Consider the following 144,179-nt stretch of genomic DNA (forward strand, 5'->3'; position numbering starts at 1 on the left):
TTTTTTATTAAATACTGGTTAAAACATTCTTACAAATAACCAGGACAGGCAAAATAGCAACAAGCAAAAACCCTGGGGTAGGGAAAACACATGCAACATGCTGATATAGAAGGTATTATATTATGACTGATAGGACAGATTGTATACAAGTCAAGATTCCACCTATGTCACACATGTGTAAATGAAAGTATGTTAGAAAAAACACTATCGAATAATTCAATAAAAAGAAACCTTACCCATGTGGCAAGTGAAGCCCCCCCCCCCCCCAGGGAATGCAGAAGCAGAAAGTGCTCTCAAAGATAAACTGTAAAAAACACTAAGTGAACATGAGGACGCCATCACAGCGATTAAAAAACAGAAATTTACCAGAGACCTCACAGACTATAAGAATAACCTACAAAAAAACACAAAATTTGAGCTTGGTTTAAAATGGTACACATGCAGCACATAAGTACATGTTTCACAATGGCCATGAATCAGAAAAAAACTACAAGAAGCAAAATGAAAATAAACCCTGCTGTAAATAAATAAAAAACAAAAATGCATTTAAATAAAATAGGGTTCTTAGTAACACTGTTTTTGATCAAAAATAGTATGAAAGCAATCCCACCAACGACAAGGTGAACCCGTTCGGGATAGAAGTTCTTCCTAACCCATGGCATCAGTCCCCTCTTCTTTAGCCTATCCTACTAATTCCAGCTTTACTTTATTGTTTTATGACACAATCCTATAGGGAAATCATTAATTCACCACAAAATATTACACCAAGGTATAACATTTTGTTTATAATATGCTTTGTCTAATACTCTATAATCATTTGAATTGCCTTGGTCCATACTGAATTGCCACTTGGTCAGAAAGGTTATACAACCCCTGGCAAAAATTATGGAATCGCCGGGCTCGGTGGATGTTTATTCAGTTGTTTAATGTTGTTGAAAAAAGCAGATCACAGACATGGCACAAAACTAAAGTCATTTCAAATGGCAACTTTAGGGCTTTAAGAAACACTAAAAGAAATCAAGATTAAAAATGTGGTACTCAGTAAGAGTCATTTTTTTCAGACCAAGCAGAGGGAAAAAATTATGGAATCACTCAATTCTGAGGAAAAAATTATGGAATCATGAAAAACAAACAGACAAAAGAACACTCCAATACATCACTAGTATTCAAATCTGTGAAAATTAGCTATTTGCCCATTTTGATGCCCATTCTGATGCCCAGAACCCATTTGGGCCAGGATAGAGGGACATGACTTTGATGCGGGGCCATCACTATGTATGTTATGGTGGCATGAGATCAGTGGCCTAACGTCATTTATTTAACCCGTGAAAAACACCAGTTACTTATTTAAATCTGTGAAAATAGCTATTTGCTCACTTTGATGCCCAGAACTCCTTTGGGCCAGGATAGAGGGACATGACTTTGATGCGGGCCATCACTATGTATATCATGGTGGCATGAGATCAGTGGCCCAACGTCATTTATTTAACCCGTGAAAAACACGTTACTTATTTAAATCTGTGCAAATTAGCGATTTGCCCTCTTTGATGCCCGTTCTGATGCCCAGAATGCCTTTGGGCCAGGATGAAGTGACCTGAATTTGATGCGGGCCATCACTATGTATGTAATGGTGGTGTGAGATCAGTGGCTCAACGTCATTTAACCCATGAAAAACACCAGTTACTTATCCAAATCTATGAAAATTTGCTATTTGCCCACTTTGATGCCCGTTCTGATGCCCAGAACTTCTTTGGGCCAGGACAAAGTGACCTGAATTTGATGCAGGCCATCACTATGTATGTAATGGTGGCGTGAGATTAGTGGCCCAATGTCATTTAACTCCTGAAAAACACCAGTTACTTATTCACATCTGTGAAAATTTGCTGTTTGCCCACTTTAATGCCTGTTCTGATACCCAGAACCCATTTGGGCCATGAGATCAGTGACCAACATCATTTAACCTGTGAAAAACACCAGTTACTTAATTATTATCTGTGAAAATTGGCTATTTGCCCACTTTGATGCCCGTTCTGATGCCCAGAACACATTTGGGCCAGGATAGAGTGACCTGAATTTGATGCGGGCCATCACTATGTATGTAATGGTGGCATGAGATCAGCAGCCCAATGTCATTTAACCCCTGAAAAACACGAGTTACTTATTCAAAACATCAAAATTGACTGTCTGCCCGTTCTGATGCCCATAATCCATTTGGGCCAGGATCGAGTGACCTGAATTTGATGTGGGGCACCCTGATCTATGTGTCTGCAGTGTGAGATCAGTGGCTCAAAGTCATTTAACCCTTTCAATAATGTCCTTCAGGGCCCACTTTGATGCTCATTTTTGCACCAGTTTTATAAATTTTGTAGCTGTTTTTAAACATATTCACATCAGGACACCTCCCTGCATTGTATTTTATTATTGCAATTTTTTATTTTTAGTGTTAAACCTGTAAAAAACAGAAAAAAAAAGAAATTGCTGAATAAGAAACCAACTTCAATATCGTATTCAATAGCCTGTTAGCACATGCAGATCGCTCCAAGGCCAAGGCCCTACTATCAGTATTTGGTCAGTATTTTTTCTCAGGAGTGGGAGCCAAAACCAGGAGTGGGTGATAAAAGCAGAATTGTTGACTTGTTTCTATTATATATTTTCTCTGATTGTTCCTCACCTGGTTTTGGCTCCCACTCCTGAGAAAAAATACTGACCGAATACTGACCAAATACTGATAGTGGGATGTGTTTAAAGGGCATGTGTGCACAACGTAGGTTTCAGATACAGTACAGACCAAAAGTTTGGACACACCTTCTCATTTAAAGATTTTTCTGTATTTTCATGACTATGAAAAATTGTACATTCACACTGAAGGCATCAAAACTATGAATTAACACCTGTGGAATTATATATTTAACAAAAAAGTGTGAAACAACTGAAAATATGTCTTATATTCTAGGTTCTTCAAAGTAGCCACCTTTTCCTTTGATGACTGCTTTGCACACTCTTGGCATTCTCTTGATGAGCTTCAAGAGGTAGTCACCGGAAATGGTCTTCCAACAATCTTGAAGGAGTTCCCAGAGATGCTTAGCACTTGTTGGACCTTTTGCCTTCACTCTGCGGTCCAGCTCACCCCAAACCATCTCGATTGGGTTCAGGTCTGGTGACTGTGGAGGCCAGGTCATCTGGCATAGCACCCCATCACTCTCCTTCTTGGTCAAATAGCCCTTTACACAGCCTGGAGGTGTGTTTGGGGTCATTGTCCTGTTGAAAAATAAATGATGGTCCAACTAAATGCAAACCGGATGGAATAGCATGCCGCTGCAAGATGCTGGGGTAGCCATGCTGGTTCAGTATGCCTTCAATTTTGAATAAATCCCCAACAGTGTCACCAGCAAAGCACCCCCACACCATCACACCTCCTCCTCCATGCTTCACGGTGGGAACCTGGCATGTAGAGTCCATCCATTCACCTTTTCTGCGTCGCACAAAGACACAGTGGTTGGAACCAAAGATCTCAAATTTGGACTCATCAGACCAAAGCACAGATTTCCATTGGTCTATTGTCCATTCCTTGTGTTCATTAGCCCAAACAAGTCTCTTCTGCTTGTTGCCTGTCCTTAGCAGTGGTTTCCTAGCAGCTATTTTACCATGAAGGCCTGCTGCACAAAGTCTCCTCTTAACAGTTGTTGTAGAGATGTGTCTGCTGCTAGAACTCTGTGTGGCATTGACCTGGTCTCTGATCTGAGCTGCTGTTAACCTGCGATTTCTGAGGCTGGTGACGCAGATAAACTTATCCTCAGAAGTAGAGGTGACTCTTGGTCTTCCTTTCCTGGGGCAGTCCTCATGTGAGTCAGTTTCTTTGTAGCGCTTGATGGTTTTTGCAACTGCACTTGGGGACACTTTCAAAGTTTGCCCAATTTTTCGCACGGATGGACCTTCATTTCTTAAAGTAATGATGGCCACTCGTTTTTCTTTACTTAGCTGTTTTTTTCTTGCCATATTACAAATTCTAACAGTCTATTCAGTAGGACTATCAGGTGTGTATCGACCTGACTTCTGCACAACACAACTGATGGTCCCAACCCCATTTATAAGGCAAGAAATCCCACTTATTAAACCTGACAGGGCACACCTGTGAAGTGAAAACCATTTCCGGTGACTACCTCTTGAAGCTCATCAAGAGAATGCCAAGAGTGTGCAAAGCAGTCATCAAAGCAAAAGGTGGCTACTTTGAAGAACCTAGAATATAAGATATATTTTAGTTGTTTCACACTTTTTTGTTAAGTATATAATTCCACATGTGTTAATTCATAGTTTTGATGCCTTCAGTGTGAATGTACAATTTTCATAGTCATGAAAATACAGAAAAATCTTTAAATGAGAAGGTGTGTCCAAACTTTTGGTCTGTACTGTAGGTAATTCTGTAACCACCTGAAAAAGTGTGGCGGCCCTGAGGGTTCGACCGCCACAGGGATGCTGCACTTCTTTAATGGACTGTAGTGTTCCTCCTCTGAGGTAAGAACAGTGTGATGGTCAGGACCCTACCTCCACAACCAACACATTTCTCCACCAGAGGGGGCTAGTATGCACTATGTGCCGCCCTCCTGGTTACAGGGAGACACTGGGGAACCATTTAGTGGGCGATGGTGGAGGACTCACATTCTAATGACACTTAATAATTCATATTTAATAAAGAACCGTCTTGGTGATTGGTCTTGGGCAGTCAGTCTGTCTTTGGGCTGTTAACTACTGTGATCTCCCACCCTGAACGTGGATCCTGTGTGGACCTGCAGCGGATGGAGACACAGCCCTCGTACCTTGGGTCGAGGGGGGCAGGTTGTAAACAAGGAATGTCTCAACCCGGTCTGGGACCACGACCAAGAAGGCCCGGAGCTTAAGAGTGTAGCTCCACAGCAAATGGATCCCAGGGAGGATGCAGACGGAGCGGTATACGCCACCTGTCCTCACCAACTGATATACTCAGAGGGAGTCCGGCTGCAAGAGGGGTACCGGCCCGCGACCTTGCTACTCCATGTCCTGGTCGGGGAAGCCCGGTAGGCCCTGAGGATCCCACCAGGTGTAAGAAAGAGCAGAGCTGCCACCCGTGCCTTGTTTCTGAAAGAGGAGTTCAGAGAGGGAGAACCGGCCTATCTACACACACTGTAGTTCAGGAACACTCTGGTGCGGGGACCTGATTGAACGCTGGACTTACTCGGAGGTTGTCGGACCCCCGTCCCTGGTGGCCGCAGAGCTCCGCTGGGAGTCGCCTTCCTTTTGCCATCTCAAACGTGAGTAAAGCCTTGGAAGTTCACCCCTATGGCCTCCGGACTCTTTATTCTGCGCTACACCGCACGACGCAACACCCAGACTTTCTGGACTACTACCCCTGTCCCTCTGCCCTGAGGCCTTGCTCCGCCTGTGGGGAGTAGTAATAACGACAGCAACGATAACACCATGCCTCAGCGGATTGCAGCAGCGCTGGTGACCTTCACCAGGTACCACAGGTGGCGTAGTCGTAATCAGCCACTCAACCCGGATAAGCCCGTACCATCTTTTTTACTGTGACGGCCCTGAGCACGGGTCGGGTCTGGGCCACGGCTGCATCCCATCTCTCTATCTTAGGACCCGACTCCGAGTCCCCCATCTCCCAGGGTAAACAGGGGCTTCCGAGAAGAGGCGTCACACACGCCATTCACATGTTCAGGATTTTAAGCCTTCTCTTTTAACTGTTTCAGGGTTTCAAAGACACAAGGCAATGAAAAGAAGTGACCTGACCATTCTTCATAGAAGTTAAAAAGGAAAAAAAAGCAGATGGGTAGCGAGGTCGCAAAAAGCGCTCAGATAATGACCAAAAATGTGAAGAATCTTCCCCGAGAGACTTGGCGGGTTCTCACGTTACAGAAGTCATGTCCACACACTGTAACGATGCACACACAATGCGCTGTTACAGCCCTCAGTGTGAACAGGCTGCCATTGTTCTAGGCAGCACGGTTCGCTGACAGGATAATGTGCTGCCGAGGACGATGATCTTTTCCTTCTTAGCTCGGCACCTGTTTCCACCCTAGGGGATTCCTATGTATCACGTCTCCTCCCCAGGGGACCTGCGGTTTTTAGTCTTCTGAACATGTACATAGCTGTGCGTTAGTAAGGCCATTAGCACAGACATTGCAGTGCAATGACGCCATCCTGCATGCACTGACAATGAGAAACACTTGAGGGCAAGCTGTCCTCCGCCTCAGCCATTACTCCTGACTACACCGTGAGTCACAGCCGCCATGCAGGCCTCGGAGGAGGAGTGAGGCCGCACACGGCGACATTATACCCCACTGCCGTCACGGCTGCTCTGTGTGGAATGTAATGCGCCGTATCAAGCGATTTAGTAGCGACGTCGCCTACATGGAGCCGCTCCAACTCTGCCCTCCTTCATTTGCAAACCAATGGATGCCCCACAGCCTGCCCCAGAGCCTCCCCTCTGCAGCTGCCTAATAGTGAGCCAGAGCTGCAGACCCGGGAAGGCGCCTGCGCGGGAGGATCCGGCTCCCTTCCTGGCAAATAGTGAGCCGCTCGGTACTTGTCGCTTGCATCCTGCAACTAAGAGGGGGCGAGAGGAAAAGAAGCCGGGCGCAGCTGGCAGCTTAGTGTGCAGCAGGGCACTCTGGGCACCATGCATGTGGCGCCACTCTCTGTGGACTCTGCTGGGATGCTTTAACTAGAGGGACGTTGGCCGTGACTTCTGCTCCTATGAGGTAGGTGCCCTCCATTGGTCTGTACAGTGGCATTAGTGAGGCCGTGCAGTTTGCCTGGCAGTGCAGGGGTTGGCATCACTGGCGGGCGCTATCATGGGCAGCGGCTGTGCTGTGTGCCCCTCGCCAGCAGTGGTCCGTGGGCACAGGGCAACTTCTCTGCAAGTTCACTGCTACTTGGTGAAGAGAGGGGGCGCCTTGCTGTGTTTCATGTTGGGGGGATTCACAGATGTGAGGCCTGTGCAGAGAATGCAGAGTATCTTCTATAGTGTGCCCCTGCCACAGCGAGGACAAGTGGGCATAGCTCTCCTGGCACGGGCTGTGATTGATCTCCGGGCTCTGCCATTGTTCATTGGGGGCACAGGGGGTTACCACATCTGTCCCATTGTCTTCCCTGCTACTGATTACACAAAGCGTAGTCCAGATGTTCATCTTGTCTGTCCGCTGCTGTGCCAGCTGTGTGTAGGGTTATAGTCGCTCTGGTCAGTAATCATGGAGGGGTCGGAGCTGACCCTTGTATCCCAGCAGTAGCACAGCACTCCCATTCTTACTATAGGGAAGCGGTGCTGTGCCAGCTGCAGGGTCGGTATAAAATGGACCGACTCCTAAAATATATATAATAAACTGGGTACAGTAGTTCAATGCAGTTTCTGGGGAATATTTTTACATAAGAATTTGGGAAAGTTATGAAATGTCCTATAAATGTCTGTCCTATTCCTGATCTAAGGGTCTGGACTTTTAGCTGAGATGAATCTGTGCTACAGTAAATTTATCACTTAAACATGAGCCATGTATGAGGGAGTCGGAGTCATGGAAATGTCTGAGTCGGAGGTTTGGCTTACCAACTCCACAGCCTTGGCCTGCTGTGTGTAGGGTTATAGTCGCTCTGGTCAGTTATCGTGGAGGGGTCGGAGCTGACCCTTGTATCCCAGCACTCCCATTGTTACTATAGGGAAGCGGTGCTGTGCCAGCTGTGTGTAGGGTAATAGCTGTCGGAGTCGGAGGTTTGGCTTACCGACTCCACAGCCTTGGCCTGCTGTGTGTAGGGTTATAGTCTCTCTGGTCAGTTATCATGGAGGGGTTGGAGCTGACCCTTGTATCCCAGCAGTAGCACAGCACTCCTATTGTTACTATAGGGAAGCGGTGCTGTTGCCCATAGCTACTGCTCCATTTACAGCTCTAATCTCCATTATGCCTGGGTCAGGTTCTCATTGTTGCTGCCTTTTTTTCTTGCATACTATAAGGCAGATTTGATGCTCAGCTGGCTGGTTTTCTGGTTGCCATGGCTTAAACGCTACTAACCACTTGTTTGTTTTTTTTCTATCTTATAATAATCTGCTGATACAGCTCCCAAACGGCAATTTTGCTTTGAAGTGTACAATTCAGAAGAGGTTTAAGAGAAACTATTGCTAGAAATGAGTAGAGACATCTGTTTACGTAGTGACATAAGCTTTTGGTGAGTTTTCATTGCTGCAGAATTTCTGCGCCTATTATTTAATTAGGCTACTTGCAGTTTTTCATTGCATTTTTTTTAATATGCGTTTTTGAGGCTGCAGTTTTTGTCTGTTTAGTGTGTCATGTTTTAAATAAAGCTACTTTATTTTTGGCACTTCCTGGTTTTTGGCTTTGACCAAACATTATAGATATGCTTAGGTGTGTATTATGTGCGTTTTGTATGCGTTTCCGCTGCAGAAATGCACGTGTTTTTTTTTTAAATGCGTGTCTATGGGGAACAAATCTGAAAAAGGAGAAATTGACATGCTGCAGATTACCCTGAGTAAAATGAAAACACATTGGGCATGATATTTCTATAAATCCCACCCACTTTGCTGGAACTGTAAGACGCTGCGTTTTTGATGCACCAAAAATTTGCAGCGTCAAAAAGTCATCGTGGGAACATAGCCTAACTTTCCAATATACTTTTTAAAATGTGGAGAACAAACTGGATCCCATATTCTAGATGTAGCCTTACCAGTGATTTATAGAGTGGTAATAATACATAGGGATCAGGGGATTTTCTCTTTATACGCACTAAAATCTTGTTTTCTTGTATTGCTGCTCAGCTTATTTGTAACTTCAATACACAAGTCCTTCTCCTGATCTGTAATCCCGAGTATTATTTATTATGCTTCTTTATATAGCATCATATTCCACTGCACTTTACAGACATCATCACCACTGTCCCCTTTGTCATCATCACCCTTAAAGAGTTTTACCCTGGTACTTTTTCGCTGCCCCTATACTCTAGCCTCTACGGGTCTCTGTTGACATGAGTGTAGAGGTGATCTCATGACTACAGCTTGTAACTGCTGCAGCCAATCACTGGGCACAGCAGTGATGCAAATATAGATGGAACAAGACAAGTGATTGGCTGCATCAGTCTCAGAAAGTGTACTTGTGATGCCACCACTGCAGCCATATGAACAAAGACTGGGGGCAGTGGTGAATCACTGAGGGGGTTGGGGAGTAGGTCTGATATTGCTACTTTTACACAGAGCAAACCTGACTATTAAATAGTCGGAAAATACTTTTATTTGACAGGCATACATGTCAAAAACGACATGCGATTCCATTTTGAGGCCTTACACACAGTAGCAGTTGCTGAATGAGGCGGGTACAGCAGCATTGGTAGTCCCTACATTTCCATACTGCGGAGCTGTAACTACCACAAGTACCTCCTAATGGCACCATATTCCTGAGTCACTCCTGGCTATAAACATTGGGGGACTATTTCTAAGGCCAGCATTTTCTATGCTAGTCTTCTTTCTGAGCACTTGTTTTGTCAGTACATGTGGATCCACCGCATGTAATGACATTACAATCGGTCAAAATCTTCAGCGGAGACTTGCGTCTCCGATACACAAATTGCCATGCTGTAGGTGAGTTTGTGTATGTGCCCACGATCAGGAACCGCTACGGGTTTGAAGCTGCGTGTTTATACAGCGTCAAACCTGCAGCGGCCAGATGTTACAGTATAGTGGATGGGATTTCCAGAAATCCCATGTCCACTATGCATACATCTGAGGCTGCGGATCACTCGCGGACACTGACATGCAGTGCGTCTTTCAAGACCGCAGCATGTCAAATCCACTTGTGGAGTCGCTAGTCTCCGTAACAGAAATTTGACCTTGAGTGTATTGAATGCTGTAAATCCGCATGGTTCAGTGAACACATGCAAATTTACCTGCGACCAATAGAACTCTGCTACGTCCGGATCGTGGGCGCATAGCCTAAAATTAAAAAAAATGGCGTGGGCTCCCGCATCATTTTCATAACCAGCGGAGGGAAAGCCAACCACTGGGGGCTGATATTACAAGCCGGGGAAGGGGCCACTAGCCAAAAAATGTTCTCTGGTTATTAATAACAGCCCACAGCTGTTTGCTTAGCCTTTACTTTCTAGATTACTGGGGGACCACAGAAGAAAATTGACCTAGGGTCCCCTTATAAAATGTAACCAGCAAAGGCTAGGCAGACAGGTGTGGGCTGATATTAATAGCCAGAGAAGGGGCCATGGATCCTGGCGGCCCCCTCCGAGGCTAATATCAGCGGCCCCAGAAATGGCGCATCCTTAAGATTCACCAAATCTGGCGCTTAGCCTCTGCTCTTTCCACTTGCCCTGGTGCGGTGGCAAGTGGGGTAATAGGGTTGAGGTTCATGTCAGCCTTGTTTTGGCAGCTGACATGAAGCCCAGGTTAGTAATGGAGAGCATCTTATAGAAGCCCCCATTTATAACTCCATAGTAAAGTTTTAGAAATGAAGACACGGCCAGAATAAAGTCTTTTATTTTAAATAAAACTCCACACTGTTTTAATCATTTATTTAAAGATAAAAGAACACCCTATACTCGCCTAACGCCTAATCCCCGAAGCTACTGTCTTCTGTTCGAAACCACTGTGTGCACATAGCCTTACAGAACCAGCAAAAGCTATGAGATTTCAGAAATCTATTGCACACTTTTTTTTTTCCTAACTAAATTTGAGCACTGCAGTATTTTATAATTGCAGCATTTCAATTCTTTCAGGGTTTTTTCTTTCTTAGAAAGCAATGAGAATGCAAAAAACACTGGAATCCCCCCCCCCCCTCCACCCATACACACACAGCAAAAAAAACAGGTTTTGCTGCGTTTTTGGTGCATAAAATTAATGTTGTTAGACATGTACTGAAGAGAAATTACAAATGTACATGAAGCAAAAATGCAGTGAAACCTGCTTTTGGAATGTGGTTTTTTTATTGCCAAGAGAGCAGCTTCTGGCTGCAGAAAAAAATGCTACAAAAATGTTGCATTTGACCAAAGCCTAAGGCTATGTTCACATGTCACATAAATACGCTATATAATCCGCTCCTAAACGCCATTACCAGTTTTGCGTCCACAGATGCAGTGAAGTTGGGCTAATGCGGCCTGACTTCATCCGCACATTGCACCTGCCCAGCGAGGCAGGAAGGTGAGTTAATGTGCGAGATGGCAGTCACCTGACCCATGCTGTGGGAGGGTGGAATATGTCGTTCACGCCCATGAAGCGGTGATCAGACTGCAAATTCGGACTGTTGTATGAAAGCAAAGGCCCTTTAGATTTGTCACAATTTGCATATGTGACTGACGGCCATAAAAGTTATGAGTAAGTGCATGCTTTTATTGCTGGATTATGGCTCTAAATCATTTGAGGGCAGTGTCAGATTTACTTCAAGGTGTAAAATCTGTTAACTGACCAGCTCACTGCATTATGAGACAGGCCAGCTTTATCTAATGGAGCAGATTATTTTCCTGGCTGCTCAGTCTGCAGTTGCGCTCCTTGGCTGCTCAGTCTGCAGTTGCGCTCTTTCCATCCTGTTGTATTCATTCATGTTAAAGTCTCCAAACCACAAACTGTTTATTTTGCACATGCTATTGCTGTTACATATAGATGCATGCAAGCTAGTGATTTTTATACCCATTATTTTCAAACAAAGCTATTTGTTGATGTCGGGGCGATTCATCATTTTGAATATTTTTGAAGGCACTTTTCTGTTTTGTCTTGTTGTATTTGTTGTGGCTTTTTTTGCACCAAATTCTTCAAACTGGTGCACACGGTTCATGAATTTTGCAAAGTCAAAATTGGTAATTGTTTTTGACTTTTTTAACTTTCAATATTTTTAGTGCAAAAAGTTTCATGAAATGTTGCAAAAAAATGAGGTCTACATAAAATCATTTCTGGGAAAATTGGAATGCATCTGTGCAAAAATGTCTATTATTTTTAAAAAAAAGTCACAAATGAGAAATTGGGCAAAAACATCTCTAAACCTCAAACCTTGCTCACAATTATGACTCTAAAAATCAAACAGGCAAATGCATAACAGGCTTTAAAAACAACGATAAAGACCAAAAATTAGACAATGAAAGGCACAAATGCAATGATGAATTGGTCCTCTGTTGGTCAGTCTGGAGGTGCGGTACAAACGTGGAAGTTGTTCTTCCTTGGCTTTCTGGGTCCTTTGAGCAAATTATCACATTGTAGTCATTTTGTCAGGTGCTCTGTGATAGAAAAACAAGGGATTGTTCTGGAATCTGACAGCCTGCTGAGGGAGAAGTGGTGCTGTATCGCAAGTATCTCTTTGCCTGCCAGTTGGAAAGAATGTTTCTTGCATATTATGTGAAAAGTGTCTGAACATGCTAATTCGCTCAGACATACCATCTGGTTAGAGCAACAAATATGTTATTGTGGTACGGAGCCATTTAATTAGTATTTTAGATAGTTTGTCAGGACATAATATTTTATGCCTCAAGTTTAAAAAAAAAAAAAAAAAAAAAAAAAGCAAATCTGTCAGCAGGTTTTTGCTACGCTACTTGAGAGCAGCATAATGTAGGGGCAGAGACCCTGATTCCAAGAATGTATCACATACTTTACTGGGTGGGTGCTGCAATTTTGAATAAAAAAAACCCCAAACAGATTTATGTCAGTCTAGCAGTGCTCCAATGTTGAGCTCTTATAACCCTGCCCACACCACTGATTGTCAGCTTTCTGTCTGTTATCAGAGTACCCAGAAAGCTGACAATCAGTAGTGGGGCTGTGGTTGGACTACCTGGCAGCAGGTTTACTAGTCCACTAGTGATAAAATCAGTTTTATCAGCAGAAGTTTTTTTTTTTTTTTAATCAAAACTACGGTAAGCAGCCCAGTAAGTGACACAACTCTGAAATCAGGGTGTCTGCCCCTACATCATGCTGCTCTCAGATTAGGTGGCAAAAACCTAGTGGGAACTCTTAAAATGAATCTATCAATACCTAGGTTAGAGAATGAGAATTGACTACAATCGCTCTTGGTGGTTTTCATTTAGTCTTTCCTTTTGCATTCACATGAATGGGTCTGAGTTGCAGTACTGGCACTTGTGGTGATAGTGTGTAGGCTAAAAGCTCCTCTAGGTGCTCTAGTACCGTTGTGTGTGAGGACCTTGGAGGTCACACAGCAATAGCACGTTGATGGTCTAGTCAACAGCTCTGTGCAGTTAATAGCGCTATATAAGTGAGTAAATAAACAGACACACAGGGAAATATCTATCCTTGTAAAACTTATAATACTTAAAGGGGTTGTACAATCTAGAATGAGAAGTCTGCAGTCACCCAGTGTGCCTGCAGACTTGTGACCCCTGTGCAGGGAAAGGCGGTTGAGTATGTGATATGCATACTCCCAGGCTGAACCCGTGTAGTGAGCTTGGCCTTACTTCGTACACTTGTACTTTAGTGGCGTAATTTAAAGGGAATCTGTCACCCCCCTGGGAGATATCTGACCTCTACTATGTCCATACAGGGTATAGAAAACTAAATCTATATATACACCTGTATGGCCCATAGTAGAGGTCTGATTGCAGAGAAATCTGTTCTCCAGAGGCTTGACGTCCGAGGGACCCCAAGCAAACCCCTCCTATCTGCTTACTATTCCCCTAAATTGCCACCTCTGTGCTAAATTACCATATTCCCCCCTCCCCTGCACGTCACAGGACCCTGTGATAGACCCTGCTCTGCCGCCCCTCCCGCGCATGCGCAAAGCACCGCTACCATGGAGCACGCTTTATTTCCCTCCGGTGTACTGCGCCGCAGCCTTGTATTGCGCAAGCGACGGTGAGTCACTGATACTTCCGCTCGATGGCAGTACGCATCCAAATGGGGCCGGAGGGAAACAAAGCGCACTCCATGTGAGCGGCGCTTTGCGTGGGAGGTGCAGGTGGGGGGAATATGGTAATTTAGCACAGAGGTGGCGCTTTAGAGGAATAGTAAGCAGATAGGAGGGGTTTGCTTGACGCCAAGCCTCTGGGAAAACAGACTTTATAAAACCAGAATTCTCTGCAATAAGACCTCTGCTATGGGCCATACAGGTAAGTATAGATTTACTTTTCTATACCCTGTATGCCCATAGTAGAGGTCGGATGTCGCCCAGGGGGTGACCCATTCCCTTTAATGCCAGAAACGTACTCTAGTTCCTGACTGGAGTAACACTTTTGGTTGAGTGAACTAAGAGCATCTTATTCTAGGGTCCCTTCATTAAAGGGAATCTGTCAACAGGTTTTTGCTACTTTATCAGAGAGCAGTCTGATGTAATCAGAGACCCTTAATCCAACGATAGAACACTTACTTTACTGGGTGCATCGGTTCTGACACAATCAGAGCTTTTAAATTTAGCCATGCAGCAGAGCTGAGAAAGCTAACCCCGCTAGAGGTTAAACGAAGTGACAAAAGTCAAAAACAAAAGTCCGAACATGTGCACAGCAATGTCGCTTTGACATTGCTGTGCGCTATGTTCGTTTTATGGGGTGGTTTTTAATGGCAGATTCTGATGGAATCAGCCTGAAAAAAAGATGCTTGTGTTGATACCCAGACTGTGGCAAAATCCACTGCAGAAAAATATGCAACGTGTTTGTTTTCCCTGGAGGCTTATAGATGCCCCATACTATCACAGATAGCCAACTGTTGCCAGTCCGCTCCCCTCCCCCCATAGACATCATGCCTTTCCCTTAGGCTCCATTCAGACGTTTATATTACAAGTATGTGTTCTATCCCTTATTTTCATGGATACAACATGTGCCCATTATAGTCTTTTGGGCTGTTCACATGTCCTTATTTTTTACGGACCATGTGTTATATCTATGACACCAGCATCACGGGTAAAAACTACCAATACAAGCCTATGATTCCATTAAAATTGTCATCGGTGTACATCATTGTAGTATATATGAGAAACTGTCAATCAATTATTTACTTATCCATGTGTGAAGATCACTGATGACACACTGATGATACTGGTACCATTTTTTTTCTTATGTGAAAAATACTGATGTCTGAATGAGGCCTTAATGTTAATTGTTCCTGCAAACAGGTGAAACTCACATCGGCTATATACAATAAGACATTGTAACTGTCTTGCAATAATAATATAATAGACAAGACCCAGAAAATGATGGGCAGGTTGTCCTATGTCTATGGTATGTTACGTTCTATAGCTCTGTGGTTCTGGGCTGGCGGAGCAAATGCAGCGAGCACTTGTGCCTGCCAGACATAGCAATCATATAGTCACACGAACTGCATAAAAAATGGAAACTAAAGTAGTTTTGTGCCTGTGCTCGTACAGTAGAGGACTGGTGCACAGGGTCATGTCTGTGCTGTCCTAGGTAGGTTACAGGACACTGCTGGCTGTCACCTAGATGGAATGTCCTGGCACTGCTGCTGCAGCCTCTCCATTACATACAGCTAATGCAGTTCCTGTTTGATTCAGCTTTGACCTTTGGATGCAGACTGGATACAGGTTGGCTTTTCGCAGCAGCTGACGGCAGCCATTGGTGGCTGTGACTTCATTACTGTGGAAAATTGTTCCCAGCAACTGGAAGTGCAGATCCCTGGGTGTTTCTCCAAACATTCAGCCCACTGTTAAGTGACCTTTATGGTATAGTGAACATGTTTCTGTTGCCAAGCTTTTCTTGTTACATGGTGGTGTGCAGTTTTTATGACATGCAGTGGCTTTTTAGCGTGGGCTACCTTTTAGGTTATGTTCGCACACAGCATTTTTTCTGCAGAATCTGTGTTTTTACAATACCAGCAAAAACTGAGATTTCAGAAAGCTCATGCACATGTTTTTTTTTCCTGACTGAATTTGAGCATTGCATCTCTTTTTAAATTTGTAGCACATCAGTTTTTTCAGTGGTTTTGCAGCATTTTTTTCTGCAGAATCTGTGTTTTTACAGTACCAGCAAAAACTGAGATTTCAGAAAGCAATGCTCAAATTCAGTCAGGAAAAAAGAACATGTGCATGAGCATCTCTTTTTAAATTTGTAGCACATCAGTTTTTTCAGTGGTTTTGCAGCATTTTTTCACCCACGGAAGGCAAAAAACACAACAGAACTGCATTTTGAATATAGCTTTTTACCGTCAAGAGAGCAGGTTTAGGCTGCAAAAATGCTGTATGTGAACATAGCCTTATTGTCCTGTTTGTGGTTTGTTTTTACAAAGTAAAATATATATATATATAATTTTTTTTTTTTTTTTGTAAATTGTCATTTAAAAAAAAAATAAAAAAATGTTTTCCGTTAGCCATATTTGCTGTTGCAACCTGCAAAAGTCTGTATTATGAACACCTTCTTTGTTCTAGGCCTCGAGGCATGTAAAGTGTATGTGGTCGAGTGTTTCCCGCTTCAAACTTTTTTTTTTTTTTTTTAATTTATTTAAATTGTGTGCTTAGAATGTGCCCTGAAAATGGCATGGAAAAGCACAAGTGGTTCTACCGCTGCAACTTTAATCAATGAGGAAATCTGCTATGAACAGCATTTCTTTAGTCTTGGTTAAAATAAAGTGCAACCGAGTTATTGAGATACATAAGCCTCTTAATAAATTTGTTGCATTGTTTGCCTGTCAATGAGTGAGAAAATCAGTCAGGAGCTACCATGGAGCTGAGCTACAATTTGTGCTATTATAGGCACAAATACAGTTTACGGAAATTTTTAAAAAGATGCACAAGGGGGGGAAAAAAAGCCTACAGGGAACTATACATTTTTCAAAATGTTTCCCCAGTAAAAACCACGCAGGCAAAATTTACTAGGCAAAATTGCTGCAGTTTGCAGTAAAGTTATGTGCAATATTCAATGTAGTTTACACCACTTAGTCCCTTTCATGATTACTGAACACCATAGCTTGGCATCCGTCTTCACTTTTACTACTTATATTTCTTTTTTTCCTATGAACCTGCTATGTTGACATTCTCATGGGATATAGGCCACAACTTATCACAGAGGCAGACAGAGTGCCCGCTTGCTCTTCAGTTAGCTGCATAGGGAAGCGCAATAAATGGCACTTTTCTACAGAAGGCAACTGCAAAAAAAATATTTAATATTCCTCAAGACTGGTACTTGTACGCCAGTCTGTATCTTGGTGTAAGAAGCGCCAAATTAAGATGCTGCCTATGATGAGTCACGCCTCTTCTGATAAGCTCCACCCACTTGTCACAATTCTGGAAGAGCTTGAATAAAAACAGAAAACGTTGGAAAATGTTTGCGCAACTGCACCTTGTGCAAAAATGTAAGGCTTGACTGCTGTGTGTGTGTCGCCTCATTCTCGAAAGAGCCCTTTTAATTTTTGAGTTTACCCTGGGTGTTGGGGGACTCTGTCGGGTCCTGTGATGAAGAGATGGGATGTAGCCGTGCCCCGGACCCGACCCGTGCTCAGGGCCGTCACATGTAAAGGATGATGTTGTGGGCTCGTCCGGGTTGAGTGGCTTATTTTAACGACTACGCCACCTGTGGTGTCTGGTGAAGGGCCACCAGCGCCACTACAGTCCGCTGAGGCATGGTGTTACCGCAGCCAAAGTTCTTACTACTCCCCACAGGCGGAGCAAGGCCTCAGGGCAGAGGGACAGGATGGAGGGGGTAGTAGTAGAGGAGAAGGGATCCCGCATCCCGCTGTGCGGTGCAGAAATAACAGTCCGGAGGCCATAGGGTGAACTTCCAAGGCTTTACTCACTCAGATGGCAAAGGAAGGCGACTCCCTGCTCCCCGCGGAGTCCTGTGTTCACCAGATGCGGGGGTCCGACAACCTCCGAGTAAGTCCAGCATTCAGTCGCGACCTTACAGCAGAGTGTTCCTGAACTACAGACCGAATCCTTTCCTGTCCGTGTGCGTACAAATAGGCCTGGTCTCCCTCTGAGCTCCTCTCAGAACAAGGGTACTGGTGGCAATTCCTCTCCATCCGATACCCGGTGGGATCCTCTGGGCCTAACCGGACTTTCCCGTCGAGGACGTAAAGTAGCAGTGTCGGGGGCTGGTACCCCTCTTGCAGCCGGAATCCCTCTGAATATATCAGGTAGGCGAGGACAGGTGGCGTATACCGCTCCGTCTGCATCCTGCCTGGGATCCATTTGCTGTGGAGCCACACTCCTAGGCTCCGGGCCTTCTCAATCCTGGTCCTCGGCCGGGTTGAGACATTCCCCGTCTGCAACCTTCCTCTCCTCCCAAGACCAGGGTACGAGTGCTGTGTCCCTTACCGGTGCAGGCCCACACAGGATCTGCGCTCCCGGAGGGAAGTCACATTAACACACAGTATATGACAGCACACAGCAACAAAGGCCGACTAGCCAGGTTGTGCCAAAATGCACTAAACTGACTAACTGAATCAATCAATCCTCCTCTAATGAATGATCTGACTCTTCTCCTCCATGATCAAAGATGGCTTTGTATTAAATATGAAATCTCAAGTGTAACTAACTAGTAAGTCCTCCACCCTCACCCACTAACTGGTTCCTACCACTTTGTGTTCCCCAGTCTCCCTGTAACCAGTGGAGCAGCACCTAGTGCATACTAGCTCCCTCTGGTGGAGAAGTGTGGTGTTGGATGCAAAAGGTTTAGGTCACGACTATCACACTGGCCTTACCTCAGAGGAGGAACACTACACTCCATTAGAGAAGTGCAGCATTCCTGTGGCGGTCGAACCCTCAGGGACGCCACATGTGCATGTAGCATTACTACGTACATTGCACAAACATTAAGACTGTGTGCCCACTATGCGTTTAAGCGTTTCCGCAGCCGCAATTTTGCTGCAGAAACTCTTAAAAAACGCATGGTAGAAGGCCTGCCATGTTCCCCAATGATAATCCGCATGTGCTGTGCACATGCTGCGGAAATTTCCGCTGCGGATTATCATTGCGGAAAAAAACCCAGCACTACCAATTATTTTGCGGAAGCTCGCCGTTATCGCCGCCATTGACTTTCATTGGACCGCATGGAATTCGCATCCCTGTATCTGTACATGCGGAATCCATGCGTTTTAATGTGCGATTGGTACCTGGGTTTGGAGAAGAGGAGACTCTCCTCCGGACCCGGGTACCATAGAACCTGTAAAAAAAAAAAAAAAAAAAAAAAGAATAAAATGAATATTATACTTACCTTCTGATGGCCCCTGGTGTCCTTTTCTCAGCTTGCCGGCAGTTCGCGATAGACCAAAGGACCTGCGGTGACGTCATTTAGTCATATGACTGGTCACGCGACCGCTGACGTCGGCAGGTCCTTTAGTCTACGGCAAGCTGAGACGCATCGGATAAAGACACCGGGGGCCATCAGAAGGTAAGTATAATATTTATTTTTTACCATTCTTTCGGTCACACTATATAAATCCATCCCGTTTGCATGGATTTATATAGTGTGACCAAGTTGACAAGCACTTTCCAAGTGATGCTAAAATCGCTTGGGAAGCGCTTGTCAATTCGCATGCGGAAATGCAAGTCAAGAACGCTTCACATCCGCATGTCCCTGGCAGGAAAAACGCATGTACAATCCGCATTTGTTTTTTCTGCCAGGGGAGATGCAGAAACGCTCAGGAAAAATCCGGAGCATTTCTGCATCGTGGGCATATAGCCTAAGACTTTGCCGTCACTTTAGTTATAGTGATTTCTAGCAAGTGGCAGTTTGAAATGTCCTAGATGGCACGCTGAACACCACTCTTCTTCATAATGTACTTGTGTGTGCTCGTCTTGTGCTAGCCATATACACTGCTCAAAAAAATAAAGGGAACACTCAAATAACACATCCTAGATCTGAATGAATGAACTATTCTCATTGAATACTTTGTTCTGTACAAAGTTGAATGTGCTGACAACAAAATCACACAAAAATCATCAATGGAAATCAAATTTATTAACCAATGGAGGCCTGGATTTGGAGTCACCCCCAAAATTAAAGTGGAAAAACACACTACAGGCTGATCCAACTTTGATGTAACGTCCTTAAAACAAGTCAAAATGAGGCTCAGTATTGTGTGTGGCCTCCACGTGTCTGTATGACCTCCCTACAACGGCTGGGCATGCTCCTGATGAGGTTGCGGATGGTCTCCTGTGGGATCTCCTCCCAGACATGGACTAAAGCATCCGCCAACTCCGGGACAGTCTGTGGTGCAACATGACGTTGGTGGTTGGAGCCAGACATGATGTCCCAGGTGTGCTCAATCGGATTCAGGTCTGGGGAATGGGCGGGCGAGTCAATGCCTTCATCTTGCAGGAAATGCTGACACACTCCAGCCACATGAGGTCTGGCATTGCCCTGCATTAGGAGGAACCCAGGGCCAACCGCACCAGCATATGGTCTCACAAGGGGTCTGAGGATCTCATCTCGGTACCTAATGGCAGTCAGGCTACATCTGGCAAGCACATGGAGGGCTGTGCGGCCCTCCAAAGAAATGCCACCCCACACCATTACTGACCCACTGCCAAATTGATCATGCTGAAGGATGTTGCAGGCAGCAGATCGCTCTCCATGGCGTCTCCAGACTCTGTCACATGTGCTCAGTGTGAACCTGCTATCATCTGTGAAGCACAGGGCGCTAGTGGCAACTTTGCCAATCCTGGTGTTCTGTCACAAATGCCACGCATCCTGCACGGTGTTGGGCTGTGAGCACAACCCCCATTTGTGGACATCGGGCCCTCATACCACCCTCATGGAGTCGGTTTCTAACCGTTTGTGCAGACACATGCACATTTGTGGCCTGCTGGAGGTCATTTTGCTGGGCTCTGGCAGTGCTCCTCTTGTTCCTCCTTGCACAAAGGTGGAGGTAGCGGTCCTGCTGCTGGGTTGTTGCCTTCCTACGGCCCCCTCCACGTCTCCTGGTGTACTGGCCTGTCTGCTGGTAGCGCCTCTAGACACTACGCTGACAGACACAGCAAACCTTGTTGCCACAGTTCGCATTGATGTGCCATCCTGGGTGAGCTGCACTACCCGAGCTACTTCTGTGGGTTGTAGAGTTCGTCTCATGCTACCACGAGTGTGAAAGCACAACCAACATTCAAAAGTGACCAAAACATCAGTCAGAAAGCATTGGTACTGAGATGTGGTCTGTGGTCCCCACCTGCAGAACCACTCCTTTATTGAGGGTGTCTTGATAATTGCCAATAATTTCCATCTATTGTCTATTCCATTTGCACAACAGCATGTGAAATTGATTGTCAATCAGAGTTGCTTCCTAAGTGGACAGTTTGATTTCACAGAAGTTTGATTTACTTGGAGTTATATTCTGTTGTTTAAGTGTTCCCTTTATTTTTTTGAGCAGTGTACATACCATAGTTTACGGTTTAGCGTTCATTAGCCTTCAGGTATCTTTCCTGACTTGTCCCTGCATACAGAGGAACGTTCAGTTCTACTGAACATTCATATATTCTCAAAGGGGAGGGTGGAGAAAGCCGCTGACAAAGCTTTACTTCTGAAGAACAAAAGGATTGGTCAATAAAGGGGTTGTCCGGTCCAAACCCATAAGACCGCAGTCAGTCTGTGTGACTGCAGACTTATGAGTCCCCGCAGTGCAGGCACTATGCGCTGCAGGGATTCGCCGGTTTCAGACACGGGAACAGAGGGTATGTATGTATGGCCCCACTCTTAATAATAATAATAATAATCTTTTTATTTATATAGTGCTAACATATTGCGCAGCGCTTTACAATTCTGACAGTTTACAGACATTATTGGCACTGTCCCCATTGGGGCTCACAATCTAGATTCCCTATCAGTATGTCTTTAGAGTGCGGGGGGAAACCGATGCAAACATGGGGAGAACATACAAACTCCTTGCAGATGTTGTCCTTGGTGGGATTTGAACCCAGGACCCCAGCGCTGCAAAGGAACACTGCTAACTACTGCACCACCGTGCTGCCCTGTATACACTTGTATAGAGCTGAGGCCATACCCCATCTTTCAGATTTTCAAATATCTTTTGATATCGAATATCCTTTGACTAAGGGAAGTGATTTGTTCGGAACGTCCATCGATTAGAAACTCTTTATAGCCGATTTCAAGTCTGTCTCTTGTATTATATAGAAACATTTTGCAAGAAATAGCAATAGAGTATGTGTCTGGTGAATAATACTTGTGGAGAAGGAGGTGTGTTTCCGTTTGCTGTTCGGTTCCTGGGATGGCCTCCTGCTGGGGCCACATTCAGTACACGCAGAGCTGCTTTTCTCGGTCACAAGCTGTATAAGTGTTCCTGGAAATGCCTCAAGAACAGCGTGCTCAGTAAGTGAACTCATGAACCATTCTTGGTGTGGGCAGGCCTTGCAGCCCCACGTGCAAACTGCTCCTTTATCGTCTTACACTGGCTAAGCTACATGTGTATACTGGATTACATATAGTCTGTAAAGTTTCCTCATTGTTGGACCTGAGGTCAGTGACTATTTACAGTCTGTAAATGGGGCAGAGCGTGTTCGTAGGTGTGTTCAGATGTTGAGGTGCAGGTCAAAACCGCATCTGAAAGAAGCTTGTGATGTTGCAATGCTTTAATAACCGTGGTATTTACGGGAGAAACACATTTATTTTACACTTTACCGCCAACTACCGCTTCACAAAACTGCTGTAAAACATGAAGGCTTTTTAAGATTCTCATGATAAATTGATAAGCTGCAGATCTCAATTGATTTTACCCTGTAGATATATTTTGCAGTGTGTGCATGAATTTCTAAACTCCTTCACAAAGGCCCCCATATACGTTAGGGTAGGTTCACACGATCAACGTCTCCACATCTGAGAAAAATGGACTGATAATTCTGATGTGGAGAGAACATTTATTTTCTTTTTCACACCTTCTTTTAAGTCAGTCCATGAAAAATGGTCCGCACGCAGATGTTATGCCATTGCGGTCTGTTTTTTTTTCACGGACCCACAGGCTTGCTTTGCAGATTTTAATCCGACATTTGGATCAAAATTAGACATGTGTCCTTTTCTTTTTCGCTGAGCACTCGATCTGATTTTTTTTTTCCTTGGACCATGTTCACAGTCCCATAGAATATCATATGTACAATTGAAATCCGTGAAAGCCATGGATAGCACTCATTCAAGAAAATCAGTTGTGTTCACGACCTTAGACTAACGTCGGCTGAACCTGACCAATAATCTAATGTGTATGGGGTCCTCCAGACTCTCAGATTTTATTGGGAAAGATAAGCATCTCTCATGTTCATCCTTTAGTTCTCAGTGAGATAAACCCCTGCCAAAGAAGTCTGTCAGCGGCTCTCTTGTAAAGAACACCGGAGCAAGCAAGAGCTCCTCCTGTATATGGAGGAGTCAGGAGAGATGGCTTCCAGCCAAACGATCTTCTAAATCATTGTCTTAGCAGATAGCATAAGATAATTATATCTGGTGACATACATTAAGGAGAATTAAAGGAAACGTGCCCTCAGGATTTTATATGGCATGTATGTAAAGGTGCTTTAATGCTTAGTAAATCCATCCTTTTCTTGTAGAAATCCATTTTGCTGTTTTTAGAAAAATCTATAGTTGAAATTGCTTGCTAATGAGTTGTATGGGCAGTGGTGTGGGCTGTGCACTTACAGCTCTCCTGCCTCCCTCCCTATTCCCTTCCTGATGCCTGTCAAGGAAATCATGAGTAACCTGTTCAATGCTAGCGTCGATCATGGGCGTTTAACACCTCTGAGACTGCTGTCAATAGTGACGGCGACATCAATCGGCATAGCAGAGGGAGGAAGCGCCCTGTCTGCTCATATTGACAAAACCGTTGTGCTGATGGTGTCAATGGTGACCACGGGCCGAAAGATGGCCGCAGTGTCATCCAAGTACTGTGGCCTGTAAGTTCCTGCTCAGAGTGAATAGAAAGTGATCAAAAAATGTTATGTGGCCGAAAATGATACTAATAAAAAAAAAACAAAAAACGGCAACTCGTCCCACAAAAACAAGACCTCACGTGACTGTCGGCAGAAATATAGAAAAATTATAGCTCTTGAAATATGGTGATGCAGAAAAAAAATGCTTGTTTTGGTGTGTGACATGCGCCAAACATAAAACATTTTTTAAAAATCTGTTATCTCTACACTTTGGTCTCTGTCCCGCCTATAATCCACCGTTGGCCATCTTTGAAAGCGTGGGCAGTCAGTTTTGTAAACCGCTGAACATAGACCAGGCGGAGTACAGATTAACTTTGCTGCCTCATTATAGTGAATGGATCCCTCCAGAGGTTTCATCTGAATCACGTTACGAGATTTACGGTAGATGGAAACCCCGATGTAAGTTCTCAGGCTAGAGCGCAGGAAAAATGTGACCCAAAATGTTATGTAAAATGTTCCCAATAAAAGCTTCAACTCAATTCAAAAATAGCAAATCCCTCAGGTCCATCATCTGTCAATGGAAATATAGGTAGCTTCAACGTTACTGATAGCACAAATGCTCTGGAAAAGCGCTATGTCTCCTTGTCCCCACAAAGGAAATCCAGCAAATTCGTCAATCCCTAATCAATATGCCCCCCTACCTTCTGAGCCCCAGTGTGCCTAAAGCACATTTAGCGTTCACATGTTTGGCATCTCTATAGCATAGAGAGCCAGCTTAATTTACGCGGTCCATGTCTCCAGAAGCACGAGCTGGGCACTACAATGGCAGATTCGCAATTTTCACTAAGTAACATTCACGGCAGCTTGTTTCTGGCAAACACCTACGGAGTCAAAATCGTCATTGCTGCTGTAGATAATTTTTCCCGGAGGGGTGTAATTTCCAAGATGGGGGGATTCTACTCTTCTGGCACTTGGGGGGCTTTGTATATGGAGTCTACAAACTATTCTACAATAATTTGTTCTCCAAGTGTCAAATAGCGCTCATTCTGTTTTGAGTCTCGCCGTGTGGCTAAGCAGTACTGTACCGACACATATGGGGAATTGCCACGTTCAGCAGAAATGTGTGAAACATTTTGGTGCCATTTTTACCCACTTTCCCGTGGGAAAATGTAAAATCTGGGTCTAAAACAAAATTTTTTTGGTAAAAATGTAATTATTTTTTCTTCACTGCCCAATGGTATAAAATTCGGTGACACCTGTGGTGTCAATATGATCACTGCACCCCTAGATTCATTCATTGAGAGGTCTAGTTTGTAAAATGGGATCACTTATGGGGGGTTTAGCTGTTCTGGCACTTCAGGGGCTGTGCTAATGTGACATTGCACCCGCAAACCATTCAAGCAAAATGTGCACTACAATATGGCGCTCCTTTCCTTCTGCACTGTGCCTCCAAAAGTAGTTTTCAACTGTGTATAGGGTATTGGCATACCCAGGAGACATTGTGTAACAAATTGTATGGTCCATTTTCTCCTATCCCTTTTGAAAATTGAAAATATGGGGCCAAAGCATCATTTTTGTGGGAAAATGGTAATTTTCCATTGACTCATCACAATTCTGTGACTCGTCAGCGGGATAAAAAAAAGCTCTCTACACTTCTAGGTGAATTCTTTGAGAGGTGTAGTTTCCAAAATAGGGTCACTAGTGGGAGTTTTCCACTGTTTAGGCACATCGGGGGCTCTTCAAATGTCACATGGCATTTGCAATCTATTCCAGCCAAAGTTGCGCTCCAGAATTCAATTCCCTTCTGAGCCCTGCCATGCTCCCAAACAGTAGTTTTCCACCACATATATGATGTAGCGGCGAACTCAGGAGAAATTGCACAGCAAATTGTATGGTTCAATTTCTCCTGTTGCCCTTGTAAAAATGTAAAATGTGGGGCTAAATTAACACTTTTATGGGAAAAATTAAAATGTTGTTTTTTTTTTTTTCTTTCCACATATTTGAATTAATTCCTGTGAAGCACCTAAAGATTTAATAAACTTATTGAAAGAGTAAGCTGTCCTGTAATAGTAGCAATTCATTTCCAAGTTCTATCTTGGATACACAGTATACGTATGTGATTTTCAAGCGTTTCTTCCAGTTGCTGGCTACCTCATTTTACTGCACGATGTCTTGTCGGAGCGTGTTTGCACTGTGGTATTCCTTTAACACCCCGGAGTTTTGCTGTCAGTGCAAGTTCTTGTGTGGGGTAGATCATTTGACCTTAATTTGGTCTGAAGGAAATTACCTTTACAACTGTCAGTAACTCCATGTGTTAAACCTGTTGGGACAGAGTCTTTGGCTAGTGATGAACATGCATTTTTCTTCACTGACACCGAATCCTAATTATGTACTATTAACATGTCACTTGCTGGCCAATAGGATATGGAATTGCTTCGAGAGCCACAGGGAATATGTAACATGGGTATGAAAATTCAGTTGTCAGGCTGACACAAAACACAAGATTCTGCACTCATTTTCAGGGTTTATGCAATGTCCATCAGTTTATTACTTTATGGGGCGAAAGGAATTTGGCTGTATTAAAGTAATATTGTCAGATTCATTTAGTAATTGTGACTTTTCTTCGGCCGTGTTCACATGTAGTGTAAATTCTGAGTTTTTTTTTATTTTTGCAGCTTTTTAATCTGCATGTTTTTGCAGGTGTCCGTACAACAAAAGCAGTAAGTCTATTTTTTTTATGCTACATTTTTCTATTTTTGTTGCATTTTGGTGCTGACTTGAAGTAGCATTTGCATTTTTTTTTTTTTTTTTTTTGATTTTGCAACTGTGTTTTTAAAATGTGTTATTTCAGCCTCCCCATAGAAGCCTATAGCGAAAAAAAAACTCCCTAAAGATCACTTTTTAGACACCCAGTGGGCAGGAGTTAGATTTTACATTTTGTTGCTCTTCCAATCCCAAACTGATTCAGACGGCCGTTTTTTGTTTATTTTTTCTACGGATATTAAAAAAAAATGGAACAATTTTAAGGAGTATTTTCATCATAGTTTGGTCCGTGTGTCCGTTTCTACCATCAAAGTTTCATCAGTGCGTTTCTCCTTGTATGCAAAAAAAATACAAATTCCGTAGCAGAAAATTAACTTTGGGGTCTGGCCCTCAGTGATCAATAAGTTATTCTCTATCCTAAGGATAGGGGGTCACTTTTCACTTCTTGGAATATCTGTTGCTTTCTACGTGGATTTGCTCTTGGATTTCACCAACGGCTTTACTTTGTAAAACATCTCTTCATTTGCCTTGTACTGTCGTTTCTTGCAAAATTCAACAAAAATGTTTTGATATCTGAGTGCAGCCAAAAATAAGTAGTTATGTAGCAGCTGTATAAAATACACATCAGTTGTCCCATAATTCATGAACCGGTCTAATGTAGTGGAGTACAGGTTGAATACCGAGATTAGGATTAGGTGCCCGTGTTGTTGGGCCTGTCGGCTGTATGGACGATGACCCATAAGTGCATTAGAGCAGAATTATGAGCTATTTTTATTTGTTTCTTTTCAAACCTAGTAACATTTGAACACGGCATTTGTATTTTCTACCACTCGCCAAATAATTCAGCCTTGGTAAATGTTGTATTTATTGAGATGTAATATGTGCTAATAAGAAAGCATGGCCCCAGACTAGATCACTTGTAATGTACTGTTCATCAGTTTAGTAATGACTTCCTTCTTCCAAAGTGCAGTCAGCCATGTGAAAGTGAGGGCGTATTAACAAATAAGAAATGGTTGTGAGACATTCTGATTTCTAATCTCATCCCATGAGTCATCTGTTTTTACTTCTAAGGCCACGGCCCCACTATCAGTATTTGGTCAGTATTTTTTCTCAGGAGTGGGAGCCAAAACCAGGTGAGGAACCATCTGAGAAAAGAGAGAGAAAATCCTCCAGCGGTAGCCAAGAATAAAAAGATCAAAATGTATTAGTCACATTAAAAGACTATAGTAGCAAGTCACCAAATGGGGTCCAAGAGAAAAAAATACATGACAGACCAACGCGTTTCAGCTTATAGCCTTAATCATGAAAAGGTATAATAGAAATAAGTGCACCAATTCTGCATTTATCACCCACTCCTGAGAAAAAATACTGACCGAATACTGATAGTGGGGCTGTGGCCTTACAATAAAAACCAAGCAATTTAAAGAGGACTTTTAAGAGATTTTTAAAAATTTTCATAGTACCTTTTTAATTGGAAACCCAATGTAAGTGTTCAGCGTACAGCACAGGATAAATGTGAATAGAGCCTTAAAAGCAATACAAAACATGCACTCCAAAAATGCCATCAATACTAACTGCAAAAACCAGCCCCCAGTTAGGTCCGTCATGTGTCAACAGATTCGATTTGCACATCACAACAACATGGCTCCACCGTAAAACAAAAATCTACTGAAATTTGCACTCCCAAATCCAAATGGCCCTTTCCCTGTGGTGCTTAAACCACAGTTAGCTTTCACGTATAGCATTGCTGTAGCTGGAAGTACCCACTTAACAATTTACTGGGTGCGTGTCTTCAGAAGCACAAGCTGGGCACAATGTATTAGGCACTAAATTGGCATATTTGAAATTGCCACTTTGCAATATCGACACAATGTTTTATTTTTTTACACTGAAGCTGTAGATGAATATTATTAAGTGGTATAGTTACCAAAATGGGGTTACTTTTAGGATTATTATGCTGTTTTCACACATTAGGGGCTTTACAAATGGTGCCCGCAACATATTACAGTAAAATCTGTGGTCCAAATTTCAAATGGCGCTCCATCCCTTTCAAACCCTGCTTTGTGCTCAAACAGTAGAGTACAACCACATATGGGTAGCCCATTTTTCGCCTGTTACCTCTTGTTGGAATGAAAAATTTCAGGGCAAGGTAACTATTTAGCCGAAGAAACTTAGGCCTTGATTCAATAAGACTAGCGTTGTGTAATCAGTGGTGTTGGTGTTTTCTTGAAGAAAATAGACAAAATCCTAAAAAGAAAATGACATTGGAAAAATACTGACATAAGGTACACATGTGGGAAATATTTATTAGCTTTTGTGGTCTGACAATCTGGTTTAATGGTATGGATTCAAAGTTCAGAAATTTGCTAGTTTTTCAAAACTTTCTTCAAATTTCTGATCTTTTAGTTCAAAAAATATTTGCCCCGATTCATAAAAATGTTTCTGCCATAAAACACCTTCAAGTGTAGTAAGATTTTTGCCCAACTCGGAAGTTGCTCAAAAGTTAGCCTGCCCGCCTAATTCACGAAACATTATGCCACTATAGTAACGAAACTTACGACAGAAATATGCAATTAGCTTCTTAAGAGAAGTAACTCTAGCGCCACCTATTAGGGGTAGCAATCCTCAAAGTCCATAGCAAAACTTTTAACAAGTCGTGCCACATGACTTGGGATAAAAAGCAAAACCAAACTCTCCATTTGGCAGGGCTTTGGAGTCGGTAAGCCAAACCTCCGACTCCTCAGTTTCCCTGACTCTCCAACTCCACAGCACGGCCTCACTACTGAGCATGTACATAAAGTGCAGCACAGATTCATCTCAACTAAAAGCTGAGATCCTTAGATCAGGAATAGAACAGACATGTATAGGACATTTTATAACTTTCCCAAATTCTTATGAAAACATTTACAGCCAGGGCTGTGGAGTCTGAGTCGAAGCCCATTTTGGTGGAGTCGGTATAAAATGGACCGACTCCGACTCCTAAAATTGGGTACAGTAATTCAATTAAATTTGTGGGGAATACTTTTTCATAAGAATTTGGGAAAGTTTGGAATGTCCTATTCCTGATCTAGACTTTTAGCTGAGATGAATCTGTGCTACAGTAAATTTATCACTTATACATGAGCCATGTATGAGGGAGTCGGAGTCGTGGAGTCGGTGTCATGGAAATTAAGGAGTCGGAGGCTTGGCTTACCGACTCCACAGCCCTGTTTATAGCACATCCTGCATTGTACTACTGTACCAATTTATTATATATTTTAGGAGTTGGTTCAATTTATACCAACTCCACCAAAATTGACACCAATTTCACAGCACTGATTTGTAGACACATGTTTCGGGTTGTTTGTTCCTCATGAGTGGACCAGTCCTGAATTTTAAAAAGATTGCAACAGTAAAAGCAAAGTTCAGTTTGTGTCCTGTGTTTTGTAATTTGCTATTTATTTCCACTCAGTCTAGCTGTGTTTTTCATATACACTGTGTGCAGAATTATTAGGCAAATGCGTATTTTGATCACATGATACTTTTTATACATGTTGTCCTACTCCAAGCTGCATAGGCTTGAGAGCCAACTACCAATTAAGTAAATCTGGTCATGTGCATCTCTGTAATGAGGAGGGGTGTTGTCTAATGCAGGGTTCCCCAACTCCAGTCCTCAAGGCCCACCAACAGGTCATGTTTTCAGGATTTCCTTAGTATTGCACAGGTGATGGAATTATTGCCTGTGCAGGTGATGCAATTATCACCTGTGTAATACTAAGGAAATCCTGAAAACATGACCTGTTGGTGGGCCTTGAGGACTGGAGTTGGGGAACCCTGGTCTAATGACATCAACACCATATATAAGGTGTGCATAATTATTTGGCAACTTCCTTTCCTTTGGCAAAATGGGTCAGAAGAGAGATTTGACGGGCTCTGAAAAGTCCAAAATTGTGAGATGTCTTGCAGAGGGATGCAGCAGTCTTGAAGTTTCCAAACTTCTGAAGCGTGATCACCGAACAATCAAGCGTTTCATGACAAATAGCCAACAGGGTCGCAAGAAGCGTGTTGGCCAAAAAAGGCGCAAAATAACTGCCCATGAATTAAGGAAAATCAAGCGTGAAGCTGCCAAGATGCCATTCGCCACCAGTTTTGCCATATTTCAGAGCTGCAACATTACTGGAGTATCAAAAAGCACAAGGTGTGCGATACTCAGGGACATGGCCAAGGTAAGGAAGGCTGAAAAACGACCACCTTTCAACAAGAAATATAAGATAAAACGCCAAGAATGGGCCAAGAAATATCTTAAGACTGATTTTTCAAAGGTTTTATGGACTGATGAAATGAGAGTGACTCTGGATGGGCCAGAGGCTGTATCTGTAAAGGGCAGAGAGCTCCACTTTGACTCAGACGCCAGCAAGGTGGAGGTGGGGTACTGTTTTGGGCTGGTATCATCAAAGATGAACTTGTGGGACCTTTTCGGGTTGAGGATGGAGTGAAGCTCAACTCCCAGACCTACTGCCAGTTTCTGGAAGACAACTTCTTCAAGCAGTGGTACAGGAAGAAGTCGGTATCGTTCAAGAAAAACATGATTTTCATGCAGGACAATGCTCCATCACATGCATCCAACTACTCCACAGCGTGGCTGGCCAGTAAAGGTCTAAAAGAAGAAAAATTAATGACATGGCCCCCTTGTTCACCTTATCTGAACCCCATAGAGAACCTGTGGGCCATCATAAAATGTGAGATCTACAGGGAGGGAAAACAGTACACCTCTCGGAACAGTGTCTGGGAGGCTGTGGTGGCTGCTGCACGCAATGTTGATCGAAAACAGATCAAGCAACTGACAGAATCTATGGATGGAAGGCTGTTGAGTGTCATCATAAAGAAAGGTGGCTATATTGATCACTCATTTTTTGGGGTTTTTGTTTTTGCATGTCAGAAACGTTTTTCTAAATTTTGTGCACAGATATTGGTTTACCTGGTGAAAATAAACAAGTGAGATGGGATTATATTTGGTTTTTATTAAGTTGCCTAATAATTCTGCACAGTAATAGTTACCTGCACAAACAGATATCCTCCTAAGATAGCCAAATCTAAAAAAAAAAAACACTCCAACTTCCAAAAATATTAAGCTTGGATATTTGAGTCTTTTGATTGAGAACATAGTTGTTGATCAATAATAAAAATAATCCTCTAAAATACAACTTGCCTAATCTGCACACAGTGTATATCGTACCATACGTACACATACATACAACGTTAATCTTATAGCCAGACTTGCACTTTTTCTTAGTTTTGCTTAAAAACAAATCTGTGCACTTTGAAGAATCCATTTTCTTAGTAAATTCAGTCCACATAGATTTCCTCAATATTGGATGCAACCTTTTTGTGTGCTTGTGTGTTTTCTGTGAATTTTACATCAATTTTGCAGCATCGTGTTTATATAGTTGTATGTTTGGGGAGAATCTAGGGTTGTATGTTACTAACAAAGTGCTTTTCTAGAGTGGTGTCATCTCTCAATTATTTGTCTTCTCCTGTCATTGGATCATTACTTCTGTGGTGACTGCTGGGCGTGCTTGTAATGCTTTATGGGGAAGAAAAAGCCTTTCTTAGGGTGGAGACTTGGGTGATTCATTGTAAGAAGTTTCCTACGAGATTAGTGGCCGTACAGAAGGCAGTACTGGAGCATTTATTACTTTGCACATCAGATGGAATGGGCTGACATCTCAGCCAAGAATTTGGAACGTCTGAAACAGTTTTTCCGACCAAAAGATTTATTGTGATTGTTAACAATGGAGCGTGCTGATCATAGAAGTTGTCTTGTCAAACAGGAGTATGGTGAGTGTTTCTGTTTAGGAGATGGACACTGTATGCTGTATGGATTTCTGTAGTTGCTTGGTAGATCTGCAGGGATGTTCTACCCTTGGTATGCTTGAAGTACTTGTGTAGTGAGTGACCATGAAGAGACAAACAGGAAATAAACTTGTAATTACAGAATTATAATATTGTAATTCTCAACCCTTTGTATGGTAAGACTGGAGTCGCACATACTGCGGCTGAGCACTTGCGAATGACCTCTGCTAATGCTGCTTTCATTGTTTGTCAATGGTTGCACAGCTCTGCAGCAAAGAGCTGAATTCATCCAATGGCCATTCCAGTGATGGTGCTTTCAGCTGCAGACCACACCGTTCTGCATGTCCGTACAGTTCTCAGTTGCATCATTGGTGCAGTCTGCCCACAACAAGTAATTCTGGTCTATTAATGTCTCACTAGATGGCAATTATTTTTTAACAGAGGTAACTCGATATTTTACTGCAGCAGTTGTGTGGTTATTTCTTCAATAAATAAATTGCAATCAAGAATTTACTTTCTTCCTTGCTCTCTCTCATCATCCCATAGCCGTCGCAGTTTGGCCGACATGAATACCAGTCAGTCATCTGTTATATAACCTCTACCACACTTCCCATCCGTCTGTTGACCGTTCATTTAAGGTGCAAATGTCAGTGTCACAACTTGTCATAATGTCAATATATGTAAACTGTTTTGCCATCACTGGGATGTACTACTACTACCTGTTCTTATGTTTGAAACAGAGTAAAAAAATAACACGTTAAATTACCAGTAGGTTCATTTACCATACCAGAGTCATTAATGGGGTTGTCTAATACAGAATTTTTTTTTTTTTTTAAGGCATGGACGCTCTTTAAATAAAAAAAAAGCTGAGGCAGCTATAAACAGCCCGGACAACCCAGCTCCAGATGTTCTGGAAGTGTACTGTGTTCAAAAGTCACTGAACCGCATTGTAGAAGCCCGTGATTGGCTTCAGCAGTCATGTGACTGGTTGCAGTTTCTCTGATAAGAACATCCAATTACAGGACTTAGCAGTCCTGTAAGTCCCAGAGCTGCTGCAGGGATCCGAGGTGGCCTGTGTTGGATCAGTGAGGCTGCTGGTTGGTGGGTATACCTCTAGGTTTTATATTAAGAGCATTCACGCCTTGTTTTTTTATTTTTTGTTACCCAAAACCTTTTTAATCCCTGTTGTTGGTATAGCACAGATTTGACATTATTGGCCTGTCTCAATCTTGGTGTTCCTGACAACTGTTTAGGGGCTGTGGTGCTTGTGCAAATGTTTCTTCAGTTTTTACATCAGCCTATATACCTGCATGTGATTTGATCAGTAGTGGAGGTGCAGGGTATTGTAGCATTTCCCATTCGTCTTAGAGGGAACCTGTCACCAGGTTTTCCCCATATAAACTAAAGCACGCCCTTTAAAGAAGTTGTCCATTACTTTGGTGGTCTATCCTTAGGGATAGGTCATCAATGTCTCATCGGCTGCGACCTCTGGCCGGAAGTACGTACTTGCTGAGCTTGACCGTCTAATTGTACTGGCTGTCATGGGGTACTTCACTTCCGCCTCCTATTCAAATCAATAGGAGGCTGATGTGCAGTACCCTGCGGTAGCCACTACAAATAGACGGCCAAACTCGGCAAGCAAGTACTTCCAGACACTGACAACAGCTAATTGCCGGGGGTGCCACGTGTCGGACACCGGACGATCAGACATTGATGTTCTATCCTAATGATAGGACATCTATGTAAAAGTAGTGGACAACCTCTGTAAGCCCTCTTGCACAGAAGTCCAGCAGCATGTGTATAAGCTTTCAGCTCCCCTGCAAATCAAAAAAAACTGCAGACCGCATACATGGCAGGCCAGCACCTGACGAGGTAGAGCTGAATAAGTGAGACCGGAGTAAAGAAATAAACTGTCCTTTACTGAATGAACTGGTAAAACATATGTACATCTGTCTGGTAGCGGGAATGATACACAAGCAATATGTCTTCTACAGAATTCAGAGGCATGAAGTTGACGATTAAATGTAACGACACATATCTAATGATATTTGTTGTCCTAATTGTTGTGATGACCTGCATCTTCCCTTGTTAGAGCCACATGGGTCGAGGTGGTGGCGCCTCACAACTACTCTTAACCTCCAATTAGTTTGGGCCACAGAACTCCAGGTGTGCCACTACAACTCCTTAGGAGAAATCGTGTCCCAGCCTGGATCAACCCAGTCGTCCTTCACTCAAGCTTCCGCATCTGGCTGACACTTGACCGCCTTATCTAATATACATAACTTTTTCTATAAGCACCCTACTTGTCTGCTATAAAGGAATACTTCTGCCACTTGGTACTTGGCTAATTCAGAACTTGCTACCTGAGTATAGTCTTCTCTCTTCTTCACACACATTACCCTTAAGCAATTCTGGTCTGCCAACATACAGTCCTGCTCATCGTTTTTGGCGCCCATGAAGTTTATGTACATAATGTGGAATATCTTTTGAAAAAAATTAATCAAGTAAAACTTTTTTTTCTTTTTTTTAATAGAGCACTCTTGTTAAATACAAAAGAGCAAATGATAAACAATTTAAAACCAAAAACAATGGGAGGGAAAAATAGAAAAACCTAAAGCTTGCTGTGTCACTGGTATTGGCACCCTTTGCATTAATTTAGTATGGAAACGCATTTTGACTCGCCTGTGGTAAATCACAAAAGAGATTCACCTGTGATTGTCTGTGCCCATGTGACATGAATTGGCCAATGAATGATGACTTCAGTGTTTCAAAAAGCCACATGGTAGGCCATGTTCCTTTGTCACAATGGTGAAGACAAAGGAGCTATCTGAGGATATCAGAACTGCTATTATTAGCAAACACAAGACTTCCAAATGGTGTGAAACCATCTCCAAAGACCTTGGTATCCCATTTTCAACAGTGTGCAATGTTATTAAGACGTTTGCCAAGCATGGAACCATCAAGAACCTCACTGGATGTAGGGGAAAGAGGAAAATTGACAAGAGAGCTCTTTGAAGGTTTGTGTGAATGGTGGAAAAAACACCACGCCAAACATCCAAAGATCTGAAGGCCTACCTGGAACAGCCTGGGGTCATGGTTTCAACAAGTTCCATATGCTGCACATTAAACCAAGCAGAGCTTTATGGGCGAAAGCCAAGGAAGAAACCATTGCTGAAGAAAAAACATAAGTCGAAAAACGACTGATCTTTGCCGAAGAGCACCTTGACAAACCACACTCCTTCTGGGAAAATGTTCTGTGGACAGATGAAACAAAAATAGAGCTTTTTTTGGCAATATAAATCAACAGTTTCTTCATAGGATGGGGCAATTAAGCTTATAAGGAAAAGAACACCTTACCACCAGTTAAGCCTGGTGGAGGATCCATGATGCTTTGGGGTTGCTTTGCTTTGTCTAGTACTGGAGGCCTTGACCGTATCACAGAAATCGGAGAATTATCAAGAGATTTTAGAGCGAAATGTCCTACCCAGATCATGGGTCCTCAAGCTAGACAATGACCCAAAGCACACATCCAAAAGTACACAGGAATGGTTGAAAAAGAAAAAATGGATGTTTTAAAATGACCAGCAATGAGTCCTGACCTCAATCCCATTGAAAATCTTTGGGGTGAGCTGAAATCTGCCACTGGGAAAAAGAACCCTGCAAACATTTAAGAGCTTGAACAAACTGCAAAGGAAGAGTGGGAGAAAATTCCAGCTGAGAAGTGCAAGAAGCTTATAGGTGCAAGACCTGTCAGTAATGTCAATGGGTGTGTAGCCAAGTATTAATTAGGGGTGCCTTTACTGCTGCACATGCTATTTATTCTGTTTTTTCTTTGTTTTTCAACTTCCAAGTTGCAATTTCAATGTTTTATTGTTGCATTACTTTGGACCACTAATTAAATCCTGAGGATATAACTTTGGTACTTTTCCATTTATTTTTGAAGAAATTTTACAGTCTATGAAAAAAAATGGAGTGCCAATAATGGTGAGCGGCACTGTATGTTCCTTCCTTCAGTACTTTCGAAAAACTGACTGACAAACAGGAGCTAAGTTCCTATGCCCACTTAACCCCTCCCATCATGGGCTGGCCCTATAATTAACCTTGTCCGCCGGCTAACTAACCATTGCGACTATACAATAGATAAAACAACATATAAAACAGGATAGTGCATTATTTAAATGCAAAGGTCTTCAGAAGGAGTGCCAGCCAGCTTCTCCACTCTTTTTTACAAAAGAACAGATTTGCACAGTGACCCAGAAATAAAGATGTTGCATACACATTACACATTGACTTCAGCAGGAAACAGTGAAGCATGCCTGCACAGGTCTGTGCTTAAACAGCACAGGTTTGAGATATGCAACGCTGTGGGGATGACGTGATTCACGTCCATCAAAAGACGAAGGCCGGCTATTGCTGTGAGAGAGGAGGTGGCAAACACAAACCAGCCCCACCCATCAGACCGGACTAGGACAGTAAGCATACAGCACTAGAGAATGGTATAAGATATTTTCTATGGTCTTCATAAAGACCCTGCCAATCTGATATTAATGATCTACTCAAAAGGGTAAGAACATTCGCCCAGTGTAAACAAGTTGCCAAACACCCAAGGAGTGAGCAAAGTGCTTGTTCATCAGATGACATTATTTTTAAAAGTGCATGTCGAAAGGTCCAAAGTGATCAGTCTTGCTCTTGTTTTATTTACTGCTGCTATGCAGTTCCAGAGATATGGGTCTGCTAATTTCATGATCTTTACAAGGGGGCATTACAGACTTTTCCTGGGGCATGTTTTTAGGCTTGCCTGTACTATGAGCAAAATACCCCTTTTTTATAAAGACCAAAAGAATTCGCAATAAATAAGGCCCATAAGTACAGTTTAAGTCCCTCCACCCATCAGGATATTTTTTTCTTTTAGGACATCAATTTCAGAGTGTAGGGATTCCTGAAGTCCCACTCCAACTAGTCAGCTGATTGCAGGGGCCACTGTGGTCAAGCGCCACATTTCCTTCTTAGTTTACCAGACAATGCTCCATATGTTTTCTAGTGGCTGAATTGGTCTTGTATTGAAGTTCAGTCCTATTCATTTCAATGGGACTGGGATGCAGAGAGCTACGGTTCCATGCACAGAGCTGTCTGGCTATTCTGACCTGCTTGTTGCTTCTCCGGGGGCCTATCTATAGTTGGCTCCCGTCGTAGTACGTTTATGTGGAACAGGAGGTCAGTGAAGAAAACTATGGATTAGGAAAACACTCTAATATTTTCTGCTGCTGTTTTCCAAGAAAATAATTGAAATGGTTGGTACATTTTATTGCATTTCCATGTACTGTCAAGCAAAATAGCTACACTTTTAGACAAGATGTGTAGTTCAGAGTGACACATCAGTCTATGCACCGGCTGTATGGATGATGGTCTGCTGACAGGTATGTGTTGTTTGCCTGTTTGCACCATTGCTGTGGAGCTGCTAACAGTAAACGGCTCGATTCCTGCTTTGCCTTTAAACAGTTTCATACGGTTGATTAATTATGACCTAATGTCTGTTACCTGCACTTACGTCCGAGGTCGGCTGTGTTCACATCTGCACTAGGATTTCTGTTTTCCTATTTCATTAGAGGAGCAGATAAACAAAATTCATCCTTCCAGTAAAAATAATGGGATCTGTGACAGGTACATTTTTAATGTAAGTTTTTTTTTGGGGGAAAAATTAAGTCCTATAGCACAATGTTTACACAAAGCTATAATCTATTGAGCAATGTAGATGTTTTGCATCAGTGTCCACCATGATCTTATAAAAAATGTATAGTCTTTTTATTTATTTTTTTTTTTTTGTCTCCCTTGGTATGATCAGTCATTTTATCAAAGCTGTCCTCTACATTTCAGGCACATGCGCAAAACAGAAAATGCTGCGGGAGACGATCTGGATTGTGAGGCTGATGAGTTTTCAGATGAAGCAAATGCCGAAACCTTCTATGGCACCTCTCCTCCCAGCACTCCCCGACAGATGAAGCGTATGTCAACTAAACATCAGCGGAACTGCACGGGGAGGCCAGTGAATCGGACTTTATGTAAAGGTCAGTTATTGACTAACCTTGGCTTGTCCTCTCATTCCTTGAATGGTATTACATTATCCTACTTTTGATAAAGCAAATTATAAATCTGGCCCTAGTAATAATCGGGCATAAATTTATGCCAAAAGTTGCACCATTTTCAGGCTTTCATCTTCATAAACTTGACAAAAATAATAATTCTCCTTGGAGGACATGCTCACTTGTCTGTCTGTATTGTACAGATTTTCTCATAAGTCACCAAAACTGAAAATTAGATTGTTGCATGTTCTGTGGGTGAAGGGCAGTATGGCAGCACGTTGTCTCATTACAAACACTTCTGTGGCTGCACTTGTCCTCTTACAGTGCTGTCAGCGCTACCGCAGAGCTATGCCTGATGGTAACTAAGACAGTGCAGCAGAGTTGGACTTTGTCTCATTACAGACACATCTACAGCTCTTTTTTCAGTTGCTGTCAGCTTTGCTGTATTGCTCTTCCTCCTACACTGACTGATTTGAGATGGAAGCTTAAGCACTATGAGATGACAACTGTAGGCGCAGATGTGTTTGTATGGAGAAAAAGCTCAGCTCTGCTGCACTGCTAGTTTTAATCACACACAGCTCTGCCGCAAGATCAGAAAACGACAATCACTCATTACATGTCTCACACTGGTAACACCCTCTTTGATTTAAATATAAGATTTGAAGGCATGTTCTCCAGGACATCGGTGTCCAGCACATAGATCTGAAAGCACAACTCCAGTGTTTTTTATTTTATTCCCGCACTGGAGTGGCGCCACTAATCTAAGTTTCGTGACCTTAGTATTGTATTCAGCAGCTGCTGTCTACAGCTATTCCTGATGCCATCCCAGTCCCTCACCGCCATATTGTGACCACAACTTCTGACTGATCGTAAGTCAGAGGTAACAGACACTGTCTCCGAATGTAAGTCTATCAGAGCCTCGTTCTGATTCTGATAAACTTGCTTTGTGTAGTGACTTCCAGATCGCCCAGTAAACACTGGTTCGATCCGGCAGGTCACAACCTCCAGAATACCGACCGGAGCGGCGCCGATAAAGGATGAAGCTGGTGACTATGATACTAGAGGCCGGAAACTTAGATTAGTGACTAGTGTTGAGCGATACCTTCCGATATCAGGAAATATCGTATCGGATTGGATCGGGCCGATACCCAAAAAGTATCGGATATCGCCGATTCCGATACCGGAAACCAATGCAAGTCAATGGGACACAAATATCGGAATGAAAATAAACCCTTTCTTTCCTTGTAGGTTAATTCTACATGAAGGAAAACAAGTAAGAATAATGTAGAATGACATGAAAAGCCGGCAATTCATCAGCGGCATACACCGGTACCCGACAATTTACAACAGAAAGAATAGAGCTTCACACATAGATTAGATAGATAGAAACATGTCAGTCACATATATATGAAGTACAGTGACAGTGTTGCTTACTGTACTTGTCATTTAGTGTAAAGGATTTATTTAAAAAAATAATAGTGTTTTCATGCACCGTCTCTTTAAGAAAGCCGGCCGGCAATTCAGCATCTGTACCCGACAATTTAGAATAGAAAGAATAGAGAATCACACATAGATTAGATAGATAGAAACATGTCAGTCACATATATATGAAGTACAGTGACAGTGTTGATTACTGTACTTGTCATTTAGTGTTAAAATAAAGGATTTATTTAAAAAAAAATTGGCGTGGGGTTCCCCTTAATTTTAGGCTCTAGCGGAGGTTAAGCAGACAGCTGGGGCAAATGTTTGAAGCCTGGGAAGGGGGTAATACCCACGGAGCTTCCCAGGCTACTAATATCAGCCCCCAGCTGAATACCTAGCCTTTACTAGCTATTAAAATGGGGGAACCCCCCCAAAAAAAATAACGTGGGGTCCCCCCTAATTTAATAGCTAGCACAGGCTAGGCAGACAGCTGGGGGCTGATATTAATAGCCCAGGAAGGGTGCCATGAATATTGGCCCCCTCCCAGGCTAGAAACACCAGCCGTCAGCCGCCCCAGAAATGGCGCATCCATAGGATGCGCCAATTCTGGCACTTACCCTCGCTCTTCCACGCTGCCCTGGTGCGGTGGCAGGGGGTAATAGGGTTGGGGTTGATGTCAGCTTATAATGCCAGCTGACATCAAGCCCAGGTTAGTAATGGAGAGGCGTCTATAAGACACCCCCATTACTAACCCCATAGTCAAAGTTAAAAAAAACACAAACACCCAGAATAAAGTCCTTTAATTGAAATAAAGACACAATTCTTTATTGTTCTAAATTAAACCATACTTACCATCACGCCCATTCCAGCTGAAGCCAACGATCTCCTGCAATAAAAGTAAAATAATAAAGCAACCTCATCCTTACCTTTCCATGGTTCCCACGACAGCTTCAGCTCTGCTACATCGAGATGACAGGCTGGACCGCAGCAGAACGCTGCCATCCAGCCTGTCATCCCGCAGACACTGAGAAGCGCAGGCATGCTTGCGCTCCTCAGTGTCTCTCTGTGACGTCATCCTGATGAGCCTAGTTCATGTCCAATGAACTCAGCTCACCTCATGCACGTCACTGACAGCGTGGGAAAATTCTCCTGCACTCAGCGCTTCAGCGTGAGAATTCTCCCACGCTGTCAGTGACATACATGAGGTGAGGTCATGTCCAATGAACTCAGCTCACCTCATGCACGTCACTGACAGCGTGGGAAAATTCTCACGCTGAAGTGCTGAGTGCAGGAGAATTTTCCCACGCTGTCAGTGACGTACATGAGGTGAGCTGAGTTCATTGGACATGACCTCGGCTCATCTGGATGCCGTCACAGCCAGACACTGAGGAGTGGAAGTATGCCTGCGCTTCTCAGTGTCTGCGGGATGACAGGATGGATGGCAGCGTTCTGTTGCGGTCCAGCCTGTCATCTCGATGTAGCAGAGCTGAAGCTGTCGTGGGAGCCATGGAAAGGTAAGGATGATGTTGCTTTATTATTTTACTTTTATTGCAGGAGATCGTTGGCTTCAGCTGGAATGGGCGTGATGGTAAGTATGGTTTAATTTAGAACAATAAAGAATTGTGTGTTTATTTCAATTAAAGGACTTTTTTCTGGGTGTTGTGTTTTTTTAAATACTTTACTAGAAATTCATGGTAGTCATGTCTAATATTGGCGTGACCCCATGAATTTCGGGCTTAGGGCCAGCTGATAATGCCAAGCTGGCCTTAACCCCTTTATTACCCAGTGAGCCACCGCACCAGGGCCCTGGATGAGTTGGGTACAGCGCCAGAAGATGGCGCTTCTATGAACGCGCCATTTTCTGGGGCGGCTGCAGACTGCAATTTGCAGCGGGGGTGGCCCAGAAAGCTTGGGTCTCCCTGCGCTGCGGATTCCAGCCCCCAGCTGCCTAGTTGTATCTGGCTGGACACAAATATAGGGCGAAGCCCCACGTCAATTTTTTTTAAAATAAATCCTTTATTTTAACACTAAATGACATTTGAGGAGTTAATAAAGATGCAGTCCCTAAATTATTATTTATTTTTTAATTAATTTTTCCCAAAACTTTTGACGTGGGCTTCGCCATATTTTTGTATGCCAGCCAGGTACAGCATCCAGCTTCTATGAACGCGCCATTTTCCGGGGTGGCTGCGGACTGCAATTTTCAGCGGGGGGGGGGGGGGGGGCAGAAAGCTTGGGCCTCCCTGCGCTGCAGATTCCATCCCCCAGCTGCCTAGTTGTACCTGGCTGGACACAAAAATAGGGAGAAGCTTCACGTATTTTTTTTTTTTAATTATTTCATGAAATTCATGAAATAATTAAGAAAAAAAGGGCTTCCCTATATTGTTGTGTCCAACCAGGTACAAATAGGCAGCTGGTGGTTGGGGGCAGCCCGTTCCTGCCTGCTGTACCTGGCTGGACACAAATATAGTGCGAAGCCCCACGTCAATTTTTTTTAAATCATTTCAGGAAATTCAGGAAATAATTAAAAAAAATTGATGTGGGGCTTCGCCCTATATTTGTGTCCAGTCAGGTACAGCGGGCAGGAACGGGCTGCCCCCAACCACCAGCTGCCTATTTGTACCTAGCCGGACACAACAATATAGGGAAGCCCTTTTTTTCTTAATTATTCCATGAATTTCATGAATTTAAAAAAAAAAAACGTGGAGCTTCGCCCTATTTTTGTGTCCAGCCAGGTACAACTAGGCAGCTGGGGGCTGGAATCTGCAGCGCAGGGAGGCCCAAGCTTTCTGGGCCCCACCCGCTGCAAATTGCAGTCCGCAGCCGCCCCGGAAAATGGCGCGTTCATAGAAGCGCCATCTTCTGGCGCTGTACCCAACTCATCCAGGGCCCTGGTGCGGTGGCTCACTGGGTAATAAAGGGGTTAAGGCCAGCTTGGCATTATCAGCTGGCCCTAAGCCCGAAATTCATGGGGTCACGCCAATATTAGACATGACCACCATGAATTTCTAGTAAAGTATTTAAAAAAAACACAAACGCCCAGAAAAAAGTCCTTTAATTGAAATAAACACACAATTCTTTATTGTTCTAAATTAAACCATACTTACCATCACGCCCATTCCAGCTGAAGCCAACGATCTCCTGCAATAAAAGAAAAATAATAAAGCAACCTCATCCTTACCTTTCCATGGCTCCCACGACGGCTCCAGCTCTGCTACATCGAGATGACAGGCTGGACCGCAGCAGAACGCTGCCATCCAGCCTGTCATCCCGCAGACACTGAGAAGCGCAGGCATACTTCCACTCCTCAGTGTCTGGCTGTGACGGCATCCAGATGAGCCGACAATGAACTCGGCTCACCTCATATACGTCACTGACAGCGTGGGAGAATTCTCCTGCACTCAGCGCTTCAGCGTGAGAATTTTCCCACGCTGTCAGTGACGTGCATGAGGTGAGGTCATGTCCAATGAACTCGGCGCACCTCATGCACGTCACTGACAGCGTGGGAAAATTCTCACGCTGAAGCGCTGAGTGCAGGAGAATTTTCCCACGCTGTCAGTGACGTGCATGAGGTGAGCTGAGTTCATTGGACATGACCTCGGCTCATCTGGATGCCGTCACAGCGAGACACTGAGGAGCGCAAGCATGCCTGCGCTTCTCAGTGTCTGCGGGATGACAGGCTGGATGGCAGCGTTCTGCTGCGGTCCAGCCTGTCATCTCGATGTAGCAGAGCTGAAGCTGTCCTGGGAACCATGGAAAGGTAAGGATGAGGTTGCTTTATTATTTTACTTTTATTGCAGGAGATCGTTGGCTTCAGCTGGAATGGGCGTGACTGTAAGTATGGTTTAATTTAGAACAATAAAGAATTGTGTCTTTATTTCAATTAAAGGACTTTTTTCTGGGTGTTTGTGTTTTTTTTAAATACTTTACTAGAAATTCATGGTGGTCATGTCTAATATTGGCGTGACCCCATGAATTTCGGGCTTAGGGCCAGCTGATAATGCCAAGCTGGCCTTAACCCCTTTATTACCCAGTGAGCCACCGCACCAGGGCCCTGGATGAGTTGGGTACAGCGCCAGAAGATGGCGCTTCTATGAACGCGCCATTTTCCGGGGCGGCTGCGGACTGCAATTTGCAGCGGGTGGGGCCCAGAAAGCTTGGGCCTCCCTGCGCTGCGGATTCCAGCCCCCAGCTGCCTTGTTGTACCTGGCTGGACACAAAAATAGGGCGAAGCCCCACGTATTTTTTTTTTTAATTATTTCATGAAATTCATGGAATAATTAAGAAAAAAAGGGCTTCCCTATATTGTTGTGTCCAACCAGGTACAAATAGGCAGCTGGTGGTTGGGGGCAGCCCTTTCCTGCCTGCTGTACCTGACTGGACACAAATATAGGGCGAAGCCCCACATAATTTTTTTTTTAATTATTTCATGAATTTCCTGAAATAATTTAAAAAAAAATTGACGTGGGGCTTTGCACTATATTTGGGTCCAGCCAGGTACAGCAGGCAGGAAAGGGCTGCCCCCAACCACCAGCTGCCTATTTGTACCTGGTTGGACACAACAATATAGGGAAGCCCTTTTTTTCTTAATTATTCCATGAATTTCATGAAATAATTAAAAAAAAAAAAAACGTGGAGCTTCTCCCTATTTTTGTGTCCAGCCAGGTACAACTAGGCAGCTGGGGGATGGAATCTGCAGCGCAGGGAGGCCCAAGCTTTCTGCCCCCCGCTGAAAATTGCAGTCCGCAGCCGCCCCGGAAAATGGCGCGTTCATAGAAGCTGGATGCTGTACCTGGCTGGCATACAAAAATATGGCGAAGCCCACGTCAAAAGTTTTGGGAAAAATTAATTAAAAAATAAATAATAATTTAGGGACTGCATCTTTATTAACTCCTCAAATGTCATTTAGTGTTAAAATAATGGATTTATTTTAAAAAAAAATGGCGTGGGATCCCCCATAATTTTAGTCTCTAGCGGAGGTTAAGCAGACGGCTGGGGCAGATGTTTGAAGCCTGGGAAGGGGGTAAAACCCACGGAGCTTCCCAGGCTACTAATATCAGCCCCCAGCTGAATACCTAGCCTTTACTAGCTATTAAAATGGGGGACCCCCCCCAAAAAAAATGACGTGGGGTCCCCCCTATTTTAATAGCTAGCAAAGGCTAGGCAGACAGCTGGGGGCTGATATTAATAGCCCAGGAAGGGTGCCATGAATATTGGCCCCCTCCCAGGCTAGAAACACCAGTCGTCAGCCGCCCCAGAAATGGCGCATCCATAGGATGCGCCAACTCTGGCACTTAGCCTCGCTCTTCCACGCTGCCCTGGTGCGGTGGCAGGGGGTAATAGTGGTGGTGTTCATGTCAGCGCCAGCTGCCATGAAGCCCAGGTTAGTAATGATGGGCGTCTATAAGACACCCCCATTACTAACCTACAAAGTGTTAAAAAGAAAAAACACACTACACCCAGAAAAAAATAATTTATTTGAAATAAAACACACAATTTTATTTAATTCTTAGTTTACTAAAAATAATAGTTACCTGTCCACGTTCCTGCGCTGATCTCCCATGCACAGCTGTCACATCTGGAGATGGTGACAGCTGTCATGGCTGCTGTAAGCTCACGCTGCCGGGAACACGTCCGCTCCTGGCAGCGGGAGCCACTGACTGAGGTCACCGGAGTGCATTCAGGCAGCGCAGCTCCGGAGACCTCCTTTATGGCACTGCTGTACCGTGGGAATTTCTCACGATACAGCAGGGCCGTAAAGGAGCTAACCGGAGCAGCGCTGCCTGAACTCCAGTGAACCCTTACGGCCCTGTCATTCTAGCGGCGGCAGCGGTTCAGAGCGGTCACATTCTATGTGGCTGCTCTGAACTGGAGATCTTCGTGGGACACTCGTGGACTGCTACGGAGGGGTAAGGATAAGGTTGTGGTTTATTATTTTATATTTTATTACAGGAGATCGATGGCTTCGGGGAATTAGGTGTCTAGGTGAGTATAGGTGTCGTTTTTTATTTTTTACTTTATTTTAGGTGGCGATCGGCGGGGACAGGTAATGTATGAACTAATTTCTTTTAGGTAACCACTGGCCACCAATGACATGTATTTAACATTTATTGGGGACACAGTAGGGCAATTTAAATAGCAGGATCAGTCTGATGGGAACTACTGCTCCCATCGAGCTGATCCTGCTGGCAGGAGTGGACGGGGGACAGACATAGGCCGATGGGAGTAGTAGTGTCACATCGGCCTATGTCTGCCTGCACGCACACACCCGCACACATCGCACAGACACCGCGCACACCCGCACAAACATCGCGCACACACCCCGCACACACACTAATCATGACGGTCTGATCGTCTGGGAGGTGAGGCTGACCTGTGCGGCCGTGGGAAAGTTCATGTGAGTTCATGCAGTCAAGCATGAACTCACATGAACCCTCTGAGGGCACCTCGGCTAATTCAAATGAACAGCTGATCGGCATCAGCTGATACCTCAGCTGTTCATTTGAAATAACCGGCGGGAAAGCGCAGCACAGAACGGGAAAGCCGGCGGTGAAGTCTTTTCACTGCCGGCTTCCCCGCCCGGGTCCTTCACTCCCCGCTCCTTGGAGCTGCGCTCCCCGCCCGGTCCTAACTTACGATCGGGATGGGAGGTGGCGAGGGGAGCGGAGGATCGGGGTGGGAGGCTGCGGGGAAGCAGTATGGGGCTGTGTGATTGTTTAAAAGCCGGCGGCTTTATACCGCCCGCCGGCTTTTAAACAATCAGGAGAATTCTCCCCCGCTGGGATGGCATTCTGATGACAGGCTGGATCGCGCTGCCATCCAACTTGTCATCCTTCACAGACACTGCAGAGCGCAGGCATTATGGGAACTTCCGATTCCGGTATCCGATATTGTAAAAGTATCGGAATTAAGTATCGGAATTCCGATACCGCGAATATCGGCCGATACCCGATATTACAGTATCGGAATGCTCAACACTATTAGTGACATTACTACAGCGGTAAAATTAAAAATGCTGGAGTGGTGCTTTTAACAACTCTTTTACATATTAAGAAAATCATTGATCTCTATGGAATAAGACATCGTATTCTTTAATTCAACTTTCTATGTTCCGCCTGGCCATATAGACTGTTTAGGATGGATGACACTACTGAAAGATTTTCTTTTAAGCGTTGCTTTTTTCCACCGAATTATTGTGCGGATGTCTGCACTTAAATATGCAATACCAATCTGCTCTATTTATTACGTCTGTTTTTTTCCCTTTCTTTTTTGTGAGGTTTTGACCCAGATTTGACTCTTCATATTTATTTATAGAGCAGAAGCGCATCAAATCTGAACCTAAAAATGCAATTGCAATTTTATTTGCATGCCATCTACATTGGCATGACTGCGATTGGTGTCTGTATTCAAGCTAACTCCAGGCCACTGTAACAGATCTTCTTACTTGCTGTGTTCACAGGCACCTGCCCCGTTAACCTTCTACGACAGGTTTTAGGCTCTGTGCACACGATCCGGCGCTGCTGCGGGTTTGACGCTTCGTGTTATGCAGAGTCAAACCTGCAGTGGCCAGATGTTACAGCATAGTGGATGGAATTTCTAGACATCCCATGCCCACTATGTGTGTCTGGGCACCTGCGGATCACTCGCGGAAACTGACATGTGGCGCTTCTTTCCAGACCGCAGCATGTCAATTTCTCTTGCATGTCCGCATGCAGACTTTCACCATAAACCTAACCTTTATTGAGGAAAGTCTGCATGTGAAAAAAAATAAAATAAATGGCGCCACTCATATGCTTAATGAGCGGAAGCCGCCGCAGCTATTCCGGAGCATCGGGGCCGCAGGCTGGTACGCATCGTGAGCACATAGACTTAGTCAGTGTAACAAGACGGAGGCAATGTTATTGTTCTATAGTGACTTCCTCCCTAGGCAAATTTATTATACTTGGTATTCAGGAATTTATTCCTAATTACATTTTATAGGTTTCTTTTTTTTTCCCTATTCTTGGAAAAGCTCTTTACCAGTTTAACAGCAGGCCATTTTCCCTTGTTCTTGACCATTTTCTGATTTTTTTTTTTTTTTCGTACATGTGATTTAAAGAGCTGCGAAAAATGTTTTTCTCGTTGGGACATTCAATTCAATTTTGCTTCCTATTTGCGGGACCTAATGCATTTTATTTTCATACCTTTTTTTTTTTCTTTCCTTTTTGGTATCTGAGTGGGTGGGAGAAAAATAAAAGAAATACATTTCATGCATTTTAAATGTGGTCCCCTTTAACGTAATTTTTTTTTTTTTTTTTATATCTGACACATGGGGATTTTTTGACAGGGGCAGGACTAATGACTGGCATTGTTTTCTTTATTTTTTTTCCCCTGTTTTTTTTAATTTATTTATATATTCATTCCGGTATTTCACACACTGCCTCCCATAAGGTAATAAAAGACTATTGTGGGGGGCATTTCAATGTTTTCAATTGTATTTTATTTTTTTCTTAAATCTGATTTCCCCTGTTACTGGGGCTGATGTATTAGCCCCAGTTATAGGAGAAATTCAGCCTTCTTGCACCCTGTGTTCACTTGATAGCTGGGTCCGGAGGAGGAAGCACTTTCAGTGCTGTGTGTGTAGTGATAGAGAAGGCAGGGATGGTAAAGATATACTTTATTTTATGTACGCTGGAAAGCAAGATAACGTCTTAAAGATAGCTGTTCCTGTCCCTGCAAAGATTTGAATTTCTTCTACCAGTACTAACAATGACAAACTATGAAGGGGGGCACCCTTTGACAAGTGGAATGGTAACAACCAGTTGTCAATTTATTAATAGATTTCCAGGAGGTATAACAGAGGAGCAGCACAACACAGATTTATGTGAAAAATTTCTCCAGAATTATCATTTCAAGGGTAGCAAGTATTTATTGACACAAGTGGCAGATTTTAATGCTACTGTAATGAAACAGACATGTTGCAGATACCTCACCACTAATTGTAAAACCCCTTCCCATATACACACACTGGTCCATATAACTTGTGCTTCTAGAGCCCTGTCTGCAACTCTTGCAATGATCTATCAAATTTTTTTTTTAAGGACAGGGGAATAAAGTGCCTTATTTGTACAGACTGTCCAGGAATTTTCTGGACAGTTGACCACCCTGCCTGTGACGCATTATTTAGACTAGCACAACAAATGTAATTATCCTCATATGTATGTTAGTAATAATTTGGGGGGAATGAATTTCCACTTTAACAGAAAGTCAAATTGTTGCAGGTATATTGACAACGTCCCAATATATGATTTTCCCAGATCCACTTTTTTCATTCTATTGTAGAGGATCAGTCATCTCCTCTGACTCTGCTGGAATAAACTAGTCATGAAATAACAATGCTCAGGCACCTCTGCATTGTGCCATCATCTGTTATTCTGTCTGTAAATATGAGTAAATCGACAACATAGTATTACGATTTCTTTTGTTAATGGGTTTGTTGCTAGACAGTCTAACACTGTCAGCAATGATTGCAGTGTTAGTGTTCAGGGACAAACAACGTAGACATGGAGGGGGGAAGGAAGTAATGCCAAAGTTTCAGTTGACCTTTTTAAATTTTGGAATAAATTGTCAGTTGAATCATGCTGTCCAAACCAAGGGCAGCATAGATCAGAGACTGGCTGCACAATTGCAGCCAGTGATGTCTATCTTTGGAATGCTCCAGCGTTTCAGAAAACCTAGTTTGACAGTCCGGCCTGGGAGCGAGAGACTGGATTAGTCTGGCATGGTCCCTGGTTGGCTTCTCCCCACCCCACTGAAGAAGAATGACAGGTCTCTCTAAAATGCAAGAGTGATTCAGAGAAAAACATATCTGGCTGCAATAGCACAGTCTCTGGGGCAGTGTAAATCTCATGACCGTTCTCATTAAGGAGGAATAACAGTTTTCATATTGTTTTTTTTATGGGGCATTCAAATAATATACTAAAGTAAACCTATCAGGAGAGCTGAGGGGCGATGAGATACTGATATTTATGCAGGATTCATCAGGCCTCCATTTGAAAGCATGAGCATGCAGAGTGAAAATATTGCCATAGATGTTTTGGGCTTAAACATCCAGAGTTTCTTCCAGTCCTCATCTTTTCTAGATAAAGATGTTCTACAATCCTTTGCAAGTGACATTTTTAAAGGGATTTTCCCACAAACGAAAGTTGATTTTAATCAATAGATTTTGGAATAATAATAAGTTCCACAATTGGATGTGTTTAAATAAAATGTTCCTGTGCTGAGATAATCTTATAAATGGGCCCCTGTCTATCTCAGCACAGGAACATTTTATTTAAATACATTCAATTGTGGAACTTATTATCATTCCAAGATCTATTGATTAAAATTAACTTCTGTTCGTGGGAAAATCCCTTTAAGAAAATGCAGTGTAAGACGGGTACATTTAATGGTGGAAAAATAGACTTGCACTGGGCCTCATTCACAAGATCGGGTAATTAGTATAGTTTGTGGTATCTTGGGTGAAATATAGAACCTGCATAAAGTGTTTAATGAATTTTTATGTACTTATTAAAGTCAGTGTTCTTCTTTTTTTTTTTTTTAAACTTTTTCAGAAAAGATGAGCACACCAAATCAGACTCCTCAGAAAGAAGTAAGTAAAAATACTGATAATGTAGAGGATCACAGCTATCGTCAGGAAAAGAAGAACAGAGCAACTCTCAGGACAACAGAAAGAGATCGCAAGAAAAATGTGCAATGTTCTTTTATGCTGGATCCAGGCTGTGGATCCTTGCCAAAAAAATCCATACCAGATGTTGACCTTAATAAGCCTTACCTCAGCCTTGGCTGCAGCAATGCAAAGCTACCAGTGTCTGTGCCTGTTCCTCTTGCCAGGACCACACGACAGACCTCAAGAACAGACTGCCCGGCTGACCGCTTGAAGTTTTTTGAGACCCTCCGGCTTCTGCTTAAGCTTACTTCAGTCTCTAAAAAAAAAGAAAGGGAACAAAGGGGTCAGGAAACCTCTTCTACGTGGTTTAACAGATCGAATGAACTCTTTTGGCTGGAGCTACAAGCCTGGCATGCCGGCCGCAGTATTAATGACCAAGACTTGTATCTCTATACAGCTCGACAGGCCATACCAGAAATCGTCAATGAAATACTAACTTTTAAAGTGAACTATGGCAGACTGTCTTCTGTCAGCAATGGGGGGGATCTCAATGGGACTTTCTCTGAGGGGACATGTACCAGCCCTCGTGAAGCTTTTGCAGATGGTCACCCAAGCTATCATGACCACATCCAGAAACAAAGGATTTCTTTTGAGCAAGTAAAACAGATAATGGAACTCCTGGAGTATATTGAGGCACTTTACCCATCTTTACAAGCTCTCCAGAGAGACTATGAAAAATATGCTGCAAAAGACTTTCAAGCACGAGTGCAGGCACTCTGTTTATGGCTTAATATAACAAAGGACCTGAATCACAAGCTCAGGATTATGGGAACTGTTCTGGGTATCAAAAACCTTTCTGACATTGGCTGGCCAGTGTTTGAAATATCTTCACCGCGCCCATCAAATGGCCCAGAAGAGGAGGGCACTGACCTACAACAGGAAGGGATTATGAGCACCGAAAGCTCAGGAACTTGTACAGAAGAAAGCGAAGATGAAAAAGAGGAGATGGATAATATGTTGAATGCCAGTGCTGATTTTGAGAACAATTTAAACAGCAAAGTAAAGGTTAATTTTAATAAAGAGGACAACAACCTTTTGAAATTGGACAGATTTGTGTCAGAGGATGACTCGTGCTGGGCAACGTCCGATTGCAGCCATGACAGTGGCTGTAGTAGGGATTGTTTGACTTCGATATACAGACCATTTGTAGACAAGGCATTAAAGCAAATGGGACTGCGAAAGTTAATTTTAAGGCTCCATAAATTAATGGATGGCTCACTCCAGAGGGCACGCACAGCTTTGATAAAGACTGATCATAAACTAGAGGTTAGTGTTCATGGGCTTCACATATATACATGTGTTTATAATATATGTAATATTTATCTAGTTACCTGTCCGATTTATTTTTTTTACCTAAACAATGAGATTTTACTCTGAAGACCTGTGACATTTCAGAGAATGCATTGTTTTTTAAACAATCAGACTGAGATGGAGAAGTCTGGGCAAAGAGGTAAGAGGTGAAGAGTTCCCTAGAGCTAGTGCCAGAAAATCAATTTTATGTAAGCAATGGGCCGATGTGGATTTGCACCTTCCAATGTAAATTTGTCAGGCCTTGTGTGACCCCCGGACACTTCTCCTGAGCTGCAACCGTGTTTTTTTTTTTTTTTGAGAAGTATCATGAGCTGCAGAAAGAGCAAAAAAGTCACAAATTATGGCGTAAATACGTTGTGTGTCTTTTCATGTCGCCAGACATACTTGCTTGTAATGACTGATGTCTACATGTGGCTCAGGCAGTTTATATCTCCCTACAGATTTCATTGATGAGGTCAGTTATCTAGATAGTTAAGGTAGAGACATTAGTGATTGCTTGTTAAAAGGTTATTTGTTTCTAAAGATGAGACTGAGTAAGAATTGAGTACTGTATAAGTGAAAATTGCCTAATACATAGCAACTATATGGGGTCTTAATAGGAATTTCTACATGTAAAAATCGGTAATGATTCCATATAAAGTATGCTATTATCTGATCTGCGTATACATTTTCCTGATTGTACGGCCAGATTCACTTTGTGTCCTTGTAAGAAAACTCCGAAGCACAATTTTTAAGGGGGGGGGGGGGGGGTTGAGGTGAACTTTTTTCTGTTGCATTTTTATAAAATTATCACTACATGCAAATCCAGACAACAGACTGACATCTGATATTTCAAGTTACTGGAACGGGTGCATGAGATTTAAAAGAAAAAAAGAATAAGGTCTGATCCTTTTCTTCCAGAAATGCCATCCTAGTTAGTGACCTGGTATTACAGCTCCTCACCTTAAATTGAATGGTGCAGAACTTCTGTGGCAGATAGTATTGTGGCTTTATGCCCAATACCAAACATACAGCTTGACTTCGTAAAGATTGGAGAAATCTTACCGGCATCTAAATGCTAAAAGTAGGGGTGGGCAATTAATTTTCCCAACGGGCCACGTGGGAGACCATGATGATTGTGGTGTTCGGCCCTTGTAGTTTGATCAACAGCTACCAACATAATATAATGTCCTACAATCCCCCACAGAGTTTGATGTCCCCTCACAGCACCTCACTCTGTATGATGTTAACCCAGTTTCCCACAAGAAGTGATCATGTAAAAAAACAATACTGTTCACCTGACCCTGCCCCCACGGCTCCTGTGGTCTGTTCAGCATACTGAGGCGCAGCTAGTGCGGTTTACTGTCCGTCATCATCCTGTTACTCTCTCAGATGCACCAGCTCAGTGGTGAGAGAGCGGACTGCTCCGTGTTCCACCATTATATTTACCCGTGTCTGCGTCCCGAGGATGCAGATACCAGGGCAGTTGTGACACCAGATGGACGGCAGCTGTGTGGTTCGGTAAGCCGCTGTTTCCAGCATTGTGGCTCTCCCGGTCCGCAGGAACAGCTAAAGGGCCACCTGTTGCCCACTGCTTGCACTTTGCCCATATCTGTGCTAAAGGATACAAATCAGTAGTTTTTAGTTTTCTGGTTTTCCTTGTTGTGTAACTTCAGACACTTATTTCACAGAACTATTTTCAGAAATAAAGTATGGGTAATAGGAGGGATATTTTGTACCATTAGGAAGTCACAGTGTGTTCTTTTTATAGCAGATAAACATTGCGGTAAAGTTAAAGCTTTTAGGTTTTACTGAATTAAAAGGAATATTTGCCTTTAGTACAATTTATGCCCGTTTAGCCCAAGTATATCTTACAGCTCATAATCTGGGTATTGAATAATATGAGTGAATGCCAGGACTTGATGTAGACTTTCTGCGCTAACTAGAGATACAAATTCCAGTGTTTTAATATTGACATTGTGTTCTGTGTTTTGATGAATGCAGTCTTCAGGATTCCCGGACCTCATGTTATGTTCAGATTATTTACCGGACCTGTTGAAGCAATCTTCTAGTTCAACGCAAAACTTGGACCTGTCATGTGACCCTATCTCTTTAGAAGAGCTGAATTCCATGGACTTGCCATCTTTTGAGCCAGCCTTCCTAGTCCTTTGCCGTGTTCTTCTAAATGTAATTCATGAATGTCTCAAATTGAGATTGGAGCAGAGACCAGCTGGGGAGCCATCTCTTCTCAGCATTAAACAGGTATCTATAGAATGCTTCCTTCCTTTATGCACCTGGGGATCTCTGGACGTCATTAGTGCTTAGGTCTTGATGCATACAAAAATCAAGCAAAGACCACATTGAGTCTTCTCCTTTTGCCAGAGAGTTGAATATAAAGTACATTCTTGCTTTTTAATGTGCAAACTGTCAGTTTACTGTACCATGGGAAATAGGAGTTGGTCCTATGGTTTTAGCAAATAAAGTTAGTTATGCTATAGTTATAGAGCACCTGCCACCAGATCAAAAGTGGCCAGTTTTTGCTCTTATTTTATTTCTGCAGCTTGTCAAATTTTTTTTTTTGTGCTAATTTTATGCTCTTTCCAAGGAGGCGTGGCTATACAGGGTAATAATGTAGAGCAGCATTAAGACGCAGAATCATGTGAGCCACACCCCCTTGGAAAACCTTATAAAATAGTGCTAAATAAAAAGGCCCATATCTCTGAAACTGTATGGCAGAGTAATCAGGGGAGCAGTGGGAATAAAGTAAGGGCAAAACTGACCACTTTTGACCTGGTTGACAGATCTTCTTTAATCCTATTTACTTATTTCCGATTGCATAAGAATCTCTCCTGTGATATCCACACAGGCGCAGGACTGGTTACAGTACAGTACCTGCATCACAGCTGTGCCTGATAAACACCTCTGGGTCTATCACTTGATCAGGACTGATTTTTATCAATGGGAGAGGAGTCAAGGGGATACTCAATAAAGACAATGACTGCAGACAGATATTTTGACAGCTGTAAGTAAGTGATGTACAAAGTAAGTTGGAAATTGTGTTATGACCAAAGGATACCATTTATTTGCTGAAGCTGTAAACTTGTGGAAGTACAGTTCTAAAAGCCCCCATACACATTAAAGAGGTTGTCCACTACTATAGAGAATGCCCCCAATTTATTTAAATGGTGTAAATAAGTTGTTTTGTAAATACTTTGTGTTGTGCTTCTTGCCTGTGAGCTGCGCCATTGCTGACCGCTCACATGCATCACGTGACGCCAGGCTGCAGTGATATGCTCCCTCCGATTGATGGGCTGTGGGCGGGGGTTCCCGGAGCCTCACAGCCCAGCACCCACCGCGCCCCACTCCCAATGAATGCAGGAGAGGGAAAGCGCCCGGTGGATGCTGGGCTGTGACGTACGGTGAAGCCCCGCCTATAGCCCTTCAATCAGCGGGCAGCGCGTCACTGAGTCACGACCGTCTGCAGCTGGAACTTGACGTGACATCATCGGATGCCAGAGTCGGCTGCAGTCGGGGGTCACGTGACACCTGTGAGCGGTCAGCAATAGCGCCGCTCACAGGCAAGAAGCACAGCACAAGATATTTACAAAACAACTTTATTTACACCATTTAAACACATTGGGGCATTATCTATAGTAGTGGACAACCTCTTTAAACTAAAGTTGGCTGAAAATGCATATGCAAATAATAAGAAGGGTACAACGTGTTCCATGGTCCATTCTATCTTCAGAGTAAAAGCGCTTCAGTGGCTGCAAAAATTTCCCTTTCTTTTGCCAATGTTTTTGTATCCTGGTGGGAAGAAAATTACCGTATATTCCGGCGTATAAGACGACCTGGTGTATAAGACGACCCCCCTACTTTCCTGTTAAAATATAGAGTTTAGGATATATTCACCGTATAAGAATACCCCTTTTCCAACGCATACCAAACACCGGTAAAAATTTTAAAAAAACAGATTTGAATTTAACATGGTCCTTTTTTAATTTAAATTCTTATGACATGCAGGTATATAGCAGGAAAACTGTCACTCATAAACATATTAAAATAGGGGGGACCCCACGTCATTTTTTGGGGGGGTCCCCCATTCTAATAGCTAGTAAAGGCTAGGTATTCAGCTGGGGGCTGATATTAGTAGCCTGGGAAGCTCCGTGGGTATTACCCTCTTCCCAGACTTCAAACATCTGCCCCAGCCGTCTGCTTAACCTCCGCTAGAGACTATAATGATGGTGGATCCCACGCCAATTTTCTTTTTAAAAAATCCTTTATTTTAACACTAAATGACAATTGAGGGGTTAATAAAGATGCAGTCCCTAAATTATTAATTTTGTAATTAATTTTTCCCAAAAATGTTGACGTGGGGCTTCGCCATATTTTTGTGTCCAGCCAGGTACAGCAGGCAGGAACGGGCTGCCCCCAACCACCAGCTGCCTATTTGTACCTGGCCGGACACAACAATATAGGGAAGCCCTTTTTTTTTTAATTATTTCATGAAATAATTAAAAAAAAAAATACGTGGGGCTTCGCCCTATTTTTGTGTCCAGCCAGGTACAACTAGGCAGCTGGGGACTGTAATCTGCAGCGCAGGGAGGCCCAAGCTTTCTGGGCCCCACCCGCTGCAAATTGCAGTCCGCAGCCACCCCGGAAAATGGCGCGCTCATAGAAGCGCCATCTTCTGGCGCTGTACCCAACTCATCCAGGGCCCTGGTGCGGTGGCTCACTGGGTAATAAAGGGGTTAAGGCCAGCTTGGCATTATCAGCTGGCCCTAAGCCCGAAATTCATGGGGTCACGCCAATATTAGACATGAACACCATGAATTTCTAGTAAAGTAATTAAAAAAAACACAACACCCAGAATAAAGTCCTTTAATTGAAATAAAGACACAATTTTTTAATGTTCTAAATTAAACCATACTTACCATCACGCCCATTCCAGCTGAAGCCAACGATCTCCTGCAATAAAAGTAAAATAATAAAGCAACCTCATCCTTACCTCTCCATGGTTCCCAGGACCGGTCCAGCTCTGCTACATTCACATGACAGGCTGCACCGCAGCAGAACGCTGCCGTTCAGCTTGCCATGCGGCAGACACTGAGAAGCGCAGGCATGCTTGTGCTCCTCAGTGTCTGACTGTGACGGCATCCAGATGAGCCGAGATCATGTCCAATGAACTCGGCTCACCTCATGCACGTCACTGACAGCGTGGGAAAATTCTCCTGCTCCCCGCATGCGCAGTAGAAGTTTCCCACGCTGTCAGTGACGGACGTCCAGGAGGTGAGCTGAGTTCATTGTCGGCTCATCTGGATGCCGTCACAGCCAGACACTGAGGAGCGCAAGCATGCCTGCGCTTCTCAGTGTCTGCGGGATGACAGGCTGGATGGCAGCGTTCTGCTGCGGTCCAGCCTGTCATCTCGATGTAGCAGAGCTGAAGCTGTCCTGGGAACCATGGAAAGGTAAGGATGAGGTTGCTTTATTATTTTTCTTTTATTGCAGGAGATCGTTGGCTTCAGCTGGAATGGGCGTGATGGTAAGTATGGTTTAATTTAGAACAATAAAGGATTGTGTCTTTATTTCAATTAAAGGACTTTATTCTGGGTGTTTGTGTTTTTTTTAACTTTGACTATGGGGTTAGTAATGGGGGTGTCTTATAGACGCCTCTCCATTACTAACCTGGGCTTGATGTCATCTGGCATTATAAGCTGACATCAACCCCAGCCCTATTACCCCACTGCCACCGCTACAGGGCAGTGGGAAGAGCGAGGCTAAGTGCCAGAATTGGCACATCCTATGGATGCGCCATTTCTGGGGCGGCTGACGGCTGGTGTTTCTAGCCTGGGAGGGGGCCAATATTCATGGCTCCCTTCCTGGGCTATTAATATCAGCCCCCAGCTGTCTGCCTAGCCTTTGCTAGCTATTAAAATAGGGGGGACCCCACGTCATTTTTTTGGGATCCCCCATTTTAATAGCTAGTAAAGGCTAGGTATTCAGCTGGGGGCTGATATTAGTAGCCTGGGAAGCTCTGTGGGTATTACCCCCTTCCCAGGCTTCAAACATTTGCCCCAGCTGTCTGCTTAACCTCCGCTAGAGACTAAAATTAAGGGGAACCCCACGCCAATTTTTTTTTTAATAAATCCGTTATTTTAACACTAGATGACAAGTACAGTAACCAGCACTGTCACTGTACTTCATATATATGTGACTGACATGTTTCTATTTATCTAATCTATGTGTGAAGCTCTATTCTTTCTATTCTAAATTGTCGGGTGCCGGCTTATGCCGCTGCTGAATTGCCGGCTTTTCATATATTGTCACAGAAGCGATGCGAACTTCCCAGCTCCGGACACAGCGCAGCGCTTCTGTGACAAGTGAAAGCTGTCGGCACAGAAGCCCTGCGCTGTGTCCGGAGCTGGGAATACGCAGCGATGTGTCCGTTTCAGCACAGAAGCGCTGACCGTCTGGACCTACCGCCACCGTATTTTAACTCCCTCCACCTTATATTAACTCCGACATGGCAGGGATACGGCCACGGCAGCTTATTAACACCCCCAGAGTATCCCCGCATGTCAATTTCTGAAAGTTCAAAAGCATTACCGGCGTATAAGACGACCCCAGACTAGACAGAAGATTTTTCAGTCTTCAAAAGTCGTCTTATACGCCGGAATATACGGTATATATGGATGACATCTTTATCATCTGGTCGTCCGATGTGTCTGCCATATCACACCTTATGGATTACTTCAATCTGAATCCCTGTAATTTTGTTTACTTTTTTTGTAAAAAGGAGGAAGTTTCTTTTTCGGGACTTAGTGTTGTGAGCTGAAAATCCCAATGGTTAAAACGTATACCTACTGTAAAAAATTATCTGGCACTAGTTTTTTGAGGGCGGACTCATGCCATCTAAGACATAGTAAAGTCTGAATTCCCGTGGGGAAAAGGAATTGCTCAGAAGATGGAATTGGCTCACACCAATGGGTTTTCATAATTGCGGTAATGATAAATGCACACCGGGCAGATATGCCAAAAAAAAGATTTATTTATAAGTACATTATTTAAAAAACATCAAATCAATCAATCAATCTATTAATTGTAACAGTAAATTTGTATTGTATCCAGTGCATGGCGTGCAATATCAAATATATAGGCTGTACCATTCTTAAACTTAAGACAGCGAATTAATGAACACATCAGGGATTCTGGTAATTTGGACCAATGTCTCTAAACATTTGGTTAACGAGCATAAGGTTAATTTAAAGAACTTTGAGTTATTTGGTGTGGAACGGGTCAAATGCTCTCTGAGGGGAGGAGATCCCAGACTAGCTGTCCTGAATTGGAAGGCTTATTGGATCCTCATAATTAATAAATCATATCCACAGGGATTAAATAAAAGAACGGACTTAATAGCTTTTCAAAATTAATAAAGTAAAAATGTCTGGGGATCTCATTTTACCTTAGGTTATGAGTAAGAAGTATCACTTCAAAATGCGTCAATCATAATCGCATTATCTTTGGGATGTTTTCTTCTGTGTTTGATCATGCAATTTTCGACATATGGTTGTAGTGGATTCAACTTCACAAGGTCTTTTGCTTTTGTCCTTGGCTTGATATGCAAATGTCGGACCAAAGCACATTCATCTCTGGGACACAGAACCAGTCTCCTTCCTGAGCGGTATGATGGCTGGACATTCCCATCTTCTTTGTACATGCGTGTAATTGTTTGTACAGATGAACAAGGCACCTTCAGGTATCTTGAAATTGTACCCAAGGGTGAGCCAGATTTGTGCAAGTCCACAATTCTCTTCCTGATATCTTGGCTGATTTCTTTAGACTTTCCCATGATGCTACACACAGAAGCAGTGTTTCAGGTGTGCATGAAAATACATCCACAGATGTGTCTCTAGTTAACTCAGATGTTGCCAAAAAAAACTTATCAGAAGCTTCCAAACACTTGACATCCTCATATGGGCAGTCCAGAATTGTTTAAAGGCATAGTAATCTTAATGTATGTAAACATTTGACTTTGCAGTAAGTAATAAAAATGCCTTAAAACATTCTCTCTCTCTCATTATTCTGGCATTTGGCAAATATTAAAAATTCTGGTAATCCTAATTGACCTAAAACGGGGAAGGTTTATTCTAATTTCATGTCAGATATTGAGAAAAACATGCATATGTGTCTTTTTATATAGTGCATGTAAACTTTTGGTTTCATCTGTAAATAGTTTAGGGAGTGAAATCCCACTGACATTACTTTTAGTGATCTCGTCATATACTTAGTGCCAAGAAACCTTTTTTAAAGCAGTTTGAATACAGCAGAGCTAGTGATGGTAGTGGTTACACCAGCATTATGCATTTTCTCTATTCACCATCAGAAAATTATGCAGTAATGTATTTCCCTTACAGTTAGTACGAGAGTGCAAAGAAGTGCTGAAAGGCGGGCTGCTGATGAAGCAATACTATCAGTTCATGCTACGAGAAGTATTAGATGATTTTCACAAGCCTGACTGTAATATTGATGCTTTTGAGGAAGACCTGCATAAAATGTTAATGGTAAGCTTTTATTTTCCCTTTATAAATTGATCAAATCCTTAGGCCATGTTTTCACATAGGGCTTTTTTATTTATAAAATGTCATATATTTGGGCCCTCTTAAGAAGAATGTATAACGTGTCTGTGGAAATTTGTGCCAATCCAGTCAAAAGCTATTCTAATTGGTGCCAAAGATATTCGATGGGGTTGAGCTCTGTGTGGGCCATAGGGCCCCTCCAGTTCACTCCACATCAAACCATGTCATTGTGGACTTATTCTTTTAAACACAGGAGAACCCGTCATGCTAAAAAAGTTTCCCTAACATAAACCACAAGGTTGGAATAATCCGATAGACTAAAATGCCTTTGGTTGCGGAAGCATTATTACCACCTTTCAGTATGCAAGTCCAGAACAACTGGAAGTGGATAGGATCAGGACTTTCAAGGTCACTATTTTATATCAGTATTTGCAAGCCAAAACCAGGAATGGGAGTCTTGCACGTGTTACTACTATACTTTTCCTGTAATTGCTACACTCCTGGTTTTGGCTTAAAAATACTAATGTAAGATACTGACCAAATACTGAACGTGTGAACGTGGCCTAATACTGAGGTAATCAAGCTTTGCACGGTGCCCATGCAAATAGAGCTGCTTTGTAAGCACTAGTCACTGTGGGCAAGACATAAGGATCTTGAAAAGTGGACCCTCTGTATTAACTCAAAATTCTCTAGTAGGGTGTTAGAAAAATAGGTTTTCTAGTTACGACAACCATTTTAATCTGTCTCTTTCACATGATTGTTACATGAAATTCATGACTTATCAAAATTTTGTCCATGTAGACATTTACCATCTTTTTATTCCATCTCGCATACAGTGGCTTGCGAAAGTATTCACCGCCATTAGCTTTTTACCTATTTTGTTGCATTACAACCTGTAATTATGAACAACTAACCAAACGACATCATGAAGGCCAAGCAGATCTCCAAACAAGTAAGGAACAAAGTTGTTGAGAAGTAAGTCAGGGTTGGGTTAATATCCCAATCTCTGATGATCCCCCCAGAGCACCATCAAATCCATTCTCATCAAATGCAAAGAACATGGTACCACAACAAACCTGCCAAGAGAGGGCCGCCCACCAAGACTCTCAGCCCGGGCAAGGAGGGCATTAATCAGAGAGTCATTACAGAGCCCAAAGGTAATTATGAAGGCGCTGTAGAGTTCCCAAGCAGAGATTGGAGTATCTGTCCATATGACCATAATAAGCAGTACACTCCATAGAGGTTTCCGTTATGGAAGAGTGGTTGGAAAAAAGCCTTTACTTTTACACAAATATTGTAAGGCTTTTTTTGAGTTTGCCAAAAGTCATGTGGGTAACTCCCCAAATGTATGGAGGAAGGTGCTGTGGTCAGATCAGACCAAAATTGGTTCGAGTCGAGGGGAAGATGGATGGTGCGTAATACAGGAATATTCTTAAGCAAAACCTGTTTGTCAGTCATTTGAGATTGGGATGGAGGTTCACCTTCCAACAAGACAATGACCCAAAGCATACTGCTAAAGAAACACTCGAGTGGTTTAAGGGGAAATGCGTAAATGTTTTTGGAGTGGCCTAGTCGAAGCCCAGACCTTAATCCAATTGAGAATCGGTGGTCTGACTTGAAGATTGCTGTTCACCAGAGGAAACCATCTAACGTGAAGGAGCTGGAGCAATTTTGACTTGAGGAATGGACAACAATACCAGTGGCAAGATATACAACCCCTGGCAAAAATTATGGAATCACCGGGCTCAGAGGATGTTCATTCAGTTTAATGTTGTTGGGAAAAAAGCAGATCACAGACATGGCACAAAACTAAAGTAATTTCAAATGGCAACTTTAGGGCTTTAAGAAACACTAAAAGAAATCAAGATAAAAAATGTGGTACTCAGTAAGGGTAATTTTTTTCAGACCAAGCAGAGGGAAAAAATGATGGAATCACTCAATTCTGAGGAAAAAAATATGGAATCATGAAAAACAAACACACAAAAGAACACTCCAATACATCACTAGTATTTTGTTGCACCATCTCTGGCTTTAATAACAGCTTGTAGTCTCTGAGGCATGGACTTAATGAGTGGCAAACAGTACTCTTCATCAATCTGGCTCCAACTTTCTCTGATTGCTCAGATCAGCTTTGCAGGTTGGAGCCTTGTCATGGACAATTTTCTTCAACTTCCACCAAAGATTTTCAATTGGATTGAGATCTGGACTATTTGCAGGCCATGACATTGACCTTATGCGTCTTCTTTCAAGGAATGTTTTCACAGTTTTTGCTCTATGGCAGGATGCATTATCATCTTGAAAAATGATGTCATCATCCCCAAACATCCTTTCAATTGATGAGATAAGAAAACTGTCCAAAATATCAATGTAAACTTGGGCATTTATTGAAGATGTAATGACAGCCATCTCCCCAGTGCCTTTACCTGACATGCAGCCCCATATCATCAATGACTGTGGAAATTTGCATGTTCTCTTCATGCAGTCATCTTTATAAATTTCATTGGAATGGCACCAACCGAAAGTTCCAGCATCATCACCTTGCCCAATGCAGATTCGCGATTCATCACTGAATATGACTTTCATCCAGTCATCCACAGTCCACGATTGCTTTTCCTTAGCCCATTGTAACCTTGTTTTTTTTCTGTTTAGGTGTTAATGATGACTTTTGTTTAGCTTTTCTGTATGTAAATCCCATTTCCTTTAGGCAGTTTCTTACAGTTCGGTCACAGACATTGACTCCAGTTTCTTCCCATTCGTTCCTCATTTGTTTTGCTGTGCATTTCCTGTTTTGGAGACACATTGCTTTAAGTTTCCTGTCTTGATGCTTTGATGTCTTCCTTGGTCTACCAGTATGTTTGCCTTAACAACCTTCCCATGTTGTTTGTATTTGGTCAAGATTTTAGACACAGCTGACTGTGAACAGCCAGCATCTTTTGCAACATTGCGTGATGATTTACCTTCTTTTAAGAGTTTGATAATCCTCTCCTTTGTTTCAATTGACATCTCTCATGTTGGAGCCATGATTCATGTCAGTCCACTTGGTGCAACAGCTCTCCAAGGTGTGATCACTCCTTTTTAGATGCAGACTAACGAGCAGATCTATTTGATGCAGGTGTTAGTTTTGGAAATGAAAATTTACCGTTTGATTCCATAATTTTTTTCCTCAGAATTGTGTGATGCCATAATTTTTCCCTCTGCTTGGTCTGAAAAAAAATTACCCTTACTGAGTACCACATTTTTTATCTTGATTTCTTTTAGTGTTTCTTAAAGCCCTAAAGTTGCCATTTGAAATGACTTTAGTTTTGTGCCATGTCTGTGATCTGCTTTTTTTTCAACAACATTTAAAACAACTGAATGAACATCCTCCGAGCCCTGTGATTCCATAATTTTTGCCAGGAGTTGTAGAACGCTCATAGAGACTTATCCAAAGCAACTTGCAGCTGTAATTGCCGCAAAAGGAGGCTCTACAAAGTACTGACTTTAGGGGGATGAATAGTCATGCACACTGAAGTTTTCAGTTATTTTGTCCTATTTGTTGTTTGCTTCACATTGAAAACAAAACCAAATGTTCACAGTTGTAGGCAAGTTCTGTAGATGTTCTGATGCAAATCCTCAAATAAACCAGTGAAATTCCAGGTTATGAGGTAGCAACCCCCCCCCCTAAAAATAAAAAATTAAAAAATGGCAAGAGGGTGAATACTTCCGCAAGCCACTACTATATATAACTGTGTTTATGCAAAACTAGAAAAGTCTTCTACCAACATGTTTGATGGGTAATGTCCTTAAATAACCTGAATTTTGTTCTAAATTGCAATTTATATGGAAGACCCTTTGTGACCTCGGGCTACGAACGTGTAATACTCTGCAGCTGAGATTTGGCCCCATGTTGTGGGAAGTAAAGCTATTACTTCTCCTTTTTTATTTCAAAACTTCCATTTATGTGGTTTCAAATATGTTTACTTGTACCAAACAAGCTAAATGACTCAGTGAAGTATGCATTGGATGATGGTCCAAAAGAAAATGAGTGTTTACCTTAATTAGTGCTGGTTCCTGTTTGTGAAGGGATTTGCATATTTGTCATGATTTCTGTCATAATGACCCATTACAGGAGAATATAAACTGCGACTTGCCTCTCAAATACAGAGGAAAATAAATTTTTAGCATATTATGAATGCAGAAACACAATTCAAATTCTTTTTTTTTTGTCTTGGAGCTGATGTCTTAAAGCTGTAAGCCATACATGTATTACTCAGCATAAGCAAATAGATGACTTCATTATTTTAAAGCCGACCCTGGAAAATGAGATTTGTAATGTGAATGGTTACTGTAAGGCTACTACGACAGGTTTTGTTATCTATGGCTGTCTTTGTAATCAAGAATATGGGTCCTGTTAGTATCACATTCTGGAGGTGTCAATACATTTTGTGAAACCTCTGATTGAAATATTAATTTTTCTATAATAATTTAGACATGAGGGCTCACTGACCTGACCACTACTTTACTTCATAATGGTACGACCAAGATTAAGGCAATGTGCATGTCAATGGGGTTTTCACCACCCCCTTCATATACATTGGAAAAATTCTACCGTTCAGGTGTGCAACAGAGCAAAATATCATGCATGTTCCTTATTTTGATTGAAAATGCTAGGGATCAGCCCTTCCAAATACCAATCCTCATGCAAAATCTACTGTGGAACTACTGCAAACTCACTGCAAATCTGCCACAATTTTTTAAATTTCTTGCAATGTCACAGTATTGCGGTATATATTGTAAGCGATTGGTCCCCCATAAAGACTAACAAACTAAAAGATAAAGAAAAATATTTAAAAATACAAAAATATAACTTCAAATCACCCTCCTTTTCCCCCATTTGAGAATAAAGAAATTAAAAAAGAAATACATTTTTATTATCTCCACAATCATAAATGTTCAGTCGATGAAAATATCAAATTAGATTGGTAAATGCTGTAATTAGAAAAAAGATCAAAATGCCAGGAAGGTTTTTTGGTCACTACTCCTCCCTAAAAATGAAATAAATACAGATGAAAATGTCGCATATAGACAAAAATTGTATTGATAAAGTTGTTAACTCGTGGCTTTTTACCGCATATAACTAATGAACCTTGCATATGTCCTTATTTAAAGTGATTAATAAAACAGACAAATCACGCTTAGTGGAAAAAGATCTTGGCCACGGCCATTATTAAATATATAACTAACAAAAACCATGCTGATAATCAACTACTTATTAACCAAACCGCAGCTTAGCCAGAGCTCAAGCCCACTTACCTTTTTACAATACCTGATGTCCATTCAGTTCCCTGAACGACTGACCCAATAGGCCATGACAAAATATAATGAAATAGGGGAGGGTGGGGCAGCGCTTCTGGTATGGCAGCGCTTCTGGTATGGCAGCGATTGGACTGACCAAGCCCTTCCACGCCACCATACTTTATTACCTCTCCAGCCCCATATTTACTAATAACCCATCTGATTAGCGGGGAGAAAACACAATCTTCCCCTGCGACATGCCGCTGACTGGTTACAGGCTACAGCTAATCTGGGTTTTCCTATCCCACTGCACAATAGTGGGAAAAACTGGGCGGGAAACTTTTTTTTCCCCTGCCATTTAACCCTTTAGGAGAGGAATACAAATGCCTGGTAATGCCATGTTCCCCTCCTAATGGTCCGGGTCTTCTTACAAAAAACAAACCCTCAGCATCTCCATGCTAAAACAAAACTGTTACAGTTTATCTTACTGACCTGGAGAATCATGGTTCACAGTCACTTGTCCCGCCAAAAAAACAATCATACAACTATGTGGGTGGAAAAATAAGTTATATTTCTTGGAAGAAGGAGAGGAAAAAAAACATAAAAATGAAAATTTGTTGCGGAGGGAATGGATTAAACGGTAAATCGGGAGATTATTGGAGAATCTCCGGAATAAAATATTCAAATATAAGAGCGTACGCAAACAGACCTGGGAAATATGTATTTTTATGCAGCATATGTTCAATTTATTCTCTTAATAAAGGACCTGTGCACAGTGTGATTCCACGGCCTAGCTTCAATAAAATGGCGAATGAGGCGGCGCATGCCCAACCTGAGATTTCGGTTCGATGACAACACAATTGAGCCAAAATATCGATCTGCACGTGATCTGCCCCCGGCATCATTTTATTGAAGACCAGTCGTAGAATCACACTGTGCACGCGGTGCCCACCCCAATGATGACGGCAGCACGGAATTTCAAAAACTAAGCAGGTCACTGAATAATCCATGATCTGTGAAAGAAACACAGGAGGCAGGTGGTGGGGCAGAGGAGCACAAGGAGACCCTACCCCTTAGGCCCACTCTTATGCATAGATGTATCATTAGAAAAAAACTTTCAAGGTTGATTAAACAACAACTACTGATTGGATTTCTTCACCACAGGTATCAGTTTAATCAACATTATGGCCATACTTGATACTGCTAAATGCTGCTGACAGGTTCTCTTTAAAGAAGTAACAACAGACTGAACATGTGTACAGCAATGTCGTATTTACATTGCTGTGCATTACTGTAGATACTTGAGTATAAGCTGACCCGAATATAAGCCGAGGCATCTAATTTTACCACAAGAAACTGCAAAAACTTATTTACGCAAGTATAAGCCTAGGGTGGGAAATGCAGCAGCTACTGGTAAATTTCCCCATCCTGGTAAGTATTGCCCACTCATCCCCAATCCTGGTATGCATTGGCACCCCTCATCCCCAATCCTGGTATGCATTGGCACCCCTCATCCCCAATCCTGGTATGCATTGGCACCCCTCATCCCCCAATCCTGGTATGCATTGGCACCCCTCATCCCCCAATCCTGGTATGCATTGGCACCCCTCATCCCCCAATCCTGGTATGCATTGGCACCCCTCATCCCCCCAATCCTGGTATGCATTGGCACCCCTCATCCCCAATCTTGGTATGTATGCCCCCCCCATCACTGCACACATTCGAAAAAATAAACACTCATACTCACCTTCCTCTCCTCTGCTTCTGCGCTGCTCCTGTTCTGCCAGCAGCAGCTCGCCTCCGCATCTGAGCAGCGCATGACGTCCCTGCCATGCGCACTCAGACGCCGAGGTGAGCTGCGAGGATATCAACTCCTCTCCACGCTGGGACTATGTGAGTGGAGAAGAGTGAATATCCCTGTTCTTTAATGGCATGCGCACAGTGTTAGCAGCTGCCTTGTGTGCCCGCTACTAAAGAGAATGCATATTCACCCTTCTCCACGCCCATAGGCGTGGAGAAGGATGAATATGCATTTTCTGTAGTAGCGGCCACAGAGGAGTGCTGAGCCGCAGCGGTAGCTGTGGCGCTGCTGACACTGTGCGCAAGCTATTAAAGAAATGAATATTCACCCCTCTCCACCCCCATAGGCGTGGAAAAGGCTGAATATTCATTTTCCTTTAGCAGCGGGCACATGTAGTAGCTGCAGCAGCGGCTACTGCTTGTGCCCCGCTGCGCTACCGCCTCTACCCTCTCACCCACTATCCACCACCGGGCTATGTATACAGTTATATGAAAAAGTTTGGGCACCCCTATTAATCTTAAGCGTATTGTTTTATAAAAATTGGTGTTTTTGCAACAGCTATTTCAGTTTGATATATGTAATAACTGTTGGACACAGTAATGTTTCTGCCTTGAAATGAGGTTTATTGTACTAACAGAAAATGTGCAATCTGCATTCAAACAAAATTTGACAGGTGCATAAGTATGGGCACCTCACCAGAAAAGTGACATTAATATTTAGTAGATCCTCCTTTTGCAAAAATAACAGCCTCTAGTCGCTTCCTGAAGCTTTTAATGAGTTCCTGGATCCTGGATGAAGGTATTTTTGACTATTCCTACAAAACAATTCCAGTTCAGTTAAGTTTGATGGTCGCCGAGCATGTACAGCCCTCTTCAAATGATCCCACAGATGTTCAATAATATTCAGGTCTGGGGACTGGGATGGCCATTCCAGAACATTGTAATTGTTCCTCTGCATGAATGCCTGAGTAGATTTGGAGCGGTGTTTTGGATCATTGTCTTGCTGAAAGATCCATCCCCAGTGTATCTTCAACTTTATCACTGATTCTTGAACATTATTGTCAAAAATCTGCTGATACTGAGTGGAATCCATGCGTCCCTCAACTTTAACAAGATTCCCGGTGCCGGCATTGGCCACACAGCCCCAAAGCATGATGGAACCTCCACCAAATTTTACTGTGGGTAGCAAGTGTTTTTCTTGGAATGCTGTGTTTTTTTGCCGCCATGCATAACGCCTTTTTGTATGACCAAACAACTCAATCTTGGTTTCATCAGTCCACAGGACCTTCTTCCAAAAAGAAATTGGCTTCTCCAAATGTGCTTTTGCATACCTCAGCTGACTCTGTTTGTGGCGTGCTTGCAGAAACGGCTTCTTTCGCATCACTCTCCCATACAGCTTCTTCTTGTGCAAAGTGCGTTGTATAGTTGACCGATGCACAGTGACACCATCTGCAGCAAGTTGATGCTGCAGCTCTCTGGGGGTGGTCTGAGGATTGTCCTTGACTGATCTCACCATTCTTCTTCTCTGCCTTTCTGATGTTTTTCATGGCCTGCCACTTCTGGCCTTAACAAGAACTGTCCCTGTGTTCTTCCATTTCCTTACTATGTTCCTCACAGTGGAAACTGACAGGTTAAATCTCTGAGACAGCTTTTTGTATCCTTCCCCTGAACAACTATGTTGAATAATCTTTGTTTTCAGATCATTTGACAGTTGTTTTGAGGAGCCCATGATGCCACTCTTCAGAGGAGATTCAAACAGGAGAACAACTTGCAAGTGGCCACTTTAAGTAGCTTTTCTCATGATTGCATACACCTGGCTATGAAGTTCGAAGCTCAATGAGGTTACAAAACCAAAAAAGGTGCTTTAGTAAGTCAGTAAAAAGTAGGTAGGAGTATTTAAAACAAGAAAATGATAAGGGTGCCCATACTTATGCACCTGTCAAAGTTTGTTTGAATGCAGATTGCACATTTTCTGTTAGTACAATAAACCTCATTTCAAGGCAGAAACATTACGGTGTCCAACAGTTATTACATATATCAAACTGAAATAGCTGTTGCAAAAACACCAATTTTTCATAAAACATTAAGCTTAAGATTAATAGGGGTGCCCAAACTTTTTCATATAACTGTATACTCGAGTATAAGCCGAGGAAGGCTTTTTCAGCCTGAAAAATGGGCTGAAAAAGTCTGCTTATACTCGAGCATATACGGTGTATTCCTTTTTTTGCTGCACTTTTTCAGGTGGATGCTAGGTGGAATCTGCCTGAAAAAGACGACGTGCGCACACCATAAAATGGGACTGGTCTATTATTTTGTGGTTTAATGTCACAATAGCTGCATAATCCTCATATTAATCTATTAAACGCCATAACTTTTTTTTAGGCTGAGGTGGTGTTTTTGAGTGTCACCGTTCATTTTCCCATACATTGTACTGAAAATTGGGGGAGGAATCCAAGCACCGTGAAATGACTTAAAAAAAATAAAAATAAATTAAAGTATGGTAAAAATGATTTGCCATCATGCTTCTGATTATGGGGATACTAAACAAAGTGTTTTTTTGTTTTAATAATTTGGTGGTTAAAGGGAATGTGTCACCCCGTGGGCGATATCAGACCTCTACTATGGGGCATACAGAGTATAGAAATGTAAATCTATACATACCGGTATGGCCCATAGTAGAGGTCTGATTGCAGAGAAATGTAGCTTTATAAAATCGGTTTTCTTCTGCTTGGCGCCTGGGGGACACCAAGAAATCCCCGCCAATCTGTTTAGGAAGTCCGGAAATCTCCGCCTATCAGCCTATTTTGCATTTTCCTCCCCCTCCCCTGCACATCGCAGAGCCCTGTGACGTGCACTCTTCTCATTAACATTCCGCGCATGCGTAAAGTGCCGCTAACATCAGCAGCGCTTTTGTCCTCCCGTCCCCATTTTTACCTGTAGTGCGCAGGTGCCGGGGAGTCTGTTTTATTTTTCTGTTGATGGATTTGTGTGAGCACTTGTTTTTGTTTTTTATTGCGCACCGAGCTGACCTATTCATTGACTCCTTTTGACAATATCAAATATGCACATTTTTATTATATTTTACATTTTGCTATTTAGGTTTGATGAAAATGGGAGTGATTTTAAGCTATATATATATATATATATATATATATATATATATATATATATATATATATATATATATATATATATATATATATATATATATATATATATATACAGTACAGACCAAAAGTTTGGACACACCTTCTCATTTAACGATTTTTCCGTATTTTCATGACTATGAAAATTGTACATTCACATTGAAGGCATCAAAACTATGAATTAACACATGTGGAATTATATACTTAACAAAAAGTGTGAAACAACTGAAAATATGTCTTATATTCTAGGTTCTTCAAAGTAGCCACCTTTTGCTTTGATGACAGCTTTGCACACTCTTGGCATTCTCTTGATGAGCTTCAAGAGGTAGTCACCGGAAATGGTCTTCCAACAATCTTGAAGGAGTTCCCAGAGATGCTTAGCACTTGCAGGCCCTTTTGCCTTCACTCTGCAGTCCAGCTCACCCCAAACCATCTTGATTATGTTCAGGTCTGGTGACTGTGGAGGCCAGGTCATCTGGCGTAGCACCCCATCACTCTCCCTCTTGGTCAAATAGCCCTTACACAGCCTGGAGGTGTGTTTGGGGTCATTGTCCTGTTGAAAAATAAATGATGGTCCAACTAAACGCAATCCGGATGTTATAGCATGCCACTGCAAGATGCTGTGGTAGCCATGCTGGTTCAGTATGCCTTCAATTTTGAATAAATCCCCAACAGTGTCACCAGCAAAGCACCCCCACACCATCACACCTCCTCCTCCATGCTTCACGGTGGGAACCAGGCATGTAGAGTCCATCCGTTCACCTTTTCTGAGTCGCACAAAGACACGGTGGTTGGAACCAAAGATCTCAAATTTGGACTCATCAGACCAAAGCACAGATTTCCACTGGTCTAATGTCCATTCCTTGTGTTCTTTAGCCCAAACAAGTCTCTTCTGCTTGTTGCCTGTCCTTAGCAGTGGTTTCCTAGCAACTATTTTACCATGAAGGCCTGCTGCACAAAGTCTCCTCTTAACAGTTGTTGAAGAGATGTGTCTGCTGCTAGAACTCTGTGTGGCATTGACCTGGTCTCTAATCTGAGCTGCTGTTAACCTGCGATTTCTGAGGCTAGTGACTCGGATAAACTTATCCTCAGAAGCAGAGGTGACTCTTGGTCTTCCTTTCCTGGGGCGGTCCTCATGTGAGCCAGTGTCTTTGTAGCGCTTGATGGTTTTTGCAACTGCACTTGGGGACACTTTCAAAGTTTTCCCAATTTTTCACACTGACTGACCTTCATTCCTTAAAGTAATGATGGCCACTCGTTTTTCTTTACTTAGCTGCTTTTTTCTTGCCATAATACAAATTCTAACAGTCTATTCAGTAGGACTATCAGCTGTGTATCCACCTGACTTCTGCACAACACAACTGATGGTCCCAACCCCATTTATAAGGCAAGAAATCCCACTTATTAAACCTGACAGGGCACACCTGTGAAGTGAAAACCATTTCCGGTGACTACCTCTTGAAGCTCATCAAGAGAATGCCAAGAGTGTGCAAAGCAGTCATCAAAGCAAAAGGTGGCTACTTTGAAGAACCTAGAATATAAGACATATTTTCAGTTGTTTCACACTTTTTTGTTAAGTATATAATTCCACATGTGTTAATTCATAGTTTTGATGCCTTCAGTGTGAATGTACAATTTTCATAGTCATGAAAATACAGAAAAATCTTTAAATGAGAAGGTGTGTCCAAACTTTTGGTCTGTACTGTATATATATATATATATATATATATATATATATATATATATATATATATATATATATATATATATATATATATGTGTGTATATATATATATATATATGTGTATATATATATATATATATATATGTGTATATATATATATGTATATATATATAATATGTATGTATATGTTACATATGTACTGCAATACTGTAAAATTACTAGTCTCCCATGAACAGGAATCGTATATCTTGCCAGCCAGGCACAGAGGCCTTTGGAAAGACCCCCCCAAACAACTATGGCTACCCATTGGCACCTGCAATCGTATAGCAGGGGCTTCTTAATATCAGTTAGTTTCTTGCCAGTGGCATTTAAGAGGTTAAACTGATGGTTGGGAGCTTGCTGTTCCTTTTGTGTGCTGTCAGGTGCTTAATCTACTCCATATAGTGATAGCACACAGGCACCATACATGTATGGCAGCAATAGGTAAGGGGTGGAAATGAGCATTTTACAAGTCCAGTTAAAAGGAGAGCGAGGTCAAGAATCCCAGCGTATTCAGTCTTTGTCCTGCTGCAGCTTGCACTGAGCAGTTTGAGATCTCAGTAGGGATTGTGCAGCTGTGGAAAGGTGATAACTTCTTGTAACCAGAATACCCTTTTAAACTGTGTTATACATAGGATGTGAAGTCAGCACCAAGATTTAATCACAGTATGATGACTATACACCCCTGATGTTATCAATGTTAAAAGACAAGAATATGATGTTTTAGCTTTACACTAAACAGACTGATACAATGACGTCCTTATCACTGCTAGGTGTACTTTGACTACATGCGGAGCTGGATCCAAATGTTGCAGCAGTTACCTCAGGCATCGCACAGCTTGAAGAACCTTCTAGAAGAAGAGTGGAATTTCACCAAAGAAATTACTCCTTACATCCGGGGAGGAGAAGCACAGGCTGGGAAGCTCTTCTGGTAGGAAAGACATTGTGATTGATTTATGTCTCTAAAGTTTTGGGGCTAGGCTTGAAAGTTATTCCCCATCAATAGGAAATATGATGGGTGATAACCTATTAGCCAAGCGTCTGGCCTCTAAGACCCCTAACTATTTTTGCATCTCTACTCCGTTCATGCTCTATAGGACTAATAAAAATAGCCAGCTGTCAATCCCCTGGCGAACGGTAAGTTATCCCCTCTTCGAGCCCCTAATTTAGTGTCACCTCAGTACCCCACAGATAAATCATGAGTATTTCCATCAACTAGTCTTATTAAATGTTATAATATCACCTAGTAATATTGTAAAGGAATATGAGCCAGAGAGAAATGTTCCCTGATAAATATACAGCACAGAAATAGTTAGGTGAAGCTCCAACTTTTAAAAAAATATCTATACCTTGACCAGTGTATTGGACCAGAACACCAATAATTAGGAGAACAAAGCTAGGAAAGAATTATTTGCCTGTATATTTTTTAGTTGATCTTGTACAGGCACTGTGGTAGCCAAGAAAATGTGAATATACAGTGGATTATGATGATGATGATGACAGATGTCCAGGAAGAGAATGATGGAGCAGTTGGATTTCAAGCATTCCTGTATTCTCTGGAGCTGCCGCCAGTCTCCTCTGGCTGCGGATAATCTTAAGTAGAGCAAAAGGATCAGTAGTGGGAATTCAAGTGGTCGGATCCTTCTTTTCCCCGACATCATGTTTCACGGAAGAGTTGGGAGACTCCAATACACATTAGTTTGCCAGCCAAAATTGTCAGTGAGATATGCCGACGTTAGTCTGTGTTTGGGGGTCTTTATTCCCTTTCCCTATTCAAAACATAAGGATGCAACTTTTTTATATCTATGGCCTTAAGGCCCCCATGCACATTAGATGGCTGTCTCTCCTGGCTCCTCCATACACAGAAACGCTAGGTTTGGTCTAGTGTTCCTAGGTTCTTTATGAGGGTGCTGCTGCCAAACTACTCTGACAACAGTTTATTTCCACGCAGAACAAAAGGACCAACTGTTGAAATTTACCAGGCCCGATTCTTCTCTCCCCAGTGTCATCTGTTAGTGACAGTCGGAGCCCCCCCATACACCTTATGTAAAGCGGGCCTTTAGGCAATAGCGCCTGTCATCTGTAATGAATCTGTTAATTGGGTCAAATTGGTGTTAACCAGGTGAGAGGAGCCAGACTTGATGGGGAATAGTCACATAGGTCTATGAGGAAAGGAGTGCAAATGAAAACACAAGTGGCATTCCTTAGAGAAGGATGAGGGGAGATAATTGAAAGAGGGCTTCTGAGATGGACAAAGGAGGCAACTGGTGGTCCTACTCCCATATGAAGGACTTACATAAGCTGAGGCCTGCCTGAAAAAGTATCCTAGACCTTGTACAATGACAGGCGTTCCTTGACTTCAGTAAAATCCAGCCTTATTATTTTCGATACATATTCAATAGCCTATTAGCCTACAATAAAAACGTGTTTTTGCAGTTGTTTCAGTAAAAATGTTGTACTGTTTGGCTCTACAACCCATATACATAACTGCAGAATGCATTAACAGCGACTGTGTCAGTGAGCTCGTCTAATGTCGGGGCCTGTAACCCTTACCTTGTGCTTTTAGTGATATAGCAGGAATGCTGCTGAAGTCTACAGGGAAGTTTCTGGACACTGGTTTACAGGAGAGCTGTGATGAGTTTTGGGCCAGTACGGACGACAGCAGCGTCTCTGATGAAATAAGGTAAGGGTGGCATAGTGGAGGGCTTTCTATTATTCTTCGTAAAGGCTGCTCTGTTATTCAGAATGGTGCACATTTGGCTTGAGTAGCAGGAGTCAACACTAGGTAACACATTTTTATTTTTTTAATTCTACGCATTTCAGAATTACAAAATGCTGCCATTATTTCACGCGATCCCTGCAGCCAATCACCGGCTGCTTCACTCTCCCCGACTTCAGACTAATCGCATACATCCAGGGGAATTGAGAGCTGCAGCTTTCTGCTCCTCCGGATGTGCGGGATTCGTCTGAGGCTGAGAGAGTGAAGCGGCCGCTGGAATTGCATGACGTAACATTGTGACACGCTGAGAGCCAGTGCTGGCACCAGAGGTAAGTAGAAGTGTAATTATTTTACTGATGGACAGCCCCTTTAAGAAGGCTGTTCAGAGAGGCAAGCTAGGAGCATATGGTTGACAATAATAATGTGGTGTATACACAGCGACTGTAGCGTTCTATTCGATTATAGAGACAACCTATACCAACTCGGCTCCTCTAAATATAGTTTGTCTATAATTCCAGTTTTGGGTTGAAAGTCCTGGGTTCATTAATGAAAAAATGTATCTTTAGGTGATTTATGTATCCTTAAAGGGACGCTGTCAGCACAGGATGACTGTTCAAATTAAGTACCACCGCTCGGTGCTTCACAATGGGACCAATCATTTAAATACACCTTTCCACCTTCTTGTATTCCCTCAATTGCCACCCTCCCTTCCTTGATTTACAGCTAGGGCCAGAGAAGGTTGGAGATGGGTGGAAGCCAAGCAGGTATGAAGGTGTATTTAAATGATTGGCCCCACCGTGAAGTATCGAACGCCTATAAGAACAGTCATTCTTTGCCGACAGTCTGTTTTAAAGGGGTATTCCCATTTCTAAGATCCGATCCCAATATATAGTAGGTGTACTAATAATATTAGCAAATGCCTCCAATTAGAAATGTAGTATAGTTCTTCTGATAAGCTATGTCGCTTATCCCATGTGCAGGGCATTGCCGTAGCTTAGATATCCATGGTTATGACCACTAACAACTAAACGAACTGTCAATATATGATTGGTCATAACCATGGATACCAAAGCTACTGCCATGCCCTGCATATGAGGTAAGTGACACAGCTTATCAGAAGAACTATACTACATTTTTAATTGGAGCTATATTTCACCTACTACATATTGGGATAGGCGCTTGAAGATGGGACTTCCCCATGAATGATTTAATCCTGGCTGCATTCTGCTACCACTAGGGGCAGATAAATGCAGTTAGTACTCAACTCAATGGGAGCTGAGGAAATATGCTGTGTTGTCCAACTAGTGGTAGCGGAAGGTAGTTTCACAACAAGCAGTCACGTGCCCTGTGCATACATCACAGTTACTGTTCTCTCTTCTGATAAAGACCATTATACTGACTTATGGTGGGGCAAAATAGTGACACATGTAGTCAAGTACTTTATTAACTATTGCGCCTCTGCAGGTGTTATGACATTGGAGGGGGTGACAGAGCTGAAGTCTGAGATCGGAGGTATATATCCGACTACTGTGGATTGAGCTTCAATAGAACTTATGTGGATCTAATTTTTAGACCAAAATTAGACATGAGGACTTTACAGTGATCATTCAAGATTTCTAATGTACCTTACTAGAGTTTTTGAAGCTCATTTTATTAATTAGATCAGCAGAATCCGACTAGGAATATCTCACTACCGTGTGTTTTCACGCTTTAAAAAGTAAAGCCCTAGTATACACCTCAGATAGCTTTATAACAGACAGTGGTTCAGATGGTAGCCATCTTGCCCGACTGTCCCATGCAAGAGCGCTTGCTCTGCTCTACTCTTTGAGAGAGCCGCTGCTTTACTTTCCTGAAAGCAGCTCCTCAGCCGCAGCCCTGACTTCCTCTTCATGTCCGATTTGTCCGAAGGCGGTGACGATGACGCCAGTGCTGATTGGTTGCAGGGCTCATGTGTCACAACAACTGCACGAACGCTGCCGGAGCAGGAGGTGAGTATAAGGTTATGTGCTCGCGTTGCGGAAATGAAGCAGAAAATTTCTGCTTCATTTCTGCATGTCCTCTCCTGGATAAACTCAAGCGGAATTCCGCACGCGTTTATCGCGCGTTTTCGACATGCGGAATTGCCTTGCGTTTTTTATTGCATTGCAAAGGCAATTCCGCCTGCGGAAACACAAAATTAATGGACATGCTGCGGATTTTTGCGCGCATCAAAAACGCTGCGGAAAAATCCACAGCATGTGCATAGAACTTGCGGATTCCCCTTGGGGACCATGGGCGGATTACCAAGCGTTTCACAAGCGTTTACGCTGCGGAAATTCCGCATCATATACGCTGGTAAAACGCTACGTGGGCACATACCCAAAGTGTTTTTATTTTTATCAGGGCCAAACATGGGGAGTGAGAAGGGGTTGTCCTAGTAGTAGACAGCCCCTTTAAAGAACAAAAGGATCGATAATCGGACTTTCCAGATTCTTATATTCCCCGACGTTCATCTATCCATGTACCCCTCACCCATAATATGTATAGGGTCCTTGAGGACATAATTTACTGTGTTCTTATAGTGAATATGTAACCACCTAATCTGAAAACAGCTGTTCTAGTTAAAGAATCCCTGACTCCAGCAATGTGTCACTTACTGGGCTGCTTGCTGTAGTTCCAATAGAATCACAGTTGTATCAAGATATTATTAGTAGAGGACTAGTAAACCTGCTGCCAGGTAGTCCTCCATATATCCATGAGTTCTGTATAATTCTGCCTCCACCACTGATTGGCAGCTTTCTGCCTATGCACAGTATACACAGATAGCTGTCAATCAGTGCTGTGGGTGGGGTTATACAGAGCCCAGCATTTAGAGAACTGGTAGATCTGCAGCAGAGAAAACAGTGATTTTATAAAAACTGCAGCAAGCAGTCCAATAAGTAATACATCTCTGGAATCTGAGTATCTGCTCCTACATAATTCTGCTCTTAGGTGGGATAGTAAAATCCTGGTAACCTTTTAATAATAATTATTAAATTATTATGAATTTATTTTCTTCAGCAAAAATATTTCCTTTTTATGCAAGTGAGAGATTTAATGCTTATGCTAAGCGATGCACCTTCTGATTCCTTCTTGAAAATTCTTATAACTGTCTTTGTGCCGTCCACAGGAGATCAGTTATTGAAACCAGCCGTGCCCTTAAAGAACTCTTTCATGAAGCCAGAGAGAGAGCATCCAAAGCTCTTGGTTTTGCTAAAATGTTAAGAAAGGTACTGTACCCCTGTCTGCTTGTTAAGCTTATTCCTCTTTTTTGTATTTTGATGGTTACTGACTCCAGTTATGTCGATGATTGAAGTTGTACTTCTAACATGAGCTTTGGGATATTGCAGCTAGATGCCATCCCTTAATAATTGGCGGCGCTCCAACCTCTGGGAGCCAGAACGATCCTGAGAACGTGCGGGCGCCACTGTACAGGGAGAACTGTAATGGGGGTGCCGCGCTAAACTATTGTAATGTAATTAATGTCGAAAATGGTGATGCCTGTTTTTTTTCATTAAGTCAGAGATTAGTATGATTATATATTCTTTTCAAGACTGCTAGTACATAAACATTTCTAGTTCTGCAATTGGGTATCCTATGTGTATACTGCTTTCTAGAGTTGAGATTTGTTAGTTTGTGATTTAAAAAAAAAAATGTCAGCATGTAAAGAAGCCTTAAGCATGAACTAATAATAAAGAAAGGAAGCAAAATTCTTTACAGCGATGGCTGCTCCGGTCGCTTTCAAGTTCAGGCCAAAGTTTGCATGGAGCAGTTCTAAAGGAAAGGACAAAATAAAAAAATGAGGGAATTTCTGTTCAGGGTGTTTGAATAACGTATTAGTATTGTTTTGCAAGAAGTAGCTGATGCATTACTACGTTAATTCGAAGTCTAATAAGCCTGACTTGGCAGAAGTCCGTGCATTTAGATTAAAGGGGTGTTCTCGAGTATAAACTTTATCCCCTATCCACGTGATGGGTAATAACCTACAATTCTCTGGGGGTCCGACCACCATTGCCTACATACTGATCCTGGGAATCGGGGCTCTGGCTAAATGGGAGTGGAGGTAGTTCATGTGCGCTGCCTTTCCATTGATTCTTAATGGGAGTGTTGGAGATTGCGAGCGCGCAGCACCCAGCTGATTTTAGGTGCTCCTATTAGAATTCATTAGAGAGTCGGTGTGCATGATCGACCTCTGCTCCATTCAGCTAGAGCTTTTCAGGGCTCCGGTTCTCTGGATCGTTGGGGGGCCACGGCTGTCGGACCCCCCAGTGATTGGAAAATTATCCTCTTTCATTTACCGTATATTCCGGCGTATAAGACGACCTGGTGTATAAGACGACCCCCCTACTTTCCTGTTAAAATATAGAGTTTAGGATATATTCACCGTATAAGACTACCCCTTTTCCAACGCATACCAAACACCGGTAAAAATAAAAAAAAAACAGATTTGAATTTAACATGGTCCTTTTTTAATTTAAATTCTTATGACATGCAGGTATATAGCAGGAAAACTGTCACTCATAAACATATTAAAATAGGGGGGACCCCACGTCATTTTTTGGGGGGGTCCCCCATTCTAATAGCTAGTAAAGGCTAGGTATTCAGCTGGGGGCTGATATTAGTAGCCTGGGAAGCTCCGTGGGTATTACCCTCTTCCCAGACTTCAAACATCTGCCCCAGCCGTCTGCTTAACCTCCGCTAGAGACTATAATGATGGTGGATCCCACGCCAATTTTCTTTTTAAAAAATCCTTTATTTTAACACTAAATGACAATTGAGGGGTTAATAAAGATGCAGTCCCTAAATTATTAATTTTGTAATTAATTTTTCCCAAAAATGTTGACGTGGGGCTTCGCCATATTTTTGTGTCCAGCCAGGTACAGCAGGCAGGAACGGGCTGCACCCAACCACCAGCTGCCTATTTGTACCTGGCCGGACACAACAATATAGGGAAGCCCTTTTTTTTTAAATTATTTCATGAAATAATTAAAAAAAAAAATACGTGGGGCTTCGCCCTATTTTTGTGTCCAGCCAGGTACAACTAGACAGCTGGGGGCTGGAATCTGCAGCGCAGGGAGACCCAAGCTTTCTGGGCCCCCCCCCGCTGCAAATTGCAGTCCGCAGCCACCCCGGAAAATGGCGCGTTCATAGAAGCGCCATCTTCTGGCGCTGTACCCAACTCATCCAGGGCCCTGGTGCGGTGGCTCACTGGGTAATAAAGGGGTTAGGGCCAGCTTGGCATTATCAGCTGGCCCTAAGCCCGAAATTCATGGGGTCACGCCAATATTAGACATGACCACCATGAATTTCTAGTAAAGTAATTAAAAAAAACACAAACACCCAGAATAAAGTCCTTTAATTGAAATAAAGACACAATTTTTTAATGTTCTAAATTAAACCATACTTACAGTCACGCCCATTCCAGCTGAAGCGAACGATCTCCTGTAATAAAAGTAAAATAATAAAGCAACCTCATCCTTACCTCTCCATGGTTCCCAGGACCGGTCCAGCTCTGCTACATTCACATGACAGGCTGCACCGCAGCAGAACGTTGCCGTTCAGCTTGCCATGCGGCAGACACTGAGAAGAGCAGGCATGCTTGTGCTCCTCAGTGTCTGACTGTGACGGCATCCAGATGAGCCGAGATCATGTCCAATGAACTCGGCTCACCTCATGCACGTCACTGACAGCGTGGGAAAATTCTCCTGCTCCCCGCATGCGCAGTAGAAGTTTCCCACGCTGTCAGTGACGGACGTCCAGGAGGTGAGCTGAGTTCATTGTCGGCTCATCTGGATGCCGTCACAGCCAGACACTGAGGAGCGCAAGCATGCCTGCGCTTCTCAGTGTCTGCGGGATGACAGGCTGGATGGCAGCGTTCTGCTGCGGTCCAGCCTGTCATCTCGATGTAGCAGAGCTGGACCCGTCCTGGGAACCATGGAGAGGTAAGGATGAGGTTGCTTTATTATTTTACTTTTATTGCAGGAGATCGTTGGCTTCAGCTGGAATGGGCGTGATGGTAAGTATGGTTTAATTTAGAACAATAAAGATTTGTGTCTTTATTTCAATTAAAGGACTTTATTCTGGGTGTTTGTGTTTTTTTTAACTTTGACTTTGGGGTTAGTAATGGGGGTGTCTTATAGACGCCTCTCCATTACTAACCTGGGCTTGATGTCAGCTGGCATTATAAGCTGACATCAACCCCACCACTATTACCCCCTGCCACCGCTACAGGGCAGCGTGGAAGAGCGAGGCTAAGTGCCAGAGTTGGCGCATCCTATGGATGCGCCATTTCTGGGGCGGCTGACGGCTGGTGTTTCTAGCCTGGGAGGGGGCCAATATTCATGGCTCCCTTCCTGGGCTATTAATATCAGCCTCCAGCTGTCTGCCTAGCCTTTGCTAGCTATTAAAATAGGGGGGACCCCACGTCATTTTTTTGGGATCCCCCATTTTAATAGCTAGTAAAGGCTATGTATTCAGCTGGGGGCTGATATTAGTAGCCTGGGAAGCTCCGTGGGTATTACCCCCTTCCCAGGCTTCAAACATCTGCCCCAGCTGTCTGCTGTACCACAAAGCTATAGTGTAAAGGATGTGTGAAACCCAGTCTTGTTGTCATCCCATTTAAATGTAATGATTAATTTGTTTTGATCATTTTCATTGCATTTTTAAGCTATTTTTATGTAAACCTCCGCTAGAGACTAAAATTATGGGGAACCCCACGCCAATTTTTTTTTTAATAAATCCGTTATTTTAACACTAGATGACAAGTACAGTAATCAACACTGTCACTGTACTTCATATATATGTGACTGACATGTTTCTATCTATCTAATCTATGTGTGATTCTCTATTCTGTCTGTTATAAATTGTCGGGTACAGATGCTGAATTGCCGGCCGGCTTTTTTAAAGAGACGGTGCACGAAAACACTATTATTTGTTTTAATAAATCCTTTACACTAAATGACAAGTACAGTAAGCAACACTGTCACTGTACTTCATATATATGTGACTGACATGTTTCTATCTATCTAATCTATGTGTGAAGCTCTATTCTTTCTATTCTAAATTGTCGGGTGCCGGCTTATGCCGCTGCTGAATTGCCGGCTTTTCATATATTGTCACAGAAGCGATGCGAACTTCCCTGCTCCGGACACAGCGCAGCGCTTCTGTGACAAGTGAAAGCTGTCGGCACAGAAGCCCTGCGCTGTGTCCGGAGCTGGGAATACGCAGCGATGTGTCAGTTTCAGCACAGAAGCGCTGACTGTCTGGACCTACCGCCGCCGTATTTTAACTCCCTCCACCTTATATTAACTCCGACATGGCAGGGATACGGCCACGGCAGCTTATTAACACCCCCAGAGTATCCCCGCATGTCAATTTCTGAAAGTTCAAAAGCATTACCGGCGTATAAGACGACCCCAGACTAGACAGAAGATTTTTCAGTCTTCAAAAGTCGTCTTATACGCCGGAATATACGGTATATAGGAGATGACTTTCAAACTTGAACACTTCTTTTAAGTTTACATGTTGCAAATTTAGACACTATATTCTTTCGTGCCACAAAGCTATAGTGTAAAGGATGTGTGAAACCCAGTCTTGTTGTCATCCCATTTAAATGTAATGATTAATTTGTTTTGATCATTTTCATTGCATTTTTAAGCTATTTTTATGTAAATTAATTTAATTTTTCTTTTTCCAGGATTTGGAGATTGCGGCAGAGTTTACTTTTTCCACATCTGTGCAAGACTTGTTAACTTACCTAAAATGCAAGAATTATTCAAAGGTAAATCAAAACTCCAAAAGTAATAATTTTCTGTCGCTTGCACCCCTCTCACAAACATGCAATAAAATAGCCGTAGCAAACAAATGTACCTCGAAATTGATGACATTAAAAAACTACAGCTCGCCATGCAAACAACAATCCTTCATACACACAGAATAATAAAAAGTATCGGTCTCAGAAAATGGTGATGCAAATGGAGATTTGTTTTCAGATTTTTTTGAAACCACTACAACATAAAAAAACAAAAGCTAAGTTTGGCAACGGCGTACTCGAACTGACCTGAAAAGTCATGTTATCAGGTCATTTTTACTGCACACTGAACCCCATAAAACAAAACCCAGTGTCAGAAATTTTATATTTTTTCACCATTTCTCCCTAAGATTTCAGCACATTATATGGTGAAATTAACTGTCACTGAAAACTACTGCTCATTCCACATAAAAAAAAACCATCATATGGCCATGACGATGGAAAAAAATAAAAAAAAAGTTATGGCTCTATGAAGAAATGGAGCAGAAGGTGAAAGTGCAAAAATGAAGATTAGGGTTTATGGTAACCAATAATCTACTCTATATTCTAAATCGGGAAGGGGGATATCACTAGACTTTGGCTCCTAATGTTTGTTGATTAACATTGCAAAAAAGCTTTTACACCAAAATGAAAATCTTACAACCAAGTAACCAATATCTATAATGAATCCTTTTTGTTTCAGATTGTCACTAAGGCAGCATAGTGTGTTTTTTTTAAGACAAATACCCGGCTTGTGGAGATCTACGCTACCCCAGCAAGTGACGTCATTTGCAGAGACACCCAGATTGCAGAGACAAGTGCTATTACACCACAAACTAACAGTGCACTCTGGTACTGGCTCAATGCTATTGATCTGAGCCAGCAAGAGAGTGCACTGTCATTGTGCATATCACGCAGGGACTTTGTTTTAGGGAGAGGGCCTTAGCAGTGACCGCAGCCTCTGCTCCTTGATGACGCTTCATTTGATGTATGCACTGGGATTCTCAAACAAAGTCTTGTTAAAAAAAACAAAAACAAAACAGTTGTGTAGTTAGGGAAGGATAGGGAGGAATTTTTTATTAAATTATATTAGTAAAGCAGATTATGGCATTAAATAGATAGGAATTTAGGCTGAAAATTTAATTGGATTTCCGAACACCCTTTTAATATATTTAGGGTAAATGGTTCACTAAGAATGGATTGAGACTAATTAGGTAATTTATTGTTTTAGTGGTAATCTGAAATAAAAAATTACACCAAAATGTGGACTTAGTGTCTAATGTTTAGACTAAATGGACCAAAACATTTTCACTATACTGTGGAGTGGAGTGGGCTAACTGCCAGCAGCGCCAGACTGATGGACGGGATCATGCTTGATGGAAAAAAACATGTATGAGACTGACAATGTTTTCTTACTTTCTTATTGCTCTCATCTTCTTTTAGGTCTTGGTTCCTACCCTTGAAAACCTGCATGCGTTCGTGCCAGATAATCTTTCTATAGGAAGATCGGTAATTTTGCAGTTACTGAATGCTGCAGCTGGTGTAGACTGTTCTACAGACTGTGAAGATGTGGCGTATGAGGCCTTCTTGTTGATGACCAAGCACTTTGAGGTGGATCAGCAAGGGGCGGATATTTGGGGTACCTGGGAAGGACAAACTGTGAAAATTGTGCCTCCTGTGGAAACTGTGGACACTCTGAGAAGTATGCAGGTAATGGTCTATAACTTCTACAAGTACTCAATCCAAATTATTCAGAATGTTGTGGCACTGTCATTTACTACAGACATAAAGCACAGACCAATTGCCTTTTTTGATTTTTTTTTTTTTTTACTTTTTCCAATTTTGACAGCATTGCCCAATAAACCTTTCATTCTAATTTTATACCCAAAAGGTGGACAATCTACTGCTTGTAGTAATGCAGTCAGCCCATTTGCTTCGCAACAGAAAAGTGTTTCAGCACTCTGTCGAGGGAATCCTTTCTCTAGAGCTTGAACAGACATCCAGTCATCCGGTGATTGCATTAGCTTTGCATCAACTCAAGGTAAGAGATTTTAAGGGGTCGTCCACTTCTCGGACAACCCATTCTCAATTGCTATTTTCCCCTTTATGAAATAACAGCATCTTATACTCCCCTCCAGTGCAGTTCTAGTGATGTCGGCACTTGCTCTTCCTGTGGCCAATCAGTAGCCGCTTCCCTCTCACTTTCTTTGGATTTTTACTGACGTTCGGAGGAAGTCCAGAGAGCAGCTGTCACTTCTTCCGGTATCCGTTTCAATCAAAGAAAGCGAGCAGGAAGTGGCCGTTGATTGGCTGCAGGGCTGGTGTGACATAACGGCTCAAGCGAACCCTGGCAGAGCTGGCGCCTACATCGCTGAAACGAGAAGTGGTTGTCCGAATAGTGGACAACTCCTTTTAAAGTGAATCTGTCAGCATCTTTATTTTGTCTAACAAGAGTAAGCATCACATAGTGCTCCAAAAAAAGTGTTTATCATTATACTCACCCTCCTCTTAGCCTGCTGCGATCCATGTAAAGCTGAAGCCCTACGTAGCCCACTCAGTGTTATACACGTTCCGCCTAGTCCTCCACATGCAAAATCACTGCTCTGATTTCACCCAGCCTCCTTCCATCTAACACTTCCAGCCATGAACCTCATCATCCTGCCTGAGAGAGAGCAGCAGAAATATGAATATTAGGCGAGGCGGATGATTGACATGTGCTGTTTTATATTATTTACTGGCAAATTTGTGGGGCATGCAGGTGACTATACTAATAAGTGCTGACAGATTCCCTTTAAACTGTATCATCATTGTAAAAATGCACATTTTCATACATATAAAATATGACATGCTTCAATTCTTAAGGGGGTACACTTACAGGTTCATGGAATCATTTCAGAGGTCTCCGAGCTGATGAATAGCTTGCACTTTTATTCTAAAACTTTTATAAGGGAATCTGCACATTTTAGCTATTTGCTGCAGATATCGGAAAAGTGCTGCAAAAAAAAAAGTGCGATTATATGAGGTTTTTTATGTATTTTTTTTCCCCAGTCGTTAAAAATGGGGGAAAAATGCTGCAAAGACAGTCAAAGAATTTACATGCTACAAATTAGAAACTACTTCATATCTGCCAGGAACAAATAACGTGTGCATGAGATTTCAGAAATCTCATTCACTTTGCTGGAACTGGAAAATGCTGCGTTTTTTTATGGGGTAAACATTTCAAAAACACGACATGTGCACATACCCTAGCACAACCTTTTAGTATTGATATTGGGAGCTGCAAGGGAATGTTTTATTTGCCTACTTTTTTCAGTATGTCACATGTCAATAAACACTTGCCATGGTTCCCAAATTCAACTCTAAAAGTATACAGACCATGCATTCACATACAAAACCATTTTTTGAGTGCGGCTTTCAATCAAACATGTATGGGAGCCGCCAGACTGTCCCTTGACATTTGCTGACATAGATTGGATATGTTGGATTTCAGCATGCCTGAGAGGTGGCAGATCTCTATCTTGTTAAGCCATATTTTATTTGGGGCTATTCAAGTTCCAGAGTATGTTGTATTTGTCAATTTTTCAAAACCTTCACCATAGTGTGCATGTTGAGTGCGGAAATATCGTAACTGTTCATACCTGGTGAACGCCTGCTATATTACACAGCCAGCATCTGCCTGTAACGGCAGCAATCGGAGCTGCTTTCAATAACTGCTGTTAACCCCTTTAATCTTGTCAATTTCTATGCACCCATCAACCTTTCCCACTAAAATGCAGGGTGTCGATGGGTTGCCATGGCATGGTAGCCATAGGTTGCCTGCTGAAGGCCCCTGTGCCTGCCATGTCTATACTCCTGTGAAGTACCGGGGGCCTCCATAGGGAACTGTCGTTTCCTCTAAATACTACAATATTGCTGTCAATCAGTCGACTTCAAGTTGAAATCCTGTTATGGGAATTAAAAATAAATATAAGTTTAAAGTAGGTTTATCAAATAAGTTAACCTACATGGTAAATGCCATAATACACACAAAAATCTAATTTCTAAAGTTTCCGTTTTTCGATCACCGTACGGCCACAAAAAACGCAATAAAAACTGATCAAAGCGTTGTATGTACTGCAAAATAGTATCAATAAAAGCATCAACGTGCCCTACAAAAAATAAGCCCTCACGCTGCTTAACTTACAAAAAAAAATGAGTTATGGGTTTCAAAAAATGGTGACATAAACCAAGTGTTTTTTTTGTTGTTTTTTTTTTTTTTTAAATCTGAATTTTTTTTTTTCACCACTGAAATGGAAGAAAAAGAAACTACTCAATTTGGTATCACTGTAATCCGAAAATTTATTCCAGCTTCTTAGATTGCAAAAAAATACATTATTGGATAAAAAGGATTTTCATGGGGATAGGGGGCATAGCTACGCTTTTCAAACGCAGTCCTGCTTTCTTTATCAAAACTTCGTTTAAAACGCGTAGCTATTCCCCCTATCCCCATGGAAATCTTTTTTATCTAATAAAGTATTTTTTTGCAATCTAAGAAGCTGGAACAAATTTTTGGTTTTTCCATGGCTGCAAGTGGTCCGCTGTGTTCAGTGCTTCAGGACTCCAAGGAGTGTGGGTGAGCTGTTTTTTTTTTTCTAATCACTGTAATCCTACTGACCAGGAGAATCTTGTTGCTCGGTCATTTTTACCACACAAAGCCATAAAGCTAAAATATATTCTGGCAGAATTGCCCTTTTTTCACTATTTCATCGAACTTGGAATTTTTTTCTATTTTCCAGTACATTATATAATAAATACCATAGACCTGGCAGATATGGATGTATTGAGTGCCGTGAGATTAAAGGGCTTATCCGGTCATATATTGGTGACATATCCGGTCATGTATTGTCTAGTCACTTGACATCAATGATCTATGAAGCTTAGAATTTGTCTTTTTTTTTTGTTTTGAATAGAGTGATGCCTTAGACCTCTGCAATAAGATCAACAATGCCATAGACCGGGTGGATCAATTGTACACCTCTGAATTTGAAGCTGAGGTGGATGAATCCGAAACTTCCACTTTGCAGCAATATTATCGAGAAGCCATGATTCAAGGTTACAATTTTGGTTTTGAGGTATGTCCTGCAAATTAACTAAAATAATTTGAAGTGATTTTCAAGGATAGCTGGGTATGAGAAAATGAATCTCTGAACTAAATATATGCAAATGACAGACATTAGCAAAAATCAGATTCATAGGGTTTTTGTTCATGTATTATGATGATCACAGTCGACCTCTATTATCTTTTGCTACCACGACAATTTTCACACATAACCTGGGCTATAAAATTGAAAAAATCATGCTCTGTGCTCAAGCACATTTTTAAAGTTGCCACCCATCACTTTGCAATTTTTCCAAAATGTAAATAAATTCATATGTAAAGTATAAAATATGCCGAGTACACATACCATATATCATTATGCTGATTTCCACAATCACATACGTTTGCAAATATTTCTAGAACTGAATTCACTAAAATTAGTAAGAGGGGTGGTAGCATGAATAGTTCCTCTGTCCAGCTCTGAGGTTAGGTAGGTCTAACAGCCATTCAGTTATAACTTAAAGGACCAATCAAAAGTTTGCACTCACCTGTTCATGTAATGGTTTCCCTTATTAGAATATGCACAATATACATTCAGACTGACCAGAACAAAACCACAAAAGACATTGATACCAAGGAGTAAAGAAACGTAGATGAAACAAACCAGAATGTGTAAAATCTTTGACTCCTCAAAGGTACCCTCACACTGATGACAGCTGACCTTGGCATTCTCTCAAGTAGCATCATCAGGTAGTCACCTGGTAGTTCATTTGTGGAATCAACGGCCCTCTAAAAATGTTTGTGCCAATCAGGTGTGTTTTGCAAAGGCCGTGTTTGTACACAGTTCCATACAGGACCGAGCTCTATTCCACAATTATTCTAAACTAGAATATGGCAAGAACCACTCAAGTAAAGAGAAATGAAAGTCCATCCTTACTTTGACTGAATCTTGAAGATATTCTCAAGTGCAGTCATGAAAACCATCAATCACTATGATGAAACTGATGAACAGAGGTAATGTTTTTTTTTATGGTCCTCATGAGACCCAGTTACCATCTTCAGAAAAAAACAAATTGACAGCACCTCAAATAACAGACAGTAGCAGACACATCTCAACATCAACTGTTCAGTGAAGACTGCAGAAGCAGACCTTTATGGTCAAATTGCTGCAAAGAAAGTCGCTACTAAGAACAGAAAACAAGCAGAGACTTGTTGGTATCGAGCAACACAAAGCCTGGACGTAACATAGTTAAATAAAGACCTAGGTCCATCAAGTTTAACCTTCCTACCCCAATTGTACTCCCTACGCTAACAATACACTAACTTACTAACTGGTGAGGCCTAGTCCCAGTTAATGTATTATTACCATTTTTATAATTGCTTCACTTCTACAATTAAAAATGAACCAGTTTAGAATTTTTTAATTAGTTTTATCTTTTGTATCACTCTTTTGATTCCAATAAAGGTATTACTTAAATCCTCATGCCTAAATCTGTTGATCCAGGACACCTTCAGCCAATTTGCGTCACAGGGAAAAATTCCTTCTTGACCCTGAGAAAAGGCGATCAGTCCTAGAACCCTGGATCAAACCTAATTGTGTTACTAGTTATGTAATTACTATTACCATACTCAACGTACTTTAGATCAGTGGAAATTTGTACAGTCGTACCAAAACGTCTCAAATTTTGAGATCAACATCCATTTCTTTGTGAGACGTAGGAAAGGTGAGCAGATGATTTCTACATGTCTGTTGCCCACTGGCACAGAATAGAGGGGGAGGTGTGATGGTTTTGGGTGTGCTTTGCCGGTGACTGTTGATTTATTTGAAATTAAAGGTGCATTTACTCAGCATGGCTACAATAGCATTCTTCATCGACCTACCATCCCATCTGGTGTGCAATTAGTGGGACCATCATTTTTGTTGCAACAGGACAATGACCCGAAATACACCTCCAGGCTATGTGACCATAGAGGAAAGGGATGGAGTGCTGCATCAGATGACATGGCTTCCACAATCACCCGATTTCGTTGTGGATGAATTGAAACACAAAGTGGAGACAAAGCAGCTAACAAGTTCTCCGCGCCACTGGGAACTCCTTCAAGACTGTAAGAAACCATTCCAGGAGACTTCTGGTGAAGCTGATTGAGAGAATGCCAATTGGATAGCAGCTAGCATGCACCCACTAGCTCAGAGGCTATTGAAAATTAGAGACAGAACATGCATAAGGGAAAAAAGATGTGTAATACAAATCATAATTTCCAGAAACCGTGTTGTTTTTTCTTTTACACAAACGTTTGCTGCACTTTCAGTACAATGACTGGGCATCAGAAAGCGATTAACCCTATATCTGTAGGTTAATAGCAATATTGACCTGACAGGTTCCCTTTTCAGCTAGTAGTGCTCTCTAGACTCCATGCACATAAATGTTTGGCTCGGCTGAGCTTTCATGTGTTTTCCATGAGCAGAGAAAGCTACTTCTAGACGCTTGTAGTGTATCTTTCCCATGAAACGAAAGGATAGGGCGTTTGATTTAAAAATGCATCACTCTCTCAAGAGTTGGAGGCACCCATACACATCACATGGGCGATCGGTTACATCAAAATATGAAGATTGAAATGACTTCTGAATGTTCTTAGGGGATTGTGCAATCAACCATGATGACCCGCTATGTGAAAGATGCCTACAGGTGACTTTCATTCTTCTGTGTATAGCTAAATTTGTTTGTTTTTACACTGCTTTAGAACAAAGAAAACAACAATTATTTGTTTTATTTTTTCTTTGCAAAAGTAATTTTAGATGTGTACCACATATACTTTTATGTTGGGCAGAAAGAGCAGTTGTAGTGATTTTCCAACCTGGAAAGATTGTGCAGTTTAGGAACTAATATTTTTTTACATTATTATATGCGCAGTATGGTAATTTTAGAAGCCAGCATTTTTCCATTGGGGTAGTATGACTTGTATCTTCAGTCATTTTCAACAAGCAAGAATTGCTGACATAAAGATTTTTGCCTTTAAGTATCACAAAGAAGTTGTTCGTCTGATGTCTGGGAAATTCAGGCAGGACATTGGTGACAAATACATCAGTTTTGCCAGAAAGTGGATGAACTATGTGCTGACAAAATGTGAGAGTGGTCGAGGCACCAGACCAAGGTAATATATTTATACGTTTTGTTCCAAAATTGTGAGTAAGCTTAGAGAGTAAGATGTGGGCACTGGGCATACACTTTTAGCACTCATGACGATCTGCACTTTTTGTAGGTGGGCAACACAAGGATTTGACTATCTTCAAGCCATTGAGCCAGCATTTATTTCAGGCCTTCTGGAGGATGACTTTCTGGTATGTTTTGGGATTTGTTATATGTAGTATTCTGGAACAATTACATGGTCTAAGATCTTTTTCTTTCAATTCTCTTACCTAGCACACCATCGTTAACTTAATTGGTTGTAGTGCTTGGCCTTTTCTGTTGCTGTCTTATGCTCAACCTTTTGGAAGCATATTATGTATTGGAAAAGAGTCACTGCTTTATTTTCCATCAGTGAAGAGCAGAATTCCCTTCAGTTATTGGAAACTATTTTACATTTTTGAAGGGTCAGATTCAAATGCAAAGCATGGAGAATGAAAATAAGATATTGATTGGTTAAAGAAGCTCTCCCATAACCTTTTTTCCCTACACCTGTGTATGTTGGCATGTAATGTAGTGTCAATGTTTTAATACACTCGCCTATCACCATCTTTTCTGGTACCCAGCACCGTTCCCGTCCTTTTGTGAATGTCTTCTCTTCAGATTCTCCAGGTCACACTACGCTCTGTTACAATGTCAGCCTATGGTGTATCAAAACAAGGATACACAGACTTACATTGTAAAAGAGACTTCTGCCCCACACACTGAGTACAGAGTGATCCCGATAGTTTGAATTGCCGTCACGAGACTCAGAAGAGAAACGGAGCTGGATACTGGAGAAGAGTGCATTAGGTGAGCGTATTAACACACTGACAATACACTTAGCGCACATTCTTACTTAGCAGATTCCATGTGTGTGGGGGGCTCTGGAAGAAAGCTGTTAGAGGCGATCTGTTAGTAGGTTTTTGGTATGTAATCTGAGAGCACCTTGGTGTAAGGGCTTAGAGCCTGATTCCAGTGATGTGTCACTTTACTGGGCTGTGTTTTGCTGTTTCAGTACAATCAGTGTTTTATTAGCAGGAGATTATCACTAAAGGACAAGCTGCCTCATAGTCCAACCACACTCCCAGCACTGATTAGCAGCCTTCTGTTAATATTCAATGTACACAGAAAGCTGCCAATCAGAGGTGTGTGCGGGGCTGTGCACAGCTCTGCAACAGAGAAAACTATTTGTCACAACAGCTACTGCACCCAGTAAACTAAGTGATGCGTCGCTGAAATTGGGGTCTCTATCTCTAGATCATGCTGCTCTCAGATTAGCAAAACCTGTTGACAGATGGTGTATGGGTTATCTACAGCCTCATTTTGCAGTTAATGTAATTAGATTGTTCAAAGATTTATCATATGCAACCATCTAGACATAATGGAGGAGATTTATCAAAATTGGTGCAAGGAATAACAGAGATGTTGTCTACAGCTGCTAACACAATTAAAGTTCTTATTTTCCAAAAACCCTTTGCAAGGTGAAAGTGGCAATGTGTTATTTAGCTATGGGGTAATTGGGGGGGAAAAGACTCCATTTTTTACTTAAATGATGGGTGAGGTATGACAACACAGCTTTTTAATATGTAAGGCTACGGATGGTTGAATTTCTCATAAGTTATATATCATCAAAATTAGTCTGATCTCAACAATTTCTGTAGGCTTTTAATTGGTTGTGCCATTTATGCATTTCCTTAGGTATGTTTTCTTTTATTATGTATGCCGATGTTAAAATGACTAGACTTTTCGGTTTGTTGTTTAGAGTTTGCAAGCACTTATGAATGAATGCATTGGCCATGTTATTGGAAAACCCCATAGTCCCATCACTGGCTTATACCTTGGTAAGTTTTTATGTTTTTTCTTTAAAAGGGAAAAAAAAAATCAATACTGCCGTGCCTTCCATGGTGTTTCCCTGAAGTGTCGCTCTTTGTAAGGGGAACAATTGCACTGCATAGAGCCATCTTTCACATGAAAAAGCTGGAGTCTAAGAGGCAGCAAGAGAAATGTGGGCATAGTGTCACCTAATCACATCGCCATGCTCGTCAATAGCAAGGATCTGCATGGCTTGCACCTGTAACACTTTATGAGAAGATTATGAGCGCGCTGATCTTTTCTCTTGATGGCAGTAGAGAACAGAAGTGAATGGAAGATTGTTGTAATATTCATGTTTCCATGGCAGTGACACAAAGATGGGTTCTACGCATAACGACGTCTTTCATCCTGTTTGACTGTACTGTGTGATACATTTGGGCACAGCTGTATCTCTGTAGATGATTTTTCACAATAAGTATATTGCAAAGTGTAATTTAACCCTTTAAGGTACAAGGAATTCGTTTTTTTTTTTTTTGCGCTTTTCCTTTTTTTTCCCCCAGCTCTTTCAACAGCCATATTTTTTTTCTTTCTTTTTCTGTCAACATAGACGTATGAGGGCTTGTTTTTTTTTTTACGGGACAAGCTGTAGTTTTGAATGACACCATTGATTTTACCATATATGTGCTGAAAAGCTGAAAAAAAAAGAAATGCAGTTCTGCCTTTGTCTTTTGGGTTTGTTTTTACGGCATTTGTTTGGTAAAAATATCCTGGCACCATGATTTATCCAGGTGACTGCGAGTATGGTGATACCAAACTTGCATCAGTTTTTTTGTCCAAGTCCTGAAAATAAAAAATTCAGCTTTGTGTCTCCATTTTCGGAGACACATAACGATTTTATTTGCTGTTGATTGAGCTGAGTGAAGCCTTCTTTTTTGCTCGGTGAGATGGTATTTTGATTGATACCGTTTTGGAATACATACAACATTTTGATGGCTTTTTATTTCAGGTTTTTAGGAGGGCGAGCTGATCAAAAAAAAAAAAAAAACAATTCTGGCATTTTTTTTATTTTCTTTTTCTTTACAATGTCTACTGTTTGGGTTAATTCTATATTTTGATCAGACTTTTAAGGACACTACAGTACTATATTTTCTTTTTTTATTTTTAATAGGAGCAAAGGGAGTTGATTTTAATTTTACATTTCTACATTTTCTTTACATGTTTTTTTTTTAGTTTGAACCTGTGAAAGTTTGATAGCTTATACTATATACTGGAGGAAAGTCAGCGGAATGGTATGGTCATTTGAACCAACCCCAAAACATCTCTCAGCATATATAATAGGAAATTCAGCAGGGAGAGAAACGTATATAAAATATAACTTTTAATGCTACCACTTTAATAACATAATAATAAAAGCCAAATGACTACCAGAGCAGTACCAATAAAGTGTATGTGCTCAAAATAAACCAGTGCTCGAGGTAATAAATTGTTTGGTCTCACCACTTGAAGTTCACTTCAAAAAAGAAGGGAAGGTGAGAAAGCCTTGTACGCTCCACGCGAAACGCGCGTTGGAAAGCGAGGTACGCCTACCATCATTACTTTTTTTGGGGCGCCTTATTGATTCCAGGTAAGCTGTATACTTTTGCCATCATTGAGACTTGCCACTCAGGTTTTTTCCTATTGGTCCTATACCTAAGTGTGGTGAACCACTAGGTCGATTTGGCTATTTGCCCACCTGTACTCCCTGTGTCTGGCCTTTCTTTGTATGGTACCTGCTATTTGGGTTTCGGATATCATGACACCCCACCTGTCTCTGTAGTTTTATATCTTTACACATGTCTGGTATTTATAACCTGTATGTGTCTATTACCTTATATGTATTTAATAAAGATTTATACGTTTTTACAATGTTGTACTAGTGTAGTAATATAAGTCTTAGTATATGATCATAATCTTTATTTTACGGGCCAGATTTGTATACTTTACCAGCTATTTTCTTGACCTTATTTACAGTTCTGTTGTCTTGTTTTATTAGTTACACATCGCAATAGTCCACGACCTGTAAAGGTGCCTCGATGTCACAGTGACCCACCAAATCCACATCTGAACACTCCTGCACCGGATGGTTTTAGGTATTTAATATATAGAAATAATGCATGTTCAAGTAGGATTATCTGTTTCTCTTGGTAATGTCAGTAGTGTCTTGGAATACCCTAAAAACTGTATTCCAACAGGAAGCACAACAGAGCCATCCACTTGAATATAGCTGACGGAATCACTGTGGATAGTATGGCCCCTGCCTTAGCAGTATTCGTTTTTTCCGACTTGCACATGAATTTGTGTTGCGTTGGTTTTTGTCCATGTCTGAAAAGCAAATACTGCTTGGATGGAGGCCAGACAGTGTCCACAGATACTCCGTCAGCCGTGGTTCTAGTGAGAACGCCGTTTTGGGGATTCCGACAAATCCCGACGTAGTGCTCAGTAGAGGGCATGTATTAATGTGAACATAGCCGAAAATGTATGTAAACAAAAACCGGTAAAATATGCTGCCAGCAGAGCCTGTGATGTCCAGATAAAGAAAGGTGCATACAATATTTGTTCCCGGACTACACTTTTTGAGAAAGCCATGTTCTCAACATCGGGTCCAGGATGTTCCTGACTTTCTGCTGGCAGCCTATCTTACTCCAGTTTTTGCTTACATACGTCTAACAGAGGAGAACATTCAGAGTCTGACGAGTACGGAAGTAGGTAGCAGCAGTATAACATGCTGCACTACAAAGGATTCCATGGTCAATGTTTTCTTGTGGGAATAACCTATTGTAAACAAAATTAAGTGTATAATAAAAAACAATCCCTGTTCAAGTAATAAAATATGGTGTGTTTGGGGGAAAAAAAAAATACTCCTTTAACAGAGACATTATGAAAATTTTTAAAAAAGTGATTTTCTTCTGCAAAAGTATGGACGTTAAAAAATAGATCTAATTGGGTAAAATATATTTATTGACACACCACAAATATCAAGTCAATTATACTGTACAATGAATGCTGTAATAAAAAAAAATCCCAAATATTTTTGTTTATCCGTCCTACCAAAACACGGTATAAAAAGCGTGCCAAAGGTTCTATGGACCAGAAAATTAAACCAATGAAAACTACAGCTAGTCGTGCTGAAAAATGTAAATCTTCTAGCTCTCAGAATATGGCGACCTAACAACATTTATTTTTTTTTATCCAATAGTATTTATTGTAAACAAGTAATACTAACACAATGTATATAAATTAGGTATTGCCATAATAGTACTATAACACTTCATTTCTGCAGCATTGTTTAGCATTTAAAATGTAAAAAAACGATAGCAAAATTGCTTCCATTAAAGAATTACTAAAAGTTAGTTTTATTTGTACCCTAAAATGGTGCCAATGAGAAAATAGCAGTCATCCCACAAAAATACAGTCCTCATGCGGATACTGCGAAGGAAGCATAAAAAAGTTAAAGGGGTTGTCCAGGTTTATCATGAAAGTCTGTAGACTTCTTTTGGTTTTTGATGGTCTGCTTTTTTCATTGTTCTCATACCATTCTGGTAATACATGTTTGCACCAGGTATGAATCTCTCTGCCAAGTAACTGCGTTTCTCCACAAGCATTGTAAATATTTTATATAGTTTTCCCCATTATTTGTCTGGACAGTATTCTATTTAAAGACGGGAATATCTTTTGCCGGTCTCATTCTGACCTTTCCACTGTCTGTACACAGTGGTATTAATGCTGAATATGCTCTTTCCTGCAGAGGCTCCAGCGTCCCAGAGAATGACCGACTATCCTCCATAGCCTCAGAGTTACAGTTTAGATCCCTTAGTCGACATTCAAGCCCAACAGAGGAGAGAGACGGTAACTTGTACTTCACTACTAGTTTAAGCTTTCCATCTCGACCTTGATGATGTGTTTTTATGCATCCCCATAACTTTCACTTTCAGTTACCTATTTAAAATTAGTTTTTTGAATTTTTTTTTAATCTATTGATTTTAGCACATCCACTACGTTCTTTATTTACCTCTTATTACTAATAGATTAATTTACAATTTACAAAATACAGGACTGTAATGAACCAAAGTCTTTGTATAAAAAATGGCCAGATTGTTTGTTTTTATTTGGATTTCTTTTCATTAACACAGAATTGTTTAATGTATTTAGAGCCTACTTATCCGAAGGCAGAACAAGGAGGTTCTACAAGACGAAGTTGGGAGCTTCAGAATCTAATCAGTCAGACTCGAGGTAAAGGTTCACTACAGTACCCACGGGCTCCATCAGTTAGCAAGCAAGAATAGGCAACATGTGCCTCCGATGAAGGACGTTAGGAATACACTCAATGTATTGTAGTAGAAAAACGTGGGAGCTCTGACACCGTAGTAAAACCTCCTCTGAAAACTGGTCTCGTTCATTGCAGAGAAGTGGTCTAAAACATTCAAAATATTTTCTTTCCAAGCTCACTGACATGTTGTATAATGCTCCAACTCGTAGGCTTATTAGTAGATTTTTTGGGCTGGTTTTAATGTCTAATCAGCCAGGGAATAAAAATGAATCAGCATTTTCTAGTTAATAAAATCAGGTGAGAATTACCTCCTAGACTTTGGTGTGTGTATATGTATATATATATATATATATGTGTGTATATGTGTGTATATATATATATATCTATATATATATATAGATATATATCTATCTATCTATCTATCTATCTATCTATCTATCTATCTATCTATCTATCTATCTATATATATATATATAAAAAAAAAATTTTTTCTCTTAACAGACTTTGCAGCAAGGCACCGGCCCATGGATGCCGTGCAGAAATCAATCATGGTGTTTGAGGATCAAAGATATCGACAAATGAGGATAAAAAACATAATAGGACAAGTCTGTGACACTCCAAAGTCCTATGATAACTTTATGCATGTTGGGCTGAGGAAAGTGACATTTAAATGGCAGAGGGGTAACAAAATCGGTAAGTTAGAACTTACATTTTAGTTTGAATATTAAAGTATTTAATAGATTAGTGAGTTTAAGATTTTGTGCTTAAAGAAACCCTCTAACATACATTTTTATCCATTATGGTGTTTACAGTGTATGTGGTCATATACATACCACCACATTCATCTCCTAATATCCATATCTTTTCAGTCCTCTTCTGCGCCACATGATTGCAATTCACACTAGCTTGACCATACAGCATCTCCTGTGTGGATCCAAAGACGCTTTGTCAATGCAAGTCTATGAGCACCTCAACGTTAATCTTATAGACTTTTGGTTCATGGAAAAAAAAACCCTGTCATCCGTCTAGTCTGAATTTGGGTCATATGGTGCAGCGAAGGACAGGAACAGTGCAGATATTGGATAATGATGGCAAACGGAAAGAATTCTAGAGTTGGTATGAATCAATTTACACCACCCAATCTAGTGTCCACGTCCGTAATCTGTGGCCACTGGACATGAGTCCTGAGAACTGCCTCTTACCTTACAGCATTCCCGGGTTGTTCTTTTGATCAGTTGGGCTGGCACTACGTCATATTTGCAGCCTGACGCATGTGGGATGGTGCCAAAGGCTGGCTAAGAATCCAGTGATGCTGAAAGGTAAGGGGCAGTTCTCAGGACCCCTCTCCAGTGACCACAAATTACTGATGCGGCCTCTGAACCAGGTCCTGCAAATTGCACAAACTCCAAAAAGGCACTGATCAATATCAATATTGTTGAGAATGTTTCTTTAAGATTGTTTTTCAAACCATTAAATGGAGTCTTGTATGCAGTTTACAATGTAGTTTTCTTTAGATTTAACATCTTGTATTACCTTCCAATAATTATCTCTCATTTCAAAGGTGAAGGTCAGTATGGAAAGGTCTACACCTGCATTAGTGTTGATACTGGAGAACTCATGGCTATGAAAGAAGTAAGTTGGAGGCTGAATTAAGATGTTGCAAGATATATATCGTGGTTTCCATATACATTTCCATGGTTAATAAACTGCTTGCTGAAAAGGCACAAACTAACAAACAATTAGCTGTACTGCTTTTTTTACAGTAACATCAGGAAAATTTATTTTGTTTAAAATTTCAGTTAATATGTTGCTGCAGCCTGTAGTCTCTAGTATGACGGCTGATTAAAGGGAACCTGTCAGTTCATGCCGCTTGAACCACGGCACACTTAATGCATTACAAGCACCTGTTTTATTCTACATTTTAGAGAGGCATACCCCCTCCAGCTTCTCCCCCCTAGCTCTGCTAGACTGCCAGTCTCTAGCTTTGTGTGTATAGGGAGAGTCATGTAAGTCTAACTGAGCTAATGGGGAGAAGCCAGCTGAGAAATGCCTCTGTGATTAGCGACTTCATCCTCAGCAGTTATTTCTCTAAAACACGGCAGCACATTCTAATGCACGAGCCAGTCTCTGATTTACTGTCTGTGGTTCGGGCAGCATGAATCGTGACTGCTTTCTTTTAAACCCCTTGATAACTATACGGCTGTGTTCTTTACAAAGGGCAGAGGTCTATAGCTTTGTTTATGGGATCTGTTCTGTGTTCGTTTTGGGGTGCGCTGAAGAGGGACTCGTATATACGATTTATGGTTCAAATTCTCCGGGTTGGGGCGTGTTCGATATAACTGGGCAAGACGAAAAACGTTCCTATGCTAGGAAGATTCCTAACGTCCTTTCTCAACAGGCTCAAATATTTTCAAGTGTGAATAAAATAGTCATATGATACACATCTAATCACAGCGATAAGTTCAGACATCCGTCATTGAGTTTTAGAACTTGATACCACTAAGTTAATGACACCCGCTGCTGATGTTGTTCTACATTGAGGCATTGTTGCCTGGATACAAAACAGTTTCTCTTGACCTACATTCAGAAGCATGAGTCAGTGTGGACAGCAGTCAAAGCCTGTTCCCAAGATGCTAGCTAGTAACAATGAGAAAGCTTTGGATTTCCCTCTGCTATGACTAGAGTAACAGGTATCAACTTTATGTCACTTGGCAGAAGAACAAAATTAGCTTTCACTAATGACAAGAGTAGGAGCATTGCAGGAACATACTTGCCTTTCCTAATTCAACTTGAGAAAATTTGACACAGATGCTAGGAAATCCTTCGACACTGCTAGTCCTAAGTATACAATCATTTGTAGCTCTATCAAACACACATTGTTATTGAAAGGAATCTGTCAGCAGGACTTTGTAATCTGATAGCAGCATGGTGTAGGGGCTGAGACCCTGATTCCAGTGGTGTCACTTACTGATCTGCATGTTGTTATTTTGGTACAATCACTGTTTTCTTTGCTGTAGGGCTAGCTGTGCTCAGAATGCTGAGCCCTACATAACCCAACCCCACTGACAACTTTCTGTGTACACTATATATGGACAGAAAGCTGCTACTCAGTGCTGGGGACATGGATACACAAAGCAGGAGGCATGGGACACCTAGTCCTGTAGTGATAATCTGCTGATAAAAATTGATTTTCTCGTTGGTCTCTTTGGGGTACTCCGAACCATGCGATTGTCTGCTGCCACCTGGAGGCTGACACTATTATTGCATTTAAATAAAATTGGCTGCTCCCCAGTAGACTATACCTCGCCTGCTGGAATCAGGCTTCCTCAGTTTTTTTGTAGTGTTAGTTGGCAAGGTCTGTCTCAGACCTGTCTTAGTTTAGGCACTAACCTTTTTTGCTTTGTGTTTTTCAGATGGATGTCTCTGGGAAACAGTGTAATTTTACAATCTCACTCATGTAGTGACAGAGTACAGGCTGTAATTGTTCAGTCTGTATCCTCTCGCATCGGCGTGGCCTGACCAATGTACCTCGACTCTGTTGGTAGTTGGGTACTGGGGCCGGAGGTCTATAACACGACTAGCTCTTGCCTTCCACCCCACATAGCGTGTGATTCGCTGCATGCTGTGGCTCATGGTGTGCAGGGCGGACCGAATTGCAAAAAGATAGCTGACAGGACCACATTCCAGGGGGTCTCGCTTATTTTGAAATAAGGCTAGAAAAGCCTTCGCTTTCGGAAGCTACAAGCGGCAGAAGCACCCTGTTTTCTCCGTCCAGTGCCAGCCATCTTTTTCTGAGGCGTGGGGCCTTGCTGGTCCGTCCCTTTTGTCAGTTTTCAGCGCCAGACAAGTCTGGTCGGTAGGTTAAACCGAGGGTCTCCCAAGAGTGCTACCTTTAGACCAACACTCGCCGGATGCCTTTTTGGATCAGGGGCTAGGTCCTCCAGGTCCAGAGGCAACAGGGAGGTCAATGCTTGATGGGCGGCCCCCATTCAGGAATTCTTCCCAGGTTGGTGGCCGCCGAGGCATGGCTCGGGGCAGTCTTTGGATCAGGGAGGTCATCTCATCGGGTCATAGAATAGAGTTCTCCACTCCTACCTCAGGATCTTTCTTTTGCTATCGCCCTCCCAGCATGAGAGTCAGTTTCAACCAGGTGATATCTTACCTGCTCCAGGCAGGGGTTATTGTAGGAGTTCCTGTTTCAGAGCGCTTCAGGGGGCTTTATTCAATCCTATGTGTCATCCCCAAAAAGGACTGCTCTGTGCGGCCTATTTTAGATTTACAGTGCCTGAACAAATGGGTTCAGCTTCGTCGTTTCACAGTGGAGTCACTCCGGTCAGTGATCGCATGCACGGGGCCGGGGAATTTTTCTTCAGGAAAATATTCGGGACGCTTATTTGCATGTGCCGATTTTTCCAGCCCATCAGCGATTTCTTTGCTTTGCGGCCAATCAAGATCACTATCAGTTCAGGGCTCTCCCATTCTTACTGGCTACAGCGCCCAGGATCTTCACGAAGATCCTGCCCCCCCGGGCAACTATCCCCTTGTCCGGGCAACTATCCCCTTCAATTTTGCATGAAGGTCCTAGGAAAGATGGTGGCGACGTTCAAGTCAATGCCGTTTGCTCAATTTTAATCAAGACCTCTACTGAACATTCTTCTAGCCTCTTGGAACAGTTCAACACTGTCCCTATATCTGCCTATTCGTTTCCAAATTTGCTGTCGCCAGTTTCTCAGGTGATGGTTAACGTCATTGCTGTTAACTCAAGGTCCATCTTTTCTTCCCATTCAGTGGCAGCTGCTCACCACAGATGCCAGCCTTTCTGGCTGAGGAGCAATCTTCCATCACTTGATGGTCCTGGGACTTTGGAGCAGTCAGAAGAGAATTCTCCCAATCATCATTCTGGAGCTCTGGCTCTTTTACATTGGTCACACTTAGTCTGAGGGTTCTCGATCAGGGTTCAATCAGAGAATGCTACTGTTGTGGCATATATCAATAAGCCGGGGGCACACAAAGCCCATCTGCCATGGCGAAGGTCACAGGGATTTTGGAGTGGGCAGAGGAAAAGGTTCCTCTAATCTCGGCAGTTCATATGCCAGGGGTAGACAACTGAGAAGTATACTTTTTAAGTCGCCAACAGCTACCCACAGGAGAGTGGGATCTTCACCCGGAGGTGTTCAGGCAGATTTGTCGGTGGTGGGGTACACCAGATGTCTATATATTGCCATTCAGACTAAACCACAAGTTGCCGAAATTTATGGCAAGGTGCCAGGACCCTCAGGCTATTGCAGTCGAAGCCCTTGTAATCTCTTGGTCTCAGTTCTCTCTACCTTACCCCTTTCCCCCTCTACCGCTTCTACCCAGACTTCTCAAGAAGATCAGGGCAGAGAGTGTTTCATTCATTCTCATTGCCCCAGTCTGGTCTCGGAGGGCCTGGTATTTTGATGTTATCAATTTTTTAGCTGATGCCCCATGGGTTCTTCCAGACCTTCTGTGCCAGGTTCCGTTCTTCCATCCGAATTTACGGGCGCTCAATCTAACGACATGGCTGTTGAAGCTGCGATTTTGAGGGCAGCAGGTCTGTCTGAATCAGGCAGGTAGGCTGGTGCCTAACCCCCTCAAGGAACAGGTGTCCACGCTGGCTATTCTTTCTGCATCAGATTAAGACTTTTCTCCAGGGGTTGGCACACTTTAGGCCACCCTGTGGCCTATCGGACTCCCCTGGACTCTGTTGGATCTGAATCAAGTTTTGGAGGGTCTTCAGTCTCCGCCTTTTGAACCTATCAGAGAGATCTCTACAATTTTTTCTTTCTTATGGTAGCTTTTCTTATTGCCATCACTTCTATTAGGAGGGTCTCAGAGCTTGCGGCTATCTTGTCGCACTCCTTACCTTATTCTTCATCAGGATTAAGTAGTGTTGAGGCCAGTTCAGTCTTTTCTCCTGAAGGTGGTCTTGAGTTTTCATGTTAATGAAGGCATTATTTTACCTTCCTTTTGTCTGCCACCATCTCCTCCTACTGAGATTGCTCTGCACAGGTTGGAAGTTCGACCCATAAGGTACTATTTGTCAGCCACTGCTTTATTCAGGCTTTCTGATTCCTAGTTTATTATACTAGAAGGCCCTTGTAGGGATCAGGCCGCTTCCAAAGTAGCCATTGCCCCTGCATCATGACTACTCTTATCCAGGCTTATAGCACTAAGGCCAGGGTGGCCCCATTTAGGATCAGGGCACACTATGCGAGTGGTGGGAACTTCCTGGGTGGCATCGGCTTTGCAGCTCTGCAGCTACTTGGGCATCGGTGCATACATTTTCTACGTTTTATAGGGTCCACACTTTTGCCTCGGCAGATGCAAGCGTTGGTAGGAAGATACTGCAGGCAGCAGTACCTTCCGCTTGGGTTATGGCAGAAGGCTAGGTGGTAACAGTATGATATTCAATTCTTTCTTTAGGGCATCCCATGGTTCTGTGTTCCCCAATGAGACGAATGAGAAAAGTATATTTTTGGTACTCTCCATAAAATTTGTTTCTCGCAGTCTTCATTGGGGGAGGGGGGTGGGGGGGGGGCAGCTGCCTCATTTGATTGCCCGGTTGGGCGTGCAGTTATGTTTCTTCTTGCCTTAAAGGGGTATTCCTATTTCCAAGATCCTATCCCAATATGTAGTGGGTGTAATAATAATATTAGCAAGTACCTCCAAGAAAAGTAGTATAGTTCTTCTGACTCACCATGTCTCTTTCGTCATGTGCAGGCATTGCATGACCTTAGGTATCCATGGTTACAACCACTGATATAGTGACAGTTAGCTAGTTGCTAGTGGTCATAACCATGGATACCTAAGGTCCTGCAATGCATGCACTTTAGGAAAGCAACATAGCGAATCAGAAAAACTAAACTACATTTCTAATTGGAGGTATTTGCTAATATAATTACACCTACTACACATTGTGATAGGATCTTTGAGATGGGAATACCCTTTTTAATTAATTTCTTTCCTCCTACTGCTTTCTTACAAAAAACTGAGGAAGCCTGACTCCAGCAGGCGAGGTATAGTCTGCTGGGGAGGAGCCAATTTTATTTAACCGGTTCAGGACCGCCCACTGTACATAAACGTCGGCGCTGCCTGGGCTCTGTTTAAAAACGGTGGGTGGTCCCGCAGCGCTCAGGACCCCCAGGGTCCTGCAAGCACTGCGATTCCGGTGCAGAGCGATAGCTCTGACAGAGGACATCATCGGGACCTGATTGGATCAGGTCCCAATGATGTTAACCCTTTGCTATCTTCTATATGCCGCAATCTATAGTGTTCGCGGCATATAGAAGATAGTGAGAGGAGAGGGGGTCGTCAACCTACCTCTCCGACGGCCCCCTGATAGCTTCCAGGACCTTCCGTTGTTATGGCAGCTGGAGGTCACATGACCGCCTCCAGATCTGCCATATATGGTGTCCTGCTGAGCTCAGCCCTGCAGGTGAGTCCAACAGGAGACACTGACTGTGAAGCAGTCAGAAAAGATCTCATCCAATGTAATATATGTCTATTACATTGCATGACAGCAGTGATTAGAAAAATAAAAATTAATGTCCCATACAGGGACTAAGTAAAAATGTAAAAAAAAAGTAAAAAAAAGTTTTCAAACTGTTAAAAAAAAAAATCACAAAATAAATAAATTAAATATTAAACCAATAAATCTGTATGTTTATGCAAAAAAAGTACACCTATTTGGTATCGCCGCGTCCGAAACAACCCGATCTATAAAACTGTCACACTAATTAACTCCTTCTGTGCACACCGTAATAAAAATAAATAAAAAACGGAGCAAAAAACTGCTTTTTCATCATATCGCCAAACAAAAAGTGGAAAAAAATGCTATCAAAAAGCAAAATGGAAATAAAAATGGTACCGCTGAAAACGTCATCTTGTTCCGCTAAAAAAAGCCGCCATACAGCTCTATCAGCCGAAAAATAAAAAAGTTATAGCTCTCAGAATAAAGCGATGCAAAAAAATATTTTTTATGTAAAATTGTTTTATTGTGTAAAAGCGCCAAAACATAAAAAAAATATATAGTAAGTGTAGTATCGCTGTAAACGTACTGACCCGAAGAATAATGCTGCCTTATCACTTTTACCACATGAGAACGGCATAAAAAAAACCTCAAAAAGCAATTCCTGAATTGTTGGTTTTTGTTAATTTTACCTCCCAAAAAACGGAATAGAAAGCGATCAAAAAATGTCACGTACCCAAAAATGGTACCAATAAAAATGTTAACTCATCCCGCAAAAAACAAGCCATCACATGACTGTCGGCCGAAATATGGAAAAATTATAGCTCTCAAAATATGGCGATGCAAAAACTAGATTTTGCAAAAAAAAGCGTCTTAGTGTGTGACAGCTGTCAGTCATAAAAACCCAATATAAATCTGGTATCTCTAATCGCACCAACCCGAAGAATAAAGTAATCTAATCAGTTATATTACACGAGGAACGGCGTAAAAAATAAATAAAACGAATTCTTCACCTGCTACTGATTTTTTTATTATGTCTCCCAAAGATCGCAGTAAGGCTCTGCTCACATTTATCCTGCGCTCTGCGCTGAGCGCTTACACCAGAGTTTCCGTGTAAATATCTGAAATACGTGATTCAAACAGAACTCATGACGGAAGGTTCCCTGTAATGAGGCAGATATAGGCCACTGTGAATGCAGTCTGGCCTGTGATCCCACGGTGTCATTTGTTTTAGGCGTGCATAAAAGTGCGGTTGGCCACAGTTTTGTGCACTTCTGAAAAAAAGGACACCGCTAAACAGAGGCCAGACGGAGTCCAGAGTAACTCTGCTGCCTCATTATAGTGAATGGATCCCACAGGGGTCGCTCTGTCCCTCCCAGATCTCGCCGTATGGCTGAGCGGTACGATACACCCACACATGGGGTATTGACACTTTTAGAAGAAATTGTGTGACACATTTCGGCACCATTTTTACCCATTGCCCTGTGTGAAAATGTAAAATCTGAGGGTAAAACATTTTTTTGTGGTAAAAATACAATTATGCTTTTTTCACTGCCCAATGGTATAAATTTAAAAATTAAAAAATACTCACTACTTCCCTAGATGAATTCCTTGAGAGGTGTACAGTCATGGCCAAAAGTATTGAGAATGAGACAAATAGTAATTTTTCCAAAGTTTACTGCTTCATTTTTTGTAATGGCAATTTGCATATACTCCTGAATGTCAAAGAGTGATCAGCTTAACAGCAATTACTGTACTTGCAAAGTCAATATTTTCCCAGAAAATGAACTTTAACCCCCAAAACACATTTCAACATCATTGCAGTCCTGCCTTAAAAGGAGCAGCTAACATCGTTTTAGTGATTGATCCATTAACACAGGTGTGGGTGTTGATGAGGACAGGGCTGGCGATCAATCAGTCATGATTAAGTAAGAATGACATCACTGGACACTTTAAAAGGAGGCTGGTTCTTGGTATCATTGTTTCTCTTCAGTTAACCATGGTTATTTCTAAAGAAACACGTGCAGCCATCATTGCACTGCACAAAAATGGCCTAACAGGGAAGAGTATCGCAGCTACAAAGATTGCACCTCAGTCAACAATCTATCGCATCATCAAGAACTTCAAGGAGAGAGCTTCCATTGTTGTCAAAAAGGCTCCAGGGCGCCCAAGAAAGACCAGCAAGCGCCAGGACCGTATCTTAAAACTGTTTCAGCTGCGGGATCGGACTACCAGCAGTGCCGAGCTTGCTCAGGAATGGCAGCAGGCTGGTGTGAGTGCTTCTGCACGCACTGTGAGGCGGAGACTCTTTGAGCAAGGGCTGGTTTCAAGGAGGGCAGCAAAGAAGCCACTTCTCTCCAGAAAAAACATCAGGGACCGACTGATATTCTGCAAAAGGTACAGGGAGTGGACTGCTGAGGACTGGGGCAAAGTCATTTTCTCTGATGAATCCCCTTTTCGATTGTTTGGGACATCTGGAAAACAGCTTATTCGGAGAAGAAGAGGTGAGCGCTACCACCAGTCTTGTCTCATGCCAACTGTAAAGCATCCTGAAACCATTCATGTGTGGGGTTGCTTCTCAGCCAAGGGAATCGGCTCACTCACAGTCTTGCCTAAAAACACAGCCATGAATAAAGAATGGTACCAGAATGTCCTCCAAGAGCAACTTCTCCCAACCGTCCAAGAGCAGTTTGGCGCCCAACAATGCCTTTTCCAGCATGATGGAGCACCTTGCCATAAAGCAAAGATGATAACTAAATGGCTCATGGAACAAAACATAGAGATTTTGGGTCCATGGCCTGGAAACTCCCCAGATCTTAATCCCATTGAGAACTTGTGGTCAATCATCAAGAGACGGGTGGACAAACAAAAACCAACAAATTCTGGCAAAATGCAAGCATTGATTATGCAAGAATGGACTGCTATCAGTCAGGATTTGGTCCAAAAGTTGATTGAGAGCATGCCAGGGAGAATTATAGAAGTCTTGAAGAAGGGGCAACACTGCAAATATTGACTTGCTGCATTAACTCATTCTAACTGTCAATATAACCTATTGGTACTCATAATATGATTGCAATTATATTTCTGTATGTGATATAAACATCAGACAAACACTAATAAAAACCAGAGGCCAGCAGATCATGTGAAAATATAATTTTGGTGTCATTCTCAAAACTTTTGGCCATGACTGTAGTTTACAAAATGGGGTCACTTGTGGGGGTTTCTGCTCTTTCGGCATGTCAGCGACTCTTCAAATGTGACATGGTGTCTGCAACCTATCCCAGCCAACATAGCGCTCCTTTCTCTTCCGAACCCTGCCGTACACCAAAGCAGTGGTTTTCCCCCACATATGGGGTATCGGCGTACTCAGGAGAAATTGCACAACAAATTTCATGGTGCAATTTATCCTATTACCCTTATGATAATACAAAATTTGGGAATGAAAAACATTTTTTGTGGGAAAAATGTGAAAATTTTATTTTTACGGCTCAATATTATAACCTTCTGTGAAGCAGCTGGGGGTTCAAGGTGCTCACCACACATCTAGATAAGTTCCCTAAGGGGTCTAGTTTCCAAAATGGTGTCACTTGTGGGGGGGGGGTTTCCACTGTTTAGGCACATCAGGGGCTCCCCAAATGCGACATGGCATCTGCTAATTATTCAAGCAAATTTTACATTCAAAAAGTCTAATGGCGCTCCTTCCCTTCTGAACCCTGCCATGTGCCCAAACAGTGGTTTTCCCTCACATATGGGGTATCAGCGCGCTCATGAGAAATTGCAATACAAATTGTGTATTCCATTTTTTCCTGTTACCCTTGTGAAAATAAAAAAATTGGGTCTAAAGTAACATTTTTGTGAAAAAAAGTTAAATGTTCATTGTTTTCTTCCACATTCCAAAAATTCCCGTGAAACACCTGAAGGGTTAATAAACTTCTTGAATGTGGTTTTGAGCACCTTGAGGGGTGCAGTTTTTAGAATGGTGTCACTTTTGGGTATTTTCTGTCATAAAGGCCCCTCAAAGTGACTTCAAATAAGATGTGGTCCCTAAAAAAATGTTTTTGTAAATTTTGTTAGAAAAATGAGAAATCGCTGGTCAACTTTTAACCCTTATAGCTTCCTAACCCAAAATAATTTTGGTTCCAAAATTGTGCTGATGTTATGTTGACATGTGGGAAATGTTATTTATTAACTCTTTTGTGTGACATATCTCTCTGATTTAAGGGCATGAAAATTCAAAGTCTGAAAATTGCAAAATTTTCAACATTTTCACCAAATTTCCGATTTTTTCACAAATAAACGCAAGTTATATCGAAGAAATTTTACCACTATCATGAAGTACAATATGTCATGAAAAAACAATCTCAGAATCAGGGGGATCCGTTGAAGCTTTCCAGAGTAATTACTTCATAAATTGACAGTGGTCAGAATTGAAAAAATTGGCCCGGTCACGAAGGCAAAAACAGGCTCTGGCGCGAAGTGGTTAAATGCAATAATTTAAGTGACGTGTCAGCCTCCAGGTGGCAACAGACTATTCCATCGTTCTATGTCCACCAATGAAGACTGCGAGAAACAGATTGAGTACCAAAAATCTACTTTTTATTGAAACAGCAGTCTAGTAAGTGACACATCACTTCACTCATGCTCTCAGTCCCTATATCATGCTGCTCTTACATTACATAATAACAACCTGCTGACAGTCCCTTTTAAAGGCTGGAAACCATAGGATTACTTGGGACTACATAATAGTAATAATAAGGACTACAATAAGGAAGACAACTGGCCTTGAAACATGAGCAATTTATGTTTTGGTGTAATGGCTTGAGAAAAGTTTTAAGTAATAATTATTAGTAATAATCAGAATATGGTTTATTTTAAAGATTCGTTTTCAACCAAATGACCACAAGACAATTAAAGAAACTGCTGATGAACTGAAAATCTTTGAAGGCATCAAACACCCTAATCTTGTTCGCTACTTTGGTGTGGAGCTTCACAGAGTAAGCATATTAATCTACAATTATTTTCATGCAGTTTCTGGTAGTTAAATATGCAAATCATTTTGTAATGAGTGTAAATGTCATATTTATATGGACATGCTTTGGTTTCCTGTCTTGCAGTTAATGTACTTTGCAGAGATATGAAAATGAAGGGAGTACCCAGAACCCTTTTTTTTCCTATGAATCCACTAATATGATCAGTTACAATAAAATAATATTTCTGTGAGGTTATGGTAACGGTATAGCTAAATTAAATGTGGTTTATAGGCTGTTAAGCTCTTGGTTACTTTAGTAGTTCCCTATACAAGTTGTGATGTGATAACGTTTCTTTAGGCCAAAAATTGCAGCTCAGCTCCTATGGGGTGTGGGTGTCTGATCCCCCATCGATCTAAAATCAAATTATAAGCCTGAACAAGCCCAGTAATGGCTTTCAATAGTGCATCGGGGGGAAAATTCTGATGCAGTGTAATGGCCCATAGTTTATACTAATCATCCAGAGTAGGATCTATATTTTGGTGACCTTGTCTACTGGGAGTTTCCACTTTGTTTTCTGAGAATTGCACTGGTGATTATGTGGCACCCTGCTACGCACAGGTGCCACAGAACCCAGTAGGGTGCATGGATGGACTTCTCCACAAGAGGCCCTCATTACATTCACACACCTCCACCCTACCACCTCAGACCAGCAGAGGGAGCCCGTTAGGGATATATATAGGGAGGGTGGAGCCAGGCAGCTCAGTTTCAGTTTAGAGTTTAGAGTGTGCTCAGAGAGAGAGCAGCACGCAGGCTGCTGTGTGAGGCAAGTTCAGGCCTACAGCGCGCACTGAAGCCTAGTGAGGGCCCTGAGTGTGGCCGACGGCAAGGAGGAAAAGAGAGAGGAGTTGAGGTGGCAGAGGAGCTACCAGGCTTACCCCGAAATATACACTAGACACCGGGTCCGCACCTACAGGGACCCTTCATACCCAGTAGGGACCACCGGATACCTGGAGGACTATAAGTCCCAGGCCGACCAACGCTGACTACTGTACCAGGGCTAGGAGTCACGGAGGCCCCAGCGTTCAGGGAGAGTGATCTCCAAGAGAAGGCCCTACCCACCAGGTCAGCAGGTGCAAGAGAGACAGACAGTAATTAAGCCAGGCCTAGCTCCAGGCAGGTCAGAAGCTTAGAGAGTAAAGCAACGGATCAGGAAGCCCTATACCCGCTCACTGGGGAGAGTCCAGAAGTGCACCCTGCCTACAGAGTACCCTGGACCATACCTGCATCAAGACCGGTAAAGGTATCGAAGCGAACCCCCGTGTGAGTGTCCGTCATTCCTTCCTGAACTGCCCTGGCCGTCTCTCCCCTGTACCACCATCCATTACCCCAGGCTGCCCTGAGGCCTGCTCCACCTGTGGGGAGCCATTCCATCATAAGCTGCCCTAACATCTGCCTCAGAGGACTGCTCCGCAGCGGCGGCTCCCTTTAGCCGCATTCCACAGGTGGAGTCACGAACACTTTACAAATCCGCTGTAAGTAGTCCCCCTTTTGGGTGACCGCCCTGGGCCACGGACCGGGTCAGCCACCGGGATATCCCCCAGCAAACCAGAGGCCCGGCTGCCGAGTATCCCACGGCGCTGGGGGCGCGTCAATTAGTTTTATTCTTGTCTTGACCACTTTTTGAGATGCCTTTTTTGCTTATATTTAACAAACCTGTTTTTCACCATCATTCCAGGAGGAAATGTACATTTTCATGGAATATTGTGATGAAGGTACTTTAGAGGAGGTTTCTAGGCTTGGTCTTCAGGAACATGTCATACGGCTTTACTCCAAGCAGATAACAATTGCAATAAATGTGCTTCATGAACATGGCATTGTTCACCGGGATATTAAAGGTAATAAAGCACATTTTATGCTAAATATACTTTTTTAATAGTTCATTTGCACATGATTTGTCTTGTTAGCTCGTTATAGTTCATGGTTGCTTTTATGATGTTTCCTGCATTTAGATATTATTATAGTGCACTATAGGCCCCTGTTTTTGTTACATACAGATAGAATCATCCTTTCCTGTAATTAATTGGGCTGCATAGACACCTGCATCCTACTGCGGCCTCCATTGTAGATTGTGTCATATCTGATGGAAATAACTCTATGCAGCAATATTTTTCCTTTTAGAGTGATGGTTACTGCAGTAGAATCTGATGGACACCATTGCAAGGCAGTTTAGTCCTTGGGGTGCCATTGATGCTTGTATGAGAGGAAAACATAGCACAAATGTGAAAAAAAAACCTTTAGACTATGTTCACACATCGTGTTTTTTTATGCAAATTTTCAGCTGCGTTTTGCAGTACCAGCAAAGTCTATGAGAAACCAGAATTCTCTGTTCACACATCATGGTTTTTTTTTGGTTCAGGATTTTGTGCCTTGCATGTTTTTTTGGAAAATAGAGCATGTCACTTATTTCAGCGTTTTTTCACCCATAGGAAGTAATGGGTGGTGAAAAAAATGCACCAAAATTTGTTTCAGCGTTTTTGATGCCAAAATAGAATGGGATTCTTTTTTTTTTTTCACAGAACTTTATGTACATGCATAAAAAGAGACAGGACGACAGTGAAAAAAAACCTGAAAAATCGCACCAAAATTGCAAGAAAAATCCTGAACAAAATGACCTTGAAGATCAGGTTTTGCTGCAGAAAATTGATGCCATAAAAGCCATGATGTGTGAACATAGCCTTAATTCTGTAGTAAGATGTAAAAAAAAATGTTGTTTTTTGCTCTATTTTGTAAGGAAATTTGCAAACTTGCATATATAAATGTATGGGTTTTACTTATTTATTTTTTTTCTATGTATTAGAAACATCTTTGCACAAGCCTTTTTCTTCGTCTTTTGCTGTGATTTTTCAGTTGTGTTGTTGTTTTTGTGTTTTTTTTTTATTCCCTTCAAATTTTGTTGAAAAACCTCAGGATTAAAAAATCGCCTGGCTGCATTTACACATCGTTGTGAAATGTCCATGTGGTGACTAATTTTTTGATCGGACTGCACACGCACCCATAGAGTTGAATGGATCTATTCACATGTCGCTAAAAATCCTGTATCCGAGTGTGAGACCCATGAGGTCTTATCCTGATGTTTGTTTGCGGATCAGACTTGGCCATATAAGTCTATGGGGATCCATGAAACATGGATGCAAATCATAATGCTTTCGTTTTGATTCTGTGTATCACAAATCTGTTACTTAATGATAAATTTTAATAAAAACGTGATCTTTCAAGGATCTTTCTATTGGCTTGGAAGAAAGCACACTCTTCAGTGAAAAAAAAGTAACGGATGCAACAAGGATCACACCTGAGAAAAAAAGTTGGTCCATTTCTTTAAGGTGGATGTGTGAATTTAGACTTGCCTAGAAATTGCAGGGTTTTGGGGAAAAAAAAGCCCCACTAAGCACAAAACTCTACAAACGAAAACACATTGTATGTTTTCTGCTTATTTCTATTGGGCCACAGCGTATTTAACCTATAAAACAGTGTCTGAATTCAGCCTTGCAGTAAGATTTCGCTGAACGCATAAGTATAAAAATAACAGTGGTATATATCTTTATTTTCCACAGGAGCAAATATTTTTCTAACATCTTCTGGCCTAATAAAATTGGGAGACTTTGGATGCTCAGTGAAGCTGAAGAATAATGCCCAGACCATGCCTGGTGAAGTAAACAGCACACTGGGGACAGCAGGTAAAAAGCATCTAGATGGATTATTTCCTTGTAGAGATCAAATCTTTTGAAACTCGAGTTCGCCGGGTTCAGCAAATTTTTCCCCCTAAAATTCGATTTGCACCAATTTCAGATACTCTTTGAGGTCTCCTAGTTCTTTTAGCCAAACCTTTTCAATCTCTTTGACCAAAACGCAGCATAAGGGCTCATTCGGGAATCCGTTTTTTACATACTAAGTTCTATGCATGTTTTTGACGGATAGAACTCGTACCTATTGTAGTCTAAGGGGCTGTTTACATGTCCATGGATTTCTGCAGACCGAGTGGTCCGCACCAAAACACAGAGATCTCTCTGAATTTGATCAAAGTCCAGGATCAAACTCGCCAATGCACCCTGATGCCAACCGTTTGCTATCGGTTAGTCACTGACTATTTGATAGGAGGAGCTTGAGAAGCGTTCATTATTTTTATTTTGCATACAAGAAAAACTGATGAAATTCTGATGGTAAAAACTGACACGCTGACCAAACACTGATGAAAATCGGTCAGTTTTTTGCATCCGAGAATAATCACGAATGTCTGAATAAGCCCCTTAGTAATGTCAGTGACCTCACCATAGAAAGGTATGGTAACCTGGTAGTAACCAACATCTCAATTAAGAACACACATATAGTGACAGGCTTTTCAATATGGCAGCAGGGTGCAGTATAGATGTGGCATGTACGGTTGTCAAATTAGATTGAGCAAAAATAGACATGCGCAGGTAAATGTTTACATGTTTATATATTTTTCAACAAAATTCAACCCACTTCCCAAGAATGACATCACAATAAATGCTAGGAGACCAAAAAGCCGACACTTGCAACAGGGCACTGTATTGGTGTAGTGTGTACGAATTTAAAGTTTAACTAGTAAACAAGATATGCAAAAAGAAAATGTTTGTTACACACATTTTGTGAGGTATGTCTGGATTTTAGTGAATTTTCTTTTGGATTTTCTTTTTGTACAATTATTCTCCTCCCTTTACAAAAACTATTTCACAAGAAATGCAAAAATGACATGCAATCATACCATCTGACACTGATTTTTGTTTTTTCCTTATATAAAAATTGTGCTGTCTTGCTTCTGCTTTCTAGTACATTATGAAAAGTGTGTAATTCAAATACAATAGAACATATACCAGCTACACCAAAACACTGATCAATCACACTGAGTCTGCCACTACTGGCACTTATCACCTCTTATCTGTCTCTCCCGCTATAAATTGAATCTCTATATTCCCAGACGACTACTATCATCATCTTCAGTGCTTCAATTATACTACACCTTACAATCAGAAGTATTTGTCTAATGTTTTAGGGCCTTCTCTTCTTCTCTGTTGACTGCTGAGCCGTGAGCTCTGACTCACTATCTTGAAATCACCTTAAAATGGCTACTGTGTTATATGTAGTTGATGATTTGCCCTATCTTAGCCAAATACTAATCTCTAAGTATTCCTTCTAAAAGCACCTATATCCAAAACTTTCTATGAAACTTTGAGTAGACCATTTGAGACACCGATTGATTGATGCTTGAAATGTCACTAAATTTTTGCTTAATTCGTAGTTGTGTGAAAATTTTGCAAGTTTTGCAGTATACGCCGGTTTTGGCCAGCTCTGCGCGGCTGCAAAATTCATCACAATTTACACCAAAAGTGGCATAATTTATGACTAAAGTGTAGTTCAGACCCTTACTGGAGTGTATTTATTGCGTTGGCATGTTGTAGCTGAAAGATGCGCCATATTCATTAAGAGGCGTACGCCTCCAGCGCATTTTTAATCACGACTGGTGTACAAAAATGCCAGTCTTTATGAATTAAGGACGGAGTCCTTTTGCAGTAATGAATTATTATATAGATTTTCCTTTTTCTCGAGTTATTGTTAAAACTAAATTTCTTAAACAGCCTACATGGCGCCTGAAGTAATCACCAGAGCTAAAGGAGAAGGACATGGTCGTGCTGCTGACATCTGGAGTCTGGGATGTGTCCTTATTGAAATGGTCACTGGCAAGGTAAGAGAAGTCACATATAGCGCAGGCTGATAAATTATGACTGACATAGGGATATTATGAAATTGCGTTAGCACTAAAGCATTAATTTAAAATATAACCTTTAATTATTAAAAGGACATACAAATCCACATAAAGTGCATGTGCTCAAAACAGACCGAAAAAACAACAATATAAAAACAAAAAGGCAGGAAAGAACCTGATCATATTGTGATCACAGATCCCAGATTCAAATGTATCGCCTTAATCCATACACACTCGACCCCTAATCTGCCTGACCTATATCAGAACAGGCTGAATGCACATAACAGGGGTATGGTACATAAAGTTTGTGCTAGTCTTTTTGCTGACCCGTTATTTTGTCCATTGATGGTAACATATAACAATTGTTAGTATAGTGCAATTTGTGGGAATCCCATCACTACACAAGAAACAAACAAAAAAAATTTCGGAAGTATGTCCGTATACAGTGGAAAATCCACATTTATCACCTTATTATTGCACTCTAGGTCATTGACTAACTTTGCATATATCTGATCAGACGATGAACATGATAAGGATCTATTCACAATATAGCATGGTATAGTACACGCGCAGTGCAGCTACGGTGTTCTATTTCCTCAGCCCTCTTATGGTGTCTATCTAATGTATCCACCAGGAGTACCTATATGAGAGGTACACCAATTCCTGTTTCATATTATACCTGTTTAAATAGCCTAAACATTCAGGGGGTATTGTCAATGAAGAAACATGGATTGATCTCACCCAGGACTGCGACAGTTTTCATGGGTAAGTATCAGCTCCTATGAACCACCTATTCATAAGTCCCCTCAGGCACAGCTTCCTGAGGGGACCCATGAATAGGGGGTCACCCTCATTCACTCCACAAAGCTGAACCAATTGCCCCTGATCCAACGAGTGATTAAAACGCGTCGGGTGGTTCGTAGGAGCGGATACTTACCCATGAAAATTGTCGCAGTCCTGGGTGAGATCAATCCATGTTTCCTCATTATCACTATTGTTAGTGATCTGTTTGTCAATCTCTGTCTAGTTGATGGCTGAGGAGAATATGACTGTGATAACAAGTTTTTAATGACTTATTCCCTAATGAAGCAATTAAAAAGTCTCTACTCTGGCATGCACTGTCTGCTGGGGCAGACTGTTTTCTTATCTTTCCAGTTTGGCTTTCAGAGCATGTTTCTTCTAACCCACTGAACAATGTGTATTGTCAGAATATATACTGCAATGTCTTTATGTGAAAGCAGTCTGTAGTTAGGAAGTGCTTGAGGTATTAATGTTTTTGTTTTCCTCTGGAACAGAGACCATGGCACGAATTTGAACATAATTTCCAGATTATGTACAAAGTAGGTATGGGACACAAGCCTCCAATTCCAGATCGCTTGAGCCCAGAAGGTAAAGATTTCCTTTCTCACTGTATGGAAAGCGATCCAAAGAAGCGATGGACAGCTAGTCAGCTACTGGACCATCCCTTTGTCAAGGTTTGTGAACCATCAGATGACACTGCTATAGTTAAGGGACTGCAAGGGATCTATGGTTATTTTACATTTCATTTATTTCTCACTCCCATCATAGCTTCTTTGTAGATTTTTCACGTGATATATTTTCTCATCAGTTGATTACAATTTTGCAGCTTTTTTAAACTCGTTACTGCTACCTGTAGATTTTTTTTAGGGTATATTCACATGAGATTTTTTTTATATGGACTTTTCAGTCTAAAAAATTCATATAGAATCAAAGAATATTTATTTAGGGTGTTTTTTTGTGCATGAATTTTTTTTTTCTGCTTTAATTCATTCATTGATCAAATTTTTCTTGGAACAAAACTCATCATAAATTGACAGTTTTTTGTTTTTTTTTTATCCACACTTTAAAAAACAAACAAAAGAAACTTGTGAAAATAAAACAGCACTATAGGTGCATTTTACCATTGGAATCGACGGAAAAAGAGGATTTGAAGCTATTTTTCATGTGGATTTTGGAGCAGAATCTGCACTAAAATCCATGTGTAAAAGCTCCTGTCCTGCCAAGAATAACAGCACTGTTTGTGGTGGATTTACTTTATATGTAGGTTCTGCTGCATTGATATCAGGAGTTTTAATTGGAGCTTAGTGTGGTCAGGCTGATTTGTAATTAACCCTGAATATCTGCAGCTTCAGGGGTGTCTTAGGTTGATAGAATCTCAAGAAAGGCCTTATTCAGAAGTCAGTGAATCACCTTCATGTTCTAGCAGTGTTTTCCACGGATAAACCACATACCCATTATAATCTATGGAGCATGTTTGTGCTTTTTACAAACTGCGTCCACAAAAAAAATAATTGGACAATGTCCATTAAATTGGCAAGGTTTACACGATCACATTTCATGCAAATGCCTGGTCTGGTGGTGGCTGTCCTGGCCCAAACTTACAGCCTCATGTGAATCTGAGGCTGTAATTTTGGGTCAGAATACCCGTGGTCAGCCCAAGCACTGTGGTCTGTATACAGACTGTGAAATACTTTTATGTGAACCCGGCCTTACTCATACCAGTCTATAGGTCTGTGAAAATTCCTTACAACACACGGATGGCATCTGTCTGCAATCTGTGTGCTGTCCACTTTTAGATCTGTAATGGGTAGAGGACGCTTTGCAAATTTAGATTTTCATTTGGGAAAAACTGACCAAACACTGATTGAAATTGGACTGTTTCTGTACCAGAAAAATGACTGACGTCTGAATGAGGCCTAAGCGTATCAAACAGAGCTCCTAAAAAGGCCTTTTTTACGGTACCGGTCACTTGATTTATGCCGCCCAAACCACAGCTGTGAATCAGAACCTGTCTGTGTAATTGCAGGAAGGTATGTTTTTCTTTTGAAACTCCAGAGCAATATAGTTTGAAGAAACCGTTAGGAGAGACTAAGTGACTTGTCCTTGCCGCACTCTAGGTGAGGAGTCTCTTCCCATTTACACGCATTACAGAGAGAACCTTTAAATCTTCTCGTCTCTCCCGGCCATCTCGCCTAATTAGCAAATTATTATTTTTCCTGCATTTTCTCGATAGTAAAAGTTACTGGTTCTTGTTTAAATCATACTATGTAGCCATAATGTATGGCTGTTGGAATGTGAGGAGGCAGAAAAAAAAATTTTTGTTCATGTACCACAACAAATAGTTCACATGCAGATGCTCTTTACATGGGAGTAGAAAGACCATTGAATCGTACTAAAACATGCATGAGTGTTTGCAAACATCCGTCTTATTTGTTTCTTTTTCTGGTGGGCAGGTTTGCACAGATGAAGAATGAACCTGTCAAGATTTGGCCTAATATAATTCAGCAAGTCATCTCTTAATCACTACTGTATGTAATATTTACATAGACTGAGCTGAGGCGCACCGTGCACCGTCATAAAACTCCGTGACTTAAGACTGCACAGCTGTCGGCCGTCACTTCTCCTGCTGCTCTTGTATGTTATTTGGCACATTTTCTTCATGTGACAATGTCCCGCACGTGTTTTCGTTTTTATAAAAGCTGCATGTTTCGGTGAAGTGCCATTACTACTGTACATGGACCATTGTGTTTTAATTTGTTCTCCGGCTTATTTTTCATATGAATGAGAACTGTAATAAACACAGAACTGTTTTCAACGTATTAAGCTCTGACGCAAGTTGTAGTATTACCACGTATTCTGGACCTTATAATTGTTTCTACTTCCCTGGTTTGTCGAGTGCACTGTGAACCTGTCATTTTATGGCCAGCTTCAGATTTGTTATGCAAGGAAAAGTTAAGTTGGAAGAACGTTTTCTTAATAAATGGTTTATTTTAGGACATCTAATAGTATTTTGTTCCCACTTATCTGATAAGAATTCATGGGGGAAATTAAAGCGAATACTGAAGCCTTAATTTTAATGTTGGTATAGAAGGTAGTAACTGCACCAGTGCACAGTCTGCAACCTACATGAGTATTATTCTAAACTCTACTGACGAGGCTCAGGAGGGGCATCTACGGAACAAGGATTTTTTTTTTTTTTTTGCTTTGATTACAGTTTCTCATCAGGAGAAAAGCGTGCTGTATATGTTTAAGCAGTGGTGTCAAGAAGATGCACCGAGCTTTTAAAGACCTAATAAGTTGTATTTCACGACAAAACCCATAAACATGTAATAGTTGGAAGTAGTCTACTATACTGCAATTAGTACGATATTACGGCCCTGATTCTTCAAAGTGTTTTCACCAGAATTCTGGCATAAAACACCTTAACAAGTCACTAAATTTTTGCGCAACTCGAAGTATTTACTCCAGTTTTGCCCAAATGGGCGACACTTGGGTGGTAGGAGGGCGAGACGCCACTGCTCCTCTAATTCAAGACGAACTGTGGCTTAACTTATGCCAGACATTCCTGATTTGAGTAAGATTTGTGGCGAGGCACATGGCGTTTCTCAAACGTGCTGAATTCATTATGAGGGGGTGTACATCGTAATGAATTAGATGCTTAGGACTTCAACGCACTCCTTTTTCAAGAATGACATGAACAACACCAAAGTTGATGATTCGGGGACAAATGTTTTGCAATATTGATGACCCTGAGAAAGAAAACAGTCAAACCGGTATAAGCAGGTACCAGAATACAACCGCGGAGACACAGACGGAACAACAGTTTATTTATTTTATTTCACAACTAATATTAATTATAAAACGCATATTATGTGGTAACAATTGCTGTACAATGTTTGACAGTAAAATAAGCAGGCAATCGCATAACAGAATAAATTATCAGAATACTCTAGAATTCAGCGGCTGGTAGTTTAAAATGATCTACTGGAGGGAAGGGGAACTAGATTGTCATTAATTATACCGGGCAAAGGGCGGTCTTTTAAAGCTTTGGCAATACTCTCTTCCTATCACAACTCGCTGCCCGTTTCCCCCGTAACACTCTATCCACTTTCGCGATGCTGCTCTGGTGTCTACTGGTCCCCGTCTGACTACGGTCTTTCCCTCTATCCGTGCCTGGTACCATATGTCTCTGTCAGAGGTAACCGCGCGTGCACGTCTGGGCTGGAAATCTTGACTGGCGTCGCTCGGGTCTTCGGGCTGGGAACCTTGACTGGCGTTGCTCAGGTCTTCGGAGCTTGACCGTCGACATCACCCGGGTGAGGAACCTTGACTGGCGTCTCTCAGATCTTCGGGGCTTGACCATCCACGTCTGGGCTGGGAACCTTGACAGGCATCGCTTGTGTCTTTGGGGCTTGACCGTCGACGTCTGGGATGGGCGGATGTGCAGCACTTTTCTTCCGGACAGGACACTGCTGTTGCTCCTCCCATCTCCTCGGTGCCAGAATCACCTCAGAACTTGCACACGCTCTGAATTTCTCCTGAGCTGGTTTCCCTGACGACGCTGTACCCGGAGTCCTTATTAAACTCCTCCCCTCTGCCACGCCGCCATGCTTTTCTGGTTCCACAGTGTCTTGTCTCCTTACACCGGTAGCCTAGTCATAGAGTCTCCCTCCTATATTACAGGTCCCATAAGCATATATTGGTCACCCATGTATCCATGGTATTTCAGGGATCAGCATTTGAGAACTTATATTTAATTTAAAAGAGTGGACTTTATTTTAACCCCTTTCTGACTTGGGGTTTATTAATATGTATCTGTGTCATGGGCCTATTGGACCAGATACATATTAATACGCCCTGGCGATTGTGCCCGCACAGAGGCTGTGCGGGCGCGATCGCCACCGGGTGTCAGCTGATAGCACATAGTACCGGGTGTCAGCTGTGACAAGGAGCAGTACCGCACGGCTCCCGGCACATTAACCCCCGAAATGCTGCAATCGAAGTCGATCACAGCATTTCCGGTGCAGGCACCGGTAAGGGCGCACCTCTTCCCTTCTATCTGTGGTCCCGCGCTATGTATGCTGGGTCCGGATAGTTGCCATGGTGACTCAATGTCGTTATGACGACATCCTGGTCACCAGGCATCAGCATGTTAGCTAGATTGTGCTCAGTGCACAATCTACCTAACTTGCATGCGCAGGGCGGTGACAGCCTGCACAGCTTCACCCTTTCATGCTCTGCAAGCGATCAGCCTGCAAAAATTGAAAGTCCCATATTGAGACGAAGTGTAAAAGTTACAAAAAAAAGTCTCAAAGTGAAAGGAAAAAAAAAAATTGTAAAAATATGTATTAAAAAAATTAACAAAATAATCCAAAAAAATGATTATATTGTACCCATAAATAAATATTATAATGAAAAGAAAAAACAATAAAAGTACACACATTTGGTATAGCCGCGTCTGTAACGACCTATAAAACTGTCCCCCTTAGTGAACACGGTAAAAAAATTAATAAAAAAAGAAGCAAAAAACGATGCTTTATCATACCACCAAACAAAAAATGGAGTAAAATGCTATCAAAAAGACGAATGTCAATAAAAATGGTATCACTGACAACATCATCTTGACCCACAAAAAACAAGCCACCATACAGCTCCATCAGCTGAAAAATAAAAAAGTGATCTCTTAGAATGGTTAGGGTTGGGGTTGGGATTTTTTTAAAAGTAAAGAAAAAAAATGACGATATGGTGACCAGTGTTGAGCGCAAATGCTTGCTACTTGAGTTTGCATCGGGTGCTCGGGTATGCACCAAGTATCGCGGGTGCTCAAGTGACATGCTCGAGTCTCCGCCCCATATGTTTCATGGCTGTTATACAGCATAAAAAACATTGCGGGGATTGCCTGTTATGCATGAGCAATGCCCGCATGTTTTTTTGGGAATCTAACAAGCGTGAAACATGCGGGCGGGGACTCGAGCAAGTCACTCGAGCACACGCAGTACATGGTGCATACCAGAGTACCTGATACAAATTCAAGTAGCGAGCACTTGCACTCAAGACTAATGACCACTTATTCAATATGAAGACCTAATGTTATCAAATTCTGTCGTACCTCTGGGTTCAAAATGTTCACTATACCCCTTGATAAAATCCTTGAGGGGTCTAGTTTCCAAAATGGAGTCACTTGTGGGGGGTTTCCACTATTTAGGCGCATTAGGGGCTCTCCAAGCGCAACATGGCGTCCGCTCTCGATTCCAACCAATTTTGCGTTCAAAGTGTCATACAGTGCTCCTTCCCTTCTGAACCCTGCCGTGCGCACAAACAGCGTTTTTTCCTCACGTATGGGGTATCTGTGTACTCAGGAGAAATTGCACAACAGTTTTTGGGGTCCATTTTCTCCTCTTACCCTTGTGAAAATAAAAAATTTGGGGCTAAAATATAATTTTTGTGGAAAAAGTTAGATTTTTTTATTTTCACGGCTCAATGTTATAAACTTTCGTGAAGCACCTGGGGGTTCAAAGTTCTCACCACACAACTAGATAAGTTCCCTGCGGGGTCTAGTTTCCAAACTGGTGTCACTTGTGGGGGGTTTCCACTGTTTAGGCACATCAGGGGCTCTTCAAACGCGACATGGCGTCCGCTAATTATTCAAGCAAATTTTACATTCAAAAAGTCAAATGGCTCTCCTTCCCTTCCGAGCCCTGCCGTGTGCCCAAACAGTGGTTTTCTCCCACATATGGGCTATCGGCATGCTAAGGAGAAATTGCACAACAAATTTTGGGGTCCATTTTTTCCTGTTACCATTGCAAAAATAAAAAGAATTGGGTCTGAAGTAAAATTTTTGTGAAAAAAAATAAATGTGCATTTTTTTTCTTCCATATTCCAAAAATTCCTGTGAAGCACCTGAAGGGTTAATAAACTTCTTGAATGTGGTTTTGAGCACCTTGAGGGGTGCAGTTTTTAGAATGGTGTCACTTTTGGGTATTTTCTGTCATAAAAGCCCCTCAAAGTCACTTCAAATGTGATGTCCCTAAAAAAATGGTTTTGGAAATTTTGTTGGAAAAATGAGAAATCGTTGGTCAACTTTTAACCCTTAAAACTTCCTAACAAAAAAAAAAAATTGGTTCCAAAATTGTGCTGATGTAAAGTAGACATGTGGGAAATGTTATTTATTAACTATTTTGTGTGACCTATCTCTGATTTATGGGCATGTAAATTCAAAGTTTGAAAATTGCAAAGTTTTCGTCAAATTTCCGATTTTTTTTCACAAATAAACGCAAGTCATGTCGAAGAAATTTTACCGCTATCATGAAGTACAATATGTCACGAAAAAACAGTCTCACAATCAGGGGCATCCGTTGAGGCGTTCCAGAGTAATTACCTCATATAGGGACAGTGGTCAGAATTGTAAAAATTGGCCTGGTCATGAATGTGCAAACCACCTTGGGTTGTAAAGGGGTTAGCACATGTGTGAGGGATATGATTTTGCTGCTTACTACTATATAGGTATTACAGGTTTTCTTTTTGCTGTCTAGTGGGGTGTTCAAGAATGCAGTGGTTGGTATCCAAGGTGGTCCAAGGAAGGCCAACTAGAGTAACAGCATCAGAATCTTGGTCACCCTGTGAAGAGAAAAAGCAAGTCCATTTGGTCCAACAGCACAGAAGATCTACTGTAGCTCATCTTTCTGATAAAGATTACGCTGGCTATGATTTAAAGACTTCAGAACACTGGATTGCACCATGCTGCATAAGTGCTGCACTCTGTCCACCATTCAACATCACCACTATATCTTGGAGCAATGGAAGGTGGCCTGGTCTGCTGTTCTGTTTTCTTCTACATCATGTGAAAAGCTGTGTGCATGGGTTACTTATCAGGGGAAGAGATGCCACATGGATACATTATGGGATGATGGCAAGTCTGCAAAGGAGTGTGATGCTCTGGCCAATTTTCTGCAAGAGAACTTTGGGTTTTGACATTCATGTTGATATTACTTTGGTGCACACTACCTACCTAAACATTGAATCTCGGGAGGAGCGGAGGTTTTCAGTTTTTTTTTTTTTTTTTTTTCTTATTGTTAAGTTACAGCACCTTCCATTCCCAGACTGCTTCCCCCATTCTGCTCTCCCTGTACTGACTTTCTGGTGAGTCTTGGATAGACTTGTATCTACAGAGCAGTCGATCTCCAAAGGCAGAGATACAGGTAAAGGGAAACCATAGCAGCCTATACCAATGAGACAAGCCTCGTACCTGCAATCGTTTGTTCAAACCACTGCAATACTTCTCGATTGTAATTTATTCTATTGTGACTGTAGTGATCGCCTTTGAAGCTCTACTTGTGACAGGACTAGTTCTGATTTCTGCAGTTAGAGGTAGCTGCAGGTTATAGCAGTTAACACCCATAGTGTATGAAGCCTCATATATCCAGACAGATATGTGATGTACATGTATGCCACATGTCAAGACCGGATTAAAAAGCTTATGGATAAAACTTCTTTCCTGGATTGAAGTGTCCAACGCGCCTGTGCAAAGGTCATTGTTAACCCTTTTGCGCCAGAGCCTGTTTTTGCCTTCGTGACCAGGCAAATTTTTTCAATTCTGACCACTGTCACTTTGAGGTAATAACTCTGGAACGCTTCAACGGATCCCACTGATTGTGAGACTGTTTTTTTATGACATATTGTACGTCATGATAGTGGTAAAATTTCTTCGATATCACTTGCGTTTATTTGTGAAAAAATGGGAAATTTGGCAAAAATTTTCAAACTTTGAATTTTCATGCCCTTAAATCAGAGAGATATGTCACACAAAATAGTTAATAAATAACATTTCCCACATGTCTACTTTACATCAGCACGATTTTGGAACCAACATTTTTTTTTGTTAGTAAGTTCTAAGGGTTAAGTTGACCAGCGATTTTCTCATTTTTCCAACAAAATTTACAAAAACATTTTTTTAGGGACCACATCTTAATTGAAGTCACTTTGAGGGGCTTTATGACAGAAAATACCCAAAAGTGACACCATTCTAAAAACTGCACCCCTCAAGGTACTCAAAACCACATTCAAGAAGTTTATTAACCCTTCAGGTGCTTCACAGGAATTTTTGGAACGTGGAAGAAAATCATGAACATTTAACTTTTTTTCACAAAAATGTTACTTTTAGACCTAATTTTTTTTTATTTTCACAAGGGTAACCGGAAATAATGGACTACACAATTTGTTGTGCAATTTCTCTTGAGCGCGCTGATACCCCATATGTGAGGGAAAACCACTGTTTGGGCGCACTGCAGGGTTCGGAAGGGAAGGAGTGCAATTAGACTTTTTGAATGTAAAATTTGTTTGAATAATTAGCGGACGCCATGTCGCATTTGGGGAGCTCCTAATGTGCCTAAACAGTGGAAACCCCCCACAAGTGACACCATTTTGGAAACTAGACCCCTTAGGGAACTTATCTAGATGTGTAGTGAGCACCTTGAAGCCCCAGGTGCTTCACAGAAGGTTATAATATTGAGGCGTAAAAATAAAATTTTCACATTTTTCCCACAAAAATGTTTTTCATCTCTTAATTTTGCATTATCATAAGGATAACAGGAGAAATTGCACCATGAAATTTGTTGTGCAATTTCTCCTGAGTACGCCGATACCCCATATGTGGGGGGAAAACCACTGCTTTGGTGTATGGCAGGGTTCGGAAGAGAAAGGAGCGCTATGTTGGCTGGGATAAGTTGCAGACACAATGTCACATTTGAAGAGTCGCTGACATGCCGAAACATCAGAAACCCCCACAAGTGACCCCATTTTGTAAACTACACGTCTCAAGGAATCCATCTAGGGAAGTAATGAGTATTTTTTAATTTTTAAATTTATACCATTGGGCAGTGAAAAAAGCATAATTATATTTTTACCACAAAAAATGTTTTACCCTCAGATTTTACATTTTCACACAGGACAATGGGTAAAAATGATGCCGAAATGTGTCACACAATTTCTTCTAAAAGTGTCAATACCCCATATGTGGCTGTATCGTACCGCTCAGCCATACGGCGAGATCTGGGAGGGACGGAGCGCTATTTGACAATTGGAGAACAAATTATTGTAGAATAGTTTGCGGACTCAATATACACAGCCCCTCAAGTGACCCCATTTTGGAAATTATACCCCTTTGGGAATTTACCAACAGGTGTAGTGACTATTTTGACTCCATGGGTCTTTTCCAGAAACCAGCAGCAGTGGATGTTGCTGAGTGAAAATTTCAAACTGCTGTTGAAGTGACCAGTACGTTGTGCCCAGCTCGTGCTTCTGGAGACATGCACCTGTAAATTAGGCAGGCTCTCATTGCTACAGAAATGCCAAACATGTGGACCCTAAATGTAGTTTAGGCACATTGTGGGGCTCAGAAGGGAGGGAGGCATTTGGATTTGGGAGCACAAAATTTTCTGAATTTCTTTTGGGGGGCAAGGGCCATTTCGCTTTTCCAGAGCCTTTCTGCCACCAGTAACTTGGAAGTCCCTTATATTTTTAACAGATAACGGACCTGAGTGGGGACTAGCTTTTTTTGAGGACTGAGTTGAAGCTTTTATTGGGAACATTTTGCATAACATTTATCCGGTGCTCTAGGCTGAGCACTTACATCGGGGTTTCCATCTAAATTTCCAAGTGATGTAATTCAGATGCAACCCCTGTGGGATCCATTCACTGTAATGAGGCAGCAGAGTTACTCTGGACTCCATCTGTCCTCTGTTTAGCGGTGTCCTTTTTTTCAGAAGTGCACAAAATTGTGGCCAACCGCACTTTTATGCACGCCTAAAAAAACTGACACCGTGGGATCACAGGCCAGATGGCATCCACAGTGGTCTATATCTGCCTCATTACAGGGAACCTTCCGTCATGGGTTCCGTCTGAATCACGTATTTCAGAGATTTACACGGAAACTCTGGTGTAAGTGCTCAGCGCAGAGCATAGGATAAATGTGAACAGAACCTTACTGCCATCTTTGGGAGACATAATAAATCAGTACGTGACATTTTTTGATCGCTTTCTATTCCGTTTTTTGGGAGGTAAAATGAACAGAAACCAACAATTCAGGAATTGTTTTTTTGAGGTTTTTTTTTTTTTTTATGCCATTTTGCGTGTGGTAAAAGTGATCAGGCAGCGTTATTCTTCAGGTCAGTACGTTTACAGAGATACTACACTTATATATTGTTTTTTTTTATGTTTTGGCACTTTTACACTAAAACTTTTATAGAAAAAATAATTTTTTTACATTGCTTTATTCTGAGAGCTATAACTTTTTTATTTTTCAGCTGATGGAGCTGTATGGTGGCTTTTTTTTGCAGAACAAGATGACGTTTTCAGTGTTACCATTTTTATTTCCATTTGGCTTTTTGATCGCATTTTATTCCACTTTTTGTTTGGCGATATGATGAAAAAGCATAGTTTTTTGCTCCATTTTTTTTTTTTTACGGTGTGCACAGAAGGAGTTAATCAGTGTGACAATTTTATAGGTCAGGTTGTTTCGGACGCGGCGATACCAAATATGTGTACTTTTTTGGTTTTTGCATAAATATAGTGATTTATTGGTTTAATATTTTATTTATTTTTTATTTATTTTGTGATTTTTTTTCTTAACAGTTTGAAAACCTTTTTTAGACTTTTTTTTTTCCTTTTTTACTTAGTCCCTGTATGGGACATTAATTTTTATTTTTCTAATCACTGTTCTCATGCAATGCAATAGACATGTATTGCATTGTATGAGAGCTTTGCTGACGGTGTAAAACTGTCATTATCTCCTGCTAGACTCAGCTGCAGGCTGAGCCTAGCAGGACTCCGTACATGGCAGACCTGGAGGTGGTCATGTGACCTCCGACTGCCATGACAACGCCAGGTCCTCTCAGACATCAGGGGGGGCGTCGGAGAGGTAAGTGGACGACCCCCTCTCCTCTCACTATCTTCTAAATGCCACGATCACTATAGATCGCGGCATCTAGAAGATAGCAAAGGGTTAACATCATTGGGACCTGATCCAATCAGGTCCCGATGATGTCCCCTGTCAGAGCAGTCGCTATGCACCGCACCCGCAGCGCTTGCAGGACCCTCGGGGGCCTGAGCGCCGCGGGACCACCGACCGTTTATAAACTTCGGCGCTGCACAGAGCCCAGGCCGCACGGACGTTTATATACAGTGGGCGGTCGGGAACCGGTTAAGGGAGGAAGAGCAGGGTCAGCTGTGACATAACACAGGAGCCACCAAGCACTTGGGTAAGCAGCTGTGTATAGAGATGTTACCTGTCATTGTAATCCTGCCTCTGATAACAAGGAGCCTTGCTGCAAACTCTTCCTAAAGGGACAGGAAGGATGAGTCCTAAAAAAAAAACGTGTAAAAATTGCAGGATTACTAATTATTATTGTTTTGTTTTTGTTTTTTAAGTCAAGATCATAATAGACAAAGTGCAAATTTTTGCAAAATACTTATAAAATAAAACTTGATTTAAACAATAGGCCATATTCTGATGACCGCTTCTTTTAATTGGAGGACAATGATATCAGATGCATGGACCTTCATCAACCCAATGTTTGTAATGGTACCAGTGCGGAGACTTTACTTGCACGCCACCCCCCCCCCCCCTCCTGTTAGATAACGTAGATCCCATTGCATCTAAGATGGTAATGGAGCACCTCTGCAGTTACAGGTTCGTAATAGAATACAGCTGGCACCCACTGTGTATGAAGTTGGCTCATGCTTACTTAGCGACCATATGACACGTATGTATGCGTGTATATGGAGAGAGAGAAACTTTTACAACCTTATTTTCATTACTACTTGCCATGTGTTCCTCATGATACAAAACACATCCTTCAATTGTGATGCAAAGAGAGTCCGTGTATAAAACAAGTTAGTGGTCCAGTCAGTAATGTTGATCTGGTTTGCAGGTCTTGTGATTGGTGAATCACAGCTCTACATCCCCACCACTCGGCTATTAGCAGATCTAACAGCCAATGGAAATGCAGAGTATACTGAGCGAAAACCACACAGCTCTTTACACCGCATAGTGGCTGTTCTCTGTTACTTCAGCTCAGCTGTGTTTAGTGTTTTAACTCAATAGATTGTGTACAGCTGATGGATAATGAACAATGAAGAAGCCAGCTGTTGTTATAGACAACCCATTTAGATGAATTTTCATGTTTTATGATACTAGAGTTTATATCTTAAAGGGGTCAACCAGGACTTTTATATCAATGGCCTATCCTTATGATGTCGTATGCCATCAATATCTGATCAGTGGGGGGTGCAACACCCAGCACCTCTGCGAATCCGCTGTTTCCGGTGCCGCCGGTGTCCTGATGTACTCAGCACAGTTGATTCAATTGTATAGTAATCATAATCATGACTTGGTACTGCACATCTGCTCCCTACTCAAATTAATAGGGCGCAAACGTGCAGTATCTGGCCGCGGCCACTATGCTGTTTACAGAGCTGTATAGTTCCCCCTCCGTAACTGAGCGCATCTGGTTGGAAACAACTGACCACCGGGGTTGCCGGGTGTCGCACCTCCAACGATCAGATGCTGATGACCTATCCTAGGGATAGGTCATCAGTATAAAAGTCCCGGACAACTCCTTTAAATTAACCCCCTACTGAGAGAATTTTATTTATTGTCTGGTGATTAACAATTGGAGCTCATGAACACCACACCAGAGTCGTGATGTTCCTATTACAATCACGACTGCTGCAGCCAATCACTGGCTTCAGGAATTATGTTAGCACTGAAACATCTAAAGCCAGTGATTGGCTGCAGCAGTCACCGGAGGGTGGTCAGAACATCATCACTGCAGGACATTTTGTTACTCTTTAAAAAATATATCTTTAATATCACTATTGAATACATTTGTAGTGCACTCTCCAAAGAGTTGGGATCTAGTAAAAAGGAGATGGAAAATCTTCTATAATGTGCTGCATGGTTGTGTCAAATTTTCCCAGAAAGTTGTAATGTGTAAATCTAGGCTGATATAGTATACATTGTGCTGGAGAATTTAGAACACAACAAATCAACACCTAGTGCTTAACACTAGAACTAATGATGGAGTCATTTTGACTCCTTTCGTTTTTTATTTCTCTTCTGTGACTACATTTTTCAGAATTCCGGCTTGAAACTCGGTGACTTTTCCTGAAATATGATGTGAAAAAAGATTTTGTGAGAATAAATAATTTTGGTGAAAAATTTGCGCGTTTTTTTCAAAATTTACCAAGAACTACTGAAGGGAGTCATTTTGACTCCCTACTATATTTTGAGGTCCTTTTGTCACTAAATGTTGCTATAAAGTTTTGTGCATAATTTTTTCACTCTGTCTTATTTACCCTGATGTTCATTTAGATGTAGTTCAATTTACATGTCAACTTTTCACATTTTCCTTGTGTTTTACCTGCTTGTATTACTGTGTAATGCTGAACAAAATAGCTTGTTTACTCTAGGCTCTTATCTTATGCTAATGAAGGGTGGTGTTTTTCTAAGGTCCTAGCAGGAGACAGTATTCTGGATAGTAACTTTACTTTCAGTTCAGCTGAAGAGACAAAGAGAACAGACGCAGACATACGAGCTCTGAAGACTCATACAGGTATGAATTGTTATGAAATAGTTTAGCTGTCTGTCAACTGATTCAGCCCACCTACTTTTGAAGGTGGCAGAACAGTTATTATTTCTTTTAGTTTTCATTTCATTTCTATTTTTCAGCAGGGAACTATATAGAATTATGGAATTTGTGAGGAATATGGAGAGAAGACGTTTGATAAAGCCTCAGGATATTCTGGCTACTTTGCAATCCATACCGGAGGATGAATCGGAATCCGAATTGCAGGAACATGTATTTGATTCTGACAGTGATGAAGATTTCATTCCTCAGAACATATCAAGTGAATCTGAAGACTCAGAAGGAACAAATCCAGAAGGTAAGTAGTTATGTGTATTTATTTGTTCTTCCACACACTGAGTTAGGGCCTGTGCACACTAGCAGAATTCTGGCTGAATAGCCATCTGGATATTCTTGCCGCAATACAGGCCGTACCTGCCCGCTCATGCCTGAAGCTCCGCTCCGAACCCCGGGCTGGAGCCGCTGTCAGGGACAGAGCAGCGCTTGCTTACGCGCGAGCACAGCTCCGTCCCAGACAGCGGCTCCAGCCCGGGGTTCGGAGCGGAGCTTCAGGTATGAAACTCCGCTCTGTACCTGAGCGGGCAGGTACGGGCCGGATTGTGGTGAGAATATCCGGTCGGATATTCCGCCGCTATTCCAGCCAGTGTGCACGGACCCTTACAAAACAAAAATTCTAAATATTCATCAACTTTTTTACAGATATTCCAAGCACATCAACTGGGGATCGGGCTCATGCAGTTATGTTGCCTCGTGACCATCCTCCTGGTCGTGGACAGAAAAAATCAGCAAAACGTCCCAGAAATGAAAGAACAACAGATAACGATGGCGGCGAAGGTAATGCAACAACAAACACCAGAGAAGGCGAATCTGAAGGAATACTAGTTTCAGCGGATGGTATTCAATGGAAACCTGTTGAAATTGGAGAACACTTGCCTGGTAGGCGTGACAGCCAAAATATTCTTCGAGAAGCACCTGGCCCTACAGGATACGCCAGAAGAAATATCATTATCGATAGTCCTTTGAGCGCATGGCGTTTATTTTTTGATTCATATATATTGACACATATAAAGAACTGTACGCTTGCAGAAGCATGCAGGAACAATAATTTACAGTTTACTCTATCTGATGAGGAGCTAGATGCATTCATTGCGAAATTCTATGCTCGTGGAATATCTGGCACGAACCGTCACTCGATTAGCAGTATTTGGTGTAATGACTGGGGAATACCGTTTTGCAAAGCGACAATGTCTAGGGACCGCTTTGTTGAAATTATGAGGTTTCTCAGATTTGATGAGAAATCTACTCGATCGGAGAGACTGCAAACGGACAAGTTTGCTCTATTTTCTACTGTGTGGGACAGGTTTATTGAAAATTGTATTGCGTGTTACAAACCTGGCCCATACATAATGGTGGATGAGCAACTTTTCCCAAGCAAAACTAGGTGTCCATTCACGCAGTACATGCCTTCCAAACCAGATAAATATGGCCACAAATATTGGCTAGCTGTTGATAAGAGGAGCAAATATCTGGCAAATGGCTTCCCTTATCTAGGCAAAGATGACACACGCCGTGCTGAGGACCGTTTAGCTGACCATGTGGTAATGAAGTTATTGGACCCGTTTTTGAAAAAAAGGTCGCAATGTTACAACCGATAATTATTTTACTTCAGTAAAATTAGCTAAACAGCTAAAAAGCAAAGGAACAACCATCGTGGGAACACTGAACAAGATAAGGCGAGAAGTGCCTAAAGAAATAAAATCCATGAAAGAGGAATTGTACAACACTAAAGTGTTTAGAAATGAAGACAATTTTACACATACAGTATATCAAGGAAAGCCCAACAAAAATGTTGTCATTTTGAGTTCCGTCCATCCAGATGTTGTTGTTGCGTCTGATTCCGCTAAAAAAACTCCAGAAACGGTAAAGTTTTACAATGAAACAAAATATGGAGTAGATGTAGTGGATCAGATGGCACGAAAATATACCACACGAACATGCACAAGGAGATGGCCTGTTCATGCATTTGAAAATGCCTTAGACTTTGCGGGTATAAATGCATGGATAATATTCAAGGAGATTACCCACCAAAAAATGTCACGCAAGGCATTTTTGCAAACGCTTGTGAGAGAGTTGAGTGGTCCTTATGTCACAGATAGGGAAAAGGGTTCCACGTCCCAAGTTTCTACATGCTCAGAAGTGATGGTTCAAACAAAATTTTGCCAGATCAAAGAAAAGTGCAAGAAAAATAGATCTGTCGGAAATTGTAAGACTTGTGGTAAGTCTTTGTGTGGGCAATGTACTGCCATAAATCAAAGGCAATGCCTAAAATGCGAAACACCAAATGTTTAGAAGGTGAATTCTGCGCCATATTTTCATTTTTATGCTCCTCCACCTACATTTTCTCTGCTTTTTGTTCTTCAGTTGTTGTTTATATGTGTGCACTTGAATAAAAAAAAATGTTTGAAAAACGTCTATTATAATTATTGTTATTTTCTGTAGAAAAATAAGAAAAGCAGAAAAAAAACAATCAAAAGCATTACTGTTGGATCTCACAATAATAATACATTACAAAAAATATAATTATTAATAAATAACCACAAATGAAACTCTAAAAATAAACGAAAACAAGCAAGGAGTCAAAATGACTCCTTTCAGTAGTTCTAGGCGGGGTCACGAGTCCAGTAGTCCTAGTGTTAAAGGGTTCATAGAGACGGTAGTTTTTCAGCCACAAGTTCGATCTGTTTTCAGGGATAAAACTTGCACCTATTATGGTCTATGGGGCCATCTACGTATCTGCATAATTTCAGACCAAGTGGTCCGCACTAAAACACAGAACTTGTCAGATTTTTATCAAAGTCACACATGAAACTTGACTTCGAAGACTTGTGTGTCTGTGAAAGAATCAAGCGCTCTTCAGTCGACTGCCATCCGTGTGCTGTCTGATCAAACAAACCAAACACTGATGAAAAGTGATCCATTTTTGCATACAAGTTAAAAACACTCACATTTGCATGAGCCCTTAATTTTGGCTAGTGGAAAGTATGCATGTTTTGGAAAATCACGACATGGCAATTTGGCCATAATTTTTCTACACAATGCTGACAAGTGGCACTAAGACATGCAAATGCATTTTCCAGACATTAATGTGAACAGTGATGTATACATATCTGGCAATATATTGCTATTAAATCTTTTCATGTTAATGGAATCTCTAGTACAGCTCCACCTTGTGGACAGCAAGAGTAATGACAAAGTTCGTAACTACATCTAGAATTTTACAAACATGCATAACTCAACATAGAATTACGGTACTTATGTATCTATAATACACAGTATAAATGAATAATAGATTTATGTGAAAATTATAAAAACACCAAAGATTAGTAGAGATGCAAGACAACAGCATTTTATAGCTCATACTAAGATGACTTATAAGTAACATTCTTTATTACCTACCTTCGCTGTCAGACACAGATCCCAATTCCAACAAGTTTTATACAAACCAGTTTTTAAATAATGGGCCAAGTGCAGATGGATGATATGTTATCTAGCTATGACTCTGAGTAGTTCCTTACTAGAATGTAATTGCCCCATTGCAATGTGCTGAAGAGTATGGCGACCAGTGAGAACACTGCAGGGTAAGTATAATTGCAGCAAAAATTATTTACTCTTGTGCTTTATGGTTTTTAGCCATTTTAAATTGCGCTAGCTGAATAGCTTGAACCCCTTAAGGGCACAGCGCTATAGGGTCATAGTTTTCTTTTCAGGTCTGCTTTCCAAAACCATAACATAGCTGTTGATTTTAGTATTTCAGGTTAAAAATAATGTACTGTACAATTATTGGGGGGTGCCATGCATACCAGGATTGGGGGGTGGGGGGTGCCATGCATACCAGGATTGGGGGATGAGGGGTACCATGCATACCAGGATAGGAATGAGGGTGCCATGCATACCAGCATTGGAAATGAGGGGTGCCATGCATGCCAGGATAGGAACGCGGGGTACCATGCATACCAAGATGAGGGATGGGGTGCCATCCATGCCAGGATGAGGGGTACCATGCATACCAGAATAGGGATGAGGTGTGGCATGCATACCAGGATTGGGGATGAGGGGTGCCATGCATACCAGGATTGGGGATGAGGGGTGCCATGCATACCAGGATTGGGGATGAGGGGTGCCAATGCATACCAGGATTGGGGATGAGGAGTGCCATGCATTCCAGGATTGGGGATATGGTGTACCATGCATACCAGGATTGGGGATGAGGGGTGCCATGCATACCAGAATTGGGATGAGGGGTGCCATGCATACCAGGATTGGGGATGAGGAGTGCCATGCACACCAGGATAGGATGGTGGAGACAGGATGGGGGGCAGCACATACCAGCATGGGAGACCATATAACAATAAAAATGCTCGCCATCCGGGCGTAGAACGGGTTCAATAGCTAGTTATGACTATAATGATAGAAAATTTGCAGTGATGTCATGCCAAACATGCACATGTGACGGCTGCTAAAGTTATTGATTGGCTGCAGCAGTCATGCATGCATGTCAAGAAGACTGCCGTATTTCATTCCTATTTTTTATCGTGTGGCAGCAGCATTACTTTAGGGTGGAAAGGAGTTGTCTCACGAAGCTACTAGAGCATATGGACAGCATAAAGGACAGCACTTCCATAAGTCAGGACAGAACAAAAGCTTGGGATCTCCTCTATAAAAATAAAATGGTATGTTTTCTCTTGCAGTTGGAAAATGAACATGGATGTGTGAATTCATGCTGGGTCTCCATAGCTAGAGTTAAATTATTAATTCAGGAATGATTTTATAAATTAGAGATACAAAGCAATAAAGAGAGAAGTGACTAAGATTCATCAAGGTTTTATTTCTTTATTTGTCCTAACGCCACATATGGATGATTTCCCCATGTTTCCACAGAATGGAGCTGTCACAGTTTGCAATTAAAATACATTGGTAGGTTTTCTTCAGTCCTGTCTGACACCACAAATGATTAGGGTTAGAAGCACCCGTAAGACAATGCAGGAGGCTCCCAATCCAAAAGACCTTGGGTCAGTGTTCAAAATGATTCCCTTTGTAGTCTGAGGAGGAGCAAATACTGTTAGGTTTGCTTCTGCTTGTTTTCATTGTTTCCATAAGCCGAGCCTCTGTCTATTTCAGTCACTCCAATCATCCGGCGTACTCCGACAGAAACTGAAATCAATGAATATACAACTCATCAGATTGTTTGTTCCTTCTATCACCTCAATAAATGATGACATTCAAGCCAATATACAATTGTGAAAAAACCCTTAGCCTTTTCCTGACATTTTCTTACTCCCATACCTCAACCTATGAACAGTACCAAGAAAACCTATAAACCGACCATACAATATATGGTCCGTAATCCCTATAGAAACAGCACAACTAAAAAGAAGTAGTGGAGGGAAAAGGATGAATCAAAGAGAGAAACCTCTATATATTCAATTATAAATTCCTTAATACGCATATGAAACACCTCCAAAACAGCACAGAGAGGGATTTAACCATATAAATATACTTTATTGAAAAAGATTTAATTCACAAAAAAATACTCTGATATAAATAATAAGGGTGAGATTTGGGGGAGGAACTTGAGTCATGCTGGGAAGGTATATGACGGCGTGGGAGGAAAATGCTGGGGATGTACAGCAGCCTCGACGCGCGTTTTGCCAGGAGCGGCTTTGTCAAGGTAATGGAGACTTAATATCATCAGCATTGAACTGATGGTGCAGTGTGTATGTCTTCCCACTGCACTTACAGCCCATACATTAATTAATTAACCTCCATGTTCTGTCTATTTAAACAATAGACTACTGTGGTATATTTATATTCCTGTATTAGGCATCCATATTATTAGCCTATACATCTTTCACATGGAGCATTTTTCTATGGTTTACTGATCGAGACCCTTATGGTTGGGTCTGTGCCTGGATATCTGTACAACAGTTCATGATATATATACACAAATATCTGTTCTTTCCATATGTATATAGCTTCCTTGATTACTACCATCTTATTCGGCTGGCAGATTATGCTGACACTCATGACTCATTGAGTGATATCATTGATGTATGTCTCTTTGCAGGATTTACCAACTATATCCTGCCCTTTCTTCTTTCAGCTGTTCCTCCCCCAAATCTCACCTTTATTATTTATATCTGAGTATTTTTTTATGAATTAAATCTTTTTCAATAAAGTATATTTATATGGTTAAATCCCTCTCTGTGCTGTTTTGGAGGTGTTTCATATGCGTATTGAGGAATTTATAATTGAATATATAGAGGTTTCTCTCTTTGATTCTACTTTTTCCCTCCACTACTTCTTTTTGGTTGTGCTGTGATCAGTACCTCTAGCTTAGATGCATTTTCTACTGGTTTGCTGGACTGTGAAATTAATTTGCTAATTTCTAATATCTTTCTGCCATCTTTCATCCTCTGTTGCTTCCCCTTCTCAAAGGGTTTTTTTCCACAAAGAAAGTTAATTTTAATCAATAGATCTTGGAATAATAATAAGTTCCACAATTGGATGTGGTTAAATATAATGTTCCTGTGCTGAGATAATCTTATACATGTGTCCCTGCCGTGTACTGTGTAATGGCTGTGTCTGACCTTACAGGAACACGGTCTGATCATACCATAGCTCCTGGGCAGGGGGGGGAAGCAAAAGAGAATATACAGAACATTGCTTTAAAACAGGCAGTGAAATATTTTGGCTGTCAAAAAGAATCAGCTACGATCCCCTGCTGTAATGTCTGTATACTCTTTTCCTTCCTCCCCTGCCCAGGAGCTGTGGTATGATCCGACCATGTTCCTGCACGGTAAGACACAGCCATTACACAGTACACAGCAGGGACACATGTATAAGATTATCTCAGCACAGGAACATTTTTTTCAACAATATTCTTTTTATTTGGGGGATTTTTTAACAATTTATAGGGAGGGGATTATAGTCAATAAAGTGAGTGATAAAACATAACAGAATGATCTAAAACTAGTTCAACTAACCACGTAAGAAGTTCTATCCAAAGAAGAATCAAGAGAGAAAAAAGGGTAGGTGCAAGAGGAAAAGGATGTGGAAGAAAAAGTTAGGAAAGGTAGAGGGGAAGGGTAAGGAAAGAAAAGGGCAAAGGGGAAGATAAACGTGGAGAGACGGGACAGGGGAAAAGATCATCCTTATTGAAACATTATTTATAACAAAACACTTTTCAATTTGCTTGGTTAAATATGTGATTGTACTTGGCATATAATAAATCTTTTTATCTAAAAGGGGGCATTCCGACTTGAGGAAAGAAATAGGTTCCAAGGTGACCATATGGAAAAGTATTTTTTTAAAGAATTATTTCTTAGAGCGTAAGAATTTTCAAAAGAATTATGGGTAGACATTCTTTTCATTATTTCTGGAATGGAAGGAACATCCATTGATTTCCACTTAGATGCTATAAGTATTTTTGTTACAGCAAATAGATGAATTGCAAGATGTTTAATTTTTGGGGGGAGTTGATTTGAATCAAGCGTGAACAAAACTAGTTGAGGAGAGATTTCAACTACAGAGTTGTTTATATTGCTCAATAAATTACCTACTTCTTTCCACAGGTCGATTATTTTAGGACCAGAAAATATGCAATATGTTAGCTTTTTGAGCACACTTCCTCCAGCATAAGTCTGATCCGTCCTCGGAAATCTTCTTTAATCTGACAGGTGTATAGAACCAACGAGATAAGATTTTAAAATAATTCTCATGCATATTAGCATTTACATTTGATTTGTATGTTATTTCAATTGCTTCTTTCCATGTATCAGACGGAAAAAAAACAGTCATATCTTCTTCCCACTTAACTATGTGTTTTGATTTTTCAATAGTTATGTCACTATTGAAGAGTGTATACAGATTTTTGGTGTTCCAAATAGTATTTTTTAAGGGATTTTCCAGAAGAGATATGATAACTCTTGGAAGAGATATGGAGAGAAAGAATTTCTCCCTAATATATTTCCTTAGTTCTAAAAAGTTATAAATTTCCTCTTTGGGAAGGTTGTATGATAGAGTCAAGGATAGAAAATTTATGATTGAATCTTTTTTAAGGTCCAGTAAATAAGGCCGGACAACTTGTTATACCATTCTTTCTCCATTTGTCTATAGTGAAGTCCGGAAGAGCAGGGCGGAATATAAATAAAGAAAGGTTTTCTAATGGGTAACTAACTTGGTTGTTGTTAGAAATGTTATATAATTTCCTCCAAGTCATAATTGTAGATTTTATTAGTATATTCTCTGGTAGAGGAAGGGATTGGTCAAGTAAATTCGCAACAATAAGTGCGTCTAAGGGAGAATTCCCATTGTATGATTTTTCCATTTCTGCCCAGCTGGTTTTTGCTTCATCTATAAGCCATTTCCTGCTCTGCATTAGGATATTGGCCTCGGAGTAGGCCTGTCGATTTGGGAGACCAATGCCTCCATTTCTTTTGTTCTTATATAATGATTTGGCTACTCTTGGTGATTTTGTATTCCAAATATATTTCAACATTTGTTTATGGAAGTTCTTAATCCATATACTGTATCTGGAATCTGAATTGGAACAGTTCTAAAGATATAGTGAAGTTTTGGTAGGATTATCATTTTATATAAGACAATCCTACCAAGCCATGAGGTATTTGTTTTATCAAAATTATCAATATTTTTTTTAACCTGTTTTTGTAGGAGATTCAGATTTTCATCTAGTACCTTACGTAAAGAATTGGTAATTATAATTCCTAAATATGGGATATAATGTTTTTCCCAGATATAGGAAAATTCTTTTTCTATACATTTTTTAGTTGTGTTGTATGAAAAAGCTTGAAATTTTTGATATTTTATCATTTATTTTATAGTATGAAACCGCCAAGAAGTCTCTTATAATAGAAGTAATAATTCTCAATGAATTGATAGGGTCAGTGGTAAAGATTAGTGTGTCATCCCCGACAGGGCCGGCTCCAGGTTTTTCTGGGCCCCGGGCGAAAGAGTCTCAGTGGGCCCCTTTAACACATACCACGATTCATGATGCAGAGATACGGCGGAGAAATATATATATATATATAGTACAATGCAAAGATTTCACTTCTTACATTACATGAGTGATATCTATTGTAAATTCCACAATAGCTCAGAAACCGGTGAATCGCTCCACACAGAATACTGCCCCATATAAGGCCCCATACGGAATACTGGCCCCCATATAATGCTTCATACGGAATACTGGCCCCCATATAAGGCCCCATACAGAATACTGGCCCCCATATAAGGCCCCATAAGGAATACTGGCCCCCATATAAGGCCCCATACGGAATACTGGCCCCCATATAAGGCCCCATACGGAATACTGGCCCCCATATAAGGCCCCATACGGAATACTGGCCCCCATATAAGGCCCCATACGGAATACTGGCCCCCATATAAGGCCCCATACGGAATACTGGCCCCCATATAAGGCCCCATACGGAATACTGGCCCCCATATAAGGCTCCATACGGAATACTGGCCCCCATATAAGGCTCCATACGGAATACTGGCCCCCATATAAGGCTCCATACGGAATACTGGCCCCCATATAACGCTTCATATGGAATACTGGCCCCCATATAAGGCCCCATACGGAATACTGGCCCCCATATAAGGCCCCATACGGAATACTGGCCCCCATATAAGGCCCCATAAGGAATACTGGCCCCCATATAAGGCTCCATGCGGAATACTGACCCCCATATAAGGCCCCATACGGAATACTGGCCCCCATATAAGGCTCCATACGGAATACTGGCCCCCATATAAGGCTCCATACGGAATACTGGCCCCCATATAAGGCTCCATACGGAATACTGGCCCCCATATAAGGCCCCATACGGAATACTGGCCCCCATATAAGGCTCCATACGGAATACAAGCCTCCATATAAGGCTCCATACAAAATACTGGCCCCCATATAAGGCTCCATACGGAATACTGGCACCCATATAAGGCTCCATACAGGATACTGGTCCCCTTATAAAGCTCCATACAGGATACTGGCCCCCATATAACGCTCCATACAGGATACTGGTCCCCTTATAAAACTCCATACAGGATACTGGCTCCCATATAACGCTCCATACAGGATACCGGTCCCCTTATAACGCTCCATACAGGATACCGGTCCCCTTATAACGCTCCATACAGGATACTGGCCCCCATATAATGCTGCATGCAGGCTGTTACCCCCCACATAATGCCCCATACAGGCTGTCCCCCCCTTATAATGCTCCACGCAGGCTGTTACCCCCCACATAATGCCCCATACAGCCCCCCCCCCTTTTAATGCTCCATGCAGGCTGTTACCCCCCACATAATGCCCCATACAGGCTGCCCCCCCTTTATAATGCCCCATGCAGGCTGTTCCCCCCCACATAATGCACTATGCAGGCTGCCCCCCCCTTTATAATGCCCCATGCAGGCTGTTCCCCACCTTATAATGCCCCATGCAGGATGTCACCCCCCCTCTTTATAATGCCCCATGCAGGATGTCCCCCCCTCTCTTTATAATGCCCCATGCAGGATGCCCCCCCCTCTCTTTATAATGCTCCATGGAGGATGCCACCCTCCCCTTCTCTTTATACTGCCCCATGCCTCCATACATTAAAAAAAAAAAATCAAATACTCACCTCCCTTCTCCTCACCTGCTACCTGCTGCCCGCTGCTCGGGTCCGAACTCCAGCGTTGTCGGCGTCTTCCCGTTCAGCGCTCCCTGTGACGGCTCAGGGGAGGGCGCGGTGTAAAGACGTCACCGCGCCCTCTGACCTGAGACGTCACAGGGAGCGCAGAGCAGGAAGACAGCTGATCTGCGGAGGCACGGGGAGAGGTAAGTATCCAGCTGCCGGGGCCCTGAGCAAGCGGCGGAGAAGGGCGGGCGCTGACACCGCTCTCCTCCGCCCATAGCCCAGCGGGGTGCGCGACCGCCAGTGGGCCCCTCTGCCTGTTCAGGGCCCCGGCATTTGCCCGGGTGCGCCGGGTGCTGACGCCGGCCCTGATCCCCGAATATACTTATTTTATATTGCCTAGAGTTAAATGGTATTCCCTTTATTAAGTAATTTGTTCTAATGGTTTTGGCAAAAGGTTCCATGATTAGGCCGAATAAGAGTGGGGATAATGGGCAACCTTGCCGTGTATCGTTGGAGATGGAAAATGAGTTAAATAATATTTTATTCACTTGGACTTTTGCAGCGGGGCAAGAGTATAAGGCCATAATAGATTTCAAGATTTGTCCATGAATTCCGAATTTATTTAGAGTGGCTACCATATAATCCCAATTAATTCGGTCAAACGCCTTTTCAGCATCGAGAGAAAGTAATATAGAAGGAATTTTTTGCTTTTCTACATGTGAAATTAAATGTAGTACTCTTCTTGTACTGTCAGAGGCTTGCCTCTGAATGCAACTTGGTCTGAATGTATTAAGAAGGGCATAATTTTGAGTAACCTTGCTGAGATTATTTTAGCATATACAGTACAGACCAAAAGTTTGGACACACCTTCTCATTTATAGATTTTTCTGTATTTTCATGACTATGAAAATTGTACATTCACACTGAAGGCATCAAAACTATGAAATAACACATGTGGAATTATATACTTAACAAAAAAGTGTGAAACAACTGAAAATATGTCTTATATTCTAGGTTCTTCAAAGTAGCCACCTTTTGCTTTGATGACTGCTTTGCACACTCTTGGCATTCTCTTGATGAGCTTCAAGAGGTAGTCACCGGAAATGGTCTTCCAACAATCTTGAAGGAGTTCCCAGAGAAGCTTAGCACTTGTTGGCCCTTTTGCCTTCACTCTGCGGTCCAGCTCACCCCAAACCATCTCGATTGGGTTCAGGTCTGGTGACTGTGGAGGCCAGGTCATCTGGTGTAGCACCCCATCACTCTGCTTCTTGGTCAAATAGCCCTTACACAGCCTGGAGGTGTTTAATAAGTGGGATTTCTTGCCTTATAAATGGGGTTGGGACGATCAGTTGTGTTTTGCAGAAGTCAGGTGGATATACAGCTGATAGTCCTACTGAATAGACTGTTAGCTGCTTTTTTCTTGCCATAATACAAATTCTAAGTAAAGAAAAACGAGTGGCCATCATTACTTTAAGAAATGAAGGTCAGTCAGTCAGAAAAATTGGGAAAACTTTGAAAGTGTCCCCAAGTGCAGTTGCAAAAACCATTAAGCGCTACAAAGAAGCTGGCTCACATGAGGACCGTCCCAGGAAAGTAAGACCAAGAGTCACCTCTGCTTCTGAGGATAAGTTTATCCGAGTCACCAGCCCCAGAAATCGCAGATTAACAGCAGCTCAGATTAGAGACCAGGTCAATGCCACACAGAGTTCTAGCAGCAGACACATCTCTACAACAACTGTTAAGAGGAGACTTTGTGCAGCAGGCCTTCATGGTAAAATAGCTGCTAGGAAACCACTGCTAAGGACAGGCAACAAGCAGAAGAGACAAGTTTGAGCTAAAGAACACAAGGAATGGACATTAGACCAGTGGAAATCTGTGCTTTGGTCTGATGAGTCCAAATTTGAGATCTTTGGTTCCAACCACCGTGTCTTTGTGCGACGCAGAAAAGGTGAACGGATGGACTCTACATGCCTGGTTCCCACCGTGAAGCATGGAGGAGGAGGTGTGATGGTGTGGGGGTGCTTTGCTTGTGACACTGTTGGGGATTTATTCAAAATTGAAGGTATACTGAACCAGCATGGCTACTACAGCATCTTGCAGCGGCATATTATTCCATCCGGTTTGCGTTTAGTTGGACCATCATTTGTTTTTCAACAGGACAATGACCCCAAACACACCTCCAGGCTGTGTAAGGGCTATTTGACCAAGAAGGTGAGTGATGGGGTGCTACGCCAGATGACCTGGCCGCCACAGTCACCAGACCTGAACCCAATCGAGATGGCTTGGGGTGAGCTGGACCGCAGAGTGAAGGCAAAAGGGCCAACAAGTGCTAAGCATCTCTGGGAACTCCTTCAAGATTGTTGGAAGACCATTTCCAGTGGCTACCTCTTGAAGCTCATCAAGAGAATGCCAAGAGTGTGCAAAGCAGTCATCAATGCAAAATGTGGCTACTTTGAAGAACCTAGAATATAAGACATATTTTCAGTTGTTTCACACTTTTTTGTTAAGTA

The 144,179-nt window shown here is 41.9% G+C and overlaps 2 protein-coding genes across 5 annotated transcripts in view; one reads left to right on the plus strand and one right to left on the minus strand.

Moving 5' to 3' along the window:
- The first annotated feature begins 6,234 nt into the window (after window positions 1–6,234).
- Window positions 6,235–119,330, plus strand: MAP3K4 (mitogen-activated protein kinase kinase kinase 4). Of its 2 annotated transcripts, none has more exons than XM_073671411.1 (26): window positions 6,235–6,743; window positions 38,250–38,440; window positions 50,470–51,851; window positions 53,880–54,137; window positions 60,290–60,436; window positions 73,168–73,325; window positions 74,961–75,077; window positions 78,262–78,361; window positions 82,828–82,911; window positions 84,364–84,630; window positions 84,812–84,961; window positions 87,870–88,031; window positions 91,017–91,150; window positions 91,259–91,337; window positions 92,927–93,005; window positions 95,009–95,105; window positions 96,761–96,861; window positions 97,165–97,245; window positions 97,784–97,975; window positions 98,844–98,914; window positions 109,652–109,768; window positions 111,480–111,639; window positions 113,356–113,478; window positions 115,399–115,505; window positions 116,822–117,001; window positions 118,781–119,330. In XM_073671411.1, the coding sequence occupies exons 1-26, from the start codon at window positions 6,739–6,741 to the stop codon at window positions 118,799–118,801; spliced, it is 4,563 nt and encodes a 1,520-aa protein (XP_073527512.1). In that variant the 5' UTR covers window positions 6,235–6,738; the 3' UTR covers window positions 118,802–119,330. The 2 variants fall into 2 exon arrangements, with proteins under 2 accessions (XP_073527512.1, XP_073527513.1); XM_073671412.1 differs by lacking the exon at window positions 6,235–6,743 and adding an exon at window positions 32,179–32,360.
- Window positions 119,331–135,834: 16,504 nt separating this feature from the next.
- The window catches only part of AGPAT4 (1-acylglycerol-3-phosphate O-acyltransferase 4), a 137,596-nt gene continuing 129,251 nt past the window's right edge, over window positions 135,835–144,179 (minus strand). For all 3 annotated transcript variants that reach the window (XM_073673250.1, XM_073673248.1, XM_073673249.1), the window contains one exon: window positions 135,835–136,180. In XM_073673250.1, the coding sequence (XP_073529351.1) occupies window positions 136,089–136,180 (92 nt within the window). In that variant the 3' untranslated portion in view covers window positions 135,835–136,088. The remainder of the gene's footprint in view (window positions 136,181–144,179) is intronic.

The sequence above is a fragment of the Phyllobates terribilis genome, unplaced genomic scaffold (assembly GCF_046119375.1).
Source record: "Phyllobates terribilis strain yellow unplaced genomic scaffold, ASM4611937v1 Scaffold_3__8_contigs__length_932513732, whole genome shotgun sequence".
NCBI classification, from domain to species: Eukaryota; Metazoa; Chordata; class Amphibia; order Anura; family Dendrobatidae; genus Phyllobates; species Phyllobates terribilis.

Bases quoted from the DNA above. Each gene is read 5' to 3' on its own strand.
- MAP3K4 (XM_073671411.1), top strand. The intron at 38,441-50,469 runs GTCAGTTATTGA...AAACTTTTTCAG, and splicing joins GAATCGGACTTTATGTAAAG to AAAAGATGAGCACACCAAAT. The intron at 91,151-91,258 runs GTAATATATTTA...CACTTTTTGTAG, and splicing joins GGTCGAGGCACCAGACCAAG to GTGGGCAACACAAGGATTTG.